Consider the following 144179-nt stretch of genomic DNA (forward strand, 5'->3'; position numbering starts at 1 on the left):
ATAGTAATTACACAGACAAACACAGAATATTACAACACTGTAATTGTGGTTTATAAAATACTTATATCTTAAGTAGAAAGACACAAAGATGAACCAATCAAAAATAATAACTACAACTTTTCAAGCAATAAACAGCACAATAAGATATAAATAGAGACAACAAAAGTTAAAAAGCTCGGAGACCAAGTTAAAGTGTAGATTTTCATTAGTTTTTTTCTTGCTTGTTTGTTTATGAGATCAGTGTTAAATTGTCATCAATTTAAAATAATGGGTTGTAAGATATTATTCGCAAGCATCATGATAACATCAAATCTAAAAACATACAATGGATACCCAAAAAATAAAAGGGAAGAAATTAAATTATACCAACAGAGAAAATCACCTTCAACAAAAGGAAGACAGAAAGGAAGTAAAGAAGTAAGAGAAGATCAGAAAACAACAAAATGACAGGAGTAAATTCTTACTTATCAATAATAACATAGAGTGTAAATGGACTAAATTCTCCAATAATAAAAAATAGAGTGACTGAATAGATTTTAAAAAAACAGAGTGGCTGAATGGATAAAAAAAGAAAACAGACCAAATGATCTGTTTCCTACAATAAACACACTCTACCTATAAAGATACATATTGACTGAAATTAAAGGGATGTAAATAGATATTCCATGCCAATGGAAATGGATAAAGGGCAGAAGTAGCTATACTTATATCAGACAAAATGGATTTCAAGACAACAAAGGTAAGAAAAGACAAAGAAGGTCATTATAGAATAATAAGGGGGTCAATTCAGCAAGAGGATATGACAGTTGTAAATACATATGCACCCAACACTGGAGCACCCGGATATATAAAGCAAATATTATAAGAGCTAAAGAGAGAGATAGGCCCCAGTGCAATAACGGCTGGAGATTTCAACACCCCTCTTTCAGCATTGGATAGATCTCTGAGACAGAAAATCAAGAACACAATGTTGGACTTAATCTGCACTATAGAACAAGTAAACCTAATAGACACTTACAGAAAATTTTATCCAATGGCTGCAGAATACACATTTTTCTTAGCACACAGATCATTCTAAAAAATACACCATATGTTAGGTCACAAAACAAGTCTTAAAAGATTTAAAAAATTGAAATAATATCAAGCATCTTCTATGACCACGCTGGAATAAAACTACAAATCAATAACAAGAGGAATTTTGGAGACTATACAAGCACATGGAAATTAAACAATGTGCTCCTGAATGACCAGTGGGTCAATGAAGAAATTAAGAAGGAAATAAAAAAAATTTCTTGAAACAAATGATAACAGGAACACAAAATACCAAAACCTATGGGATACAGCAAAAGCAGTAGTAAGAGGGAAGTTTATAGCTATAAGTGCTTACATCAAAAAGGAAGAAAAACTTCAAATAAATAATCTAAAAATGCATCTTAAAGAATTGGAAAAGAAGAGCAAACCAAACCCAAAATAAGTAGAAGAAAAGAAACAATAAAAGTCAGAGCAGAAATAAATGAAATTGAAATGACAAAAACAATACAAAAGATCACTGAAATGAAAAGTGGGGTTTTTTTTTTAAAAGATAAACCAAATTGACAAACCTTTAGCCAGATTTAAAAAAAGAGAGAGAAGACCTAAATAAATAAAATCATAGATGAAAAAGGAGACATTACTGATATCACAGAAATTCAAAGGATCATTAATGACTACTGTGAGCAACTATATGCCCCAAATTGACATATCTAGAATAAATGGGTAAATTTCTAGACACAACCTACTAAGATTGAACCATAAAGAAATCCAAAACCTGAACAGACCAATAACATGTAACAAGATTTAAGCTGTAAAAAAAAAAAACCCCAGCAAGAGAAACCTGGGACCTGATGGCTTCACTGCTGAACTCTACCAAACATTTAAAGAAAAGCTAATACCAATCCTACTCAAACTATTTGGAAAAATAGAAGAGGAGGAAATAATTCAAAACTCATTCTACAAGGCTGGTATCACCCTTATACCAAAACCAGACAAAGGCACACACACAAAAAGAAAACTACAGACCAATATCCCTGATGAATGATAACGCAAAAATCCTCAACAAAATCTTGCAAACTGAATTTATCAACACAATAAAAAGATCATTCATCATGACCAAGTAGGATTTACCCCAGGGATGCAAGGATGGTTCAAGGTTCAACATACACAAATCAATCAGTGTGATACATCATATCAACATACACAAATCAATCAGTGTGATACATCATATCATATCAGAATGAAGGATAAAAACCATATGATCATTTCAACTGATGCTGGAAGATGCATTTGCTAAAAGTCAACTTCTTTTCATAATAAAATCCTCAAAAAACTGGCTTTAAAAGGAACATGCTTCAACGTAAGAAAAGCCATACATGACAGACCCACAGTTAGTATTATACTAAATGATGAAAAACTGAAAGCATTTCTTCTAACATATAGAACACGACAAGGATGCCTACTGTCACCACTGTTACTCAACAGTACTGGAAGTCCTAGCTTAAGCAATCAGAGAAGAGATGGATATAAAGGGCATCCAAATTGGAAAGGAATAAGTAAAATTATCCTTGTTTGCTGATGATATGATCTCATATTTGGAAAATCCTAAAGACTCCACAAGATAACCATTAGAACTAATAAACAAAGTCAATAAAGTTGCAGGATACAAAATCAACATCCAAAAATCAGTGGCATTTCTATAGGCCAACAGTGAACAATCTAAAAAAGAAATTAAGAAAGTAATCCTATTTACAATAGATAAAAATAAAATACAAATCTTAGGAATTAACTAAAGAAGTGAAAGATCTCTACAATAAAAACTATAAAAACATTGATGAAAGAAATTGAAGAAGACACACAAAAATAATGGAAAGATATTTCATATTATGTATTGGAAGAATTGTTATTGTTAAAATGTTCATGCTACCTGAAGCAAGCTACAGAGTCAATGCAATCCCTATGAAAATACCAATGACATTCTCCACAGAAGTAGAAAAAAGAATCCTAAAACTTATAGGGAACCACAAAAGACCAAGAATCGCCAAATCTGTCATGAACACAAAGAACAAAACTGGAGTAATCACATTACCTGACTTCAAATTAAACTACAGAGCTATAGTAACCAAAACAACATGATAATGGCATAGAAACAGACACATAGACCAATGGAACAGAATACAGGACCAAGAAGCAAATCCATACATCTATATAGTAAACTCATTTTCAACAAAGCAAGAACATACGTTGAGAGAAGGACAGTGTCTCTAAAGGTGCTGGGAAAATGACATCTATATGCAGAACAATGAAACTAGACCCCTATCTCTCATAATATACAAAAATCAGATCAAAATGGATTAAAGACAAATCTAAGACCTCAAACTATGAAACTACTCGAAGAAAATATTAGAGAAACCTTCCAGGATATTGGAGTGCGTAAAGATTTCTTGAGTAATACCCGTTAAGCACAGCAAACCAAAGCAAAAATGAACAAGTGGGATCACATCAAGTTAAAAAACTTCTGCACAGGAAAAGAAACAGACAATCAACGAAGTGAAGAGACAATCCACAGAATGGGAGAAAATATTTGCAAACTACTTTTCTGACAAGGGATTAAAAACCAGAATATACAAGGCACTCAACAACTCAATAGGAAAATATTTAATAATTTGATTTAAAACTGGGCAAAAGATATGAATGGACATTTCTCGAATGAGGACATAGAAATGGCAAACAGGCATATGAAAAGGTGCTCAACATCATCGATCATCAGAGAAATGCAAATCAAAACCACAGTGAGATATCTATCATTTCCTCCCAGTTAAAATGGCCTGTATCTAAAAGACAGGCAATAACAAATGCTGGTGAGGTTGCAGGGAAAAGGGAACCCTCGTACACTGTTGGTGGGAATGTAAATTAATAAAATATATGATCTAGAAATCACACTGCTAGGTATGTACCCAAAAGAAAGCAAGTCAGTATATTGAAGAGATATCTGTACTCCCATGTTTATTGCAGCACTATTTGCAATAGCCAAGATTTAATAATCCATTTTAGTGGATCCAGTTTTTTGGGGGACTCAAAACTGATACATTTAGTGGATTCTTTAAGAAAAATAATATAGATATTATGAATATAGAAGTAGGTAGGAAAATAAATATTTTAAGAACGAAAGGATATAACAAAAACTGTGTTATAAGAAGTTGACAAATACAAACATTATAATTTTAAAAATAGTATTTTGATTAGTTAACCGCCATACATATACCTATAACAATTATTTTCCCTTTTGTGGTTACATACGTTTTTATCACTTCTTCATATGGAAATATGGAAATATGTTTTATAGAAATAATTTAGTATTCCTACCTCTATCACACTACCATGATTGATATGATTGATCAATTTTACTTACTTATTTTTTTACTATTGGTAATGTAGAAGTTTTCTTTCATCTTTACAGCTCATTTTGGCAATATCATGTAAATTTTTAGAATTGTCAAATTTGGTAAAAACTCTGTAAAGTTTTTTTCTTATACATGAGCTCTGTAAGATTTGAGGACATTTTACATTTTTCTTTTGGTGTGATTAATTTTTAATGTTTTAGAAATTGATGACATTCATTAACCAGTTTATATCTGATATCCTTGTTGTGAAGATGTATTGTGTTTTAAGTTATTTTCATCAATATAGTATTTTGTATTAAATCAGCAAAAAATTAAAATCATTTGCCATTGTGTTCTAGTGACCCACTTTCTTTATTAATTTGATTGTAAAGCAGTCTAAGGGCCTATTTATAACTCCTATTGGAAAGTTATATTTTCCTGTTAACACATTACTGCTTTTGATGTGATACTGTTTCGTTACAGTTTGCCTCTCAAAATTAGAATAATTTAAATTTATTTTCTAAATTATTTATATTGATTTTTGTTTCATATCAGTTTATTTTGTATTTAAACATTCTCTCAGTTCTTTAACAAAATAAATACAAAGATGTCAGAAAGAGATCCTTTATATTCATTTTATATGTTTGAATCAGGAGCCCATAATTTCATATTTGTTTTTATAAAACTTTTAAAGCATCTTTTAAAATCGGAGTTAAATGTACATGAATTCCACTAACTTTTTCCTTCTCATGTGTTGGAGCTTTTTAAGTCTTTAAAAATATAGTTCTAGCCTAGGTGACAATGAAACCTGGTCTCTAAAAACATAAGAAATAAAGATAAAAATATATTTTAGAAGTAATTAAATTATTGTTAATTATGTTGCAAGGTCTTATAATAAGAGAGCATTTCACTACACAAAAACTCTTAAAAATCCAAGTTTGCATGTATGTAAAATACTCCGTCAAAAAGAGAAACTTGAAAAGAAAATATGATATGTGCAAAATATCAAAGTAATCAACTTCAGATACTGTGGAGACTGCTTTTTCTCTGTGATATTAGGGAATAAATCAATCAAGATATATACTCTGTTCTTACGTTTTAAAAAAATGCTTGCAGCTGGTCTGTGACAAACAGGAGAATGAAAAGACAAACCATAGACTGGAATAAAATATGTGCAAAACACATACCTAACTTGTATAAAAATATACAAAGAACTCTTAAAACCCAACAATAAGTAAAAGAACAACCCAATTTAAAAATGGACAAAAGATTTGGACAGAAATCTCATCAAACAAGATACACAGATGGCCAATAAGCATATGAAAAGATGTTCAACATCATTTGTCATTAGGGACTTGCAAATTGAAACAATAATGATATAACATTACCCTCCTATTAGAATGGCTAAAATCCAAAAAACTGACAATAGCAATTGCTAGCCAAGATGAAGGACAGCGGGAACTCTCACTTATAGCTGCTGGAAATGCAAAATAGTAAAGTCACTTGGGAAAACAGGTTTGCAATTTCTTATAAATCTAAACATAGTCTTACCATATAATCTGGCAATGGTGCTCCTAGGTAGTTATCAAAATGAATTGAAAACATGTTCACACAAAAGGTTGCACACTAATGTTTACAGTAGCTTTATTAATAATCATCAAAAAGTGAAAGCAACCAAGATGTCTTTTCTTTTAGGTGAATCGATAAACAAACTGTGATACATCCTTACAGTGAAACATTATTCATTGACAAAAAGAAATGAGCTATCAAGGCACAAACTACATAGATGAATCCTAAATGCATGTTGTTAAATGACAGAAGCCAGCCTGAAAATGTTCATACTGTAGGATTTTAATTATATGACATTCTGTAAAAGGTAAAAGACAGTTAAAACACCAGTGGTTCATGGAAGTTCAGAGAGAGGGAAGAATCACTGAATACATGAAGAACGAGGGATTTTTTAAAGGGTATTTAAATAATTATGTATGATAATATAGTGGTGGATACATGACATTACACATTTGTCAAAATATGTATGTGAGGTCACTTGTTTTATGCTTCCAGTGTACTTTCAGGAGCATAAAACATGTGACCTGATGTACATATTTTCTAGCTTTGTAACTAAAACAGTTTTGTTAAATTCTATTGTGTTTCTTCATTATTAACAACCAAAAAAAGGTTTTTTATGGTTTGTTTATAACTGTATAGTCTACATTACTATTTCCCTGACAGGAGAAAATTTCTGTTTTTGTGAAGCACTAATAAAAGCTGAATTTCTACTTAGAATTTCACCCATCAGGGGACTGTTATGATTGTGAGAATTTTCCACAATGGGCTGCCGGGTCCATTCATTTCAAACCTTGTTTCTCCCCCATTACACACATACTTTTGATGCCAGGTCTATAGGACATGTTCACGTCATGATACAGCCTCTGGCCACACACCTTTGGGTCATGATGCCCTGGTGAGCTGTTGCCATGATCAGTAGGAGTGTCGCTGAAAGCCATTCCCACACCAGAACAGCCACTGATAAATAGAAGTCGCTGCAAATTTTACAAAAATGTATTACGATGTGAACACATTCCTAGGTCGCCTCCTGGAACTTATAAATAACCTGGATAAGTAAGAGTTTTTGAAATGTAAGCTTCAGAAAATCAGCCTTTAGCTTCTAGGAGTCTTTGAAAGTTATCTTTTTTTTTTCTTCAATATTCAAGGTGCCATAGTAGTCAAGATAATAAGCTAAGAGTGAGAATGGGAACAAGGTGCGTGTTTTGGAAGAGAAAATAATGTATGAAATAGTCTGTTTTGAGAATAGAAAAGCAAATGGACTAGGGAAATATAGTACCTACTTGAAGTTCATGGGAAGGAATTTACAGAGAGACCAGTAGACCTGAAGGTGCATTGTGCTCTAGCCATGTTAGCCATACAAGTATAGACAAAGAGTGAGTAGAGAATGGGATTTGAGCCAGGCTATGGTTTACCAAACAAATACTAGAAAGTGAGAGGGACCAAGGGTGAAGAAGGTGTATGCAGGAGGACAATGATAATGCCGGACCACAGATTTTAATAACTGCCTAGGAAGGGAAGAGAGGGCATCAGAGATTGACAGTAGTAAAAAATGGTAGAATCAATAGGTTGACAGGCCCAGTGAGTTAAAGGATTGTTAGGATTGGGGTATATGAGGGAGCAAACTGGAAAGATACAAAGTCGTGCTCAGAGATGGAATGAATGCAATTGACATACGAATGGGTTGCAGTTAATGGCAACAGCAAGGTGTGTAGGAAGACCATGAGACCGATCGGTTAGAATAGTGTTGAAGGCAAGTTTCCTAGGAGGACAGAAATTCAATAACCTGAAAGTGAAGAATGTTTAAAGGCCCGTTTATGGTTATATTAACACCCTCAAGAATTAAAACAATAGTATTATACAAATGAATCCAGTGACAGTTACCCACCTAGGTGCTAAACCCATCAAGAAACCAGGTGTAAAAACCTGGGAGTTAGTACATGAAAGCAGAAATGAGTGGCAGTGGGTATATAATCTGATAGCAGGAGATTCTAATCTACAAGGGTCTAAGGATGAGAAAAGAATGACCAAGAAGCTGCAATGAGGAGCAGGGAAACCACCTCCAGACCCAGTAACCCCTGTAGGGGGAATAGAGCCACCGATTGAGAGTGCTGGTGAGGCTGATATGTCCTTGGAAGAGAGCTTCATTTTAATTTTGAGTTAGGTAATTAACAAAAAGTTCTGATAGTATGTTAGATGTTGCTGAGTACTGAAATTCCAAAGGGCACACATTATATTATAATCATAATGCCTATCTATAATTTCCTGGTTATTATAGTGCAGTGGGTAAAGATTTATCTAGGCTGATGTAGTGTTCTGCGTTCTCCTAATAAATGAAAGAGATAAGGTTAGAGACTAGTATTGCATATACATGTATATATAGTTTGTACATGCCAAAAAATTCTAGAAGTTAATGAGGAATAATTAGCAGTGTTTACCTCCGGGGAAACTAACTTTAACGTTCAAGAGGGACTTTTAACTGTATTTTATACCCTACTCTAGTGCAATACTGCAGTGTAAAAGAGTTAAAATGTAAATACTTGTTGGCTCCTTGGTATTAAGAAATTATTAATAACTTTTCTTAGGTATAACAAGGGTATCAGGGTTACGCTTTCTGAAAGTTAACAGAGATATACATAGAAATATTTCCAGATCAAATACTTTTAAGTACTTTCCTGAAAATGATAAAAAATGGGGAGTGGATAGGGAGTTTAGATAAAACAAGATTATTCAGGAGTTGAGTAAGGTTGAAGTAGGGTTATGGTTATATGAATTTATTACACTATCTTATCGACTTTTGCATATATTTCAAATTGTCCATAATAAAAATCTTAAAAAATAACTTCTCAGTACAACAGGTGATAGCTATTTAGATCACATTTTGTTTCAATTCCACTAATAATTTGCACTAAATTTTAGGACTGCAGTTATATTAGTATTTATGGGCCCAACCTTCATGTTGTTTATGGATTAAAGGCAAAAACAATCAGCAATCCAAAACAAAACAAAACAAAAAAGATGAGATGGCTCAAGTAGAGCCTTGTAGGCTGTGTTGAAGAGTTTGGGCTTTATCTAAAAAATAATGAGAAGCCATCCAAGTGTTTTAGCCAGAAACACACACACACACGCACACACACACACACACACACACCAGATGTCTCCCTATTATTGACTATAATGTGATGAACTGATTGAAAAAGGGTGAAAGTAGAATCATGTGATCAGTTAGGAGGCTATTCTAGTTATCTAGTCATATATTGGTCGAAGTTGGCAATATAAAAGGTAAACAGAGGAGAGAGAATCAGCAAATTCTGAAAAGAAATGGTGGGTGAATAAGTGTGGTGTCATATAGCAAAGGTATGTGCTTGAGAGTCAAATAGCAACCAGTGGTTAAGCAGGATGATTATCTACTGCCTAAATCACAGGATCCGTAGTGCGTTTTGATCTTGTCATTCCTCTTCTCAGAAACAAGCAAAGGAGTCTAGGCTTCTCAGGGACCCTAAGAATAGTGTCTGCGCTCCCTGTTACATTGAAGGGTCTGGTCTTATCTCTCCGTGTGTCTTTTTATTTGGTGTATGCTAAGGACATACCTGTTTGATTTGGTAAAATAAGCTTAGAAATTTTATAACTTCTTTCTATGGAAAATGCTGCCCTGACTGGGCATAATTCTCACTATAAAAATTTGTCTCATCCTTCTAAGTATTAGCCCAAACATCAATTCCTCCACAGTCTTCCTTATTCTGTATCCATTTCTCCTTCCTGCATGCCCTAAGCACATTAACTGGACCTCTGTTTTGCATGTAGGTATTTACTTCAGGGACTATACATATTATACTGCTTTTCTATATCTGTATCTATTTTCTGTATCTATATCTATTATAGTGCTTTTCTATATATCTATTGCATTTCTTTACTCCAAACAAGTTATAAATCTCTTGAAAGCAAACGTCGTGTTAATTCATTTTTTATTTTCCTTGATTACTTATTTTAGTAATCAATAAATATTTATTGAATTTAAATAATTTCTTATCCCCTTGTGTCCATATTTCAACAAAATCTAGATTAGTGACAAACGTTTCCACAGAAAATTTTGACTAGCTTAATAAATGTTCAACCATGTTGTAGACATATGTGATAACCTTAAGATATAAAATGACAGGGTAAATTTATGAGAGTGCATAAAATTCTTTATTTAGAACAATAAAGTATATGTATATATAATGTAATTTTAAATTCAAACCTGTATAAAAAAGGGTTGGGACATACACCTATTTTAAAAAGTACACATACAGTATATACACATACACATCACATTTTACAACCTTTTTTATTTAATTAAATTTCAGTCATAATAGAACTACTTAGAATAGTGTCGACATACATTTACATTATTATATGCAAACTCCAATCTATGACTGAACTAAGGGTATATCTGCGCATCCATCTAAATTAATACTTTTCAAGTCCATTGATTTAAAAAAATGGTGGCAAGTGGACACTATAATCACATATTAACCCTTAGAATATAGAATAGAATATTTTGATCGGAAAATTATATTTAGTGAGTATTGTAGCTCAGAGATCAAGTACTGGAAAATGGTGTGGTTTTTAGTTTAACAGTTGTTTTAATTTTATTGTTAAAAACATCATAAGGATGTAGTTGGAGATGGCAGTTATAAATAAATTTACAATGCTTAGTAAACATTTCAGGATCACAAATATCCATTTTAGCATGGATTATTTCTTGAAAAAAACACCTTGTTATAAAATGAAAGTACCATTATTTTATTTTTACAAACAAAGGCATTTCAAGACTAGTTAATGGAAAACAGCAACATTATGAATTGTGTGATCAAATTCCACAAATGAACTAATTAGAATTTCAATCTGAATGGTTTTATTTTAAAGCCAATTTCAAAATAATATTGTTTCAAAGATAAGCTGGTTTACTTTAGATTTCTTATCCCACTTTCCAATTTTAAAGTGTAATTAATGAATTACCCCTTTATAAATTGATTCTAAAATATCTTCTGGCATTCAAAACCTTCATGAGCATTTTACATTTTCTGCTCTTAGTTTTCAATAAAATGAGAAGATTTAAACGCTCACTTTGGTGCATTTCCAAATGTTACACACATCTTATAGTTTCTCATCCTGACTAATATGACTAAAACGTACTACTGGTTTTCATTCTTTGGAGGTGATCCAAAATGTTTATTCAAGCAAAGGAAAAAGCCATCTCTTGTGTAAATGGTGATCCAATTCACCCTACTTGAGACTGAATTTCACTTTTACTAATGGACACTATTTACATTAGAAACAAGAACAGCAATGACTTTTTATGGTCAAGATACTTATTCACAGAATCCAGAGTTGGATATTTTGTATGGGTTAGTTTCAATGCTATTTTGTCTTCTTTGTCAGTCATATTGCAACAGGACTCACCCCTAAGGAGTGATCTCTGAGTTTACCATATAGATAAATAAAAAATTGAGACCCAAAGAGGAGAGGTGATTTACCATATCAGTTAATGACAGACTGGAGGCTCCGGATATCTTTTGCAACATCCAACCCACCATGCCAAAATGCATTTTTGAAGAATATATTTTTTAAATATACATAATGCCAAAAAGCTCCAAACTGGAATTACATTTTGAAATGAAAACTTGGCTGCAGTAAAACATTTTTAAAATCCATGATTTCTGAATGAGTTTTTCTCTTTATTTATAACTTTAGTTGAATTAGAGTAGCAAAACGTGCCCCAAAGTTTCTCCAAAGTACTTTAAAGCTCAATGAAATGTATTTAATTCTTACTAAAACCAATACTTCATTAGGTATGCATAATTTTTCATAATTTTCATTTTTTCACATACTTTTTAAGAGAATAAGCTACTTGTTCTACTATTGTATTGAAGAAAAATCAATTTCTCTGACTCATTAAAATGTGGCAGTATGGTAAGCACATTAAATTACAATAGAATATCCAGGAACACTTCATTATCACTCAGGAGGCACCATTTATCATAAAGCCATTTTCTAAATAGACCTGGTTTCTACCAAAGAGGTGCGAAGCTTTCAGTATCATTGAGAATCTACAGACTTCTGAGATCATTTTAAAAGGTAATTTTGAAACCTTCCAAGATGGAACTGTCAGATACACGGCACCAACTGAAAAGGCGATTTCATGGTTTACTATCTCAGCAGTGAGTTTTCCATGATTTATGAAGAAGGATATTCAGAACACATCTGGGATAAAATAAGCAAAGATAAATATATATTTTCATCTCAAAGCAGAAATGACACAGTTAATGTCCAAGCAGCTAGCATCCAAAATAATGTTCTGCATTTTTCTATTGTTCATGCATTTAATTCAACTTTAGTGTTTTAAAAATTGGCAATCCATGTAACTTTCAATGGACCAACACATTTAATAAGCAGGACACATCTCTCCTCTCCTACCATGTCAGATTTAATAACTTGCTGAATTTGTTTATTTAACTCCATTGATTAAGACCATGTCCGTGAGTGTTAAAACCCAGCTACTAGGTTTGAGGACAAAAGTACACATTTATTATACTCTTAAGCACATTAAGCAGGATTTTCATATGCTCAAGCAAACTGAAACCATTGGTTAAATAAATCAAACTACTAGATTGAGAAGTATCTATCTTCTCAATCTATACGCAACCTACACGCATAACTCATATTAATCTGTATCTATTTTCCTGAAAACAATCAATGCCACACACTGAGACAGGACCTATCAGCAATTTAAATTGATCTCCGGTTTTATTACTAACCAAGTGTACCATGTGATATCTGAGGGCCTGAACACCTTAATGCAGCTTCTCAAAGCACCTGGGTTATATCTGAGAGAAATTACTCATATTTAAGGAACCACAGCATGTTAGAGAAGAAAGGGACTGTAGGAATCATCTGGGCTCTTTGGTACAAAAAAGAGCAAAGGCCACTTACTGGAGTTGCATCTGGATTTGCTTTGAACAGAAGCTAAAATCCAAATATACTAGAAATTCTTGGACTTTTGAAATGAAAGGAAAGCTAGCAGTTAGTTTTTCATGCCCTTTTGTGTCACTACATTGAAAACTGTCAACTTATGGTTGTAGAACATGGCAATAATGTTATCACAAAGATTAAGTTAGAATGGAAAGCTTTGGATTCCTTTATGTGTACATTCAAGACATGTTAAAAGAACTTTCATCAAAACAAACCATAAGAAATCATTCTTTGACTTTAGTCAGATGTTTTCTTGATTAAAAAAAATTGGCAAGGGATATTCACATAATGTCTTACAAGTTCTAGTTTAAAAGCACAATGTCCATCTTGGGAATTCCTGCCAAATTCACTCTTAATATGACAAACACTGTCACACATTTTAAATAGCAAACTGACATGCATAACTACATAAAGCTTTCTTTTTATTTTTAATTCATAAACCTTAATGAATATAGAGTGCCCGATTTTAACTAAATGGATCCTTTAAACAGATAATGGTGATTATACTATAAATAACTAAAGTTTCCTGATTCCTTGCATTCCAAGTAACCTAGTTTTCAACACCCATATTAGCATGTGGGCGTGGTTTTCTAACCTTAGATACTAAATGTCATAATTTATTTTTAGTGTCTCCCATGGTAGAAATTGAAACGGGACCATCTTACATTCAGCATTTTCTCCTAAGTCCCTTTACATAGCTCTGTAATAGTTTTAGAATATAAACACGTCATAACACATTTTGCAAACACGATTTATACACCCTATAGTGGTCAAGGGAAAAGGCGGACTTTCCCAGGATGCCAATGTCCTTCTTGGGAGACTGTTCTGATGTTCAGTGTTCTTAACTTCTTCCTGCGATGACTCTTTTGGAGTCTCCCCTCTGCCAAGGCATAATTCAGTACTGGCTCCCTTGCATAAATGGAACCAGGCAACCATTTGCATTTGTATAGTGGGATATGGGTGAGCATGGTTTACATCAGGAAGAGATCGAAATCAGACCCATATCACTAATCGGCAACTATAAAGCTGACATGTTGCCAAATCCAATCACAGTTCCCACTGCTTTCTACACTGTACAGTGGCTGACACTACTGAGTTTTAAACATTTTTTCTAGATCCCTTTGAGAAAAATTGTTACCCCCACTATCCAAGCTGAAATCTACTTGCAGAGACCAGGATAACTACAGGCTGCAGTTTGTATCTGAAGAATAAAGCTAGGTGTTTTTTCAGCATTTAGACATTTCTGGAGCCATGCAAATGGTACATGCAGTCTGAGACACGTGCTTTCTCTTCCAACATCAGCTGCAAGTTCTAAATGAGACCCAAGTCCCGCAGTCCTTAAAATAGAGTCCTGCTCCATGCAAGTTCTTCTTTATAGATGATTAATTCAGTGCCAGTTTCACAGTAAAACGTTCTGTTCCAATTTCTGAATCATCCATATAAAGTCATGGGTAGCAAGAACAGATAAAGATGTGGTCTGTCACTCCAGACAGAATATGAATTTGTTTAAAGCTGCTTCATTTATGAAGCAAACATGAACTGTTACCAGCCTAGAAAGGAAGGAAGAAAAGAGAGATTATGGTGTATCTGCCTTCTGCCTTTTTAAAAATCTCAATAGCTGAAATCATATATGACCACAGAATGAGTAACAGATTTGCAATGTATGCTTCACTTATATAGCATAAAAGAACTTCATAAATATTTTCGTAGATGCAGTGGTCAGTCATTTTCTATGATCTCCTTGGTAACACATTATCTGAAACAATCTTACTTTTTGTTTATTATCTATGTCCTCCCATTAAAATGTAAGCTCCATGAGGGCAGGGAGCTTCTCTATCTCTTTTACTGTACCTCCACTCTTATAAAAATGTCTGGCACTTAATATACACTCAATAAATATTTTACCCTGTGACTTTCATACCTCCTGACATTCTACCAATGATCTCAGTTTGTGATAATATAATTATCAACTTAGTTAGCTTTGAATTTCTCTAGCAAGACTATAAAAGGTAGTAAACAGGGGTGAAGGGAGACGGATTGACGAACAAAGTGTCTGGAGAGTGGAGATTGGAGAAGTGGAGATAGATGGAGTAGCATGAAAGAGATCCCTAAGACAGGTGGAGAAGCTGGTCAATGGCCACCAACAAGTAATAGCCTCACATGGCCACTGAGCCGCTCTAGTATCTTGACTATCTAGTTAGGTTCTAGCAATCATTTCTTCCAGCTGAGGAAATAGCAGAAAGATTTCATTCAATACTTCCAGCCAAAAAAAGAAAGACTGTAATCTTGGCACCGCATCCCAACAAAGTTCTGGGGAAAGTTCATTTGGCCTCAGCATAGCTTATTGTACTTGTTGAAGCATGAAAGCCATATTTTGTTTTAGTTATTCAGTACTTGTGTTAATCTACTAGCTTTCAGATGTTTCAACTTTCCAGTAAAGTATTTGTATTTCCTTCTCTACTTAAAAAAAAAATATATAGATGGTATCATCCCATCTTCAATCCCAGTCTCTAAATAAATGTGTTTTGCATTTCTCGTCTTCTCTGCTCAATCTCTTTCACTACTTTTGTCCTTGTTTATCAAATCAGCATCACAGATCGCTGTTTTTAAAGTATTGAGATCATTACACAGATTAGCCATAAAATTCCATAGTGTAATAAGAATTGCAATATTTTTCCAGTCTCTCTAAATGTAATATATTAAAAACTGTCTTATACAACAATTTACCAAGCAGAGAACTCTAGAAGCTAGACAACCTGTATTTAGGAAATCAGAATTAAATCTAGAACAAAAATTAAGAGATACTAAGATAAAACTTCAGAAATCCAAAATATATAGAAGATATTTTAAAAGCATGGTTAGAAAGCAAAAGGGAATCACAAAAAGCAAAAGGATGTATTTTTTAAATGATAAATAATTGGAAACACAAAGCTCAATGTACAGAATTAAATGTAGGACAGGCATGGTGGCTCACGCCTATAATCCCAGCACTTTGAGATGCTGAGGTAGGCGGATCATCTGAAGTCAGGAGTTTGAGACCAGCCTGGCCAACATGGTGAAACCCTGTCTCTACTAAAAATACAAAAATTAGCTGGGTGTGTTAGTGCACATCTGTAGTACCAGCTATTCGGGGGGTGAGGCACAAAACCCCCTTCAACCCAGGAGGCGGAGGTTGCAGTGAGCTGAGATCACGCCACTGCACTCCAGCCTGGGCTACAGAGCAAGACTCTTAAGAAAGAAAGACTCTCAAGAAAGAAAGAGAGAGAGAGAGAGAATTAAATGTAGAGAAGATTGGAAATCTATTTTTGATTTTTGTCCCCGGGTCACTTAGCAAAGAAAATAAAGACTGGCACCTGTTTTCCCATAGAACAAAACTACAATTTTTATAATGATAACCTGGGTTCTTGCAAGAACCCTTGTGAAATAAGAAGAGTAAATTTATCATTAACCCTCATTACACATGAAAAACCAGGGTTTAAAAGACATGAACTGATAACTGATATAAACTCATCTAGTATTCTACACCAAAGAGTCAAGGCTTGAACCCAAGCCTAATCCTTTCTAATCATCTGCTTTACAATGTATCTACAGAAACCAAACTCTCAAAGCTTTGAAAGTCTTAGGAAACATCTGGCAAAGAATCACAGGTCTTGCTATTTGGTAACCAACCATTGCCAAGCCTTGAGGCCTAAATTTCCAAGCTTGTCTTCAGTTTGCCCTTTATTCCAATTCTAAGATTTATTTTCTTCCCCCTTAGCTCAGATATACCAAAATTTTGTTTGTATTTCTTTAGTGAACCTCTCCACAATCAAACCCATGCTATTTACTATCAACCACACGGGGCCATTTCTGTGACTAAGCAATTTCTCTTTCAAGGTCTCAAATAAGATTCTTTGCAGATAACTCTCAAATTGCAAATCATTCTTTCCAGGCCTGACTGTTATCTGAAGTTCCAGTCTAACATATTTGGCCACTGGTCAGTTTCAATAATATTTACCAACAGCTTCTTCTCCTGATTTTCCATTTCCTGTTAATGCCACCGCACTCTGGTAAGTCCCATAGTCTCCAAATCATTCTTGAGTTCTGCCTGTGATGCCAAGTCTCACATCCCATTAGTAACTAGGATTTGTTGATTCTTTTACTGCAATGTCTTCAAATGGTCTATGCTTTCTTATTTCCTGGCCCTGATGCTAATTCAGTTGTCATTCTCTCTCACATCTTATTTAAAGACTGGCCTGGTAAGTGGACTCAATTTCTCTAGTTAACCACTCCCGTACATCTTGTCATACCAACACCCGATTAGTTTTCTCACACCTCAGCTTTGATTGTCACCCACATCTTTCCTACACCATTTTCTCCCAATACCTCCTTATGTGACACAAGGCATTTAAGCCCCATTCCTGGAATTCAAACCCTTTCTCAAACCGATGCTCACCCTTTCTTCTCAGCATTTAACTCTTTATATGTGACTTCCACTGGAATCCAACTGTCCAAACTGACCCTTGAACACAGTTTCTACTCTGGGACTTTCCTGACTTAGTTTACGCCATGTGCTCAGTACAGATGCTACCTCCACCACTTACAAAGTGAAGCTTTTCTCCTATTGTTAGTGATTCCTCTCTCCTTTCAAAAATAGGTAACTGTATTTGGGTGTGCTCAATTCTAAGATGTCATTCATTCCAGTATCTAGAACTGTGTTGAATTCACAACTTGTATGAACATATGCAGAGGCCTGGACTTTGATCAAAGTAACTCTGTAAACTTTTAGTTCACTTTTAAAAATTGGTTATTATGTATATGTCTGATTTCCTTTTGTAGGCTATAAACAATTTGAGGACACAACAAAGTTATATTAAGCTTTGCATCCATCAATGCACCTGCTAGAGTTTGTTGGAATCACATTTGTGGGAAGAGTAGAGAGCAAAAGTTTCCTGTAACGTATTAACATAAATAAAGTTTTTAATGTAATCCATCTGTTTTATTTATCTATCTTAATCTTTGCTATACACAACCCAATATGAAAAAGGTTTTTGTAGGATACTACTATGGATATTTGGCATAAGCTATGTGACCAAGTAAATTTCTAACTTTTCACATAGCTGTTCTCATGAATGGTGTCAAATAAACACACTTCAGTTAATTTTTTATTTTTATATTTTGAGACCAGGCCTTGCTCCATCACCCAGGTTGGAATGCTGTGATTTGATCATGGCTTATTACAGCCTCAACCTCTCGGACTCAGGCAATCCTCCTGCCTCAGCCTCCTGAGTAGCTGAGACCACAGGTGCACACCACTATGCCCACCCAATTTTTAAATTATTTGTAGAGATGGGGTCTTCCTATGTTTCCTAGGCTGGTCTCGAACTCCTGGGCTCAAGTGATCCTCCCACCTCAGCCCCCCAAGGTACTGGGATTACAGGAATGAGCTACCACTCCTGGCCTATTTATACCTAGGTGCAACTTTTTTTGTTGTTGTTTCTAGTTCAATACATTCCTTCCACGTTTGTTCCTTGTATTTAAGATATTAAACCCTCCTTCTTTTCATTTTCCAATTATAGGTTATTTCCTTAAGAGAACTAGCCCATATGTTCTCTATTCTAGTGTTCCAATATTTGTCTTGATTTAATTTGTTTTAGTTGGTGAAACTTCCATTTCAGGGAGAAATCCTTGCCATAAACCTGAGTCATTCCTTGTATTTTTCCCCTTCCTTGTTAACCAAGAAAATGATTATAATCCAAATTATATCTATTTTTTAAATGTATAATTGCAACTCCACATTTTATTTCTGTCTTGGTATTTTTTACTACAGTTATTCTTATTTTTTAGAAGATTTTCTCTCCAACCACATCACAGTTTGTTCTCCCAGACCTTCCCTCTACTACACACCTATCTGGGAACTAGACTTAAGAGTTTCTTGGAGGGTTTTCCATCTTTGCTGGTAGAAGGCCAAATGTAAGGGTTTACTTCATATAATGGGTAGTCAATAGATGATTACAAATGATATACACACATTTTTACTTTGGGGTATTCAGATTCTGAGGACGAACTGGCCCTTTTCTACCTCTTTTCCTACTTTTCCCTCAGCATTTGAATTCTTATGTACTCATAGACACATACAAGTTTATTTCTGTTTTTATTTTCATATATTTTATTCTCATCTTATTGTAATTCTGAGATATTCATTCATCTTTCCATTAATTTATTCAACAAATAGTTATTCATCATTTATATGTGCACAGTATAAGTGACATTGTTTAGCGGGGCTCCAAAACTAAATTAAGAAAAAAAAATCCTGCCCCCTAAGAGTTTATGGTTTTGAAAAGGGCACAAAATGTTCATTTAAGTGACTGTGATGTCCTACCAAGTGTCATATGAAATCTATTTAGAGGGCCACAAATAGAGATTATTTTCATTTGGGAAGTCAGGTTTTTGTAGGTGGCAGTATGTGACCTGAGCCTTGGTGGAGCTTTGCAGAGATGACGAGTAAGGCACTTTGTGAAGGAGAATGAGTCATGTTTTCATTCATTCTGCCATCTATTTCCCATTGACTACTGAATAAGTGAGCTGGGTTTTTTTTTCTGGATAATTCTGGCTTCTTTAACCTGGCTAATGTGATTCATTTTATACATGAGTAATAATTCACATCTTAAGAAAAATAATTTATTAGTTAATTTCTCATGTGATTATATTCCCTCTTGATATGCATACCTTGCTGTCTCATTAATCCAACCCAATACATTAAATACACACATTCACACAAAAGATAAAAACAAACCCTACTTCAGAAGAACAATCTTCTTTGCCATTTGCTTAAACTTTCATTTACGGCTGAGTCACTCACTCAGTCTCTCATTCAACAAACATTTATAGAGAGCCAACAATGCATGGGCAGCAAGTTAGGTGTTGAGGGTACAGCAAGAAACAGAAAGACCTAACTCTTGTCTTGGAATGCTAACTGACTATTCAACACATACATAAGTTGTTTGACTATGGTTGCTTTAAAATACCATCTTTTTTCCTCCTAAACAAATGGCCTGGGTTTCCGTATCCTAATCCACTTCCAAATGTCATGGGACAAATGTCATAATTAAAACCACATGATTAAAGACCTGTGTGCCAAAACAGGATCCCAGCAATGCAATCCCAAACCAAACAACAGAGGACATTACTTGAGCATTTGAGCATTTAAGACTCAATTAACCATTTAATGTGTGGTTTGTGAATGCCGCTTGAGAGAACTGAAATGGCTGTCAAGAAGAAGAAGAAAAGGAAGGAAAAAAAAAAAGAAAACAGTGAATCTCATCTTATGGTCCAAAGGCAAAAAAATGAATTTCTAGGAAAAAGCATGGTTTCAGCTTGGGAAATATTGCCTCAGAAAATAAAAAGTGTCAAGCAAAGGGTCTATCCATTTACATTATTTGACAGGAAGAATGAGCCTAGAAAGAAGTGGGAATGGGCAGCAGAAAATAGAGGGTGCTATTCATGCTACGGACATGTTAATCAAGAGTATGATTGAAGGTAAAAGTGACAGAGTGTGTAGAATAAAGTATTACAGTGTTAGAGAAATGTGCAACATAATTATATCATGTTATCTTGAGTTGTTAAAAAAATGTTGTTGTATAACCATAAAAGTAAGCTCATACAGGAGGCAAGATAATTTATGACTCAGTTCCACTGAAGAAGATTAAGTCTAGAGACAAATCTCTGAACCTGGGACAGGAGTTAAAGCTGGAAGGGCAGTGACTTGCAGGGTAAAGAAGGAGTCCACCACAGACTATCTAGGTAATAAAGAGGAGAGTAAATAATCCTTTGACAATGAGGGAATGCACAGAAGAAATGAGGAATTAGAAAGAGGAGAGAATATTCGCACGCAACTGTGGTAAATGCTCTCAGGATTCCATGCCAGTAACAAAAATAACAGCCAATTAGCAGAAGCAAAAGTGAGGGACAGCATGAATCAATACTGATTAAGTTAATGCAGCTGTGGGTCTTCCCGCAACAGTATCTGCAGCAAGGGAGCAGAGAAAGCAGACGGAACAGGAGATAATGATACCAGTACCTTCTAGCCACGTCTTACTCTCCTTTCTCCCACAATCCCTCCGCAGACCCACACAATCACAGCACCTGTCTGCCATGCGTTTATGTTCAGTGAATCCTGGGCTCTGAACTATTATAATGCATAATTATTACTAGTCATGTGGAAGGTGGCAATTGACCTGGAAAATCTTACTCTCCTGATATTTGGATGTTTTCTCTTTTTCCTGAAAATGGCACGGAAACATTCTGGTTTTCTCTTGTTTCAGCATCTAACACATGGGATACAGTCATGTTATAGTGGTCACACCTAAATAAAATTGATTCCATATATTTTTATTCTATTAGTAATACTTAATTTTAGTCCTAATTTGCTATATTTCCCTTGTCTAATTAATTTTCTGGTCTCAAAAACAGTCTAAGTAAACATACAACTGTTAATTTTTGTGCATCTCCCACACTAGATGAATCCACTAGTCAGGACAAACACTGCTTACCTTTCAAAACTGGAGAATACACAATGAATTAGATATGCACATTTCAATTATGTAACAGCTTCAGCCAACATACTGACATCTGCTTGATAGAAGACTTACTAATGAAGTTTGTTTCTAAATTTTGGCATCTCATATGCTGTATAGTTCTTGCTAAATATTTCAGTTTGAATTAAAATTTTTACAATCTACCCATCTGACAAAGGACTAATATCCAGAATCTGCAAAGAACTTAAACAAATTTACAAGAAAAAAATCAAACAACCCCATCAAAAAGTGGGCAAAGGATATGAACAGACACTTCTCAAAAGAAGATATTTATGCAGCCAACAGACACGTGAAAAAATGCTCATCATCACTGGCCATCAGAGAAATGCAAATCAAAACCACAATGAGATAACCATCTCACACCAGTTAGAATGGTGATCATTAAAAAGTCAGGAAACAACAGGTGCTGCAGAGGATGTGGAGAAATAGGAACACTTTTACACTGTTGGTGGGACTGTAAAGTAGTTCAACCATTGTGGAAGTCAGTGTGGTGATTCCTCAAGGATCTAGAACTAGAAACACCATTTGACCCAGGCATCCCATTACTGGGTATATACCCAAAGGATTATAAAATTATAAATCATGCTGCTCTAAAGACACATGCACACGTATGACTGAGGCTGGAAACCATCATTCTGAGCAAACTATCGCAAGGACAGAAAACCAAACACCGCGTGTTCTCACTCATAGGTGGGAATTGAACAATGAGAACACTTGGACACAGGGTAGGGAACACCACACAATGGGGCCTGTCATGGGGTGGGGGGAGGGGGAAGGGATAGCATTAGGAGATATACCGAATGTAAATGACGAGTTAATGGGTGCAGCACACCAACATGGCACATGTAAACATACGTAACAAACCTGCACATTGTGCACATGTACCCTAGAACTTAAAGTATAATAAAAAAAAGAAAAAAAAAAGGAAAGAAGAAAAAAACTTACCAATGTACGAAAGTAACAGTGTTGATACAAGCCACAATTACACTTCTTGAAACTCTCTCTCTTTCTCTTGCAACATACTGAAAAACAATAAGAAAAAATGCTTATTTGCTCTTGGTCAGAGATTCTGAGGTACACCATGATCTGGGCATTGTAAAAGGCAGCTTTTCTGTAAATATAGTAGCAGAAGATTGCAAAATTGAATGGGGAGCCTACCTTCTTATTACTATAGGGAAGAGGGAAGACTTCATTTGTCTTAAGGTAGTCTTTCCAAGTAGTTAAAACATTTCTTTCTCTGTATATGCATATACACATACCAAGCATGCCTATATGCATTTCATATGTGTCTGTGTATACATACAGGCATGACATGAGAGAAGGCAACACACGAAATGAAAATTATAATCAAAGGTAAGGGAACATATGAGTGCTGGGCAGTATAGAGTAAGGTGAAAGAATGACAAGAGCCAGCTACAGTGAATGGAAAGTCATCTTACAGCAAATTTTGTATTCAGCTTTAGAGAAAACAACGAGTATGTTGAGAATAGTTAAGGGCTCTGAAAGCCAGAGTAAAATAAAAGATATATAAAATATACAAGAGAAAATCACTGAATGTATTTTGAATAAGAAGTCACACTATGAACCAGGGTTTACAGAAGAGTGTGACTAAAGGTTGAGTTTAGAAGGGCTAAAGAAAAGATCAGTGGCAGCAACTCATGAGATCATAAAGATGTCAGTGATGATAATGCTTCCTACCAAAAGAACTAAGCTTAGGAAGAGGCTCCAAGAGCTGAATCAGTATGTTTTGATAAAAGTGTGGAAAAGACAGAACATGAGCAAATGTGCCTCCAGAGTTCCACAACCAGGAGTCTGAGAAGATTCTGCTGCCTTACTTAAATAAGAAAGCAGAGGTAACCCCTTTATAAACCCTAAGAAGAGTCATGAAGACAATTATGTGAAGGTATTCTGTAGGTAAATGGAGATGCAGCACTGAAGAGAGAGTGAGACATCAGAAACATGGATAGAGTTGGGACTCACTGGTTAGGAGCTACTGTCATGAGTGAAGGACTTCTTAAAGACATTATGGGCAGGTACACAGTGTGTGAAATGGCAATGTCATGCTTGATTGGGCACACATTTAGCAAAACAAAATACCTTATCTCATTATCCTCTTCATTAATTTGTATATTTTCAACTGCCCTTGTAAGACTTGGCTGTCTCTTCTGGAAAAAGAAGAAAGACATATGCTGTAAAATAATCAATGAATGGTCTAATATTTAAGAGGTAAGTGGAATCCACTTTTATCTTTTATGTCAATAACTCCAATAACAGTTTTTTCAGCATGTAGCATGCAAAATATCTTTGTAATAAAAAATTATGAAAGCTGCATGGTACTATCAACTCAACATTTTTAGGATGTTGGGGGCTAAAGAGTAATAAAGAAGCTGACACTTAATCAAATTCAAAAGACATTTCAAGAAGCTGAGTCACAATGATTTTTGCACATTTTAAAATTTTAGACAACCTTTAATAAGAAGAGAACAAAAGAGTAGAAATCCAAAATAGCAGATAATACAAATGACATTTCTATTTGTCTTTTAAGTATATCATATGATTTTTGTCAGATCTTCCTTTTCATATTTAGTTCAGGCTATTAACACCAGTTCCTAATTCTTAAGCATGAATTATCAGCTAGAGGGATTGTCTCCAGACATAATGAGAAACAGGAAACTTTATAAAATTTAAATTTTGTTTAGATTATAAGCCAAGGTAGAATTCACTGTTTTCTTAAAGGATCATTTCTTGAGGAAAAAAAGATAATAATTTATGTAAACATAGCATATTTTTTAAAAAAGGAATGGTACCACTTACCTTCCAGTATAAGGCTCCAAAAGCAAAGCCAATTATAAGAGAAAACAATGCTGGCAATGCCATGGCTGCCCAGTGTAGGCTGGAGTCTCCAGGGGGATTTCTGGCCTTCCCTATAATTTAAAGAACACACTGATGAATACAGCATATCCATTCTAGAAGTTTTGCTCTTATGCTGTGGTTGTTTTTAACTGTTTCTGTAACACATTCTGGACCTATATCTGTTTAAAGTATTCAAAAGATTGATTTTTCTGCTGAATATTGCTTTTGCAAGGCAATATAAATCCATGTAGTCTCCAAAAGATGAATGCATTAAAAAAGAAAGAAATCACAGAGACAGAAAGAGATCTGGCTTGGGTAATTCTGACACATATGGAACACAGACTTAATATATTTCTGGGGGGAAAATGACTTATACTATCAAGCAAATCTATCTCCCATGCCTTTATCTTCTAAAATCTTTTTGCTTTCTCACTCTTGACAGCTTGCTCAGAAATTTTAAACATGACATTTTACAACCTGGATCAAGATCTGTATGCATTCAGCTATGTTTGGACTGTTGAAAATATTAAATAATTGTATGTGCACTGTGGTTATAGTATTTTTAGGTATCTCATGCTTAGAATCATGGCTGTTTCCACATTCATATCTTCAATACACATTTATCGGATGCCACTGTGCAACGGACTAAGAGTTTGGACTTTTAATGTTGGAAAGCTTAAGACTAACACTAAGGGGAATGGTTGAAGGCACTAGTGTTGTCCCATACTACGTCTAAATAAGAAACTCAATGAGAGAGAACACATATGGAATTGGCTTGGGACACCATTCTTGATCCTGCCTGGCTCTTCCATGAGAAGCAAAATGATTCATGAATTTAGGTTGCATGTGGTGGCTCACACCTGTAATCCCAGCACTTTGGGAGGCCAAGTCAGGCAGATCACCTGAGATCCAGAGTTCAAGACCAGCCCAGCCAACATGGTAAAACCCCGTCTCTACTAAAAATACAAAAATTAGCTGGGTGTGGTGGCGCATGCCTGTAATCCCAGCTACTCCGGAGGCTGAGGCAGGAGAATCGCATGAACCCGGGAGGCGGAAGTCGTAATGAGCCGAGATCATGTCACTGCACTCCAGCCTGGGCAACAGAGCAAGACTCTGTCTTTAAAAAAAAAAAAAAAGGAGCAGAATGATTCATGAATTAAATAAACAAAACACATCTCCCACAAGGGTCTCTTCCGACATGAAACTTATTTTGACAGATTTTTCTATATACCTATACCTATTTAACATACAAAGTACCTAGAGTACATAATATAAAATAATAGATCTACTATGTGTGTATCAACATCTTACAGGGAAAAATTAATTCATAGATTTAACTTGATAAGTCAGAAATAGATTTTATCTACTATGGTGAGGACAGGAACAGCCCATTCCTCTACCATATGTGAACTGAGAGCAGGAAATTCCCTCATCCTATAAATGGTATGTTTCCAAGGAGACTCTAATGATGGGATGTATGGATGTGTGCTCACGTGTACGTGTGTGTGTGTGTGTGTGTGTGTGTGTGTGTGTGTGTGTGTTGGGGGAGGAGACAGTGAGGGATGAACAATAAGGTGCTGGTGATCCCCACGTAGGGAGTTGTCAGACATAGGGTCGTCCATTCACATAACCATGAATTTCCTCCTTAGGATTCCTCCTCCTGGCCCACCCCACATCCTATAGCCCCATGGGAGATATGTTTTACCATCTCAAGTTGGAGCCCAATGTGAATTTTCTCACCAAAATAAATCTGAGTAATAAAATGGGATTTGGTATAACTAAAGTACTATCATTACAATAACAGAGCTATTTTAAGGATTATGTAAGATTACGTGGACTAGTTTGGGATTTAACTACTATCTATAAAAGTGTTCTCTATATGAAATGGGTTCAGGGTTACAAACAATTCGCACCATTTGAGGAATTTTAATAATACTATTTGTAAATAAATCATTTGGCTGTTTTGGTTCTCCTTGAAGGCCAATCTGCTGTGGCCCCCATTATCTATTGGGATTGCTGGTATGTAATTACGATAGATTTACTAGGTAACCTCCTTAAGAGGCCATAATCAATGTACACAAAGAGAACAAATAAATTAATTAAGATTTTGTCCTTAAAATCCAATGGAAAACTCTAACGAGCTAGGAAGATGCTATGGAGAACTCCATTATCTACGTTGGGTCAGCCAGATGCCCTGTAATCAAGGTAGCCAAACACCATGTTCTTCCTGTTCTATACAAAGACCAAACCTAAGTCTTGAAATTCACCACTCAGACCAAAGGAAAGACCAGACTCAAAAGCAAAAAGCAGCTTACTAAAGAGTGAGATATTCTGGAATTTGCTACCTAAAACCTTTCTCAGGCAGAAGGATAGCATCTAAGGAAGGGGCTTCCAACAAAGCTGTGTGGGAGACCTCACTAAAGAAAGCTCAGACTTGCTCTCTGAGAGTGCGGTGACTACCATGTTGACAGTTCCATCCCTAAGACTGTGAGCCAATACACAATCCTGGAATCTGACTAAGACACAGCAGCAATCTTCCTGCAGGAGACAGGGAGGGAGAGAAACAGCAAAGACTGGATGGCGGGGCGGCAGTGGAGAGGAGGGTTGGGGGAAGCGCCCATAGGTTACTGAGCTTCACCTCCCATAGAGGTCAATGTTACCTCACTTTTTTAATTTCACTTGTTCATGCGTGGGGCTTAAGAACCAGGCCTTTGGTCCATCAGGGATACTACTGTCCCTCTTGCAGGCAGACAAAAAGAACTTTATCAGAAGAGATTTGCTTATACCTCCAGGGAATGACTTTCAATACTTTCCACTGCAGCTATCGAGTAGGAATCAATGAGATTTGAATTGCATGCCTCAAGGCCCAAAAGAAGGGTATTTGGGGACAAAACTTAAGCTGACAACAAAGTTTTGATTTTATGCAAAGATAGCCTGCAGAGAATTTGTGTGGAGAGGAAGCTCATCTGGGCAGGATTTGAGTAATCCCAAATTCCTGGGTTATTACCATATTAATTATATCTCCTTATTACCAAAACTATTCACTGTCCAGAAATCTTGGGAACTGACTTGTTTCATTTGACTAATAATAACCAACATCTGTAGAAATATAGAACACAAAGAATTGTGCTATAATTTTGCTGAACTTCTTTTTAGAGTGAGCATTTTTAGGAGCACCATGCCTGTGACATGGTTATCTTGGTGCTTATGAAACAAGCAAATGAGCATTCTTCCTTGATTCAGATCCAGAGCTCACTAAAGGTTCAACATAATTACTGATCCAAAGTCTTATTGCATCTCATTGTTCTAGTACTTAATGATGAACTCTTACAAGACATCAGTTATGTCTCCAAGCACATGTGTACTAACTCACTTAAAACTCACAGAAACTCTGTGAAGGAGGTATTATGATCTTCCATTTGACCGAAGAGTCAACAGAGTTTAACTTGACTGGTATATGAGTCCAGGAAGGTTGGGTCAAGACTATTTCTAGAAAATGTATAAGGTAATGTCAAAGTTAGGATTTCTTTCTCTATCATTTAGGTACTGTCTGCAAGAATCTCAAACATAAAACATCTTTTAAACATTCTCTTTGCTTATCATAAAGGATATTACTGTTATGCTATAAACATAATTCCCTTTGGATAACTAATAGGTTTGTATGTTATTCCATTCTCCCATGACTTTTCCTTACACACTCACATCTCTGTAATAAGTTTTCATAAGTCCTGGTACTCTGACATGGCCAGCTTTTGAGTTATCCCTGAAAACTAGCATGCTTTCTTCAAATTTCCCTAACCCTTCTCCCAAAAAACAGTCTTACCCCCTTTGTGCTACACCTAAAAACAGTTGCATAATTCTATTATGATACATATTGTATACTGTACTATGAGTATTTTATTTACATCTGTTTCTCTCTGAATGTTAACACCACAAAATCTTGTCTTGTGCATAGGTATCTAAGTGGCATATTCATGAGTGACATCACCTAGCTAAAAGTTGCTGACTATGCAAGACTCAAAATTTTTTAAAAAGGAAGAAAAAAGAAACAGTGAACAGAAAAGAAGGCTGTCCATTCATCTTGCAATTTAAAAAGTAATCTCAGATTCAGAGGCACGGGATTGAATAGGTATTTTATATTTAGTTTGTCTTTTAAAATTAGTAGGAAAGACTTTTGTTTCCAAACACAATGGTTGCAGACTAGCCTTTCCAACCTAAGTAATTATAATTCTAGACAAATTATGAGGCAACTCTTTTCAGAAATTAGTGAACAGCAGTACAAATGTGTAATTCACGAGACAGGGAATCCATACTAAGTGAGGCTCATGTTTGCCCTGGCTTTCTGACTTTCAGCTCTCCTGTCTGGGGTGCACTTTCAGATTGAGGTGTGGAAGACAGAGTCCAAGCAAGGACCAATGGCCTCACTAAGCTAGGGAGTCAGAGATTGAAGTTCAGGGCTGCCGATGCAGCTGGAGTTTCTAGATCTAGGTTATTTGGAAGAAGGGAGCTGTGCAAAGAACGAGCATCAGAAATCCCTAGATGAATCTCCTTAAGTTACTGGTCCAATAATAAGCTGTATATGCACCAGTAGAGAAGTCACAAAACCTGACCAAAAAATAAAATTATAATAAAAAAAATAACCAAACACCAAACTCGTGGGAAGCTATAATCTTAGTAGAGGCCCTAGCAGTCACAGAACAATGAGGACAAAATTGTTAAGACAAGCAATATCGGAGAGATTTTCTGAGCACTTTACAGATATCTCAGATATTCCATGCCTTAGGAATAAGGCTACTTTCCCTTGTACCCAAGAAAGTTTAAAAACAAGGCTGGGAGAAAAGATAAACCTCATTTGCTAGTATTCGAACCTCCTACCAAAACACAATTCAATAGCCTCTAAAGAAACACTATAGAATCTGAAAGATATTCAACAGCATAGAATTCATAATATCCAGCATATATTAAACAATCACTAACCATTTAAAAGGAAATGTGACCCCTAATCAGAGAGGAAGAAGTCAATAGACATCAACTCTGAGATGACCTATGTGTTGAAATTTGGAGACAAGAACTTTAGAGCAGCTATTATAATTATGTTTAAGTGACAAAAAAGAATTTTTTTTCATAATGAGTATGCAGATGGAAAATTCCAGCAGAGAAATATAAAATACATTAAACAATTAACTGGACATTCTAGAACAGAAAATATAAATTCATAAATAGAATAATTCACTGGATGAAAAATTCAGCAGATCAGAGATGGCAGAACAAAAGGTCAATGAACTTGAAAGCAGACAAGTAGAAATTACTCAGAAGAACACAGAGAAAAGAGGATAAATAAATGAACAAAACTTCTGTGACCTATGACACGCTAGCAATCTGCTAACGTATATGCAAGTAGTATCTCAGAATGAGAGGATAGATAAAATGGATTTAAAAATTTGAAAATTTTGTGGCTATTTTTTCCCCAAATTTGAGGGAAAACAAACATATAGATCCAAAAGCTTGACAAATCTCAAGCAAGATAAATACAAAGAAAACCACTCATAGGCATATTCTAGTTCAACTGTTAAAAAGGAGAACACTTTGAAAGAAGGCAGAGGAAGAAATGACCCTGTACATACAGGGTAAAAATAAGACAAATGGTGGCTACCTTTTTTATTTTTTTCAGAAACAATAACTGCAGGAATACAATAGTGATATTTTTAAAAGACTAAAAGAAAAAAAATCCTGTTTACCCAGACTTCAATATCTAGTAAAAAGTACCTGCTACATGGAAGACAAAACAAAGATATTTTCCAATTAAAAAGAAAAAAGAATTTGTTGCCAGCAGATCTGTATTATAAGAGATGCTATAGAATGTTTTTCAGCCTGAAGGAAACTAATACCAAATGGAAACTTGGACTGACAAGAGGGAATGAAGGGTACAGGAAATAATAAATATGCAGGTTAATATAAAAGACAATATATTTCTTCTTCTCTTACTTTAAAATACGTATGACAGTTCAAAGAAATAATTGAACTGCATTGTGTATTGTAGACTGTATTGTGAAATTTATAACTGATGTAGATATGTTAATATATGTCAATGATGACACAAAAGATGGGTATGGGTAAATAAAACTATCCTGTTTCAAGGTTCTTGTATTTTTTTCTCAAGTGCTACAATAGTAACTCTAAGTAGAATATTACAAGTTAAAGTGTATACTTTAATTCCCAAAATAACCACAAAATAATGCAAAAGGGTGCTGTTGAAAATCCAACAGTAATTAAAATTAAACACTAGAAAAAAAATAATTAACCAAAAAAAAGGGCTAGAAATAAGGAACAGAAGGTCAATACACAAATGGGACAGATAAAAAACAAGTAAGGAAATGGTGGATTAAAATCCAACTATACCAATGATTTATTACATAGAAATGGATGAAGCACTCTAATTAACAATCAGAGATACACTAAATAAAATAGTGAAGCCCAAGTGTATGTTGTCTACCAGAGATGTACTTTAAAAATACAGACAATAGACTGAAAATAAAGGAAAGCCAAACATATACCATGAAAACAGTAAGCATAAGAAAGATTTGCTCTAATATCAGACAAAATAAACTTCAAGACAAAAAGCACTATCAGAGATAATGAGGGATATTTCAGTAAGATTAAAAGGTCAGTTAAACAGGGAAGATTTAACAATAATCAATGTATAAGCCCATAATAATAAAGCTTTAAAATATATGAAGCAAAAAATCCAAAACCAAAAGGAAAATCAGACAAATCCACAATCAAAAGTAAATATTTTCAATTCCCTTTTCTCAATAATTAATAAAAATTAGACAAAAAGCTTAATAAGGAAGGGAAGATATAAACAACACTATCAACCATTTTGGCCAAATTTGAGTGCTGCATTCAACAGTTAAATAACATACATAAAATAGTTTCAGTACATTTCAAAAAAATTATAGAGTATGTTTTCTGACAACAAAATTCATACACTAGTAACAATAAGATATATAGGAAAATCTCAAACTTTTTGACATCAAACAACGCACTTTTATATTATCCATGAATCAAAGAAGAAATCACAGTTAACAAATATTTAGAAAAATAATAAAATCACAACACAAAAATGTGTGAGGTGCAGCTAAAGCAGTGTATATAAGAAAATTTATACCTTTAAGTGCTTGTAATTAGCAAAAATAGTTTAAAATCAATGATCTAATTTTTCCACTGTGAAAAGCTAGAAAAAGTGGAGTAAATGAAACACAAAGCAAATGGAAAGAAATAATAAAGATTAGAAATCAATGAAATATAAGCAGAGAATTTAAGAAGACAAAAGTTGCTCCTTTGAAAATGTTAATAAAATCCATAGTTGGTAAGAAAACCCTTAATTGGCTAACACACAAACAGGGCTCTAGTCCCTTTTTGACACATTTTAGAACTGATATGCTATGTAATTTAGAATTTTAGGTTTTAGAAGATTCTGTCCTGCACATAGTGTATAACATATACTATCCCCAGTGAATCCTGGGTAGCATTCTGTAATCAAATACATTAATATTTCATTAGTAAAATATATATCCACTTTTAGAAAGATAAATAAAGACTATAAATAGCCTCATATCACTTCAGGTCAGGTTTTGGTGGCAAAAAATTCCAAAATAAGTAAATTGTATTTTAGAGTTTTTTTAAAATGTTCTGCATTGTAACAAGCTATTATGAATTAGTAATAAATTGATTACTTCTTTTCACAGATAGGTCTTCTAAGTCCCTGAACAAATGACAGTGCCCCATTTATAAGTCCTAAGGGATGACTTTTTTAGCCTAGATCACAAGATGGTTTTTTTTCTTCCTGCACCCTCCATGAGGCTAGAGAGTATTTAGTAAATACAATAAACTTTATAATGACCTTTGCCTGGATTTTCAAAGAAAATTGGGTTCTTGGCAAAAGAGGACAGAAATTTCAGAAAAATAAGCCTATTCTCATCAAGCATATAATTCTGTGGTAAAATAACAAAATCATCAAATTTCCAAACGCGCAATAGTAAATACGGATATACAGAAATCTGAAAATATCTTTGGAATTCTATACAACCAGCATTTATACACTTAATTTTAAACTTCCGTTTTTGTCAGACACATTCCACACAGAATATATGTTAACAACCAGCATTTATACACTTAATTTTAAACTTCCGTTTTTGTCAGACACATTCCACACAGAATATATGTTAATGATTCAACAAAAGGCACAAATCATATTTCTAAAATTAATTTTATGTCTTATTTAAAATAACCTCAGCAGAAAATTTATTGGCCTAATTCTCTAAACATTATCTGCAGCTCTAGGGAAATTTAATTCTACAAACTTAAGTCTCAGGAAGACCACAAAAGGAATAACAGTAATAGAACAGTATCAATAATAATAAATGTAGAAGTTTCCTTGAAAGCCCATGCAATACTCCTATAGGTGCTAATTGGAGCCATGCATGCATTAAATCAGATATATGTACTTACTATTACTGCTACTGCTGTCATTCCTAAGGGAGCTGGCTGCAACAGGGGGTAACATAAATGGTTTTGTGACACTGACTCTGGAATCTAAATAGAAAGCAATAATGTGTCAGTGTTATATGGTGATTTGTATGAGTTATAGAGTCCCTGAAAGGTGAAGTGCAATACCAGATTACTTGCCAGGTCTGCTTCCCAAATCTAGAGTATTCAGATCCTATTTATTTCATACTGGGTCCTGCTATTCTATTTTACTAAGAAATCCACCATTATCACCTTGTAGAACAAATACTTATTGAATAAATATGTTAATAAATACAAATAATGACACACTGATGGTAATTTCTCACTAAAAAAAGAAAGCAATGAATCCAGGTTTGTATTATAGGGACCCAGTGAAGGGAAAAAAGAGTCTTAATACAGAGTAACTGGGGAGGATCAGAATTTGTGACTTAGAGTTAGATCCTTAAGAAAAAAATTTGAGAAGGAACATTAAGTAGACTGGAGGTACAGAATAATATAATTGTAATTACTGGCAAATATTAGATGAGAAAAGGTATGAGTGGCCATCTCATATATTGTTTACTCACAAACAGCTCACTAATTTGAAACTGATGAATATTGCTTTGGGTTAGAAACCCACAAATCTACAATCATTAGTTTCTTCTGTGCTATTGATATCTTCTTTTTTATTAGACATACATGCATGTATCTTGCTACAGCTAAACACAGAGGTAGATTCTTACTACATAGGGAAGATTTAAGTTTGTTGTTTACATTTGAACTGGAAATGCTTACATGTCTTACCTTTCTCAGGACTTAATGTTGAAGAAACCACACAATCACTAGTTTCAGATGCCACTACAAAGTCCTTGAAGGCATCAATGGATCTATTAAAAATTCTAAAGAATTCTTCAGGAGTAAAGAGCCTGGGTTCTGGGCTCTTGAATGATTTTTTTAGATCCTAGAAGAAAAAATAGGATTACATTTTTCAAATAGTCTTTAGACTTAACTGAGGTGAAGATAATGGACTATAAATATGTCTCTCAAAGATTCAAGTATTTAGACTCTTACAACTAGCACTTTTAGATGGCTGTTTTAATGTATGTAATTCAGATTGGTAATGCAGGGTAGTGATCCCAGTGGGATCACAAGTTGAATCTGGGGCAGTGAACACAATGTCATGGCAAAAAATAAAATAAAATAAATAACCTTAAAAACAAGCTGGGGATATTTTTCTTTAGAGATGCTCATTAAAAACATGAGGGTTTATTTTAAAAAGACCCCTCCATTACAAGAACTTCCAGTCTTTAGAAAAAAAAAAACCTGTCCATAATGTATGCTCTAATATCCAAAAATTAGAAAGTCAGATGATACTAAATATTGGCAAGGGAACTCTTACATACTGCTGAGATAATGTAAGTTGGTACATTTGATATTATCCAGTAAAGTTAGACATGTGACCATCCTGTGACTCAGAAATTCCATTCTCAGGTAAATAACCTACTGAAACTATTGCACATATATACCATCAGACATATAAAAAAGTTTTTTTTGCAGCAATATCTGTATCACTTATGTCAATCCAGACAGAGTGGCTTAATAACTAGTGATATATTGAATTAGTGGAGTTCAATTCAAGAGAAGGTTAACTACAGCTATATGCTTTAAAGTGGATACATCTTCTAAACCTAAAGCTGAGTGAAAGAGGCAAGTCCCAAAATAATAAAAATGGTATGATTAATTGATATAAAATTAATATAAAATTCCCCAAAGCAAATCAAAGCTATGTTGTAGGGATACATAATGAATTATAAAGAAAAGTAGGTAACCAAAATAAACAACTATCTGTTACTTACTATGGACTATTCTAAGTGCTTTATATACATTAACTCAATCTCCAAAACAACTGAGAAATATAAATGGTAATCTCCTGGGTTCCCACCAAAGCGCCATGATTAGTAAATGCACATTCTTTGTTGTTTGCAGTGTTCTTCCCAACATCACCATTGACCTAACTCATTTACCTAACTCATCTTTAAGGCTCTAATGCACATGTTATTTCCTTTGTGACACCTTGTGTGATGCACTCTACTTTTTGTGATCTCTACTTCTTTCGAATGCCATTGGCACACTATATGCAGTAGTAATGTGAAAGAGTGGTTAACACGACATTCTGACTTTGGAAATTAGAAAATAATACAAAGATTAAAGGTAGTGATTGGATTATTAGTATGGTAAGAATTATAAGACAGGAGAGCACAAATGGGATTGAAGTTGGGTCTTACAGAATAGCTGGAATTCAGATGGGACACACGAAAAAGCATTTAGGTATTAAGGTACAGAATCCTGCTTAAAACTTTGAATTTAAACTTACATAAGTCTCCTAAGCTAATCTTTGGCCATTTGAACTGTATACCAAATCAGGTCTCCTAAGCATGATTTTGCTATAGACACAGTGTGATGAAAAAACATCAAATTTTATTAATATTTATTTTGCTAGGTAGGGTGTTGAAGTACTCATGGCAAATAACCTAACGTCGACCCTGTTAGATGAATTCTGGCATTGCCCCCATTTTAAAGATAAAGAAAGTGAGGTACAAAGAAGTTACGCTCACAGAACTCATTAGCGACAGAGCCAGAATTTAAACTCCAATATCTCACTCTAATTTTCTGGAGTACATTGCTTATTCCATATGTCATGCCCATATTCTGAAGTTGGTGATGATCAGTTATCCAATGACTTTGAGGAGCCAAAATGTATTCCTTTGCTGTGACCTATGGGGTGATTACATTATGGATAAAAGGATATGTGTTTATTACAGACAATTTTCCATTTAAATGAACACTTGTAACTTAATAGAAAGGTTTCAAGGACTTCACTTATAAAAAATAAAGATAAAGGCAGGACTGATTTTGCATTGTAATGTAAATAAGTTTTATTTTTGTATTAGATGACAACATTTAAGTTTGAATGTGCACTTCAGTATTGCAGTATAACTGCAAATACTTGTTTTCTTTACTCATCTGAACAAGATTTTTAAATTTGAAGTTTATACAATCAAAATGTCATAAATAAAGGTGCCTCATTTTCCCCAACAGCACCAAGAAGCATGGGTTTTTAGAGAAGGGTAATGAAAAATAATCCCAATGAACACAAAGTTACCTTAGATGAGTTTTCTTTCACGCACTCCACAAGGTCATCCACTATATTCACAAGTTTGTCTATGATGGAATAATTACTCAAGCCTTCAGAAATATTTGAAAACTTGTCCAGAAGATCAGTCAAGCTGTCTGACAATTGTACTACCATCTCGCTTATCCAACAATGACTTGGCTGCAAGATATGAAAAAAGAGACAAAACAGCTATTTTAATAAGTGCCATAAAACTCGGAGTACTCTTCAAAGCTATCGTTTTAGTTACTCAAGTGATTCTCCTGCCTCAGCCTCTCGAGTAGCTCAGATTACAAGTGCCTGCCACCACGCCTGGCTACTTTTTTATTTTTAGTAGAGAGGAAGTTTCACCATGTTGGCCAGGCTGTCTCAAACTTCCTGACCTCAAATGATCCACCCGTCTCAGCTTCCCAGTGTGCTGGGATTACAAGCATGAACCACCGTGCCTGGCCAGATTTTTAAAATTAATATTACCTTACTTAAAATGTTGTAATAGGAGGACAGGGGTTATTGTAACAGGAAGAGAAGGGACTAGTGTGACAGGAGGAGGAGGGACTATTGTAATAGGAGGAGGGACTCTTGTAACAGGAGGAGGAGGTTGTAAGTTTGCATGCTTTATATGATTTTAACGTGTTATCTTTTCTCTTATGAAGATCTTTTAAGTGGAAACTCTCATGTATTTTGAACTCTGCTGAAATGCTGCAGTGACAAAAATAACATTATTATTAAGAATAACATTGAATTGGCTCATTAAAAGCACAAATAATTTAATACAACTTGTAACAAAAATATTGTACTCAGAGTAATTGATGTCATGGAAAATAAATCAAACTACTAAGCTTTATTTCTCTATTTACCAGTAGAATATCTCTGTGGGAAAAGTCAAGCCTTTTATTTATTTATTTATACTTTAATTTTTTACAGAGACAGGCTCTCTCTCTGAGTCCTGGGCTGTAGTGCAGGCGTGCAATCATGGTTCACTGCAATGTTGAATTCCTGGGCCCAAGTGATCTTCCCACTTCAGCCTCCCAAGTAGCTGGCACTACAAGGCGCATGCTACCAAGTGTGGCTAATTTTTAATTTTTTTATATAAATGAGGTCTTGCTTTGTTGCTCAGGCTGCTCTTGAACTCCTGGCCTCAAGCAATCCTCCCTCCTCAGCATTCTAAAGTGCTGGGATTAGAGGCGTGAGTCACTGCATCTGGCTCAAGTCATTTATTTATTCTAAAGTATAGAAGGGACCGCTTTATATTCATTTAACAGAACTGTTTTACTTAATATAATACAGCCAAAAAGGAAACAGGTTTATCTGCAGATAGGTAAGCCCCAATTCCTGGAACCATTAAATGTCACTCAAAACTTTTAGGATTGTTGGCTCTGGCTTCAGATAAGAAGGATAAACAAATCTCAACATGGGAATTTAGTTCAAGTGGCCATTTCAACTCGTCATAACCAAGTTCTCAAAGAATATGTGTTTCCAAAGTATGTGCAGAACAGAGTCTTTGTTTTGTTAAATCAGTGCTTACTTCAAGCACATGCAAGTTCCTACTTGCATCATTATCAGGTCTCTTTCAAAGCTGTCAGTCTTTCCTTGGATGCTGAATTGCTCTGCAAGTTTCTTTCCTTTTAGGGAGTGATAATTCCTTATAGACCGTCAGCCCTATCAACAATGAACAGATTTCCTAGGATATGGAACACAGCATACACTGTAAATGCTATTTGAATAGTATTTATGTGATAGAGTAGCTTTCACCAATTCATTCCGTTGAAATTGTGCAAATTTTTCTAACAATGAAATTCCAGGTATTAATCTCTTAGGACTCTATTTCCTCATTTTATGAATATGCTTGCCTAGGATCTCTGGCAAGTAAGAACCAAAATCAAATTCCTTGTTTTGAATTAAGACATTCCTTTAGTTTCTGTGGTAGTTGTCTTATATGAATGGGTACTTTGTTCATTTTGCTTTTTTTTTTTTTGTGGTTAAAGTAGAAAATGTTTTGTTGATTTGTTTCTTATTTTTAAGCTGGGGAATTCTGGGGTACTTACTGCCACTTCTGTTGATCACTATTTTCAACCGAACTCTATGTTTACATTTTATATTCTAGTTCCTATTTAGCTATTACCCTACCTCCTCCCATTTTCACATACCTAAATCAACAGTCTAAACAATCAACTCTTTCCAGTAAAATTTCCAACCCCAATCCTGTGCTTTCTTAGAGTTAAACCATGGCAATTCCACAATCTAATCCTACTCTAATGTTTGCCCTTCTAAAGTCATGAACAATTTGTTGATAGTTGATATAAACTACGTGCCTACACAGCTGAAAAATCATGTATTTCTAAAACCCTTGTAATCACGTTTCACTCATTTTTTATTTTTGCTTGTGCTATTGTTTCTTTGGAAAAGGCTGAATCATAAATTCAAAGTTCTATTTTTCAGTAATTTGTTTAACCATGTATATATTGGATTTTTAAGATTCTTGAGTTTATTAAAGATAAAATGAAGGTAAACAAATAATATTAAATGTCAGTTTTGATCTGCCTGCTTGTAAGAGAGGAAACTAGTTTTGACTGGAATGTCTAGCAGTTTTGTAATTTTTAATTAAATATCATCAATGATTTGCAAGGAGAATAAAACACAATGAACTAAGTATTTCATTTGTGAGGTGATAGCAGGTCTTTCTGTTTTTCAATTCCTCCACGATTATGATTATGAAATAAATGATTAAAGATTGTCAAATTTACAAACATACTTTTTGTTTGCCTTAATAAATGATATTATCACCGTTTCTTATTTTTCAGAGATATTTTAAACTTAAATAGTTTTATATAAATATTTACTCAATGATATTCATTAGAAGAAAGATATAATGTTCTCTCTTTCACTAGAAAATATAAAGGATTAAGAAAATTGACAGTCATACAGGATGTCAAAGGTGACACAAATGATTGCTTTTAAATTCCTGATGTGCGTGTAATTTGATGCTTTATTCGCCTGTATGTATAGTTTCCAAAAGAAGAAACATATAGATTCTGCTTTGAGTGTAAAAACTTTTTTCTTGACTCCATGCTCTCAATTTCTTACCTTCTTTCTTGATAGCTTCTGTCTTATGTTTTCTTGGTTAATTATAGCAGCTCTAGCTAGGACTACTAAAAACATGTGCTTTCTATCCCTATGTACTTATAACATGTATTATTCTAGAATCCAAACTGACTCAATGATATTGAATCAATATCCTTGGACTGCTAGCATCTCACTACCACTTGACAATTCAGTTAAAAACTGTGAATTTCCTTAGGAATTTTAAAGTACCATGAACACCAAATCATGATCTCACTAAATGATTAAATAAAATATATAATTTAAAATGAATAAAATTAAAAGTATTCTAAACATAACTAGGAATATGACTGTTTCCAAAGACCAACAACAGAAATATATGCACATTCTAAGACTAAGCATAAATTTTTAAAAGGTAATATATTAATTCCACAAAATATGTGACACAGAATCTCTGTAGTTCCAGAACCAGTAAATTTGAGAAACTGGCTGAAATAAACCATGTGTTTTAAAATCTTCCTGGGGACTTGCTAATTCTGGCATGCTTTCTCCTCTCCATCTCCTGCCTCATTCAAGAAACTGTGCTGGTTTATTAGGTGAAATAATTTGACACATTATTCCACATTGGTATTAGATGCACAGTCTTTTTTTTTTTTTTTTTTTTTTTTTGAGACAGTCTTGCTCTTCTCGCCCACGCTGGAGTGCAATGGCGTAGTCTCAGCTCACTGCAACCTCTGCCTCCTGGGTTCAAGCGATTCTCCTGCTTCAGCCTCCCGAGTAGTTGGGATTACGGGCATCTGCCACCACGCCCAGCTAACTTTTGTTTTTTTAGTAGAGACGGGATTTCACCATGTTGGCTAGGCTAATCTTGAAGTCCTGACCCCAGGTGATCCACCCATCTCGGTCTCCCAAAGTGCTGGGATTATAGGTGTGAGCCACCGCGCCCACCCCACAGACAGTCTTTAAGAGCAGTCATGGTAAGATTTACGGATTAAGAAGCTGAAAGTAGACAAAATAATACTGTAACACTTCTTCACTGAGGCACTTTACATTACTTTCCATTTGGTAGCTATTCACAGAGAGATATCTATGTTCTTTCTTATAGGGCCTAAAGCTAGTATCTACCCAGCGAGAACGTTCTTTTCACAGGAGTTGGTGAAATACCAATTAGAGATTCTCAGAGAGAAAAGCCTGGCTCATAAACTATGAGGTTTCTAAAAATATTCATAAGGAGTATTCACCCAGCCTTCTAATCTAATTAATCTAAATACCAGCAATACCACCCAGTTTGTTTTTGTTTTACTTTCTTTAATTCGTGTCAAACTTCAGTCTTGCTGGAATTAGACGTATGCATGCCTAGGGCACGAAGTGTACCTTTCTGTTTGTGCTTTCAGCATCTACCTCTGAGATGAGCAATCAAAATCTAGAGCCATGTCATCAGAATCACCAGAATTCCAGACCTAGAAGGAATACTGAGGACCAGTCTCACCAATTGCATAAGCGGGAAAATCAAGGCTTAGAGTAGTGAAGTGTCTCGTTCCAGGTTACATAACAAATTTACACAGAAACGCGAGAAACCGGGACTCCCGATCACTCATTTTGTTCTAGTAGCCATGAGAATAGTGAAAGCACATAAAACTGAAATGTTTTTTTCTGCTGAATTCACTATGACCCATGTGGTCTCATGTCTGGACCAGACACGATTCTTAGGCTCAGTTAAGAAATCTCTTTGGAATAGAAATGGTTCTTTCTGTTTCATTTCATTTAATCCAGAGTCATACCAATGAAGGTAAATTTCTCTGAGGAATTGTGACAATTGCCATTTGTGGACTTTATTTACTGTTCTTTTGGTTTTTTTCATTGTGGCTAGAAAGCTGACATTCTACTCTCAAACATTCCATGGGCAGGCAAATTTAAAAGTTTCCTATAAAAGCACTTTGCAAAATATTGCATGTTCATGTTGCCAGTGTAGTCTCGGAAATCTTAACTTCTCTTTGGATTAGCTGGGTTTTGTAATGACTTATTTTAGTTCTCTCCCGAAACAATTAATTTGGGTCTTCAGTGTTCACTTTAGGCATCTAACTTTGCATTTCTTGTTTGAATTAAAGTGCCGTAGAAATCTCAATCTGATTAAGATGGTAATCAACCAAAGCACTCTAAATATGTGTTATTTCCCAGGGCAGACCTATAAATGGCCCCTAGGCCAGCCCTAAAATAGAACAGTGAAGGAACAGCACAGGGGTTTGGGGAGTGAGGGCAGCAACGATGAACTAGAGGCCCAGTTTTTAGTCCCAACTCTGTCAATTCACTTTGTGATTTCAGGCAAGTCATTTAATCTATTCAGGGCTTCAGTTTCTCCATCTATAAAATAAATTCTAATCGATGCTGGCCAATATGGGAATCCCACTATCCATCTGCAGCTCCTCTCACTCAAAATGCATTGAATGTGACTGCAGAGCTAAAATTTTCATTTTACTTAATTATAATTTCTTTAAATTGAAAAGTCAATAATATCACCCTATTTAGAGGCTGGAACTTTCAAGTATGTTTGGAAAACACAGAAATGTGACTATCTTCTCAATGGTAAATTTTATTAAAAAATCTAAATACGGAATAACTATTTCTAATGAACTTTAGTGTATGAACTGTAATATGTTGCAGATGTAAAACACACTGGATTTTGAATAATATGAAACATATAAAACATTCCATTAATAATTTTTATATTGATTTTAAGGTGAAATGACAATATTTTGGATACATGGGACTAAATAAATTTCATTATACTTAATTTCAGCTGCTCGTTTTCATTTATTTATTTTTTTAGTGTTGCTACCAGACAATTAAGATTATGAACGTGGCTTCCATTGTATTTCTATCAGACAATAATGGCCTAGATAATCTGAACAGCATCTTAATATAATCACTTATTAGGAACACGGGCCCCTGTGCTGTAGTACAGTATACAAAAGAACTACTTAAAATAGCATTTAATGTCATATTTTATTCATTCAACTAACATTTTATGCTTATTCCTTTTAAATAAATACTTTCTTATTACATGGGGGATCGAGGCAGATAAATAGTTGACTACAAGTGTCTATTTGGCTGACGTCTATTTTTATAGAGAGAATGCCGCATCATAGGAGTGGAGCCTCAGAATCCATGCTTACAAACAGTGAACTTTCCCTGTAGCCACAGTTGGTTGGATGATGGTAGACACCTGACTTGGATAGGCCAACCAGAACGTTCCTCCCCAAAATTGGTATTGATCATTAGAAACTGATAATTAGTCTCTGAATAGGGCTGAAATTGAAATATGTAAACCTGGCAGCTCTTGGGCAGTTACATTCTACCAAGTGACTGGAACAAAGGAGAAAACATCTGCACAAATAGAATGAGGCGGAGAAACAGAGATTCAGAGATGGAGAAGGAAAAACTGATAGTTTCCAATCCTGGTTCCAGTCTTTTCATGAGGCCTGTTGCACCCATGCCCTTAGGTGACATGCTATTCTTTAGTGTCCTTACAATAATGGGACTTTTACTATTAGTGAAAACCACAGGAATCTAAACTAATAAGATGGGCTCCTTCAAGATTTGGAAATCTAGCATTTTTGCCAAGAGTTAAATGTTTATTCATAACTATTTTTTGAGGAGCGACTATATGCATTGGATTGTCTAAAGAATGGTGAGGAGATACACAGGAGTAAAAGATTTCAACCTTGCTCTGTAGATAGTCAAAATATAGTAAAAAGAGAACACAACAACAAAATAATAATGATGGTATCTGATGTTATTATATGCACACCACAACTCATATTTTTTGTATTTTAATTATTTCTCACAATAATACTTTGAGACAAATATATAACACTTAACATATTAAGCTCTATGTAAGCAATATATGATCATGTACCCAAGATGAATAGCTTCTGGACAAATTCCATAGAAGTCACAAGATAATAAACTAAAAGATAGGGTCCACATAGCAGGTGCAATGTTAGTATTGCTGACCACCAAGCCTCAGCATCAAGCAAAACACTCAGCACAGAGTAGATGTGATGCCAATTTCACCTGATCAAATGATACAAGAGAGAGAAAATGTGGGCTGAAAGAGCAGAAAATGTCCTTGTGTGAAAGAGAAATCTTAAACTGACCTTGGAGGAGATGACCACTAAGATGGGTTAAGCCCCAAGATATTGCATGATTCTGTGGGTAGAATTTGGATAAGTGGATGGGAGAAGAAAGGGCATCCTTTGAGAACAGGCGCATTATTTTAGGAGGCAGTGATGCATGTGGCTGAGGTGGCAAGTTTGTGTTGGGGAATAATGGGTATTCAGATGAGTTGGTTACGGTAGGGAAGGATTACAGAGAGTCATGAACATTAGGTTCAGGAATTTGGCTCTCAGCCTTTAGTAAATGGGAACAATAAGCAGGTTCTTGAATGCAAAAATAACTCAGTTAAAGCAGTAGAACAGAAGGCTTAAAGAAGCTGTGATTCCCCAAAATTGCATAATACAATTCTTACACCTAAAATATTTCAAAAAATTAACACGTATCTAAAAGAAGATAATAACGTTGCAGTGCAGATACTGTGTGATGAGTTATAGGCACTCACCTCATCATTATAACCTTGTGAACTAAGTTCAAATCTGTGCCTCAAGGAAATTACAAATGATTATATGGTAGGGAACTTTTCTTCTTCCTTCCTTTCTTCACTTTCTTTCAGCAAATATTCATTAAATGCATATGAGCATCCATGAGGCACTGAGAATCTAATGCAGAGCAAAAAGAATATAGTTCCTACCTTCATGAAGTTTACAGGTTGGTGGAAGATTATCTATTAAATCATCCCACAAATACATCCAAAACTGCTACTCTGAGGAGTGCGATGAGAAGAGTTTCCAGTAGAACAATTTGGTTTCATCAAAAATCAAAACCGAAATCTAAAAGAATCAGGTGTTAGCTAGACAAAAGAACCAATCAGGATTCCAGGAATAGAGAAAGCCAGGCAAGACGCTATGTGGCAGCAAGGAACTGGTAACGATAAAGGACTGAAAAAGGATGTGGAAAGGTGCCAGATCAGTATAGTCTTTCTTTTTTTTTTTTGAGACGGAGTCTCGCTCTGTCGCCCAGGCTGGAGTGCAGTGGTGCGATCTTGGCTCACTGCAAACTCCACCTCCCAGGTTCACGCCATTCTCCTGTCTCAGCCTCCTGAGTAGCTGGGACTACAGGCGCCCGCCACCACGCCCAGCTAATTTTCTGTATTTTTAGTATAGACGGGGTTTCACTGTGTTAACCAGGATGGTCTCGATCTCCTGACCTCATGATCCACCTGTCTCGGCCTCCCAAAATGCTGAGATTACAGGCGTGAGCCACTGTGCCCAGCTAGATCACTATAGTCTTGGAGGCCTTGTTGAAGCAGCTCCTTTTCCTGTTTCCTAAGAGCAACAAAAAGCCTTTCAATGAATATAAAGAAACAGGAATGAAATGATTGAATGTATTTCTTTTTAAATCACTCTGTCTATTCAGGAAGAATCAAAACATCAAATAATAAATCCTGAGGTATCAAAGAAAATGGAAACAGCCCAGAGGTAAATAACAGGGCCAGGCAAAAGAAGATGAGAATAGCCAAGAAGTGAAATTGTGCATACCTGAGGAAGGGTACTGAAGAGGGAAGAAGGTTGGAAGGCTTATTGTTAGAGTGGCATCACATGCTGCCAATCACTTCCATATGTAGTTGTGCCTTTAAAAAGTCTTAATGAAAAACTGACAATGATAGCAAAGATTGGTTCAGGTAAGTATCATCAATATATGCTAAATCTGTGGGAGAAACTTTGATAAGGAGAAGGATTGCTTATATGGCCTTAAAGTGTCTCTCCCCAAATTGTGAATGAGTAAATATACATAAATAGTTGAACATCTTAACCAGATGATCAAAACAAACAGCACCATGAGGAGAGGATGGACTCTGTGTGCCTCTGGATGTGGTTACCTGAGCACAAATCATCACTTATGTAGCATTGTCACTTGAATTGCATAAGCTCCACAGAAGCATTAAGAAACATCAATCAAATGTTGCAAAGAGAAACACTTTTCTTAAAGGGGAGGACTGTCTCATTCAAAAATATCAGTGCCATAAAGACAAAGAAAGCCTGAGGAAATCTTAAAGGAGACTAGAGAGACAGGATGTAGTAGCTTATTATTGCTGCTATAACAAAGTACTACAAACTTGGTGGCTTAAAGCAGCACAAATTTGTTATTTTACAGTTCTGGAGGTCAGAAGTTTAAAATAGGTCTGAATAGGCTAATACCAAGGTATTCATTAGGGCTGTGTTTCTTTTGGATGCTCTAAAGGAAAAATCATTTTCTTTGCCTTTTCCAGCTTTCAGAGGCCATGTGCGTTCCTTGGCTTGTGAATCCCTCTTCCATCTTTGAAGCCAGCAGTGTAATATTTTCAAATCTCCCTCTCTAGCTCTGACACTCCTGCCTCCCTCTTATAAGAACTCATGTAAATCAGAGTGGGACCACCTGGATAATCCAAAATAACTTTTCCATCTATAAATCCTTAATTTAATTACATCTGCAAAGTCCTTTTTGCCATGTCAGGTAATATATTCCCAAAACAAGGTATCTTTGGGAGTCATTATTTACATGGTATCAAAATGAAAATTCCAATCCTAGATAGGATCTTATACCGAAGGAAAAGAAATGCAAAAAAAAAAAACAAAAAAACAAAAAAGCTAAATTGAAATGCAGACCTAGATTAAAGTACTATAATTATTGTAAAATTTGTTGAAGTTGCAAATGTACTGTGTTTAGGTAAGAAAATATCCTTTACATAGGAAATACACACTGAAGTATTTAAGAGTAAATGGCCATGTATGCATCAGTATACAACTTATTCAAGAAGTTCAGAAACATAATAAAACACACATGCATACATAGAAAGAAAGCAACTGATAAGGCAAATGAGGCAGAATGTTAAAAATACTTGAAATAGGTGAATCTGGATTAAAGGGCACATGGGTGTTCTTTAAATATTCTTGCAACTTTTTTGTAAATTTAAAATTATTTGCAAATAAAAAACTAAAAGAAAACTGATGAATATATACTTTAAGTAAAAACTGAAAAACGAATAAGATCCAGTGTTCAGTAGCAAAATAGGTGGCACAGTTAATAAAAATGTCTGTTTCAAAATAACTAAAAGAGTGGAATTGGAATGTTCCTAACATAAAGAAATTGTAAAGTTGAGCTGATGAATATTCCAGTTACTCTGATTTGATCATTACACACTGTATGCTTGTATCAAAATATCACGTGTACCCCATAAATATATACAACTCTTATGTATCCATAATAGCTAAAAATAAATTTTTTTTAAAAAAATGAAGATTTTTAAACTCAAATATTACAAGCAACCCACAGTTTATGTAATGCTATGGAAGTTCAAGTGAATGAAGGTGTGTGGCAACAATTCAGCAATGCCATTTTTATTCTTTCTACAATAACATTACCAGTAAATGTAAAAGACCAAAAATATCCAGGTATTCTTTAAGGTTAGGAAGTTAAAGGAAATTTTAACAGTCCAGCAATATAATAGTTTCAAAGAGTTTAAAATAGCATTGGTGATTATCATTAGATTTAAATAGTAAGTGGTTGATCACACCCTGCTATTTGTGAGACAGAATCCGCTAGGTAATTTTCTAAGAAGGACCTTGGAAAAGTGAACTCCCTTTTCTAGGAGAATTTAGCTGTTTTTTAAAATGAAGGCAAAATAAAAATAAAAATAAAAGTGTATTCTATTCTAGAGCTTTCTTCTGCCCAGTGCCCATGGGCAGAATTTTATTGCTTTGGCACCAGAGAATCTTTTTGGCACCCATTCCCACTCCACCCTCTATTGTTTAAAGACAAAAGATAAGGCAGCTGGGACTCTGACCACTCGCAAATAATCAGAGGCCTCCCCACTGGGAAACTCCTCTGGTCTTCGCAGAAACGAACATGTCAAAATGAAGGTAAAACAAAGGGTGAGACCCCTGGTTCTGTCCAATGCTCTAAACATGGCCTTGTTTTTCTTGCCCATGGTGGTGGCCAAGAAGAACAGTGTTTCTGCAGTTACGCCAGTATAGCATGCCAGAATCAATAGTAGATTTTTCTCAATTACAGAAACAAGCACAAAATATGTGGCAGTGAATCAGCTTTATTTTCACAAGCTTGGCTCTTGCTATCACAAGCCGACATTGAAATCTATGATTTAGCATATTCTATGATTATACCAGCACAAAAAATTCTATTAGTTGTTTTCAGTTTAGCGTTTGTTTTTCAAAGAGCAGCAGGTTATCTTTGAGTGCTTGGCAATCACAATCCTAAATGCTGCTACAGTCAGGAAGGATCTGGGGTGGGTCTTTATTACCTAGAGGCTTCCCTTCAAACACCTTCCCTAAGTGTTGTAATTATTTAGATCCTCACTTTCCGTAACCCAGGGTTAAGAGTCTGATGACCTAGGGGTTTCTTTTTAAGACTCTGTCACTTTCTAATTGTATAGCCTTGGGCAAAATACTTTTGAGCTGTAAAGCTCAATATATCATTTGTAAAACAGGAATCATAATAGCTATTTTACCTTCCTCAGAGTTTTACTAATCAGCCAAGAAAATTAATATGTGAAATCATTTTGCAAATGGAAAAGTGTTATAAAAAGGCCACATAATCCCCCCTGCCTGCCTTCCCAATTACTAAACTTTTTGAACTAAAGATCATTGCCTAATTGGTGTGTGTTTGTTTCTTCAAGTGTCTGCCAAAGTGCTGGCTCCTGGTTAGTTTTTCCTAACTAAATACTTGCTTAGTAACCAAATAATAAAATTAATTAACTTTCAGGCTGCTAATAATTTTCCATTTCTATTTCCAGAGAACTCCCCCTAACTCAATAGGATAGACATTGACATAGGCTTGAGGATAAATGGTTCAACATGAAGATACATGTTCTAAGGAATTCTAAAAAAAACTTTAGGTAGTTCATGCTAAAATGCTTACTAATAAAAAGAAATGTAGCTTTGACATTCTCTTGAAATGACAGCCTTGTGGTCTTTGAAATGCATTTTAAGCACAAGCACATAATGATGTGTTTAAATTGGTAACAACTTTGATGGACTGATCCACAAAAATTGGTCAAAACCTAAAACAACTTGCACAAAGTAGATGTATAATAAGTGTTGGTAGATTATGGAAAGATGAGAGTTGTAGAGAAGAGAGTAACTCAAATGGTTTTAAATTTACTCAAGAAACACAGTACAGTAGTTGAAATGAGTCAACATAAAACAACTTGTCAAAGCATGTTGAAAGATATAAGCGAACTTCAAAGTATAGAAGCTTAATATAAAATTATTAAATATTCAAAAAGTTCCATGTCTTATGTATGGGTGCATACACTGCAGTAAACATATAAGAGAATGCTCCTCCTGCTCTGCATAACACTAGTGAATGCTGTCCACATTACAAGCCCTGAAAGCACACATTGGAATGAAAAAGTCCAGCTCAGAATAAGTGTTACCACTAAGAGACAAAGTGGGGATTAATGAAGACAGAGAAGGAGCATACATAGGGCATTAGTTACATTTGTAATGTTTCATTATTAAAAATATATTTGAAGCAAATATTGCACAATGGTAAGGTTTGATAAGCTCTGTGATAGGTATACAGATATTACATTATTCTCTATGCTTGAAATATTTCTTAATGTATGAATTCTGATACTGTGTAATGAGAAAAATAATTAAAATTTCTTGGTTTCAGCAACAGAGTAGTACTTATAATAGTAAACACATACATTTGTTGTAAGGTTCTAAGAATCTATTGCACTGCTAGTAAATCAAATTGTGCTTTCAAATTAAACAAGTGAGATAGGTCAGCTATGAAAAAGAATTTATATAAACTTACACTGAAGTCCTTTTTAGGGGGATGCTTAAGGAAAATGAGAAAATCTGTGGCTAGGTCTAAAGAAGATAATCGTATTTACTTTGGAAGTACAGATGGCCCTCTGTATCCATGGATTCAACCAACCAAGGATGGAAAATATTCAAACAATAAGAAAACATAAAGCAAATTTTAAAAGCAGAGTATAACAATGATTTATGTAATATAGGCATTATATTCAGTATTAGAATTAATTTAGAATTAATTTAGAAATAATTTAATTTAGTTCCAAATTCCTGGAACTAAACTCCTGGAACACACAGGAGTTCCAGTGTGCCTTCCATGGTGAAAAATAAAAATTTAAAAATAAAGTATACAGAAGAATGTACATAGGTTATATGCAAATACTATGCCATTCATAGAAATGACTTGAGCATCCTAGGACTTGGGTATCCTGATGGTGGAGTGAGTGGGGAGGATGGAGGGTTGGAAGGTGTCCTGGAACCAATCCCCTAAGGATAGTGAAGAACAACTATACAGGTCTAGGATATATGTGCTGAAATGATCACTGATAAAGTTTAACAGTTGCTTAAGAGGGGGGGAAAAAAAGCCTGCAAGTCAAATTCCAAAGATAAATTCTTCAAATCCTGACAATAAGCAAGCTCCTAAATAGCAGCTAGTGTACTATCTCAATATGAATGATCCCATTTCTTCTATGAGCTACTAAAATGAAACTCAGAAATGTAGTTTACATACCAAAACATCCATCCCGGGGACATATTTGAGGGTTATCATATAGTCTTTTGGAAGATTTGCCACCTACAGAGACAAAAAAAAAAAAATTCCATAAGAAAATTCTTATACATCAATTAATCATATTTGTAGTGCTTTGGAGAAAAGCAGACAAAACTGTTGTGTTTTTAAAGTTACCAATGAATTTCAATATTTACATGTATATTGATTTTTAATCCTTGATTTCCCTCTGTAATCAAAGGCATCCTTCAAAATAAAAAAGTGATAATGCAGATCTTTTAGACTCCAAATTCAGTTATGCCTGGCTAGGTATAACCTACTGAGTTTTGGAAACATGATCTGAATTTCAGCTCCCACCTGTGATCTTGGAATTCCCCTCAAGGACTATTTTCCTACTTGTTCCTCCATAGGATTAATCATAAAATACATGCTTTTTATGTCAGTGGTTCTCAAAATGTGGACCTCAAAGTGATGTGCCAGCAATAGGGAATCTGTCAGAAATGCATATTCTCAGGCCATACCAGAGCTACTGAATCTTACTTAACAAGTCCTCCAGGTGATTCCAATGTGCACCCAAATTTGAGAACTACTATTTTATGTTGAACCTAAAAAATGATCAGTGAAACTTCAAAAAAACAATGCTACTTATGAGATGCAAATGCTTTATAAGAAATAATTTAGAAAGATTCATTTTGTGATGTAACTTAATTCTCTTACCTTCGGCTGAACATTTGAGAAGTCTCAAGTATTTGCCTAGGTTCTTTTGAAGGCTTTAAATAACGTCTGACTTACTTACATCAGTCATTCTGGCATAAGTGAATAAGCAATAGGTTTGGGACAAAGGAATCTGGGACAAATCTAAACTCTGTATGTTGGTTCCTCTCATTTATACAATGAAGATCAAGATACCTATGTCAAATGGTCATTTAGAATTAAGATAGATGAATGTGCCAAACACATTATAAACACTCAATCCATGTTCTTTACTGAGAGCTATACCGGCAACTGACTTTGGAGGCATATAACCCTAGTAAGTTACAGAGTTCTAGGTTCTCTTTCTTCCTACACACTGTACCAACTTTGCTGTCCGCAACCTTCTCTTATGTCACCATTAAAATTCCCAGATGAATAATTTAGCCAACAACTGACTTAGACCATTGGGTATTAAGATAAGATACATAAAAAAGTAGTTTTGCACCATTACATCTTCAAGGGTCTATCTTGCTTTGTAGACTTATTTTTTCCTTCACCTTGTCTCTAAAAACTTTATCTTCCTTATAGAAAGCTAAGATCATGTGCATGTTTGCTAGACTAGGTCATCTCGCACAAGTTTACCATAACATTTTCTGTATGATTCTGCTTGGTCTTGTCAATAGCTTCTAGAATCTGAGGACAATTTATTGATAAATGAATTTAGGCATGGGCATAAGTAGTCACATGGGAGCTAAGATAGTGATTGATCTCATGGTGCTTACTACCATCCTACTTCCAGTAATGCCACCTGACACTCATTTCAGCTCTGAACTGAGGCACTTAGTATGGTTCCTCTTCCCTAAGTTCACATAATCATAAAATAGTAACAGTGTCTAACACGTATCAAATATTTACTATGTGCTAGGCACTGTGCTCACTATGGGCTTAGGCTGCATTATTACAATTTATCCTCAGATCCCGCTGACATATTACCTCTATTTAACAGATGAAGACACTGAGGCTAGAAGGGGTCAAGTGCCTTGACTAAGGTCACACAGCTATCACATGTTAAGTCTAGACTAGAACTCAGGTCCCTTGAGAGAAGAGCCTCCCTTGTCTCTTAGCTCCACTACATACTTTCACACTCTACACCCTCTGGGCACTTGTTCTGGGTATTTTCCACTTGTGAATCTTCACCATCAACCTTCTTCATACCACCCTAAATAAAATATTAGAATCATTGCTGCTTTTTTTTTTCTTTTTTTGGTACAGAGTCTCACTCTGTCACCCAGGCTGGAGTGCAGTAGCACAATCCTGGCTCACTCCAACCTCCACCTCCTGGGCTTAAGGAATCCTCGCATGTGTCAGCCTCTGGGATTACAGGCACGCACCACTACACCTGGCTAATTTTTGTATTTTTAGCAGAGATGGGGTTTTGCTATGTTGGCCAGTCTGGTCTCAAATTCCTGGCCTCAAGTGATCTGCCTGCCTTGGCCTCCCAAAATGCTGGGATTACAGTCATGAGCCACCGTGTCCATTCCATTGCTGCTTATTGAAAACACACCTGAGCTGCCAGACATGACGGCATTTGTGTTCATTTATTTTTGGCGTTAACTCCCTTATTCTTTACACTTAACTTTCTTCCTCTCAGACTTTCCAACAAGCTTCCATAATTTCTTTTCTCTTCTTAATCTTCATCCTCATCTTTGAAAGGAAAAAGTGTCTAGTCATTTTATGTAAACCCTAGTGACAAAGACAGAGCAGACCTGTTGCAGATGTGAAAGCAATAAGTAAGCAGCAATATTCTATCTCATTTTGAATAAACCAGGTAAATTAAAGGCATTCCAGATAGAAAAATGCAGCAAGAAGTGGCAGGTATTCTGAACACAAGCTGCTTAACAATCCAGCCCTTTCTTAAGCATAATTTATATTATTTTAAAAATACAAAAATACAATCAACTAGATTAGTATTTAGAAAGTGTGGGATCTGAGTATATGTCTAAAAAGCAAAGAAAATGGTGACCAATTCCATTTCATGAATAATTTATATACAAATATTGGTTCAAAGAAGGCTTATAGGAAGTTCCCTGATAAAAACACTGAATTCTACACTCTACCACTGGCGGCAGGGCAGTGTATAATAATAAAGTAATTTATTCGTTAAGCTGATTTACTGATATTCAATTTCTGGTGAAACTGAAAAATAATACTGTTTTTGAAACGTGCTTTATAATTTAAAACAAGTTTTCATATACAGTCTCTACCACAACCCCATGAGAGATTATATTAAGCTTATTTTACAAATGAGGTCATGGAAACTCAGAGAGGTTAACCGGTATCCCCAAGGTGCACGCATTATGAGTAACTGATGCAGGTAGGATGCAAACCCTGGCTTTGTGTGCTGGGGCTCAGCACATCTACCTATAGCACAGTCTCCCATTATTACATCCTTGGTTTTCATTGGTTTCCTTCTAATCACATTTGGAAGAGAACTTAGAAAGTCAAGTTGTAGATATTTGTGGTCGCTTAATAAATTATTGTGTTAATATTACTTTCTAAGCATTTATACAGATTGAACATCTCTAATCTGAAATCTAAAATAAAGCTACATGCATACAAGCCATGTGATCTTTGACAGAGTCAACAAACATACACAATAGGGAAAGGACTCCCTATTCAATAAATGGTGCTGGGATAACTGGCTAGCTATATGCAGAAGAATGGAACTAGACCCCTACTATTCAACATATACAAAAATTAACTCAAAAGGAATTAAAGATTAAAATGTAAGGCCCCACACTGTAAAAATCCTGGAAGAAAACTTAGTAAACACCATTCTGGACATTGGCCTTGGGGGATAATTTATGACTAAGTCCTCAAAAGCAATTCCAACAGAAACAAAAAATGACAATTGGGAGCTAATTAAACTAAAGAGCTACTACACAGCAAAAGAAACTACTAACAGAGTAAATAGACAACCTACAGAATGGAGGAAAATATTTGTAAACTATGCATCCAACAAAGATCTAATATCCAGAATCTATAAGGAACTTAAACAATTCAACAAGCAAAAAAATAACCCCATAAACAACAAGTAAGCAAAAGACATAGACATTTCTCAAAAGAAGATATGCAAGGGGCCAAGAAACATATGAAAAATTGCTCAACCTCACTAATCAACAGAGAAATGCAAATCAAAACCACAATAAGACACCATCTCATATGGGTTAGAATGGCTGTCATGTTGGTGGGAGTGTAAATTAGTTCAACCATTGTGGAAGATAGTGTAGCGATTCCTCAAGGATCTAGAACCAGAAATACCATTTGACCCAGCGATCCCATTACTGGGTATATACACAAAGGATTATAAATCATTCTACTATAAAGACACATTCACACGTATGTTTATTGCGGCACTATTCACAATAGCAAAGACTTGGAACCAACCCAAATGTCCATCAGTGATAGACTGGATAAAGAAAATGTGGCACATATACAGCATGGAATAATATGCAGCCATAAAAAGGATGAGTTCATGTCCTTTGCAGGGACATGGATGAAGCTGGAAACAATCATTCTCAGTAAACTAACACAACAACAGAAAACCAAACACCACATGTTCTCACTCATAAGTGGGAGTTGAACAATGAGAACACATGGACACAGGGAGGGAAACATCACACACCAGGGTACTGGGTATTGGGGGGCTAGGGGAAGGATAGCACTAGGAGAAATACCTAATGTAGGTGACGGGTTGATGGCTGCAGCAAACCACCATGGCACGTGTATACCTATGTAACAAACTGCACGTTCTGCACTTGTACCCCAGAACTTAAAGTATAATTTTAAAAAATGTCAAAAAACAACAGATGCTGGTGTGGCTGCAGAGAAAAGGGGATGCATATACACTGTTCAGCCACTGTGGAAAGAAATTTGGGGATTTCTCAAAGAATTCAGAACTACCATTCAACCCAGCAATCCCATTGCTGGGTGTATATCCAAAATAAGTCCTTCTACCAAATAAACCCATGCATTTGTATGTTCATCACAGTACTATTCGCAATAGAAAGACATGGAATCGACCTATGTGCCTATCAACAATGGACTGAATAAAGACAATGTGATACATTTACACCATGGAATACTATGCAGCCACAAAAAAACAATAAAATCATGTCTTTCGCAGGAATATGGATGCAGCTGGAGGCCATCATTGTCAGTGAATTAACACAGGAACAGAAAACCAAATATTGCATGTTCTCACTTACAAGTGGGAACTAAACACTGCATACTCATGGAAATAAAGATGGCAACAACAGATACCAGGGACAACTAGATAGGAAGCAGGAAGACAGGGTTAAAAAAACTACCTATTGGGTACCATGTTCACTACCTGGGTGATGGGATCAATCATACCCCAAACCTCAGTATCACACAATATACCCAAGTAATAAACCTTCAAATGTAGCTGCTGAATCAAAAATAATAGTGGAAAGTATATTAAAAAGAAAAAACCACAAATATTCTAAAATCTGAAAAAAAAAATGAAATCTGAAATACTTTTGGTCCCAAGCATTTTGGGTAGGAAATATTCAACCCCGTAGTATATTGACTCACCTTCCAGAAAGCACAGATAACCATGAAATAAATTCTGCTTCTCTGATATATATCACTGTGGAAAGTTTCACAGAGTAGAGGCAGCCTATGGCCTGCAACTTGGAAAATACTCCTTAGAGGCAGTGAATTTAATGTATGGATTAATAGCACAGGTTCTGGAGACAGACCACTCAGGTTGGATCCTGGCCCTGAGACCTACTAACTCAGAAGTCTTGGGCAAGTCACTTCATCTACTTCAGCCTAAATTTTTACATGTGTCACATGGGAATCATGTAGAATCTAGCTGATGGATTTATAAGGATTAAATAACTCATATAAAATACTAAGTGCTTAGTTAGGCATGGTATGTGAATGAGTATGAATTTCTATTAATACTAAATGCAAGGGAGTGGGACAGTCTAGACAGAGGAAGGGTCTTATGCAAAGGCAAAGAAATGGGAAAGCTCATAATGTGTTAGGGAGACCAGTTAAGAGATAAGAAATATTCCAGGAAAACTCCATTTGAGAGAGACCCTCCAAACGTTGAGCTAAGGAGGTCAAATGGTAGGTAGTAAGGTACAGTAGGAACAGTTCTACCATCAGAACTCCACAGCAAGTTGCTTCTGCTTAGACACACAGCATCATCTCTGTGGAAGTTCTACTCCTTGTCTGTAAGATAAAGAGGGCAAACTAGATAATTTCTATAAATTCAGTCTGGTTTGACTTACTTATGTAAGTGGTGATGCAACGCTGAACGTGTTTCAGCAGAGAAGGAACCTGGTAGTAAAATACCAAGATTAGTATGGTAAGACAGTTTGGAGCAAAGAGAAAACAGAGACAGACAAAAGATTAGAAGACCACTAGGAATCTGAATATACATTAAATGTTTACATGCAAACTGGAAACTAGAAAAGCAGGAACCAGGTCTAGAGTCCAGGGAGGTATTCCCTATTGGTAGGGTTAAATGGATAAGTAACCAAGGCTATGTATTTTAAAAAACAAATCTGTTCTACTAAAGAAATTCATGGCAAAAAAAAAAATTAATTGACGGAAAATTTTACCAAAGGCCAACTCATTCTAATGAGCTCTGGTTTGGAGTGCAAGGATGTCAATACTATGCCAGATTGTAAAATAAAAAACTGCAAAAACAAGTTACTGACTGGATGATGAGCTAACTGTGCTAGGTGGGACCCATTTACTGTCTTCTTTGGATATCCTAACGATTGACCACGTCCAGTGACACTGGAAAAACATCCACGGGAGAACAGCGTTTGGAAATGCTGGAGACTTGGCCAAGAAGTCTTTGCAAGCCAAACTGGCACTGGCTGCATACCACACCCTGCAGGTATTTGGACTCAGAAGAAAAATAACTCAAAGTCAGAACACTTAACTTCCTTTCTAGATCACTGATCTAAAAACCTTTGGATCTCATGGTTCAAGGGTCACTGAGGTCCCTAAATCTCATGAGATCAGTGGCCACCTTGGACATCTTTGCAAGACCCTTACTTGTTATGCTGTCTCTCCCAAGTCCAAGACAGGAATCAAAATTCAGTAGTTATCTATGACTCCCTTGACACTTTTATAAAATGCTGTGCATATGTCAACTTTTCTGGGGAAAGAGTCTATGATTTTCAGACCTAGCAAAGTGTAATAATCATGGCTGTAGAGGAAAAAAGCTCTACACTTCTATCTAAATGTCATCATTCACTCATGTACAGTAGCTTACTATGTTAGTTGTTCAACCTTCAGAAATAACACCCCCCAAAAAAGCTTTTTGCTTTTTTGTTTCTCCTAAAAAAGTATCTACCACTAATATTGACTAAAAATCTAACCAACCAGGTTTATTACCTATAGTTTTCAAGTGTAACTGCACTTTTTTAAAATGGTAACTCAATTAGTGATTAAAAATAAATTGGCAGGGCACAGTGGTTCATACCTGTAATCCTACTGCTTTAAGAAGCCAAGGTGAGAGGATTGCTTAAAGCCAGGAGTTTGAGACCAGACTTGGCAACAAAGTGAGAGTCCATCTCAAGAAAAAAATTTAAAAAATTAGTCAGGTATGGTGGCAACTACTCTGGAGTCCCAGCTACTAGAGAGGCTGAGGCAGGAGGATCACTTGAGCCCAGGAGTTTGAGGCTCAAGTGAGCCATGATTGCACCACTGTACCCCAGACTGGGTGATAGACACCCTGTCTCAAAAAAAAAAAATTAAGATGACAGCTTCAGGAGGCTTTTCAAGGTCATCTTTCCTCAGTAAAGAATATCTAAATAAAGATAGATAACAATTTTTTCTTTCAAATAGAAGAGATTATAAACTACAATATTTAGGGAGTGTATAATACCTCATGATGATGACATACCTTATGATGATGACACAGCTTATGATGATGATTCCAATTAAGTAACTAACTGAGCTTCTACAATATGATAGCTTCCTAATCACAGTAAGATAAGGTGACTACTATTCAGGAAATAAAATTCAGTAGGTTACAATGATAATTCATTAATTGTAGTTGAAACTTACATCTTAAACTACTGGGAAGGCATTATAAATTCTGAACTGCATTACTGTACCTCAATGATAGGTAGTTAAGGGGTCAAACCTCTATTCAACTATTTCCCAAGTGATGACAATCAGATTACTAAATACCACTAGATCTCAGCTTTCTAACCAATATACTAGGCTAAAAATAGTTATCTTGTAAAGTTATGAAAAGTAAAGGAGACAATCCATGCAAAGTGTTTCTGCATGGTGTCTATGTACTCATAACTATTGTTTTAAAAAACCAAGGAGCAGGCTGCACATGGTGGCTTACACCTGTAATCCCAGAATTTTGGGAGGCAGAGGTGGGAGGATCTCTTGGGGCCAGGAGTTTGAGACCAGCCTGGGCAACATAATGGGACCCACATCTCTACAAGAGATAAACATAAAAATTCAAGGAGCAGAAGACATATTATCCAAGTAGTTTATTCTATAAAGGAAGAACAATGTTTTCCTAACAATAAGACTGATATGCTTGATAATATAGCAATCTATCTAGAGTTTTAATAAATATTATTTCGAATAGTCCTTTTTTTAAAATACAAAATGTCCTAAATTTAGCTTTAAATAGAGAAAGAATTTTCTGCTGACCACAGGAGCAGAAATGAAAATGCTAAATATTGCAACCTAATAAAATAAAACTTGAAAACTATCTTTCAAACTATTATTTTTCAAAGGTCAGTGAAATCTTCACTATTAATGATATACCTAGGTCATCTGAAGAAAAGCTTAGAATTCATCCAGAAATGGGGACATTCAGAGACTCCAATTCTTCACTTTAACACAGTGGTAATTCTATTTGAGGGACATAATATTTGAAGAAGAAAAATAATCAGAATTAATCAAAACTGTCTATTCACGGTGTGAAAATGTGTTATCTGAGGATATTTTTATAATCTCTCATTACGATAATCTCCATGAATCATGTATAAATATAGCCAACTTGAAATAAGTGCCTATCACAAGACCAGGAAGATAATAGATTCCTTTGTTCTAATGCTATCTTACTAATTTGTGGACTGACCTTGAAAAGACAGAGTAATTTCACCTTTACGAGATGGCGATGGGACCTTAAGAAACATTTTGCGGAAGACAAGTCATTACCCAATAGAAAGTTAAAGACAAAACATTTTTTCTCTTTAGCAACAAAATCATATTGAGTTAAATTGCCTCAAATGAAGAAACAAAGTCGTCACAAACAAAGAGAAGAGTAGGGAGAATACACAGAGAAAACTAGTTTGAACTTTTTCAATATCTGGATTTCCTTCCTATATGAACAATTACAACTACTAAAAGCTGCAACCTAACTATCCCATAGATACAAGTTATAAAAGCTTGATTCATCCTCTTCCCAGATACTTGACCCTTTCTTTAGGTAAGTTTGAGTTTGCCATTTAAAACAAATGTTGCAACATTTTTTTAGAAACAAAGCAAAATGTTCTGTAAATAGATGAACTATTATGCTTAGTAAACAGGCCAGAAGCATTTCGAATAAAAACCACGGGGACTGTAGGGGCAGTACAAAGTGTTCAAGAAGAAATTAAAAAAAAAGTTGACATTAAAGTCATAAATCGTGTGCTTCTGTGACATGAGAATCACTTCAAGCAAAAAAACTTCAAGTGTGTGGGCACAGTGCAGGTTGCCACCTAATGCAAAGATGAAACTGGTAGGGGCTGCAAAGGAATGATTTCCATTGAAGGAATAACTGTGAGCACAGGCAAAAATGGACTGTCAGGCCACTTTCTTTCCCTCACATAAAATGTAGCAAGGTTATGTCTGCAAAGCAAATTCCTCTCATCCTATATAACCTCCTTCAGTCGAGTCATTATTGAATTATTCCAAGAGGTGCAACCTGAAAAAACATCATTATGGAATAAAATAATTTCAAAGCTGAAAAGGGTCTCCAAGTTTCTCTAATTTAGTAGTTCTTATCTTCTTTGGGGTCTTAGATTTCTCTGAGAAATGATAAAAGCTACACACTCTCCTCAGAAATGAACATAAGGCATACGAAGGCAGCACAATTCTGAGCTTCATGTGTAAGCATTTGAAGTTTATCAGCCCTAGATTAATAACTATTGATCATGTCCATGTTCCTCATTTGAAAAATTAGGAAATTGAATGCCAGAAGGATTCAGTGATTTGTTCAAGGCCACACAGCCAGGTAATAGTGGAGCTGGTATTAAAACAACCTAGTATTCCCGACTTCCTTCAAGATGCTCTGCCCCACCATGTATAGAGAAAGGCTGTGATTATCTACATCCATAAATCTCAACAGTCACTCATGTTGCTGTTTGAATAAATGAAATTAGTAAGTTAGGATAGGAACACTCCACTTCTTTTCAAACATTAAAATACACACACACATATGCACACACACACACACACTCTATAAACATTATGGCCTAAGCAGTCCTGATACTTCTACATAAATAACTTTTATGTAGATGCTAGTTGGAAACATTAGGTTTCTTACACCCCATCTCCACAAGTTGAGATTCGGTATAGTGATGCCCTTAGAGCTGTACCTTAAATAAGTCCCTGAGAGACTGTGATCTGCTGGCTCTAAAGTAGTGACCTACTTTAAACATATTTTGAAGATTTGTATTAATCTGGCATCCTTATAAATCTATACAACACAGATGATAACTAGTCATAATAGGAATTGAGATTAAATAAGAGTCAAGACATTTTGGTTTCTAAACAATGACAGAAGAGACCATCTAGAGCAATTGCTCTTAGGCCTCCTTTCAGAATTTTGTTAAAAATATAGATGTTTGGATCCCTTTTTCAGACTTACCAAAGTAGTTTCTTGTTGTAGTCCCAGGCACCTGTAATTTTTTTTATTATTATTATACTTTAAGTTCTAGGGTACATGTGCACAACGTGCAGGTTTGTTACATAGGTATACACGTATCATATTGGTTTGCTGCTCCCATCAACTCATCATTTACATTAGGTATTTCTCCAAACGCTATCCCTCCTCCAGGCCCCCACCCCCCAACAGGCCCCAGTGTGTGATGTTCCCCTCCCTGTGTCCCTGTGTTCTCATTGTTCAACTCCCACTTATGAGTGAGAACATGCGGTGTTTGGTTTTCTGTTCTTCTGATATTTTGCTGAGAATAATTGTTTCCAGCTTCATCCATGTCCCTGCAAAGGACATGAACTCATCTTTTTTATGGCTGCATAGTATTCCATGGTGTATATTTGTGAAATTTTCTTTATCCAGTCTTCTATTATTGATGGACATTTGGGTTGGTTCCAAGTCTTTGCTATTGTGAATAGAGGTACCCATAATTTTCATCAGCATGACAGGTGATTGTGATGCTCACTAAAGTAAAGCACATCATTTCCTCTTCTTCACTCACCCAGCAAACATTTAATGAACATCATCTACTTTGCTTTCCCCGCCCTTCTCATATCACCATTAAAATTCCCAGATGAAAAATTTAGCCAACAACTGACATAGACCATTGGGTATTAAGATAACATACGTTAAAAAGTAGTTTTGCACCATTACATCTTCAAGGGTCTATCTTGCTTTGTAGACTTATTTTTTTCCTTCATCTTGTCTCTAAAAACTTTATCTTCCTTATAGAAAGCTAAGATCATGTGCATGTTTGCTAGACTAGGTCATCTCGCACAAGTTTACCATAACATTTTCTGTGTGATTCTGCTTGGTCTTGTCAATAGCTTCTAGAATCTGAGAACAATTTATTGATAAATGAATTTAGGCATGGGCATAAGTAGTCACATGGTAGCTAAGATAGTAACTGATCTCATGGTGCTTACTACCATCCTACTTCCAGTAATGCCACCTGACACTCATTTCAGCTCTGAACTGAGGCACTTAGTATGGTTCCTCTTCCCTAAGTTCACATAATCATAAAATAGTAACAGTGTCTAACACTGTTTACTATGTGCTATGTGTCAAATATTTACTATGTGTCAAATATTTACTATGTGCTAGGCACTGTGCTCACTATGGGCTTAGGCTGCATTATTACAATTTATCCTCAGATCCCGCTGACATATTATCTCTATTTAACAGATGAAGAAACTGAGGCTAGAAGGGATCAAGTGCCTTGACTAAGGTCACACAGCCATCACATGTTAAGTCTAGACTAGAATCTAGGTCATTCACAAAAGTTAGATTTTAAACACATACTGTCCTTTTAGTATTGTTTCTTGGGTCACAAACTAACAAGCAACTCAAGGAAAAAAACATGATCTGTTTTTAAACAGTATGTTTTTTTTTTTTTTAAAAAAATACTCCCCCCTCACCCCCATCCCTATACACAATAGCTAACTGGGTATATAGCAGACAACTCTTGCATGGCTTTGCTCACAGTTCCCTCAAGTAAGACATACTGATACACCTGCTGCTGCTGCATGGAAGAATGCTTTTAAACCTGAACTCTCTGGGTCCTAAGGAATTTGTATAAATTGTGTCTGTGTGTTTCTAATTCTATATTGAGGCTAAGCTAGCAAGACTTCAACAGTGGCCTTAAACTTCTGTTTTGAAGTTCTATTATAAACCCAAAATAAAACATATACACCAGAAAATATATATCAAGAGGAGGGAAGATAAATAGAGCCCCTTCTACTCCTTATCCCAGTACCTCAAAAAATAAACTTTTCATCCTTTTCTCCATATCACAACCCTCATTTCTTACCTATTCTCGCATCACCTCAGTTCTCTAGTCAGTATTTAAATAACTAGGAATTTAAAAATTGCTTCTCAAGCTTTGTTCATCCTGAAATCATGCATGGTTCAAAAAAGCATGTAAGATCTCCCCTAGATCGTGAGGGTTGGGAAGGATGCGTTCCAGATGTGTTATGCCCTCTTTGTGGCTTGATCTTGAGAGAAAGCATCTGGAGAAGCATAGCACGGACCTGGCAGTGACTTGGGGAAGCAATGCAAATGCTTTCGCTGAGGGAAGAGTTCAATGTGACAAACCAGGGAGATGAGTCCCTTCAACATGTGGGCAATGAATCACCTCTCTATGTTCCCTGAAGGAGCAAACACCCACTGACATGTGACAGGGTCTTCCTGCTGATTGAATTGGGAGAATAGCCATTTCAGATTTCCTTTCGTTAGGCTTTTTAAAGAAGAGTAGGAAGACATGTGAAGGGGAAATAGAACATGCTGGGAAACCCACTGGAGAGATTATGGGGAACAAGCTGGGGCAAGCCCATCAGCACACAGCGAACTCTCCAAGGTCCTTCACTGCCTATGAAGGACGGGGAGAAGACCAGCAAAGAAGCAGTCACAGCAGTGGTGTGCAACTAGCCAGTTTTACCAACAAATTATCCATGACCCTAAATATCTCACTACCTGCTTTCTATAAACCCTTTATTGTAACCCAGTGATTCCTTTCCCCACTTTAGGAAAACATTACTTTGGGGCAAGAAAAATCTAAATCTTTTATCAACAAGCACAGGAAAAAGAGCCACAGCTCTTTTTTACACAGCACGGTAAAGCATTCCTTACTTACCAATTTAGTGACGTCTTTTACATTATTAGTCACACGATTCCTGCAGATCCCTTCAGTTTTGACGAGAGGATTAAATAGGAGCAGCTGAAGATAAATGCAAGTGAGAATCCAAGTCTAAATGAAAACAGAAAAATTGCTTGGTGATCATCAGTTAAAATCTGTAATCATTCAAACTTTTAACATCTAATGCTTGATGCACAAAAAGACCAGTCTAATATATGTTATTGGCTTAAATGCAATTAAATATTATGCATTCAAGCTATGCTCACCAAAGTTTTAAAAAGCTTTTAGTTAAAATCCATTTTGAATTATTCTCTCAATGACAATACTGTTAACTTTTGTCAAAAACTTTCTTCAGCCAATTTCCCAATGGCAATTAGGAATAAACTTGTAGCAGCATGTTAAAGACTTAGCCCTTAGGGTATCTTCTAAAAACTAGAGAATGCATAAAATGTATACCTTATGGCACCAACAGAAACATCTTATTTCTACTTTAAATGTAGACTGCTTGGCAAGAAGCAGCATAATCCCTGAGCAGTGCTTTAATCCAATAATCTACAATAGCACATCAAGTTAAAGTGAGAGAGATGTATATTTTTAGACCTAAGAGAATTCCACTGAATTTGTGAGACATCAAAAGAATATTTTGAAACACAGCTTTTTAGCCACTTAAGGAAAATATTTCCTTAGCCAATAGGAAGGCATTCTTGAACCCTAGCAGAAAGTAATCTGTCTTCTCTCTCTCTCTCTCGAACACACATAACCTACACATCGGCTTGAAAATAACATTTTCTATCATGTATTATAGTTGCTTTTATGCATGACTTATTTTTCCTTATTACACTGTAGAGTTTCAAGAACTTGTGCAACTGATTTATCTTTGTAGTATCTTCACAACACATAACACAGTGTCTTGCATATAAAAAGTCCTTAATAAATATTTGCTGGGTCAATCAGTGGTCAAGGTAAAAATATATCCTGATGCTCAAATTCAATAACCATTTATTGAATATATATTTTGCAACAGGAACAACGCCAGTCACTAGGGTAACAAAGATGTTGAAGATGCCCTTGAAACTCAGAGGCAGGTAAATAAACAACACTCACATCTTGTGATAAACACTTTCGGAACACAGAAGAGGAAGCAATTAATCAATTAACCTTAAGGGGGAGAACCAGTTGCAGGAAGACAGTGCCAAGAAAAGCCAGAAAGAAAATGTGACTGTGGCCGGATTTAGGAGGACAAGGAGGATTTGCAAGGGCTGACAAAGAAAAGATGAATGTTCCAGGAAAAGTAAACAGCATGACAAAACCATGCAGATGTGAAGACATCTTAAAATATGTCCACATTCTTTTATGAGATACCATTCTTCTGTAAAATCTTAAAATTACACAAGAGTCCAGATGCACATGGCTAGAAATCTTCTCTATTTACATAGCTAGCCATATTAAAAAGGAACTGGATTATTATTTTCAATTAATATCTGCATGCTAACTAGATATTATACTAGAACAAATAATGATTATTATTTGCTAAAATTTCTAAAACTACAATGCTAATTACATGGATATAGTGGTTTGTATTCAAGATTGAAATCCTTTTATTCCCTTACCACCATGGTCTATTTTAGCAGTAATCCTGCATAATTTTATTTAAGGCTACTTCTAGCATTGGGGGGTCACACTCTTCATAGTATCATCTTTCTTGGACCACAGTGAAGACTAAGTTGTATAAATTATTCCTGTTTGAGGATTCTTCTTTTTGTACAGACAACCCCTACATACAAACTGTCCCTTAATAACACAATCTTCCTTCACATGTGTAAATATAATTTATTAAAGTCAGCTTTCTTTTATATTGTCATTGCTAAGACGTAACCTCCCTGGAAATATATTTCTCTAAACCCCTCTTTCTGATGTGATTTGGGAACTTTCTCTAAGGATCTCTGTAATGGACCAATCTCAGAAATGACCATAATCATATCCTTTGCTCAAAGAAATGTAATGGCAGAAATTCTGTTACTGGTCTTCGCAATCCTTTACGCCTGGCATTGAATAAATACTAAAGAAACATTTGTTTTCTCATTCATCTAACAAGTATTTATTGAGTATCTGGTGTATACCAGGCATTGTCCTAGGTGCTAGGCCTATATAACGAACAAAATTCCTGCCCTCATAAGGCTTAATCAACAAACATAAGTAACTAGGTTATACAGTATGTCAAAAGGTGTCAAAAGCTATGGGAAAAATAAGATTACAGCAAGGTAAAGGGGAACGGGATCATAATGTCTACTCTGCCTTACTGGTGATCTTGGGTTCAGAGTGACAATCACAGTCATGAGTCACAGGAGGCTTTGCCCAGCACCAAGTGTACTGCTGAGTTTTAAGAAAGGTTAGGTTGGCCGGGTGTGGTGGCTCATGCCTGTAATCCCAGCACTTTAGGAGGCCGAGGTGGGCAGATCACGAGGTCAGGAGATCGAGACCAGCCTGGCCAACATGGTGAATCCCCATCTCTACTAAAAATACAAAAATTAGCTGGGTGTGGCAGTGCATGCCTGTAATCCCAGGTACTCGGGAGGCTGAGGCAGGAGAATCGTTTGAACCCGTGAGGCGGAGGTTGCAGTGAGCCAAGATTGTGCCACTGCACTCTAGCCTGGCGACAAAAGCTAGACTCCATCACAAAAAAAAAAAAAAAAAAAAAAGTTAGATAACAAAAGAGTACATACAGCACAAGCAGAGCAGACTCCCAGGCCATCTCTAATATCAGAAAGTCACTGAACACTCAAGATACGTGTGGCAATGATAGGAGATGTTGGGTAGGTAGAATCATTCCTTCTGCTTATACCTTGCTAGCTGAGCAGCTTTTTAGGGATATGGCATGAATTTCTATTCATTTTCTAGAGCAGCTACCCCCACCAGTACCAGTCTCAACAATAAAATATTAATACATATCAGTGCATGACATATGCTTGTAATAAAGCGCACATCAGTGCCTGCTGCCTAGTAACTTCAGCTGAATTCCCTTAGAGGAAGTATAGATGTACACCTAAAAGTTTCTTGAGTCCTTGTTGAAAGAAGACTTATAGGGAGGGTCAAATCACCAGGCATCTCTGAGTCTTGAGAAGAGCCATAGAACTAACTGTACTCTTTTCTTTCCAGAGATTGCAGTATGGGTGGAAACAGCTTGAAATTTTTAACAGGGTAATATTGATAAGTGTCTCATTAAGAAGACACATTTCACCAAAGATTGGACAAAGCTAAGGCAGTGATCCACGCAGACATCTGTGGGAAGAGTACTGCATACAGACAGAAAAGCTGGTGCCAAGGTCCTAAGGTCTATTCAAGGCATCTGTTATTTAAGACATAGCAAGAGTAAATTAGGGAGCAGTAGAAGATGATGATGTCAGAGAGACAATGGAGAGGACAGCTCATGTAGGGCGTTGAAGCCTATTGCCCAGACATTGACTCTTACTTGAATAAAATAGGATTCATTGCAAGATTTTGAGCAGAGGAGGGATATATATACTTCAGAATAAAAATAAATTAATTAAATAAGATCAGTCTGATTGGTATAATAAAAATAGACTTTAGGGTGACAACAGGTAGAAAATGAAACCGACAAGTTCGGAGGTTACTGCTGTAATCCAATCAAGAAAGGGTTATAGTAATACATTGACTGAAAGTGGTTAGATTCTGGACATCTTCTGAAGGCTGAACCATGAGAATTTCCTGACAGAGTATGATTTGAGAGAAAGAGTCAAAGATGACTATAAGAACTTTGGTATGAACAACTGGAAAGATGGTGTTGCCATCAACTGATATGGGGAAGACTGGGGGTAGAGAAGGTTTGGGGGGCAGATCAGGAGTTAAATTTTGAGTATGTTAAGTTTAAGATGTCTTTGAGATATTCTAGTGATAATGCCAGGTCAAGATATTTAAATCTGGACTTAGGAGGGAAACTTGGGGTGCAGATATAAATATGATAGCCTTCCATATATAAGCAAATGAGTGGACAAGATCACCAAGGGAGTGAGTAAAAGTATAAAAAAGAACAAAGAACTGAGCATGCTATGGTGTTCTAACCTTAAGGGATCTGACAGAAGAGTGAGAACCCACAAAAGAGTCCAAGAGAGCAAAGCAAAAAGATCATGGAAGGAAGCCAAGACTTTAAAAAAGTACTTTAAGGAAAATAGGGTCAAACTATGTCAAATGCCAGTTATAGGCCGAGTAAGACAAGGACTGATAACTGACCACTGGTTTGGCAACATTAAGGTCACTGGTAATATTAACAAGAGCAGTTTTATTGAAGTGGTATGGGAAAAAGCCAGTCTACAGTGGGTTTTAGAAAGCAGGAAAGGAGATTAACCAGAAACAGTGAGTATGAACAGCTGTTTTGAAGAGTTTTCCTTCAAAGGAGAGCAACTGGATAAACAAACACATAAATAAATAAAACCAAGATGGGGAAGTAGCTGGCAAGAAATTGGGGGTGAAAAGAGTTTTATTTGTAAGAATGTTGAAATACCAGAATGAGTGTATGCCTATGGGAATGATCCAGTAGGAGGAAGCAATTGGCAATATAGGTCAGAAGAGAGAGGACTGCTTGGGCAACAGCCTTGAGCAGGAAAGAAGGGGTGAGATTCAGTTCTCAAGTAGAAAGTGTGGCTTTAAATAGGAGTATAGGTAGTTCAATGCTATCAGGCAGAGTGCTGGAATGTGAATGCAGATGCTGGTGGTGTTTTGGGAACAATTCCATGAATAGAGCTAAAAGTTACTGAACATTTACTATATACCAAGCACCTTGGATATCTAATAAGGAAAAAAATAACTTTCATATATCCTAATTTTAAGGATGAAGGAGTTGAGGTACAGGGAGGTTTGGTGACTTCTGAGTGGTGAAATCAGTAAGCCCAGGTCTGTCCAATTCTAACTCCTGTCCTTTTAGCCCCTCTACACTGTCCCAGAACTCCTGCAAATCTGTTAGATGATTTGTGAGAACTGTGATGCGATAGCAGATCTCTAAAACTTTAATACTTTTGCAAATATCAAGCATATGGAGACAAGTCTGTTCCATATTCCATGCCACAGCTGAATAGTCTACATTATTCAAGTCATCATAATTTTTAATATATGTCCTTTGATAGTTCCTTAAAATATATCAACACAGACTGCTATAATAATTGAAGAATGATTTGATCAGGGCAACATAAATTTTTTCTGCATCAGTTAAATTCAAATATCTTACAAAGACATGGTTTTGTTCATTTTATAAAAATCCACTGGGTCAATGCTAAAATTAAATCTATGTTAGCTTATGAACATTCAAATATCTCTGAAAAACCCATATTTCTTAAAGCCCTTTATTTTAAAGCCATTATAAATAAATTCATATTGTAATTTAATTTTGCATATACTTTGCTACCATTAAAAATATCCACCTTTCATAAAATTAAAGAATTCATTCTGGCATAGCTAAACATTAGGACAGGGAGATAATCAAGTTAGAAATATTGAGATTTTTGCCAAGCAGTAATGACACCTCCTTCATCAGCATACTCAGGAAAGAGCTGAAATGCAGAGCTTATTTCTGTATATAAAAAAGAAATTTTTCAGTATTAACTTTTCTACACAGAAGTCTTTCTAATATTGTACACACACTTTGATTTCTTAAACAGTGAATTGAAATGTTAAACTTTGCTTTTCTGTGATGGTTCAGGTTCATCAAATAAAAGGAAGACTTTCAAAGTATCTCAGTTATGTAGTTGTAGCTTCCCTTCTCCAAGTGGTTCCAAATTACTGTACTTGTTTGTATAACTTTTAAAAATTTATTTTAGGTTTCATTTGTTTGTTCCTTAGTTTTCCTGTTTCCCCCAGATTGTCAGGTCATTACTTGCAACATATTGTTACTGCTAACATGCCTATTTCTAGTCTCCGGCACTCTTGATGATGAACACAACACATGTCCCATATGGGAGCTTACAGCAGGAAGTATAATGGCCCCAAAGATGTCCATGTCCTAATTCTTGGAACTTGTGAATATATCACCACACATGGCAAAATGGACTTTCCAGACATGATTACGTTAAGAACTAGAGATGAAGAGACTATCCTAGATTCTCCGGGTCCAATCTAATCCCCATGGTCCTTAAAAATGGAGGCTATTTTCCAGCTCTGTTCAGAGAGAGGTGCGATGATGGAAGAAGGGTTGGGGAAACGTGACCTGAAAAGGACTCAACACGTCCTTGCTGGCATTGAAAATAGAGAGAAGGGACCAAGAGTCAAGAAATGTAGGCAGCTTCTAGAAGCTGCAAAAGAGAAAGAAATAGATTCTCCCCTAGAGCCTTTGGAAAGCAACATAGTCCAACTGATACTTTGATGTAAGTGAGCCCTATTTTGAACATTTGATCTTCAAAATTATGATAATTTTTTTTTTTTTTTTTGACAGAGTCTCTCTCTGTTGCTCAGGCTGGGATGCAGTGGTGCAATCTCGGCTCACTGCAACCTCCGCCTCCCAGATTCAAGTGATTCTCCTGCCTCAGCCTCCCAAGTAGCTGGGATTATAGGTGCCTACCACCATGGCTGGCCTTTTTCTTTTCTTTTTTTTTTTTTGTATTTTTGGTAGAGACGGAGTTTCACCATGTTGGCCAGGCTGGTCTTGAACTCCTGAGCTCAGGTAATCCACCCGCTTCAGCCTCCCAAAATGCTGAGATTACAGGCATGAGCCACTGCACCTGGCCAGTCACTAAATTTTTGGTAATTTAGTACAGCAGCAATAGAAAAATAAAACACAGCTCAATTGAAATACTTTTGGAATGAATGAATGAATGAATGAATGAATGAATGAATGAATGAAAGGTGTAGTGTAGTGATGGTCAAGCTCTTCCAAATGAGGAAAGTGAATTGCCTCTGCCAGAATTATTGGCCCGCACCCTTTATTTTAAGCAGAGCAGCTCAGCTTTTTTTTGTTGTTTTATTTGTTCATGCCTCTGAGTAAGATTCTGTTTAAACAAAGGTTTCCAAGGGCAAGAAGAAATTAAAAAAAAAAAAAACACTTTTGGAAACCATGGGCAGAACATGGATCCAGAAAACCTCTCAGTCCCTTCCCATGTGACTTCAAACAAGTCAGCTAATCCCCCTGAGTATCAATTTATCAGCCTATAAAATGATAGTAAAAATAATTTTTGCCTTACCCATCTCATGAACTAGTAGTAAGAATCAAATGAGAAACTATTCAAACTATGGGTGTTATGCAATTATTTGTTGTGTGTTATTTGCATTGGCTAGGAAACCAGGAGACAAATACTTCAAAATGTTTGAGTAAAACTTTCTGAGAAAAGACTTTATAGAGTAAATCTCCCATGTACAAAGAGTATGACCTTTAGCACATGAATATTTTGACACTGACTTTGAGTTCACACACCTTTTTCATTTATTTCTTAGTTCTGAACTGTGTTTAGAGTAGCTTCAGTTAACAGACAACTGACTTCCAATTAAATGACTTGTTCCAATATATCAACAAAATATTTATCTTTGTTTTCTCTTCCTCTTCTTCCAATTTCTGGAAACTCTGAGGGAATAGGGTGCCTAAATATGTGGGTGTGCACACACGCTCACACACACCCTAATGGAGATATACTGAAGCAAAATGTCCCTGTGTTTGTGACTTCTGCTCTAAAATGTATCTTTTCAGTCTGGGTAATCATCTATTTTTTCTGTTAACATTCTCTGCAGCTGTATATGACATTTTTCTTTGGCTACTTTGTTTTATCATTGTACAACTTTTCTCTCTAGGTCAAGCTCATTGTGTGATAACCCCTCATTTCTGGATAGTCTTTCATTGTATAGACACATATCGTCCTGGGTAGTTCTCGATTTTTGTTTTTAGAAACATGCATCAAAAGTGTCCCCCGTGTATTCCCCACAACACACAAAATTCCAATAATCCTTTCATTGCTAAATGTTGCCTTCAAATTATTTACATGATTAGGAAAAAAAATAATGAGAAATCTGTGTGCACTGTTACAACCAAGGCATGCAGTAGAAACAGTTCTGGTAGAGGGAAGTAATACTGACTAAAATTTATGTTAACATCAGTGACAGATGTGGCGGGTCTTTTTCTGGGAGCAGACAGTAGCAGACAGTACTAGAAAAGTACTTTAAAGAAGTCTGGGGTGGGAGGAATTTACAAGAAGATGAGGTTGAAGACCTCAAAGGCAAAGGTCTTGCTTAATTTTCATTTTTGTTGAGAACAAACATCAGCAGACTCCAGTGGACTATTCACTCAATAACCAATCCCTCCTGAACACAGAGCTTTCCTTACAGTAAAAGGCCACATACCAGGAAAAGGAGCTACAAACACCCAAAACAAACCATGGACTTAATCTGAAAGTGTGTTGCAACATATAAGTCACACTGCAGATTCCTTTCCTTCAGTAGAAATTAAAATGCATGCAGCCTAAGAACATCAGGGGGACATATGCTGTTCAAGAAACCAGAAGATACCAATCCTCTAAACTTGGAAAAACAAAAAAATAAAATACAGAAAAAAAGCCTTTTTTTTTCTATGAATATGAGAAGTGATTTTAAAATATGCATTGTCAGGGTCCATATTACAGACGTCACAAAGTCAAAAAGAGAGTTAAGTGTTTGTGTAGCTCATTTTCTTTATGCACAGACCTACGAAATAGTATTAGAGCTGCCCTGAACAAAACAACAGCTGCTGCCAAAAACAACATTCATCTTCTCTTTAATCCTGCATACCAGCTATTGAAGCAGGCAGTTCCCTTGTAGCCCAAATGTATTTTGGAAGAGAGCCAACTGGCTCAACTACCCAAAGACAGGAAAGCAAGTTACCAAGATACAGGTATGGTAATTGGTCCTGAGTTCAGGTCTTCTTAACTCATATGAACCATATCTTCCAAAAATAATCTATGTAAACCAACAACAGGATCCTCATTTGGTGAAAAACCATTCAGTTCTATATGACTTCTTTTTTCAGATCTTTTTAATTGCTTAAAAATTTACCATTAAACATTATAAGGAAAATACCTAATCATCTTACACAGACTAAAATTCTTCTCTAAGCACTGTTAAGTAATCTCAAAGGGACAAATGAAACATTTAGTAGATTTGTTAGTTTTTGAAACTTAACTACTATCAATAAAGCAGATGTTACCAGAGTAACTAATTGAAACTCAGACCAACTTGGAGTCCAAATTGGTGGGTGCCAAAATCTTGTAAAGATACTCTTCTAACTTCCCTTTTGTGAAGAAGTAAGCTAAAAATGTTTTAAAATATGGGTGATCATTAAAATATGTAATGAATATGCTCTCATAACAAAAAAAACTAGAAAGAAATTGCTTAATATGAAAAGGCAGACAATGTAATATAATAAGGGAATTTAATGTAACAGGGGAATTTAAAGATTTCAAGGTATTCAATGCATGAGAAAAATTTGGGGAAATTCACCCTTTAATAATCAGTCCTTGTTCTATGTGTAAATACTACTTAAAGCGGAAATAACTCAAAATATATTGACTTCTAAGGGGCTGTGCATAGGACAAGCAGTTTGCAGATATTATTTCCTGTAATCCTCCCATCAACCAGGTAGATATTATTACCCTACTCTGCAGGTGAGCAAAACACAATTTGGGAGAGATTAGGTAACTTCCTTATGGCCACTTTGCTAGGAAATTGTTGGATTGGATATAAACCAAAACCTACACTATCTATGCTGGAAAGAAAAATACTAGGCCAGTTAGATAATAAAACTGACTTCATTTATATTTAATAAACTACTAAATTTTATTTAAAAGGGTCATGTTACAGAAGGCATATAGGTCTCTAACTCAATCAGTTTCAAATTGAAACTACATGTCAAGTTATTACCAGGTTGAATAAATAAGTCACGCAGGTAAATCAAGTTACACTTAGCTATAGCTTAAACAAAAATTTACATAGCTAGAGGGAGGGGAGAAACCCAAAAAACAAAGCGATAAGTTGTTTCTTCTTATAAAAACAAAATTGGGTGCTTTCAGACTTCTAGTAACATTATCCCAGGGGCCACTTCTTCATTTAACAGACATGTATGGAGTATCTAATAAATACATAAGCTAAAGACAGAAAGACTATGATCACTGGCCTCAGGAAGCTCAAGCTACTAGAGAACACAGCACAGTGGTGGGAGTCAGAGAGAAAAGGCCCAGCCCCTCCCTCAACTGCCCCCTGCCCCAAGTACAGCTAAACCTGACTTGGGGAGGGGGGCATTTGGGGGACGGGGGCATTTGAGGGAGGGGCTGATAGTTTCTGGGGGGAGAAGCTTCTCCAAAGGTGATCGGGGGCAGCCAACTCAAAGACAGTGAGGGAGAAGACCCCTGACAGAGGAAGTAGCAGGTGCCCACAGAAGTGTGGAAACAAGGCATGTTCTTAGAATTCTGTGATTTTTTTACTCCATTGGAAAATAAGTTTCAAAGAATAAGCAAAAAAAAAAAAAAAAAAAAAAAAAGGCAAGGCTAGAGAGATATGTAGAGGCCCTCCTAATTTTGCTAATTGATTTAGATTTCATTTTAAAAGCACTGGGGAGACCTGGAATGATTTTAAGCAAGGGAGTGTCAAGATCTGATTTATTGTTAAAAGGTTTATCAGGCATCAGAATAAAGGATGGACTGGGGGAGAGAGGGCAACAAACCTGGGGGCATGAGGCCCATTAGGAGGTCACTGAAGTAATCCAAAGCTGAGATGATAAGGGCCTTAACTAGGGCAGTGGCAGTGAGAATGGAGAGAAATGAACACGTTCAACAGGATATGGAAGTAGAACGGAAGATCTTGGTGACTAATGAAAAGAGGGTAGCGTCAAAAGGGGAAGAGGCACAAATGACTTCCAGGTTCCAGTTTGGGTGACTGTGTAAAAAGTGGTGCTATTTGCTGATCCAGATATGTAGGAAGAGAAGAGGCAGCAGGAGTCTGGGAGTTTATCACCAAAAACCTTAGTGAATACTACCATACCATAGATAGATACCATTCTATCATGAAATATCTGTGTAGGAGATGAGAGAATGTGAAGCCAAATACATGAGAGGGAAATCAGTTGATTGTGGGGTACAGCAGCCAATGGAAAAAAAAATACCAAAGGGAGAGGGCAATGAATAAAACAAGCACTGAAAGATGTCAATATGATGTTTACTAAAGAGTACTTAATGGAGCTGACCTTAATGAGGGCAGTTGCCATTGAGTTGATGGAACTAAAAGTCAATCACAGTGGATGGACTACAGGAGTGAATGAGTATGAGGGAATTTCAAGGGTATATTACTACAGTTTGCCAAAAAAGAAAGAAGAGAGTGAGTGATCGTGGAAAGGGCTAGAAAAGTTCACTTCGGTCTTGGTAGAAGGGAACACACAGCCCTGAAAGAGTGGGACTAAAATAATAAACTCAGCATTTCTCTTTTTTAAATGGCGTAGGAATAGAGAACAACTCACCTGGGGTTAACAGAGCCAGGTGAGCTCAGAAGTTTTGACCCTGTGTAAAAATCCCTGATAAAAGACTGGTACCTCAGGCAAGAATATAGGGCCTGAGTGTTCAGGTTTTTACTGTTACTAATTTTAATAAAGATGTACATAATAGAGTAAGCATTTGTGACAGCAGTATAGACTATCTAATTAGTAACAATGGTTTAAAAAGTAGATCATTAGCTATTCATAAAGCTCTTTAGCAGTTATACAAAGCAGAGGGAAAAAAAATCCCCTACACAGTATAATCCACTTAATTTTAAGGAGATGCGAGCTAATGACTAATTCTAATTTCCGTGAGGATAATGATGTGTAACAGACTGAGCTAGTCTAGAAAACTGATGGGTACTAGTTCAATTCTCAACTATCACGTCTGGAAAGCTAAAAACTCCATTTCTCAGATGCCCTTTAAGTTAGCTAGGTTTATATATCTACTGCCAACTCTCTGCAATAAGTGTGTATTTTCAAAGAAATAAGACGAGCAGAACTCCCCCAACACCGGCCAAAGTATGGAAACATAATTTTAAAAATTCATGAAAGTTCTGAAATCTGCATCTTCAGCACTCCATGGACACGGGCACCGTTTACTCTTATGCCAACTAGCTGCTCTTAAAATTGAACTACCCTGATGTACAAGAATCTGAGGGTTGTACATCACCCTGATGTACAAGAATCTGAGGGCTGTAGCTCTCTAAAAACAGCTACAGAAACATAAATCATAATTTATACTCTTTCAAATACGTGACTTGCTTCTGAAAGTGAGATCTCATGTAAATCAAAAATTATGTAATTATTTAAAATCTCTAAAATATTTTGAACTCCAAACCATTTAGTGATGTGAAATGAGCATAGGCTTCAGTTGCCATCTGATCCCAAGTGCCCAATCTGAGACCGAATGCCTGAATTTCCTAGAACCTTTTTGTGTTTTTTTCCACTATGGATGTAATTAATGTGCTCATATGTACTTTCACATCTGCTACTGAAAATCTGACAAGTTTAGTCTCACAAGACCTTTTAATTAAATAAATAAATAAATAAAAATCTGAGGAAGCAGCTCAGAAAATTTTCAACAAAGTTGCCCCCACCCCCCGCGACCCGCCACCCACCAACCTGGATCTTTTACTACATGAGAATAAACTAAATCTTTATACTCTACTTTAACTGCTTCCAAATATCATCAAAATGAGTGGAGCTAGAGACATGAGCTCAAAGAACATTCACAATCTTGATCGTTTTCTCTGTCACATCAGATGACAAGCTTGATTGGCAAAGGTCACAAACTGGCTTTGCGAATTATGCAATGTGTGCGAGACATACCAACTGCCTTTTTAGTGGGATGGAATAAACTGTTAAAATGTTCCTTCTTTCACTGAAGGTGTTCCAACTGAAACCAAGGGAGTCAGCTGTGTTATGTTTAGATGAAAGTGTAATCATCTGGGGTGTTTACTTAAAATACAGATTCCTGCATGTCAGAGGGAATCCAAATTTCTGAGGGTGCATCTCAGGAAAGCACATCTTTTAATAAGCCCTCTATGTGATTATTAGGTACTCTATAAAGTCTGAGATATAATATTTTAGATAGTTCATGAGTGTTATATTGTTAAAGAAAACAAACAAAACAAAAATGTCTTAAAAGGTATACAACGTTGTATTTGATTGAAGGGCTACATACCAGGTGCTCTTGATTTAGAGTAACTTGAGGGGGTGAGGGATAAAAGATGACAAATTGGGTACAGTGTATGCTACTTGGGTGATGGGTGCACCAAAATCTCACAAATCACCACTAAAGAACTTACTCATGTAACCAAACACCCCCTGTTCCCCAATAACCTATGGAAATTAAAAACAAAAAAGATAAGAAAAGTTAAGTGTATTAAGTGCACAGAATACTGTTGATTGTCTCTTTCAATTGCCATTCCAATATTCTCCTAGCATATCCCTCTAAACTATCATGGCTGGAAAGCTAAAAACTCCATTTATCAGACGCCCTTTAAGTTAGCCAGGGTTGTAGATGGGACTTCGGTTCTGCCAATTAGGCGTGACTGCAAGATCTGATATGGGAAGGAAATACTTGAGAACACAGGCTGGCTGTGGGCATGCATTTTGTTGGCTTAGTTGGTACTGCGGGCTGCAAGACCCTCCAGTCAGCAGCAGTAACAGCTTTCTGCACTGGCCGCAACATATTTACAGACTGTAGTGGACTTAAGTTCTGAGTGCTGGGAGTGTTCTGGAAGCTCAGCTTGCAGTCTGCTCCTCCGGCCCTTCCAAAAATTCCACAGGCCATCAAATGCACTTCAGTATACTCTTTGAAGTATATTCCAGGTTTCAATCAGGCAGAGTAGACTATATTGTCCAAAATTAAATCCTAAGCAAAACAAGGGGAAAAAGCCAAGTAATTAAGCATTTATTTCTCCTAAGGGTGGTCAAAATTTTCCTTAGAAATTTCCCATTAGTATTTCACAATTCAAGTTGAAAAATAAGGATTATTTTAAATTTTAAAAAAGACCAATTTTTTATAGGCAATCCATGAGAGTTTAATACAATTCTACCAGCTGAAACACAGCAAAGCATTTACAGTTGGCATGCCTGGGACAAGTTCCTCTGGTAACAATAAACTTCAATTGCAGATTCATTGATACACCTGAGACACGTTTCTCTGGTAACAATACTCTACAACTGCAGGTTCAATGACATGCCCAGGACTTGCTCTTCTGATAACAATATATGTCAATTGCAGGTTCGCTGTTTATGAAGATGATGACATTTAAAACAGAGAACGTTATCAAAGTAAGATATGAATTCATATCCTGGTGCTGTCACGCGTTGTAATCCAGAGCAAATTATGTAACCTCTCTGAGACTCAGTTTTCTTGTGATGATAACATGTTTTTGCAGTTTTGAAAAGATTACATAAGACAATGTTATGTAAAGCACTCACAAGCCAATTGGCAGATCTATGAGAACATTACATGACTATTAATGCTCTAATTATTATTTTGTTAATTACAGTTAATAGTTAACTATAGCTAGTTTAGTTAGCTACAGTTAAACCACAGTTGATGCTACAGTTATAATTTTATCTTTATTGATCCCTTAAATATTCTAAAAGCTGTGCTAACAGTAAATGACTATACAATCATTCACAATACAACCCATTTTAAAAAAATGTATTTTCTTTTTAATTGCACATAATAATTGTAAACAATCTCATTTATCCTCTGCCTCCCCATAGATTAAAGATCAGCCCTGGAAAGTGAAATAAAGAGGTTGTGAAACTGCCCCCTGAGCTTGGATTTGGATCCGCTCCTCCAAGCAGGCAGGCTCTTTTCTACCTAGTATAAAAGTGAGGCAAAAATTGTTTGGGCAACAGGTGAATGTTAACCTAAATAGCAAAGTTTCAAAAGTCAACTTCAGCTTCACTAATATATCCAAAACAACTTTAGAAAACTGTGTTGGCCGGGCGCTGTGGCTCACGCCTGTAATCCCAGCACTTTGGGAGGCTGAGGCGGGCGGATCACAAGGTCAGGAGTTCGAGACCAGCCTGGCCAACACAGTGAAACCCCGTCTCTACTAAAAATAAAAAAATTAGCCGGGCATGGTGGCATGCGCCTGTAGTCCCAGCTACTTGGGGGGGGCTGAGGCAGGAGAATCGCTTGAACCTGGAAGGCTGAGGTTGCGGTGAGCCGAGATCGCACCACTGCACTCAAGCCTGGGTAACAAAGCGAGACTCTGTCTCAAAAAAAAAAAAAAAAAAAAAAAGAAAGAAAGAAAACAGTGTGTTTACTCATGCGCAGAGAAGTGGTATAGAGGAGGGGGTTGGAAAACATCAACCTTAGAATCAGACTGCCCATATTTTAATTTCTACTTTGACACAATCCTTACGGCCATTGGAAAGTTATTTTATCATTCTGGGCCCCAGTTTCCTCATCTGTAAATGGGTGTAATAACAGAACTGACTTTACAGGTTTGCTAAGGATTAAATATAGTTATGTAAGTGGGCATTTAGTATAGTACCTGTCAAATAATGCACCTTTATAAATGTTTGCTATGGCTATTGTCGTCGCTGTCTAGAACAAGCATTCCTAGTAACATCATGCCCAAACTTGAAGAATGGTGGTTTAAGCCAAAAATCTGGGCACCATCCTTGATTCTTCCCAGTCTCCTATTTCCACATCTGATCATATTTTCTACCAGCAAAATAAATCTCAAAACTCATTTCTCTCCATTTCATCTTGTACAACTTTAGCTTGTGCTAAGCTCTTAGCACACTCTTACTGGAAGATTACAGGGATCTTCTAAATAGCCTTCTTTGCTTTCAGACTTATTACAATAGTATCTTCTTCTGGGAATATATAAAACATGATCACTACCTGCTTAAAATCTCCCAATGCCTTCCCATTACATTTACAGTAAGACTCGAACTCCTAATCAAGGCCTACAGAGACCTTCGGAAGACAGACTTGTCCAACTCCATGTTTACGCCTTAGTAACCTTTATCTTCCCACCATGCTCTAGCCACACTGGCGTCCTTTATGTTCCTGAAATACCTGGGAGGTAATTCCTGCCTCAAGCCCTTTGTACTTGCTGCTGCCAGTTTTCTCCTTTTTGGGCTTTGCCAATGGCAAGTTGTTCTCATCATTCAGGACTCAGTTCAAATATCACCTTCTCAGAGAAGCCTTCCCAGGTAACCTGTCTTAAGGAGCACCTCTTATCACATCACATCACAGTTTTGCTTTCCCTTAAGCACTTTTCATTCTCAGAAATTATTTTGATTACCCAATTAGTTTACTCTTATCATCTGTTCCTCCCAACAAGAATATACATGGTATAAGAATGAGGATTATATTATTCTTATCCGCATTCTTACCTCTAGCACCTTGATTTGGTCCTTTCTCATAGTACATAATCCTCCATATTTGTGGATTGTATGTATTGCTAACTGCTACTGAATTGCTCATAAAAGTGCTCCTTCAATAAAATTCTCTTTTATATGGTACAGACCAAGGTACTGGCACTATCTAAATTGTGTTACTAGAGAATAAACCCAGGTACATATAATGGGGCAGAGATGAAGGCTGGACAATGTACAATTCAATCCTCAGCAGCTGGTTGCCATATTTACACAATAGAATTGCAACATCGCCAACCAGTTTTGCTTATTATCTGTTTCTTACACTTGACTGTGAGCACCATAAGGTGCCATATGGACTTTCAGTCCCTCCCTGTTTTGTCAGACTGACTAAGGCGATGGCAGGTGTGAAGAAGAAGCCCCTCGTAAATATATTTACAATGAATGAGTGAAGGATAAACAGGAGGGCTTTGTTCATCAGTTGGGTATAAACCATTGTCATCCTTCTCACTCTTAGGCTCAATAACTGCTAAATTCAAATAGTGACGATCAGCTAAATGCTTCTCAGTTTGAACTTTTAACCATTTTCTTTGTACCTTTAATACTTCCCTAGGTCCATGTAAGTGGAAAACTAGGCTATAAAACCAGGAGTAGACTACAAGCTCCAAGAAGGGCAGGGACAACGTAAATAGACAATTTTAATGAATGAACAATCATTGAAAAATGCTTCTCCTGGTAGATGTGGCCCAAAATCGAAGGGCTGACCTGGCTATAAAATCCCCAGAGCTCCCTTTCTGAAGAAACTACATAAGTATAAAGTGGAGTTTCTTTCCTTTATTGACAAAAAGGGGCATATTAAAAAAGCGAAAACACTGAAAGTATCCCACAGAGCTGAAATGTAGACACTGTCCTGCAGTAAGTTCACTGGAAGTCTCTGAGAAGTCAACAATTCCATATACTGCTTTATTTAGAATTTATTGTAATATGCAACCATAAATTTTTTATTTCCCCAATGAGTTGCAATCCATTAACATTTCTAAAGTAGCCATTCATAAAAATTATTCATGGTGATTCAGCATTCAAAATGCATGCAAAGAATAAGATTTCACTCAGGGAAGACATACCCAGAAGTGATGACATGGGTTAAGCTTTTAAATGCTAATCTTATCTCTTCCCAAAGCATTGGTTGACTCTTATCTATCTGTCATCTTTTCTAAAGCAGGCAAAACAATGTTCATAAAACTGAATCCCTTTCCAGACTCATTCCTACTTGACCAAAACAAAACCAGCTACCTTTTCTTCAGGGACACACTGGCATAGTGTTGATGTTCCCCTATCATGCAACTTGTTTGCAAGAAACAGAAAGTCGCATGCCAGACTACTCATGAGCTGATTCAATGACACTTCATCCCTCCCCCAAAATAGGCTGCATCATCACATTTTCATGCTAATAATCATGACTAAGTGGCAAGCTCTTTTATTCCAATTGTTTATCATGAGATCCATGGAATTATGCTTAGCAGTCTCTCTAATACCATTATGATGTAGGAGGAGACTCTAAATTCATTAAGAAAGGAAGATGTGGCCAGGCGTAGTGGCTCATGCCTGTAATCCCAGCACTTTGGGAGACCAAGGTGGGCGGATCACCTAAGGTCAGGAGTTCAAGACCAGCCTGGCCAACATGGGGAAACCCCACTTCTACTAAAAATACAAAAAATTAGCTGGGCATGGTGGTGGGCACCTGTAATCCCAGCTACTAGGGAGGCTGAGGCAGGAGAATTGCTTGAACCCGGGAGGCAGAGGTTACAGTAAGCCAAGATTGCACCATTGCACTCCAGCCAGGGCAACAAGAGCAAAACTCCATCTCAAAAAAAAAAAAAAAAGAAAAGAAAAAAGGATGTAGGACAGAGTAAGGAAGGAGATGATTTTTTACAATGTATCAGGATAGGAGTACTGGCATCACACTTGTTATTGTTATCTCTATTTTAGAAGATTCTGACTTAACAGTTTTCTCAGTAAATGTAAGTTATTGTGCATTCTGAAATTCATCCTCATGGTAGACTTGGGAAGATTATTTTGCTTTCGAGTTTAAAACAAAAGAAGAATATAGGAAATGTACCTTAAGGCCTCAAGTCTTGACTCTTAATAATGCTGGGAAAATACAGAAAGAAACTTTCTTCTTGGAGCTGAAAAGGGGGAGAGTGGGTAACCATTTCAAGGTAATCCTTTGAGCTTCTTTTCAAAGCAGCTGCTTTGCTGAGGAATCAGAAGGGGATGGAAGAACAAATGTAAACAGGGAAACTGTTTGGATAGCAGAGATTTTCTCACCATATGGGAGAGAATAGGGATCTACTTCCTCAGGAAATGAAGAGAGGGACTCGTGAGCAATATATTCACTAAATGAAATTTAAGATGTACTTCAGCTGCTGTATGTTTTAAGTGCCAAATCTGCACAAACCATTTTGTACATCTACTTCATTGCTCACTATTTGTGTGTTATCTCCTCTTCTTTATGGTCCTTTTTGGAGCTTTTCTTTGCAAATCAAGGCAGAAGGTAGACTTTGTGATATAATTATATAAAACTGAAAACATTTTATTGGTTCAAGAAATGTTAACTTTTCAGATCTACACCCAAAACCAAGAAGTTTATCTGATTAAAAAAAAAAGGAACACAGATCATGCTCTAAGTTTGTATCATTTTAAACACTTTAGAATTTTTTAAACTTGGCATCAAAGAGTATCCCCAAAATGATGTATGTTTTTTAAAGTACATGCAATATCTGTAACATTATTTTAGAGCACTGTATTGTAAAGCAGTAGTATTACTGCCTTGAGTCACTAAGATGATGGCTTCTAACCACACATGAAATTTGAAAACATCACTTCTTGTTAATCCTTCTCCAACTTTCTTCCTCCACGCTTAATCTCTGATCTTATGTATTGAGACATTATTTTTGCTAAACTCCTTAACCATATCTGTTTTAAATACATAAATATAATTCTAATAGAATCATATAAACCCTCTCATATTGTCATATTTCTGTCTTTCAACTCCTTTTAGACAAAGACTATACATCTCAGTATCCAAAACTACACAACATCCTTTACTTGAGTATTGCACTAGCTACCTATTAACCAGCACAAATTGTTAACAGAATTTTAAAGGAAGCATCTTGAGTGTGGGTGAGCTGGGAAGGAAGAATCCATTTACCATATTTGTAATAGTCTCATGAATTATTATGTATCAAAAAAAATCTCGGCTGGGCACGGTGGCTCAGGCCTGTAATCCCAGCACTCTGGGAGGTTGAGGCAGGCAGATCACGAGATCAAGAGATCGAGACCATCCTGGCCAACATGGTGAAACCTCATCTCTACTAAAAATACAAAAATTAGCCGGGCGTGGTGGCACGTGCCTGTAATCCCAGCTACTCAGGAGGCTGAGGCAGGAGAATCACTTAAACCTGGGAGGTGGAAGTTGCAGTGAGCTGAGATTGCACCACTGCACTCCAGCCTGGTGACAGAGCGAGACTCCATTTAAACAAACAAACAAACAAAATCTCTAGGTGAGAAAATAAAATGTCAACAGTACTAATACTAAGCAAGAAATTAGGAACAAACAGATCAGGTTTGATGACTGAGAGTTGTAAGATGCTGAGCAATTTGCTCAACCTCTGTGAGCTCACATTCCTCCTCTTGTATCAAATGGAATAATCACACTACCACCACCCTCACAGGTGGGGAGAATCAGGAGACATAAAGTATGTAACACATTTAGCTCAGGACCTGGCACAGAGAATAAGCATTGGAAATCAACACTTTTCCTCTTCATCATCATCAACAATATTCTGCCCTAAAATCCTTTCTGGTTCTTAAGTCTTCATATATCTGGCATTAGCGAGTTTTAACTGGCCCTTGTCATTCAGCCTATTGTGTCATTTCCTTAAGAATGGCAAGCAATGGCCTCACCTTCTCCTTTATTTATTTATTTATTTTTAATTTACTGTCTCCATTCTCTTCTACCACCCAAAGTGGCTCATTTATCATTTCTCTTTCTGAGGAAAATTCTGTTTGAACAATGTATGTATGTTTATACAGGACAGTGTTACATGCAGTTTCATGTGTCTGCTGAGGTCAGCGGGCACAAAATTGTCAAATGTCTGGATCCATTCTTAGAATGCTAACAGGTGGATGTTGTCCCTCAAGGAGACATTTGGCATTAAATTCATAGTTTAGTTCAGAAAACCTTTATCAATATTTTGGCACTGTGCCACTAGCTAGGGATACCAGTGTTAGATAACTTAGCTAGGTAAGTAAAAAAATAACTTCAATATAATGTGATAAGTGATATGATTGTTTTTTTAAATGCTACAGGAGCTCAGGGTAAGATCACTAAACAACATAGTAGGGAGTGGGGCTGAGGAAAAAGAGCAAACAAAAGTCAGGGAGGACTTCCTGGAGTAGAGACCATCAAAGCTACCCAAATGCGAGGCCCTCAGGGCCTCGGAAACCAAGTGCAGCAATATAGGTATGTCATTGTACATAGTTAGGTGACGCTGGAATGAAACTTACCACTCGGGAGTGGTGGAGATAAGCAACAGCCAAACCACAGAGGACCTTGTATAGTGTGCTGAGGGTTTGGACTTTATCCTGAGGGTAATGTAAAGTTGGTAGAGGATTTTAGCCACGGTAATGACACAGTCAGACTTCTGTTAATAACTCAATCTAGAGTCTAGTGTGCATTAGAAAGAACCTTTAAAATTATAGGATCTACCCCTACATTTTGATGGACAATAAAATGGACATCCTGAAAGCTGCATAGCAATGCAGTACCACATACATGAATTTAGGACATGGATCTCCTGTGCTGTCAGCAAGTTCTTGTTCTGACTTTCCTGTATTACTCCTCAAATGCTAGGACACAAATCTTCAGGAAAAAGTGCAAAAGGAATTCCTTTTTAAATCTAATTCTGTTCCTAAGCAATTCACAAAAATTACACGTCAGTGTTTCTACTACATTCTCCTTTAGGCCTTAAAAGCAGGGACTTTAATATATATATATTTGTTTTTCTTTTTCAATATCTAAAAGAGATTTCTGCATTTTAGTCTTGGTTCAAAGTGTTGTGTTAGATCCCACTCTGAACTGAACTCAAAATTACTTCCCACATTTTCCGGCTTGGTAAATTAATCACTGTGGTATCCACAATCAAAGATTCAATCAAGAAACTTCCAGAAAACCTTGGGAAACAAACTTTGTATTACAAAAGAGTTATAAAACAGGAGCTGTTTTCTCTCTTTCACAAGTGTTTTGAACAAATCAGCACTCCATCAAAAAGAACATAACAGTTTAATGTTCTGTCAAAGAATGGAATGCTTGTTTACCTGAAGTAATGGACTGATAAAAGTAACTTGCATCTGTCTTGATTGATACAAAACTTACTCAAAGATGAATCCGGACAACCATGCCCTTAAACTAAACAGAGTCACTGACAAGAAAATAAAACCTGAATTCATAATGGAAACATTTCCAAACTGTTGATTCTATAAAGTTATTAAATTCAACACATGCAAAAAAAATAAAAACAACAAACGAACAACCTTTGAATGCAAAACTGCATTTTATTTGAAAGGAGCTAACATTTACCGAGGTTTTCTGGTACCTGTCCTAATGCCCTTCTTATGCATTAGCTCATTTAATCCTCACAGTCACCTTAGGACTTAGACACTATTATAAACCTCATTTTACAAGTGAGAAAATCAGAATGTTATCAGAAGAATCAAGTGACTCAAAGTCATACAGTTTGAAGAGATGATTCCAGATTTATGAGTCTCCAAAGCTATTCATGATCATACTGTACAAAAACTAATTTGAGGCTCATTTTAGAAGACATTAATAAACTAAAGTTTTCATGTACTTGGAAAATTTATATTTTTTATTGCTCAAGTCTGAGAACAATACAACAACACTAGGCCTCTGAATGGACAGTATAGTATGTAGAGCACTGCTCAGTTAATTACTCTCTTGACTTTCACAACTTGTGAGGTCGCCAACATGTGTCAACATCCTTACAGACACAGAGCAGACAGTCTAATACATACTGGAAGATGTGTCTGCTGGCATAATCCATTCCCTAAAGCTTACAGATACAATTTATTGAGCATCACTTCTGGGTCAGACAATTTCCATATATTATCTCATTTATTTATTTATTTATTTATTTATTTATTTATTTTATTTATAATATTTTTGTAGAGACAAGGTCTCACTATGTTGCCCAGGCTGTTCTCAAACTCCTGGGCTCAAGCAATCCTCCTGCCTCTGTCTTCCAAAGTGTTTGGATTGCAGACATAAACCACCATGCCCAGACTATAATCTCATTTAATTCTTGTGTTCTTCCAACTATGTACTATTACCCCTACAACCCCATTACACCAATGAGGATATTGGGGCCTAGAGGAAGGAAATAAATATCATGTTGTAATCATAATAGTAGAGCTAAGGTTTAACGCTCATTCTGTCTAACTCCAAACCCCATGCTTCTTCCAGTCTACACAAGGCCAATGAGCCAAACACTTTGAGAAATATAATTTACTTCTTAAAAGTAGAGCAGGAAACCGTGTTAATTCTGAAAAACATTGTTTTCTAATAGTACAATTATCTGAGTGATTGTGATTCGTGATTACAAGTTAGGTATATAACATTATTTCCAGGTTTTTAAAAAAAGGAAGGGAAAGAACAAGGAAAGAAGGGAGAGAAAAAAGAATGAGGAAGCAAGAGAAGGAAGCTGCAAAGTATTATTCTTCCATCTTACAGAAGTTTAAGAGAAGGTTAAGGAAAGATAAATAAATTGCCTAAGGTCCCATGTCAAGCTTGAGTCAAGAGCCAGAGGTAAAATCTATATGCTTTTGACACAAAAGCCATGTTCTTTCCATTTTCTTTTGACAAGTGGCTATATTTCTATGGATGCTGAAAATGACTTCACTCATATAGGGAAAAGTAGGCAATCACTCACTGATTCAAAATGGGAGTGACTCATGTTCTGTCCCCCTAATTCCAGGTAAAGCAAAGAGCTTGGGAATGCGAGCTCTGAATCCGAATCTGTTTCATAAGCCAGCCACCACATATTGGTGCCGTGATCTTGGGCACATGATAGAAAGAAGTAATTTTGCTCTAGGTAAACTCTTTTGTGATTCTAATTATACACATTTTTCTTTTTCAGTTTTTGTTTTAAAAAAAGAATAAAAACAACTACATTACTCAGGACAAAAGTGAATTTGAGGCTGGAGTTACTTGGATAAATTGCTTCAACTTTCCCTTTCACTCTGGTAGTGGAGATTTTGCAGTTAAAGTCACTTTCTTTAAGAAAGGAGCCATCACTATTGATAAGCATTACATTACCATTTGTTTAACGGTAATAGCAAGAGTAAATGTTTATTTAGTATTTTCTTGGTGTCCAGCACTGGACTAAGTGCTTTTTTGTGGATTATTTCATTTTATCCTTATAACTACCTATGATAAATGTACCATTGCTCATTCTGTTTGGCAGATGGGGAAATTGAGGCTAAGAGGTTTTCGTTCTTAGGCAACCAAAGCAGACCATCTGACTGCAGAGTTTGGTTAAGCACATCTCTGTTCTGTTGTCTCCTTTACCTGTGTTGAGATGATGCCAGGACTTTTTAGCCAACATTTTCATTTGTACTAAACTGCTATTGAGTATGTTACAAGGTGATGCTGCTGATAAGGTTGTGCTGACAATCACCCATTTAAAATCTTGCGATATTAATGCAGAAAATATTTTTTTAATATTAATGCATTTGGATTGATAAGAAATGAACAAAACAAAGGCCACAATATAAATGGCTGGTAGCTTTAAAACCCAGACATAAACGACATTATTATCAAATAGTTTCCTAATATGATCACAGACATTTAAAACCATCTTCCAAAACAGCATGTAAAGAGGATCAGAGCAAATTGATAAAAGTAATTTCTGAAGTATCTTTCTATTTCCAAGAAGTTATTTTGAAACATAACTTTAAAATATTTTAAAATCTGCCCTCTGCCAACAAAGTACCACTTTATTTGAAAGACAGAAAGCTTTTTGGCAATGAAGTAATTCCTAATTCCATAAAGTAAGACGACATCTTTAGAGTTTACAATGAGATTCCCTCACAACAGTCAGATGAGTCAGGCAAGGGGTTTCCATTTGACTGCTGGGGAGATGGGTGGGAAAGCCTGATGAGGAAACCCAGGCTCCCTGACCTGTGGGAGTGTTGCTCACATACAGCCATTTACACTTCTGGTAAGTACTGAGGAGTGTGGGGTCAGAAGCAACTCATCACTCAACCAGAGGACTCAGCTTTGCCTGCTCTCAGTCTTTCTGGTGTAAAGTTAAAATGCATCTTCATCTCCACAAATAAATTAGAAACAACAACAACAACAACAACAACAACAACAACAACAAAGAAGTTCAAGCCTTACAGTTTGTATGTGTATGCATGCGTGTCTATATTGGTGCATTATATTGTAGTGATTAGAAGGAATCTGGCCTTTAGATTTAAATAGGCTTGGCTTCAAATACAAACTCTTCCACTCAATTGCACTTTTTAAATTCTCATTTTGGGCAAGTTTTCTTAATCTCTCTGAACTGCAGGGTTTTTTATTTTTCTTTGTTAAAAAAATGATGCCAAATAATAATATGTACTTTACAACATTTTGCTACAATCGAATGAGATACACTTGTGCAGTTTGTGGCATGGTGTTTCACCCATGGGGAGTAATTCACAGTTATTAACTTATTAATTTGTCTTATATTTCCTTATTCAGTAAGCTGCTCTTTTACTTCTTAAACAGCTTGTCTTTGGCCTACTTTGTATAGCTATTTCTTTTCAACAGAAAGGGGAGAAAAGTAAAGAAGATAAAATTGGGAAAATTTTCTAAAAATTTGCTAAGGGTGTTTATGAGTGTCAAATAAGATAGATAACATATAAATAAGAGAGTTAAGCTATTAGTCTCTAAGGATTGGTTTTAATTTTTTTATTTATGAAAGCCCTATAGCCAAAGCCAGGACTTACTAACACTAAAGTTATTTCTTACAGCATACAGATTTGTGTAATGTTCTGTGTGATTTACCATTCTTTTAGAGAAGGAAACGATGCTCTATTAAGTAAGTGCCAGTTGCTGTGATGTTAGACAGTCTATCTCTTTTAATTATCACATCAATACTACTACTAGGTGGTTACTTCTGTGCCCATTTTAAATATTGAGAAAGTGAAGTTCAAAGAGAAAAACTTACTGGGGTTGGTAAGTGGCAGAACCAATACTACATTTGATCTATATCCATTCAAACCTTTGCTATTCTCTCACATTGTCTCCAGTTTCACTAAGTAAATGATGTTATGCATTCACTGAAAATTAATGCTGTAAAATAGCAAACAAAGTAGCCTTGCCAGTCATGCACCAAACACATTTGTGTGTATAACAGACCTAGCACAATTGTTAAAATTTTGCCATTAGAAAAAAGGCTTATAAAAAATGTATCAGTATCTAACAACCTGAATTAGGTCTCCATTCATTTCACAACATTCCAAGTGTATTCACTGAGCAGTTGGCAGGAGCCACTCTTTGAGGCAACTGCAATCACGAAATTTTTGTTGTCCAAATTCTATTACTGGCAGCTTTTTTGAACATCTGAGTTGCATTTGTTTTTGATTCAATGTTCATGTAAACAGAATGCATATCTTTGAGGTATTAAATAAGCCACACTAATGCGCTGTGGTTAATGCCAGCTGAGTCTCTTTTGCAATAAACACCTGGGATTGGCAGGAGAAAGACCTTGTCTTAGTTTTCCTATCTGTGAAATGGGGTTTAAAAAAATAATAACTACCTCTCAGCGGAAAAGTGCTGTGAATTAATTAATCTTGGAACTGTTTTCTACTAAGTGCCATTTTGGCATGATCTATTATCAGGATGGTTTGATGTTATAATATAATGGTAGAAGCTATTTAAAATGGCTACACATTTAAATGCCAAACACTTGACACATAGTACAGTAAATTTCATCTCTTCAAGTTGAATCATTATGTGTGACATTTGTACAGAAGTGCAAACAATAAATGGTCAAATCAGTCTTGGATTTAAAAGTCTCATTATTGAAAAATATAAATAAATAAATGCAAACGGCTTAGAACAGGTCCTGACATTGTGAGCATTATATAAGGATTTGCTAGCATTATTAGAAGCTACTTATAATTTTAAATTAAAATTAGCTACAGTCATATGTGTATCTATATATGAAATAAATCAAGCAAGCTTAATAAATGCCTAAATACATTTTTTTCTGAAAGACCCTAGTTTCAAATTTAAAAAAAAGGTACATTATTTTTAAAGTATTATTAAAGCATAGAGTACTGTGGCTTCAGTACATTACAAATAGGAAGTAAAGTTTTAAAAACACTTTTCTGGGCAGGGGCTAAGAATAAATATAAATATGTACATTATATATTATATACATAATTATATATATATATAATTTGTTACAAAGATAGTGGAAGAATTATGTAAGCCCTATTTTGTAGTTCAGTGCTTTTCTACATAGAATTAATGTCATCCAAATAGTAAAAACATCATGCTAATAATTTCCTCTGAATTTTTCATGAATGTTGCCTAATCCCTTTATTATCCCCTCATTTTGTTTAGTTCCCACTTTGGACCACCTGGAAGTAGAAAGCACCAGCCATTCTCCTATACCGTGATAATGTATCTTTCAAACAGAATGACAAATGTGCTAAGGTCAGTCCTCTGACTAACAGAGCACATCAAAGATTTATGAGTAGGGCCCACGGAATACACCAGTTTTCTAAAGTTGCCAGAAATCCAAACTAAAGCAATCACAGAGCTTTAGGTTGTTCATCAAAAAAGGAAATCCCTAATGTGTTTACTATTTCAGAAACGTTAAATTGTACATTTACACAGAACCATAAATAATGATGTATGACTGCTGAGGTCTGTGTTGCAATCCTTGGGTTTTCTAGATCACATTAGAAACAATTGTATATGAAAACATCTCTACCCTCCCTTCTTCCCACTCCCCCATCTAAAGTTCTGCGGTGAACGTGAATTTTAACAGCCAGTACATCGATATGGATAACACATCCAGGAGGGTGACAAGGCCTTTATAACAAAGCACACTTTCTCGGTCACACTCTTCTTGGAAGCCAAAGAATCTGTGTGTTTTCCCAAGGCAGTTGTTTGGGAAGGCACTGAGAAAGGAACTCCAAGTAAACAGTAGAAAACTCAGCACTGTAGGGCCCTAAGAGGTTCCTTCACAATAGACCACCACTATTCAGTTGTATTCCTTAGAGGCAACCTGGTTCACTGCCACTCAAATACTCACATTTAGGTGAAACAAGCCAATAATGAGATGCGATTCAGCCCTGGAGCAGAGTGAAGACACTGAAAGGGAAAGGTCCTCAGCTTTAGGGATTTTATGTCAAGGTGAAAAAGAGGGAAAAGTTCTAAGCACTCACAGGGCTTATGTTCAGCAGATGAACTTCTGCTCCTGAAAAGGCAACACAGTATGGGCATACAAGACAAACACAATGACACCCTCCAAGCTGTGCTCTTTCTTCCCAGGTTTGCACAGGGATGCAATTATGCAGTGGGGATGCCCTTTCTGCAAAGGTGAACAAGGCTTGCTTTTTCAAGTGAGCACCGATGAGTTTGCGGTGGTCCTTTCATGTCCTTTTACGTGGTCACCCTAAAGAGCAAAGGCATTCTTTGTGAGCAACAGACAAAGTTTGAGCTGCTGTCTGTGTACCTGGAACACAGAAAAGGCTACCTTATTGCCCTTATTGCCAATTTACCCATGTTCTAATCAGCAGCATTCAAGAGCCCCAGGGCAACAGCTACAGGCACAAAGTCAAGAGCTGAATTTCTGCATCCAAATATCCCAATAATAGCCATTGCTACTTTTTTTTTAAAAATTTTCTAGACTATTGCCTCAGTTCTAAACTTTGTTTTAGTGGATAGCTCAGTGGGCAATGCCAGTGATTAGAGAAGAACATTATCTTCACCGTTGTGGCCCTGTTTTCTGAGAAATGTGTGTTCTCCTAGCTTGAGGAGGGTCCAGCTGATCTTGGAATATTCTCATGTCAACAAGAAAAGACTGCCATAGCTTCTGACTGCTAAAAAAAAAAAAGAAAAGAAAAAAAAGAAAAAAAGAAAAGGGCTACGGCTAGCTGCTGGGTTTGCTCCAGCTCTCAGCTAAGGAAAGGAGGTAAGCAAGCACTGTTCCAAGGATGGTACTGGACCCAGACAAAAGCCAGCCAAGGAGAGATTTGGCATAGTGTCATCTGCAGGAACTGCCTTTCCCTGAGGCTCCCTCCTCTTTCCACCTCTGTGTCTCCAGCTGCAGCCTCTCATCTTCACTATCTTCTCAGGATTAACTATCTTGGGCATGATTCAGAGATACTAAGACTGGGAGACTAGTCCAAGGTCACACATCTTGAGGCAGAGCAAAGGGTAGGATCAGTTCCTTTGATTCTCCCCTCAGTGCTCTTTCTGCTACATCATCAGATCCCTTCTTGGTTTTCTTTCTCCATTTCAACTCCATGTACACACGTACTGGAAGTTAAAGGGACAGAAAAAAACAGGCAAATACAGGGAAGCATTACCTTTTGTAAGCTTATCTCCTCTGGTTAGCTGACTTTATCTTAGAATTCTTTTTCATAGAACTTAAAAATTTAGAACAGAGAAAGTAAAGATCCTCTTTAACTGTGGATTTTGCTAAAACAGGAAAGTGTAAATACCATTCTTTTTACACAGAAATATCAAGCAGTAGGTGAAAGGCATAAAAGTAGAACAGTCTAAATTTAAATCTCCTTCATTTCTCCCCATTGGCTTATTCATAATCATAAAACAATGGTTATAATGTGTATTCACACTGAAGCAATGGCTGCATAAATCTGAGAACTGAAGGAAGCTTAAATACCATCTGGTTCAAATATCTATTTTACTAGTACTTTAGAAATAGAGAATTTTAGAACCAGAAGGCACTTAGAAATCACCTAGTCTCACTTACTCATTTTACAGTTGAGCAAACTAAGATCTGGAGTTCAAATAATTTCCCAAATTACTACTACTTATTATCCAGGTTAATAAAAGAAATCAGCCTCCTAATATCCAAGCCAAAGTGGCAGCCTACAAAAATAGTAAAATGCAGCCAAAGGACAAAGACAGGTACATAAAGAACAGTCTTCCTTTAGATGACACACATTATGATTTTAAAGAAAGAACCATGAGCCCCAACTATGAGAAAGTCACTCCCCCACCTCTTTTTTCTATAGAGAAAGAAATAGGTAGAGATGAGATCATGACAATTCTCTTAAACTCCCAGCCCCTGTAAACAGTTTTTAGTATACCCATAATTAAGTGAAAAGGCAAACACATCTTGCTGCATCTATAAATCAGAAAGGCTGCAGTCAATTGTTTCTATGAAACAGAGCCTATACAAAACAACCCTGAAAGCAGCATATATTATAAAAATATCTTGGTGTTCCCTCAACTTGTTTTGTAAATTGTTCTGGCTACACACGTGACTAAGACCAAGAACAGTGTGTAAGACCAAGAACAGTTTCTTGCAGCTGCTCATGATTTATGTGCTAGAAAGAAAGATAAAAGATCACTCCTCAGAGATTTATATCCAAATGCCTTGCCCTAATTTACAAAAGGGAATAAAATTTACAAAAGGGAATAAAAATAATTTACAAAAGGGAACATTAAGATAATCCAGAAAAGAAAAATAAAAGTCTCAAACTAGTATAATGAAAAAAAAAAGTCACTGCACGTTGCCTGGTAAAGACAACAAAGACACCCCACAGAAATGAATGCATGGCCTCACTCAGAAAAGCAAGTGCGAGAACATTAGGGATGGGAAACTGACCAAGTCTCTTTAGTCCAAAATAAAATAAAATAAAATAAAATAATTCCTTAGAATCATACAAGGAGAACTTAGCAAGAGTGTGGAAATATGAAACTGAGTCAGCGATAAAGATAATATTTCCATTTTCCATTTCTATTTTCTATTCTAATTATCTCATTCATTTGTACTTTAAAAGAAAAACCTTCAAAAACGTAGCACCTCTTATGCCCACATATCACCTTTGTCTTCACATATTCCTGGATTGATGTGTCTTAATTATAGTCTATAAACAGATATTAGCCTATCATGGGAGTCACCAAATCGACAGACGTAGATTCAGGAAAACTTGGTCTCTGTGCTTGGTTCATTAGGCATAATTTACCTGCAATAAGTCAGTTTTTCTCTGGCTTGTAAAAGTAGGCCAGCAGGCACTCTCTTCTCAGGAACAATAAATTCAAACTGTACATATAGTAAGCAACTATGCTGGTATAAAGATACATATAAAATTTCATTTAGTCCTTAAAACCACCATGCGAGAAAAATCTTTATAACTTTTATAATCATCATACAGATTACAAAAAACAGAAATCCCAAAAAGTTTAACAAATATTTGCCTAAGGTCATTTGTCTCATGAGTAGTAAAACAGGAATTAGAATCTAAGTCTTCAGAAGCTAGAACCTAGAATCCTTCTACCAACCATATTTTAGGTGTTTCTCATATATGCTCAGATATGCTTTATTCTCAGATATAAAGCGAAGGCCACATGTAGTGGAATTTGCCAGTCCATGTAAAAAACCTCCAATACCCAGACTTGCTATTTGAGTGAGAAATTTTTATGTGATTTATGGTGATGGAAACATTTCAGTCACCTATTATTAAAAAACAAATGTGACCCAGAATTTGCTATCTTCAAATCAGCAGTTAGACGTAAATAAAATTTAGCAATTTTAATTGGTTTGGCCCAGACTTTCAGATTTCCATATGGTTATTTTCCTTGTTTTATGTTAAATGTAATCAACTTAGCACTTGGGTTTTAAAGTCTTGGCAGAATGTATCAATTAAAAGCTACATAAATTAGAATTGTTCAAAGCATACATTCCAAATTGAGTGATCTTAAGGACAAGACTAAAAAAAATGCTCTTTTCATAAATATGTTAATTTTCTTCTACAAAGTAAACTTGCATCATCACCCACATGACAAACTTCATACAGACATAAAAGAGATATTTTCTTTGGAGTAGTGAAAATTAGCATTCTATTTGCTTATTCTCTGAGAGTTAGTATGCCTAAAATGGCCTTTTTAAAATTGTTTGCAAGATCAATCTTTCTCATCTCAGTATTTCTGAAATTGACAGGAGTTATGACACTTCTCACAAACCATCCCCAAACTAAAATGTAAGTACAACATTGATAAATGTAACACCAGGCACATTAAGCTAATGGCACTTTTAACCAAATCTTAATCAGTGTTGCAAAATATGGTGCCTTGATTGTTATCCAATATGGTGTATCAGAATATTATGTTTAAAAAATAGTTACACATTGAAAGAGATGTTTTTTCTAAGCCCAAGCCACAAACACCTCTAGAAACTGTAAAACCACACAATCTGAATAAAATAAAATCAAACAGAAATCTGAAAAATTCAAAAGACATTCATTTCTGTAGAACTGTGATTAAATTTATTGCCTGTGTCATTATATTGGAAATACTGAAGTGTACCACACATGCTAAATGAATGAATCATTCATCAAACCCCAAGTGGTTGTTGATGGAATTTTCACACTTATTTAGCTTGACGGAAAGGCCAGAATACCTGGAGTCCCCATGATTCTTGGAGAGCTGTGTAATTCAAATCAAACCCCATTTTAAAATATTACTATTAATTTTTTTTATATGTGGGGTAGTAGGAGAGTACAGAACAAGTTGCTTTATAATAGAACCATGGTATTGATGCCATGTTTATAAATGACTATTTAAACTACTAAATATTAATAGATATTCTTCCCTGGTGAGGATAACATTAGATTCAGAACAATCGATCCTATTTCTTAATGTCCAATTTACATAGGCTACCTTCCATCCATGCAGCATTGCACAGAAAATGTCTTTGTAATTTTTGGATTAGAAAATTTGACAATATGAAAGATCTAATCCCCTCCTCCATTTCTGCAGATTATTTTATTGATTTTGGGCTATTTCCAGTGTCCCCTTTTTCAGTGACTGTGGAATCGCTAGAAGTATTCTTAAAAAAAACCTTGAAGGTCATTAGATCCTAGGCAATGAATGCCTTCATTCAACAAGGGTACTGCCCTCCTTTGCCTACAAGCCGTTTAACATCAGCAAGTTCCCCCAAAGGGCCTGCACTTTAACTTGTGTGATGTGTGACCGAACAGGTCACATATCTAAAATACTTAGCTTTCTCAAATTTCTCTGGTAGGCAGCACTGAGTCACTAATGCCACAGTCACAATGTTTCAGACTAGATTGACCTCTTTCTAGTTTTCAATGGAATTATTCCATGTAATCCGATTTACACAGCCATTTAATCAAAGCGAGAAAGGAGATTACAGAGCTCACATTTGTTTTGCAAAGCAAGGGTGGAAGGATAATCAATCCTACTGCCTCTCAAAGTGACTTGATAGTACATCCCCTGGCTTTGGAGTGTTGGACATTAACCTTATCTGTCTCCTGTGTTCTTGTTTAAATAGGAAGGTTTAGGCTCTTTTCCTGAACTAGAAGGTAGCAGCTTCTTCCCCCAGATCTCACCACCATTCATGGGAGCAGATGCTACTATAAGAAGGAATAGGTCTTTACCCTTCTTATAATTTCGCAGAAAGCTTGTCTAAATCAAGAGATTACAATAAAACTTTTCTTTTGTTGCAAGAATCTTTAACATTTGCATTTCGACAGCACGCTGTGGTGATTCCAGGTGCGGTGCTCAATGCCTTGCCTGAAAGCTAACCTGCTTGTAAGAGAGGGGAGAGGCACATCGCGTCTTTTCTCTTAGAGAGTGCTCTAGAGACTCTGCAAGCCTCTTTTAGCCAGGCAATGTCCCTTTCCCCTGCCTTTTACCACACCGGTACAAGGGGCTAGAGTCTTGCAACTTTTTGCAGGCCTAGTTATCTGTTTAAAATATGATGCTAAGCAGGTCATTTGATAAAGCATTTTGAGCACATTGATGCCTTCATTCTACACCAACGATGTGTACAAACACCCCGATTTCCTTTTTCCCCACCACTTCCACCCCTTCCACACATTTCAGGAACTGCAATCTCCAACAGAACCTCTGGGGGGTGAAAGGGCAACCCTTAGCCAATCGCGGCAGATAACACATAACAATTTCTAAGGGGGAAAGTGAGAGGAGGTAACAATCAACAATGGTGAAGAGAACTGTGGATAGGGGCACCGTGGCGGCCCTTTCTAAACGAAGAACCAGGTATTTTTTTCAAGGGAAAAAAAATCTAATTGTCCCCCCAGGCAGCGCTTTACCCGCAGTGCTTTATGTATAATGCAGAATTTAGCAGCACTGGGAATTATCTCAATCACTATCATTCAGAGGTGCCTATTTTATAAAAAGCCTTTATCCCTTTTGAAATGGAAAAAGGTGCATGCATTGTGGAAGTACTAGAGCTCTTTAGAGCCCACACAGAGCTGCAAACTAGGCAGACACCGCCGAGAGCCAAGTTTCCGGGGCAGGCGGGCAGGTTCCCGCCCCGCCGAGAGCTGCCGCTTAGGAGCTCCGCGTTGGCTTCGCTCCCGCGGCTGCACCCGCATTCGCGCCGCTCCTGGTGCCCGGCGCCCACCTCGGGGCTACACAAATAAATCTGAGTGAGAGAGCTAGTGAGGGTGGCGCGTGGGGTGCTGTTTCATAATCTCCTGGAATCCACGGGAAAACCGTCTCTTATGCAAAGACATGCCTTCCCGTGATAACTTAACATTCCATGGCCCAAAAGCCAATCTTTCCACCAGACGGGAATTACGGTTTCCGACTGACAGCTCAAAACTTAACTGCTGAGGCTCCAAACTTGACACCGGCTCCCTCTCAGCACTCCCACTCCTTTTCTCCCTGGCTCACCCGGCTCGGCTCGGGATCACACACCACGCCGGCCTCCCCCGCATCCTCTTGGCTCACCCGGCAGGCACAGCCCTGCACGCCCCAGCTGCAAGTCCCAGGGAGCGCCGGCTTCCCCGGGGCACCGGGCGCGATTTTTCTTGGAGAGCTTGGGAGCTCCCGGGCGCGCCCTACTCACTTGTGTCTTCTTCATAAGGAAAGGCAGCGCTGCGATCCAGCACAAACAGTGGTGTGGCGACTCCGTTTAGCTGTTCTGGAGCTCCAGCATATTGCACGAACAGCGGCGGCAGATAGTCCACGCATTGGGTAGCCCGAGCGCAGCGCCCTCTCCACTGTCCCTGCTTTCCGCAGCGCTTCTAGTCTCGGCGCGAGGCGGCGAGCGAAGCCGGGCTGCTGAGCCGCCGGCGCTTTTATACAGTTCCCGCCCGCCTGCTCCGGACACGCCTCCTTCCCTTCCGGAGCCCGGGGTAGGCGAGAAGCAGGCAAGGGCGCGGAGGGAAGAATCGGGAGGGCGGCCAGAGCACGGTAAATGCCCCAGAAGTTTGGCAGATTAGGCCAACCTTGTCCGCTCGCCTGGGGGCCCCGGACCTGCACTGGCGGGAGACCGCGAAGGTGCAGGGACGCAGAGGGCGAAGCTTGGTACCCTGCAGCTACTGCTCGGGAGGAGTCCCAGCTTACCCTCCCGGATCCGCTGGGGCTCACCTGGCACCCCCGGGGACAGACGAAATACCTCGCGCGCCAGAGAGGGCTCAGAGCTCCCTCTGTTATACAAAGTCGGAGAGGGAGAGGAGTCCGGGAGGTTCGGAGCAAAGAATTCACCCTGCCTGCCTTAGAGAAATAAAGTTTAATTGCGATCTGTAGTTAGGCCATTGTCCTATCACCTCTATTTTTTAAAAAAACAATTACTTTAGTGAATTAATATTTAATAATTACAAGAATTGTTGACTCAAGGTTAAGTATTGCAGGGGGAGATGCTTCATTTGGAATGGTTTGTTACTGTGTCTTTAGAAATTAAGATTGAAAGAGAAGTGATAGATCATTAAACTACAGGTCGCCAACACAGCAAGGCTTTGAAAGTTGTACTTTTTTGAACGGAAAGATAATGCAACCACAATAATAATAGCTAACATCATTATGTGATGCACTTGTTCATGTGCCAGGTGCCAGACTAAGAACTTCGCATAGATTATCTCATTAAATTCTTTCATCAAATCTATTAGTGTAGATCTTATTATTTTATTCCCATTTTATGGACGATGAAATACAAGGTTAATTTTCTTGACCAACCATATCTAGTAAATGGCAGAGCTCTAATTTAAACCTGGAGCTCCAGCTGTACAGTCTTAAAAAAATACTTCAAATATTTTATTGATTCTCCAGAATGTGTCTGTTTTTGTTTGTATAACTGGAGAACATTCCAAAGCATTTCATTAATTTTTTAAAAGAAAATATTAGCTGAACACTAACATCAGTGATCTTTAAAAGAAAGAATAATGTATGAGTTTAGGAATTAGTTATTTTAATAATAGAGTAGGATTCCAAATTTGCTTTAATTAGTTCCAGTGCGTTTGTTAAACATGAATATGCCAAACCTGTAATCAGGGCGAAGCTTGTTTATTTCACTCCAGATGTGCTGACTTCTGTGATTTCCCCAAATGTGGGAAACTCGACTGCATAATTTAGTGGGGGACTGCGTTCTCACTTTCTCATGTTAGAAAAAATATGTATAGACAGCACATCAATCATGATTCCAAGGTGATAGTTGCTTAGAAAGATTTTTATACATTAGGCACTCTTAGTACAAATATATCGAACATCAAATATCAAAATGAGCTTAATTTGGATATTGGAGGCATAGCAAATGATTGGGTTTTTTTTCTTCAAGATTTATTTTTATTTTTTATTTTTTAGATGGAATCTCGCTCTGTCTCCCAGGCTGAAGTGCAATGACGCAATCTCGGCTCAATGCAGCCTCCGCCTCTCAGGTTTAAGCGATTATCCCGCCTCAGTCTCACAAGTAGCTGGGATTACAGGTGCCCACCACCACACCCAGGTATTTTTGTTGTTGTTGTTGTTGTTTTAGTAGAGACGGGGTTTCACCATTTTGGCCAGGCTGGTCTCGAACTCCTGACCTCAGGTGATCCACCTGCCTCAGCCTTCCAAAGTGCTGGGATTACAGGCGTGAGCCACTGCACCCGGCCCCTTTAAGGCTTTTTTGAAGTGGAGAATTTTATTTTTTTCTCCAGCTTTATTAAGTTATATTTGACAAAAATAGTATCTATTTACCACGTACAATGTGATGTTCTGCTTATGTATACATTGTGAAATTATTAAATCAGGCTAAATAATATATCCATCACCTCACATACTCATCATTTTTGGGAGCTGAGAGTATTTAACATCTACTCTTTGTAGTTTTGGAGTACCTCAGTATATTCAGGGGATTGATTCCTAGACCTTTCAGGTATACCAAAATCTACATATATTGAAGTCCCACAGTCAACCCTGCAGAACCTGCAGACACAAAAGTCAGCCCTGCTTATACATGGGTTTTACATCTCTAGAATACTGTATTTTCTATCTGAGTTTGAAAAAAAATTGCATATAAGTAGACCCATACAGTTCAAACCTGTGTTGTTCAAGGGTTAACTGTATACAGTACATTAACTGTAGTTATCATGCTGTACAATGAATCTCCAGAACTTATTCATCCTGTCTAACTAAAACTTTGTACCCCTTTACCACCATTTCCCCCCCAAGAAAAGAAATATTTAGTGTCAATATAAACTCACTTTCATGTATAACATTAAGTAAATAACAAGTATCCTCTATCTGTCCTCTAAAGGAGGACAGATACGACAAAAATAATCAAAATGGTATGAGAGTTACTGAAGCCTGGGAATCATAAATCTAACCATATGGATTTTATGAGACCAATAGAAAGGAATGGCCTAATTTGTTGTACCAGGTTTAAAGAAACCAGGCAGTGTTCCTAACAGAAATTCAGTTCAATTTCTTTTCATTCAACTCAATAATACATGCTACTTTCATCTCCTACAATGCATTCTCATTCTCCTCTCTCTTTCTCCCTCTTTCCATTTTTTTCCCTCTCAGTTCTCTCTGTCTCCTCCTCCCACCTCCACCATTCCCTGGTTCTAGCTTCGTTAATATCACTGACTTTCTCATACGTAACTGTATCTTTTGTTTCCCTCATACTGCTGCATTACAGTTTTGTTGTGTAATAATGTTACTTGAATCAAGAGAATGTCGAAGCAAATATCCAAGGGATTAGAAAGAGCTAATATGCAAATGAAAGATTTTGGGTAGGCTTATATGGAAGTCACAAATGGGTCAGAATGACTGAGATCTCTCCTTAAGACTGGCTTTTGATAGGGGATGCAGGCCAGCATTCAGTTGATTCACAGAAGAAAAACCAAGGAGTTCCTTTAAACTGAACAAGAGGCAGGGCTATGTCCCAGGTGGACAGGAGGGATGGGGGATGTTTTCTTATGGAAATAGCAGGCTACCATTATACAACTCAGGGAGTTCAACATTTAACACACTGGGTAGAAAGTTATTTCATGATTATCTAATTTTTACTTGAATACTTTCAATACTATTCGTCACTCATGCTATTATTGATTAATCCAATTTTGAAAAGCTTTTTTCCTGAGCTTTATCGTTTTTGTTGTTAAGAGGCAGGTGTAATTTACCAGATAAGTCTTATCTTGCTTTGTGCATGTGAAATATCTCTTGTTCATTCACTATTTTGTGGATATCTTCTTTTAGACACATATATTGTTTTCAATACTTTTCTTTTAAAAAATGTCTCTCACAAACTGAAACTTATTGCCTGACCAAGCCAGACCGGAGACAGACTGTCTATATCTGTCTTTGAGTGACTAGAGGAGGGGGAAAAGGAGAAGAATGCCTCTTTGATCATGAAATTTCCTCTGCTGAAAGCTCTTTGGTGGCTTGCCATTGCTCTTGGAATAAAGAAATTAGCACCTTAGCAAAGCCTTCAAGGCCTCCAAGATCTCACCTCTCCCTCCTTCTCCAAGGTCAATTCATTATGTGCTCCCTTTTTTCCAGGGCCAAGGCCCTTCTGTCCTCATAATTCTCACCTCAGACCATTTGCAAATACCCTTCTTTCTGCCTCTGTTTGGATCACTTTGTTTCACCCTATCATTGTGCCCAGTAAGTATGCATTTATCATGTAGATCTCAACTCAGTATTCCCTATATTTTCTTCCTCAGGGAGGCTTTCCCGATCTCTTTGCTTTGTTCAATTCTCCTCTTACTATAAAGTCGAGCATGAATTACCTATTTTTTACAAAACAACTGCAGTTTTGTATTTGTTTGTTTGACTATTTGGGTAAAGTAATTATGACTGCCCTTGCTCATTATTTTATTGTCAATATCTGTCACAGGGAAAAGAACAGAGCGAATCCCTTAAATATTGGTCAATTAGGTTGCTGTTGCCCATATAAGCCAGGAATTGGTCTAAGCCCTTAGTTTATATTCCGTCAATAACTTCTTATGACAATCATGTAAGAGAGGTAATTTTTAACTTTTCTACTTGATAAATAAGGAAACTGAGGATCAAAGAAGTATGGTGATTTGCTCAAGATCCCTCAATTGATAAATGGGAAAACCATGATCTAACCTAGACATATGGACTGTGGTTAGGAATTTTTTTTTTGGTGGGGGGGACAGAGTTCACTCTTGTTGCCCAGTCTGGAGTGCAATGGCATGATCTTGGCTCACGCAACCTCTGCCTCCCAGGTTCAAGCGATTCTCCTGCCTCAGCCTCCTGAGTAGCTGGGATTACAGACATGCGCCACCATGCCTGACTAAGTTTTGTATTTTTAGTAGAGACGGGGTTTCTCCATGTTGCTTAGGCTGGTCTCGAACTGCTGACCTCAGGTGATCTGCCCGCCTTGGCCTCCCAAAGTGCTGGAATTACATGCATGAGCCACCATGCCCAGCTTGGATTTTTTTTTTTTTTTTTTTTTTTTTTGCTTAGCACACTTTCCTGTCCCTCTTCTTCCATTATTAGCACTCACTTTCACTTAGAGAATTCAGACTATTCCTTATCTTTCAAGAGAGACTGTCATTCACATGGTTCTGTTTTCCCACCTCCCTCCACTATCAGAGATAGGCTTAGTACCCTGATCTGTCCAGTCCTGATTGGTGGAGGAATGGGTACATCACATGAGATGGGCCAATCAGAATCCACTGTGGGACTTTTGTGCTAGAGCTATTGGGGAACAGTATCTCCTTCCTATGGAGTTTCCAAACTACAAGAATGTGAAGTTCTCTTTGCCTGTGTGAAGCCGTGTGATTTTACCAGCCTTGAAAATGATGAAATACTTAATAAGTTCACAGAGTATTCTTTGAATAATATAATTTTTCTAGTATTCAGAAAACAACATCAAACTCATTTGTCTAGTTCAGGGTTTTTCTTGATTATGTAATAAGGGTTAGCAATATTATGAAGGATAGTGTATTAGTCCACTTCCATTACTATAAAGGGATACCTAAGACTGGGTAATTTTTAAGAAAAGAGGTTTATTTGGTTCACAGTTCTGCAGGATGTACAGGAAGGATGGTGCTGACATTTGCTTCTGGTGAGGCCTTAGGAAGCTTACAATCCTGGAGGAGGGTAAAGCAGAAGCAGGTGTGTCAGATGGCAGGAGAGAGCACAACAGAGTGAGTGGGGGAGGAAGTCCCAGATCTTAAACTACCAGATCTTTCATGAACTACCTGAGCAAGAACTCACTCATTACCAAAGGCATGGTGCTAAACCATTCATGAGGGGACTACCCCCATGATCCAATCACCTCCTATCAGGCCCCACCTCCAACAATGGGAATTACATTTCAACATGAGATTCGGAGGGAGATTATGAGAAACCATATAATTCTGCTTTCGGCCACTGAAATCTCATGTCCTTCTGTCATTTCAAAACACAATCATGCTTTCACAATAGTCCCCCAAGGTGTAAACTCATAAGTTCCAAGTCCCAAGTCCAACGTCTCATCTGGAGATGAGTTCCTTCCACCTATCAGCCTGTAAGATAAAAAATAAGTAATTTACTCCCAAGATGTAACAATAAATAGTACAGGCATTGGGTATATGTTCCCATTCCAACAGGGAGAAATTGGCCAAAAGAAAGGAGCTACAGGCCCAATGCAAGTTTGAAACCCAGCAGGGCAGTAATTCAATCTGAAGGCTCCAAATGATCTTCTTTGACTCCTTAGGACCCACATCCAGGGCACACTGGTGCAAGGGCTCCCAAGGTCTTGGGCAGTTCTGCCCTTGTAGCTTTGTGGATGCAGCCCCTGTGCATGCTCTTATGGGTTGGAGTTGAGTGCCTGAGGCTTTGCAGGTTCAGGATGCAAGCTGCTTGTAGATCTACCATTCTTGGGTCTGAAGGATGGTGGCCTCCTTCCCACAGCTCCACTAGGCAGTGACCTAGTGGGGGATCTGTTTAGGGTCTTCAACCCTACATTTTTACTCTACACTGTCCTAGTAAAGGCTTCCTGTGAGGGCTCCACCCTTGCAGGAGGCTTCTGCCTGGTCACCCAGGCTTTCTTGCATGTTCTCTGAAATCTAGGAGGGACCTGCCAAGCCTCCTTCACTCTTGCATTCCATGCACCTGCAGGTTTAACACCATGTGGAAGCGACCAAGGCTTACGGTGCCTTATGGTCTCCAAAGCAGTATCTGGGGCCCTTTGAGCTGATTCCGGAGCCAGAGCAACCAGAATGTGGGGAGCAGTGACCTGAGGCTGCACAGGGCAGTGGGGCCCTTGGCTTGGCCTCCAAATCCACTCGTTTTTCTTAGGCTTCTGGGCTTATGATGGGAGGGAGTTCCTCAAAGACTTCTGAAATGACTTTGAGGCTTTTTTCTCATTGTCTTGGATATTAGCTCTTGGCTCCTTTTTAGTTATGCTAATCTCTCTAGCAAGTGGCCACTCCAAAGCCTGCTTGTATTGTGTCCTGAAAATGACTTTTCCTGTTCTATCAATGGACAAGCTGCAAAATTTCCAAACTTTTTTGACTCTGCTTCCCTTTTAAATGTAAGTTCTAACTTTAAGTTCTTTCTTTGCTCCTGCATCTGAGTATAGATTGTTAGAAGCAGCCAGGCCACATCTTGAACACTTGCTGCTTAGAAATTTCTTCCACCCTATATCCTAAGTCATGACTCTTCAATTCAAAATTCTACAAATCTCTAGGGCATGAACACAAAGCAGCCAAGTTCTTTGATAGGGCATAACATGGGTGACCTTCACTCCAGTTCCCAATAATTTCCCATTTCCACCTGAGACCTCCTCAGCCTGGCCTTCACTATTCATATTTCTATCAGCGTTTTGGTCACTACCGTTTAACCATTCTCAAAGAAGTTCCATATTTTCCCTTATCTTCCTGTCTTCTTCTGAGTGCTCCAAATTCATCCAGCCTCTGCCTGTTACCAGTTCCAAAGCTACTTCCACATTTTCAAGTACCTTTATAGCAAAATCCCACTCCCTAGTACAAATTTTCTGTGTTAGTCTGTGTTACTATAAAGGAATACCTGATACTGGTTAGCTTATATAAATAAAAAGAGGTTTGATTGGCTCAGAGTTCTGCAGAATGTACAGGAAGTGTGGTACTGAAATCTGCTTCTGGTAAGGACCCAAAAAGCTTACAATCATGGTGAATGGTTAAGGGAAACAGATGTATCACATAGCAAGAGACAGCAACCAAGCAAGTAGAAGGAGGTTCCAGACTTTTAAACAACCAGATCTTGCATGAATTAATTGAGCAAGAACTCACTCATCACCAAGGAGTTGGTGCTAAAAATCTTAATATGATTTTTAAGCTGGGATCCACCCAGATCATTTGGGATCCACCCAGATGATCCAATCACCTCCCACCAGACCCCACCTCCAACACTGGGAATCATAGTTCAACATGAGATTTACAAGGGACAAAACATCCAAACCACATCATATAGTAAATACTTACATTGTTGGTGGTTGGCTTTTTTCCCCCTTTATTCTATGCCTAAAAATTAATTGTATGATCAATTTAAAAATCAACAGTAAATAATTACATTCCTGAAAAAAGTTGAGCTTGTATAATAACTCATCTTAGAAATTTTTATTTTTTTATCCCTCTTGTGAACCTCTAGAAATATTCATATTAACTCAGAATCTTCTATTTAGTCTTATCAATAAACATTAATTACATATTAAATGGAATTTGTTTGACAAAAAATAAAAAAAGCATGAGTGTCCCTGGAGATAATTATGATATGGATAAGTAATTATAGTCCATATCTATCAAATAATCAAGAAGCAAGCTCAGCTACTCACTGCTTGTAACAAGCATGAAGTGCAGTGGAAGGAAAATTACTTTATTCCAGGGCTTGCAGTGAGGAAATGACCAAGGCTAGTGCCTTAAAGAAACCATTTCAAACTTTAGGGTGGGGAGAGGGGCTTAAAAAGGGAACTTGGAATGGGAGGCATGCTGGAGTGGCACTGGGTACAAGGTCTGTGTGTTTTGTACTAGTGGCTATCTTGAGTTACGGTTCGCCTAGAGTACGGGCTGGCATCATCTCAACAATGGTGGGGTTGTTGACTAACTACCTTGAGGTAATCTCTGGAATTTTGTATCTGGGTCTTCATGCCTGGTCTGTCTCAAAATTAGCTTCTGGAACTTCTAAGTAAGCACAACTTCTAAGTGTGCATGGTGTAAGTTTAACAAGTATACAGTTAGATAAATGTTCATAGTATCAAGGAAGTGTGTGGTGAGAGAGGGACATAGCATTCCAAAGAACACTTCAAGGCTATAATTTAAGACTAAGGAGAAAAAAAGAAGGTTTCTGCAGTTTGCTTCAAGGTTACATGTGGAGAGTAGGGGGAAAGGAGAAAAAGGAAAGAAGAAAAAGACAATTCTCAAAAGAAGAGATACAAATTGCCAACAAACATGAAAAATGCTCAACATCACTAATTAACATGGAAATGAAAATTAAAGCCACAATGAGATATCACCTTACTCCTGCAAGAATGACCATAGTTAAAAAAATCAAAACATAATAGAAGTTGATGTGAACGTGTAAAAGGGAACACCACACTGCTGGTGGAAATGTAAAGTAGTACAACCGCTATGGAAAACAGTATGGAATTTCCTTAAAGAAGGAAGAGCAGAATTACCATTTGATCCAGCAATCTCACTACTGGGTATCTACCCACAGGGCACTTGCGTATGCATGTTTATAGCAGCACAATTAGCAATTGCAAAAATATGGAACCAGCCTAAATGCCCATCAACCAATGAGTAGATAAAGAAAATGTGTTATATATACATCATGGAATACTGCTCAGCCCTAAAAAAATGAAATAGTGGCATTTGCAGCAACCTGGATAGAGTTGGAGACAATTATTCTAAGTGAAGTAACTCAAGAATGGAAAACCAAGTATTGTATGTTCTCACTTACAAGTGTGATCTAAGCTGTGAGAATGCAAAGGCACAGAATGATATAATAAACTTTGGGGACTTGAAGACAAGAGTGGGAGGGGGTGAGAAAAGACCACACGTTGGGTATAGTGTACACTGCTCGGGGGCAGGTGCAACAAAATCTCAGAAATTACCACCAAAGAACTTATCCATGTAACCAAAAAACACTTGTTCCCCTAAAACTATTGAAATTTAAAAAGAAAAGAAAAGAAAACGTTTAATGTATTTTGAAGCTGAAGTGCTCATTACAGTATTGGCTATCACGATCCAATGAGAGAACGAGATTGCCAAGAACATCTAAAGGAATAAACTTATTTACACATTCTAGTAGCAACTTGAGGGAAAATAAATCCAGTGGATCTTAGAGATAGGATTTCCTGGTATATTTCAAAAGTACAGATTCAGCTTTGCAGAGAGAACTTCAATCATTTATTCATTAGTCCCCTTGTTCGGCAAATATTTGTTAATACTTCCAGATGATACTATTTCCTTCAAAGCACATGATTAATAATTAATATTTAAATAATAACTGATTTTCTCTAACTTATTTTGTTTAATAATTTCATCCAAAACATGTTATTTATTTATTTTGTCACTACCCTACTTTAGAGTCTCCTGAATCTCACCTAAACCATTCACCAATGGTCTTCCTATCCTTGGTCTTCTATTACTACAGTCCATTTCAACATTGCTGCAAAGTTACCGCTGCACATGTAAAAATCTGGTCATGCCACTTTTCTGTCTGTCATAGTATTTTTACCCTTGGTACCTAGAGAATAAAATCCAGGGCTCCTTACAGTTTGGCCACAATATTTATCATTCTCTATGTTCATCTGTTATCTACCTCCTTCCAAATAACCATATTGAACTTCTCAACATTTTCTCTTTGACACCTTTATTCCTCTGCTACATTGTTCCTTTAACATGGAGTAGCTTTTCCTCCATTTTCTGCCCGAAATCTCCTTTTCATCATTCAAAGCCTGGTTCAAATATCACTGTCTCTTTGAAGCAGAGTGGTTGCTCATTCCTTACAATCTTAGGTTTACTGTTAACGGGAAAATTAATTTGTAGTACATGAGCCTCCACTCAGTGAAGGAGAAGCTGTTGCTCAAAATATGCTGAGTAAAAGAGTAAAACGAGTTGTAGAAATGTGATGGGAACATTCTAGAGAGAGAATACACATATAGGACTTGATAAAAGTCCTATATATGTATTTTTTTGCAATTAAAAATTTTATTAACATAAATATTTGCGACTCAAATTTAGAAACTAGAGAAAATTTAGAGATTTTTAGGAACTATGAGTTTGTGAGTTATTTCATGATCACAGGTTTTAAGACTAGAAGAAAATTTTGCTAAAATGTAGTTTACACGATTAATCTACAGATGATGAAATTGAGGTTACAGAGAGGCTAATTTATGATAGAATGAGGAGTAGAACCCACATCTTCAGACTTGATTTACACAAAACCTTCTGGTTAGTCCAGAAGCAGTACTTCCAAGGAATCAAGATCAAAGAGTAAATATTCTAGTGCTGTTTATAGTAAAGAGTGAGTTATTGTTAAGGAGACAGTGGTTTTAAGATTATTCAGAAAGGAATTTCTAGAGAAGAAGAAAAGGTGGAATTGATTTTCTAAATGATATGTATTTCTATGAATATACTTTTTTATATTCCATATTACCAGAATATAGGAGACTGTTGAATGCATACATTTTAGATGCTCAAATATAATGTAATACCACAATTTTGATAAATTTTACCACAGGTCCCTCTTCTTCATAACCACTTAAAAATCTATCATATAACCGTACATTTCGGCATCATTTCAGTTTATGGCTTTTTCTATGTCTCATAACTTTTATTTGTACTAGATAAATTAGTTTAGGTTGGTGGTTTTGGCAGCAATGTTATTCTTTTTGGTTATTTGATCTTAAAAATGATTTGTGGCTTCAACTGTGGCAATGTTGTTTTTCATATTCTGCTTTTGAAACCTGTGTCCTCTAGTGAATCATTTAAATGAGAAGTTCCTAGAGTATGGCTTATTTCTTAATTGACAAGTTTGTTTTGCATCACTCTTGAAATGACAAAGTTAATAAAGGGTGTAGGTATATAGACAAAAGCAATGTTTTGGAAAGTTTTGTCACAAGATGCAATGCAACTCCCATGGTGTATTTTCCTGTGAAAACTATAGACAGGGAATACTGAGAAGCTATCAAACATTTGGGACTTTCTTCTTTCTGTCTTTTTAGGGGTTGGGGTGGATAGGGAATGAATTTGACATGAAGTCAACTAGGTAACAGATAACTTTTACCATTTTGGGTTCCACAGTCCGAAACAGGCATTGTAATATTTCTTTTCTTTTTTCTTTTTGTGGATGTGCAACTTAGACAAGTTGTAGATTTTTCATGTTTCCTTTCAACATCATCAGACCACTTATCAAGTTTGCATAAAATACATTTGTTAACAATGTACCTCATTGTCTGAGTTTTCTCTCAGCTAGAAACTGACTGCAGTGACCCCTATCTTCACAGGTTATGGGGATCTTAATCAGTTTTCAACCTATTTCCCAGAGGCCTTGTGGGTAGAGATGGCTTTTGGAATTTGAGTTCCAAACTTAGACTGGTTAGTAAGCCCCAGGCATTGTCATCATTGGCCGCATACACTACCCGCCCTCACCTATTTGTTTTTTTCTTTACTTTTGTTGGCAAATGCCAGACACTAATTTTCTTATTCTGAAAACTATACCCAAGGTGAGACACAGATTAAAGAAGATGCTCATTTTCATAACCTCTGAATTTTTAAATATGTTTCCTTTATTGTTTATTAAAAAATGCATTCTTGGCCAGGCACAGTGTCTCATGCCTGTAATCTCAGCACTTTGGGAGGCCAAGGCAGGTGGATCATGAGGTCAGGAGATCGAGACCATCCTGGCTAACATGGTGAAACCCCGTCTCTACTAAAAATACAAAAAAAAAAAAAAAAATTAGCCGGGAGTGGTGGCATGACCCTGTAGTCCCAGCTACTCGGGAGGCTGAGGCAGGAAAATCACTTGAACCTGGGAGGTGGAGGTTGCAGTGAGCCGAGACTGTGCCACTGCACTCCAGCCTGGGTGACAGAGCAAGACTCCATCTCAAAAAAAAAAAAAAAAAAAAAGCAAAAATCCATTCTTAAATTGGATTGATTAATGCCATGATAGCTTTCATTTACCTTAAAATATGCAGTGTGGTATTGTGTGTTTGCTATTTGAGTGAGGCTACATCCCACATGCTAAGAGCATTCTATTCAAGAATTTGAGTCCACTGCTGACCAGCAGGCTTTCTTTCTTTTTTTTATTATACTTTAAGTTTTAGGGTACATGTGCACAATGTGCAGGTTTGTTACATATGTATACGTGCCATGTTGGTGTGCTGCACCCATTAACTCATCATTTAACATTAGGTATATCTCCTAATGCTATCCCTCCCCTCTCCCCCCACCCCACAACAGGCCCCGGTGTGTGATGTTCCCCTCCCTGTGTCCATGTGTTCTTATTGTTCAATTCCCACCTATGAGTGAGAACATGCGGTGTTTGGTTTTTTGTCCTTGTGATAGTTTGCTGAGAATGATGGTTTCCAGCTTCATCCATGTCCCTACAAAGGACATGAACTCATCATTTTTTATGGCTGCATAGTATTCCATGGTGTATGTGTGCCACATTTTCTTAATCCAGTCTATCATTGTTGGATATTTGGGTTGGTTCCAAGTCTTTGCTATTGTGAATAGTGCGGCAATAAACATACGTGTGCATGTGTCTTTATAGCAGCATGATTTATAATCTTTTGGGTATATACCCAGTAATGGGATAACTGACCAGCGGGCTTTCTAATCAGGAGTTCCATGCTTGATATGGTTTGGATGTGTTCCCACTCAAATCTCATGTTGAATTGTAGTTCCCATAAACCTCACGTGTTGTGGGAGGGACCCAGTGGGAGGTAATTGAGCCATGGGGTCAGTTACCCCCATGCTGCTATTATCGTGATAGTGAGTGACTTCTCACGAGATGGTTTTATTAGGGGCTTTTTCCCTTTTGCTGGGCACTTCTCCTTGCTGCCATCATGTGAAGAATGACATGTTTGCTTCCCCTCCCACCATGATTGTAAGTTTCCTGAAGCCTCCCCAGCCATGCTGAACTGTGAGTCAATTAAACCTCTTTCCTTTATAAATTGCCAGTCTCGGGTATGTCTTTATTAGCAGCATAAGAAAGGGTTATGGAATTTAGAGATCCAAACTTTAGCAGGTACTGATATAAGCACTTGTATTACCCATATGTAGCTTATCCATAGATGTTGGAAATATGTTCAAAATAAGAATGTTATTAATAGATATTATTCATGAATAGCATACTATATGGAAAAATGGTTTTTTAGAGGTGAAAATAGTGGCTGACTGATCAGCATCATTAATGTAAAAAGAGAGCTCTAATTGGTAAAATTAAAGTTCTTAAGAACATGTGGATTGGTTAAACTTCTTTTAGAGACATAAACATGATCAGGGTATAAGAATCCAAGGAGGCCTGAAGCTTGTAGCAGTAGAAATGATGCTAAGGACGTGAGCCCTAAACAAACTGGTTCTAGCCATTGACTGAGAGAAATACAAACTCTAATGATATGTTTGTATTCAGTGAATTTTTCACTTAAGATGTTAAAGGGAGCACTTAACTGTACCAAGAACTAGGACTTACTCAAGCTTTAAATAATATTTTGTGTGACCTGACTTGTGTCCAGTTGTCAATGTGTTGGTTAGTCATATCTACATTTGTGAGAGAATTTGATCTGTGATTTACTTTCTTTATGGTCTGGTAGCCAAATAATCTACTGTAAATAACCTAAGAATTATGCATACTAAATAGACTTAAGATCAGTTCATAATTGTTTAGGGAGCATTTACCAAGCACTAAGTACTTTCCATATATTGTTTAATCTTTACTATGTTCTCTACAATAGTCCTCACAACACTCCTAAGAATGCTATTGTTGTTTGTTTTGGTTTTGGTTTTTGGTAAGCTCACTGTGAATAATCTGGTGCTTATCATTGTCATTATTTAGAGAAAGGGAAAAAAGACGATCAAATCCATCTATGAGATGGGTATAATTTACCCTGTTTTGCAGATGAGGAAACTAAGTCACAGGGGTAGTTAAGTGGCTACTCTAGGTCACAGAGCTAGAAAGTGGCCAATTTTGGATTCAACTGGTGTTTGAGTAACTCTAAAAATCCACTCTTTTAACCATGATATTTTAGTGTATCCCTTAATAATACTTTGTTGTTAAATAGGAACATTTATGGGCTAGGAAGTGAGTTAAACATTTCTGATAATACAGTGTAGTATTTACATTGCAGAGTTTCCTTATGTAGTCAAAAGGTAAAAAAGTAACTTGTCTCGTCCTAGGGCATGCTGGATAGCTACCCGGACTACAGGATAATTAGACAGCTTTCAAAGGAGTACTCACAGCTTGGAAAATGTCCTTAAGGATTTTGATTCAATGACTGATTTCATGACAATGAAGGGCTCCGAAAGCGGAACAAAGTTCGTTTATGTAGAGTAAAGGAAATAGTTAGGCTAGCACTAGACCTTTTTGGTGCAGACATTGGAAGCTGAAGATTATCTGTACTGATTTTCCCCCTAATCCCCATTATTGGGTTTCTGGTTACCAACCTTAGTATAGCTTGTACAATATCATCTCTGTAACCTTTGTGTTGGTTTATCTTGATCAACTGTCAGTGCAAAGTGAGAAGCTGCCTTTCATCTGGTTTCCAATGGTGTTAACTAGAAAAAGAGAAACTAAAAAGTTTGCGTTGAGCAGAAATATGTAGTCAAGGTATTAAAGCACTAACAGTGAACCTAAAAAAGGTATTTGAAGAAAGAAGGATTCCTGGAGAGAAGTTTCACTAAAAAATAGCCTACACCGTAGGACATTGCGAACAAAGAGAGTTGGCTAAAATCTGGATTATTTGCAATGGTACAAAGTTTTTCTATTTGAACTTCAATGAAAAGTTTTTTGTCAATTTATCCTTGCACTGAAACTGTCCGCTTAAATCTAATGCATCAAAGATCTGGCATTGTTAAGGAAGAAATCCTTGAACTCTAAGCAGGCCTGGCAAAAAAAAAAAAAAAAGATAATGGTACATCAATCTTCCTCTCTGGAAAAAATGAATAACTAAAGCCAGTTTGACTTTTGGAGTCCAGTTATATCAGTTAGAAGAATAGAGAAAGAGCTTTCTAGCCAAGGAGGGAGGAGAAAGTGAACAAGGAAGTTGTAAAACACAGTATGATTATTTTACAATGGTTTATTAAATGAAAGGAGGTAGCACTTTTCTTATCTAACATAGATCATTTTACACTGCGCCATAGTAGAAATAACATCAGCTTTGTGATACACAGACCTCAGTTTAAGGCCTGGCTCCACCACTTTCTGCCTGGGAAATTCATAGCAGCTTCTTAACTCCCAGTACTTGCCTCACAGTAGTATTGGGGCCTGTGTATGACAGTAACCTTCTGTTTGACTTTGGCCAACTTAACCCCAATGCCTCAGAGGCTTCGTCTCTTAAATGGGAATAATAATGCTTCATCACTCCATTCTAGAACTTTTTCCTGCGCATGGGGACAAAACATACAGAACTAATATTCCTAGTGGTTTTTGTTCTCTCAAATGAGGATAATAATGATGACTACCAATAGTGGCATTTTGAAGGTTAAGCGTTAGTGTATTAAAGGTCCCTAATTCTTAAGCAGACAATAAATGCTGCATAATAAGCATGCAGTAAATATTAGAGCTACATTATTAAATTCATACAAGATCTATTGGTGGCATTAACTTAGTACTTACTTTTATAGAGAAAAATATATGCCACAGCAGACAACATACAGGACTATCATCTCATATCTGAATTGTGCTCGTGATTGTTCAAAGCATAATCACATTCTAATGGAGAAGGGCATGCATACATCATAATTCTCACCTTCCAGAAAAGGAGGATGAGATCCAAAGAACTTTAGTGATATTAACCAGAGATGATGTAATTTTAAACAGGGAAGTCAGGGCTGGAATCTGAATTCCTGAATCCTGTCTTAGTGATCTTCCCATTACTCCATTTATTTTTATTTTTATTTATTTTTATTTATTTATTTTGCTGTTCTATAGGTCTGGCATACTTTTCTAGAAATCCTTTGTTGGAGTAAACTATAAGAAGAAGAAATATGCAATCAAATGGCCTTTCATCTTATGAGTTTATGATGCATTGCTATCCTGAGTTTATTGTTTCAGTTTTTTGAATGTGAAAAAAGATAAATTCTCTGTAACATTCAGAGAGGAACAGAGAAAACACACTTGTGCTAAATTGAGTGGACTCGTGCCATTATCAGTTTTGAGCTTTGAACTGATTTCAGACACATGAAAGTTGAAAATTAACAAAATGCTTTGCTTTTTTCAAAAAAAGACTGAAATTTTAAAAAATAACAAATCAAATTTATCCACTCTAAGTTACTACAGAAAGATAAATATTTTGATCAATAAAACAAATTGGAATATCAACAAAATTATTAAATATTCTGTGAAACATGTCTATTTAGAATAGAGTAATTGGTTACTGACTCTATATTGTTTAAAAGTGTTGGGTTTATAGAATTAAGCCTGAACTGACTTTGATTCCTCAATATAGTTTATTTTACCTACCCAGTTAAGTACTTTAATATTTGAGAAATTTTTTTTCTTTGCAATATCAAAATACTTTTAGAAAGTAACAGAAATTTACAGCATTGTGTAAATGTAATATTTATCTATTTTATTTCAGTCCAGCTGAATTTAACCTACACGATCATTAAGAGTCTACACCACCAGGCATGATGCTTTCCCCAGATAACTACAGTCTCTGCCTTTGAGGAATCCAATGTCTGAGCTTTATGGCAATAAAAGCTTATAGTTGCTATCATTCATTAACCTCTTGCAATGTATGAGCCACTCTGCCAAGAGTTTTGTACATGTTTTCTGATTTAATCCCATTGTCCAAGGTTCTGGAGACAGTGTTTTATTAACCTAGTTTATAGATGAGGGAACAGTGGCTTAGAATAAGGAACTTATCCTGAGATACTCACCTCATCAATGGTTTAATCTATCTGATATGGTTTGGCTGTGTCTCCACTCAAATCTCAACTTGAATTGTAGCTGTCAGAATTCCCACGTGTTGTGAGAGGGACCCAGAGGGAGGTAATTGAATCATGGGGGCTGGTCTTTCTCATGCTATTCTTGTGATAGTGAATAAGTCTCACGAGATCTGATGAGCTTATCAGGGGTTTCTGCTTTTTCTTCCTCCTTGTTTTTTCGTGCTGCCACCATGTAAGAAGTTCATTTCGCCTCCCGCCATGATTCTGAGGCCTCCCCAGCCCTGTGAAACCGTAAGTCCAATTAAACCTCTTTTTCTTCCCAGTCTCAGGTATGTCTTTATCAGCATCATGAAAACGGACTAATACACTATTCTTAATTGATATGCCAACACAAATATAGAGACACATAGCAACGTATATACACAAAATGCAAACAAAATTGCTTGCAGCTTTAAGTAGATCTAAGTATACTTTTCCTTCTTCAGTGGGAACAAAGGTGTTGTAATTGTTGTTTCTGCCAACAGGTTATGCTTCAACATTCATTACGTGATAGTAGCATTGCCGTTGTGCAGAGAAGGCAATGCATTAATAATCATAGAGGGGTACAAAAGTGCATCATGGCTAGTAACTCAAATCTCAAATGCTCTGACATTGACCCTATAGCCTCGATTTTTCTTAAAAAAAGATTATAACCAAAATTATATTTAAACTTTAGGTTGACTTAAAGGTCTTTAATTATTTTTAATGTTTTAAGATCATTAAAGATCTTTAAGTCAATCTAAAGTATATTAAAGGTAATAAAACTTCTCATCTTAACTCTATCTTGTGCTTTTTCTAGGAAACTGAAGTAATAAGAAATGCTTTGAATATACTCAGAACTGTATCTTATAAAAGGATCACAAACACACAACGCCAGAAGACCTTAGACAAGAGTGTATGAAGGGCACAAATGTAGGAGAGAAATTAGTGAAGACATAGTACTTTAAAAATAATAGACTTTCCCCCTTTTTATTTAAATTTTTGAGAGCGAAAACTTATGATAGAATATTTAGAAACATATTAGAGATACATAATTTCATCCTTATTTATTTATTCATTTATTTTTAAGACAGAGTCTTGCTCTGTCACCCAGGCTGGAGTGCAATAGCCTGATCATGGCTCACTGCAACCTCTACATCCTGGTCTCAATATATAGTCTCTCTCTCTCGCTTTCTTTTTCTCTATCTCTCATTCTGGAACCCTGAGCAACTATGTAAGAAGTCTGGCTGCCATGATGCCACCATGCTGGAGGGACCACATGGACATACCATGAAGATATACAGAGAAATGCTTTAGAAACCTCAGCTGTTCCGTCTTTCAGCTATTTGAGTCTTCCTAGGCCAAGGGCCAGATAGACAAAGAAGACTTGATGGTGACTCCAGCCTTAGTCAATGTCTAACTGCAACCGCGTGAGAGACTTTCAACCAGAACTATACAGTGGAGCTGCTTCTGAACTCCTGACCCATAGAAACCATGAATGATAATAAATGATTGCTGTTTTCCTTAAATGTTTGGTCGCATTTCTCAGTGAAATCATCTGTGCCTAGAATTTTCTTTCTGGAAAAGTTTCAAACCCTAAATTCAATTCTTAATTGAATTTTATATCTATATATCTATAGACATATACAAATATCTGTATATCGACAACATAATTCGGATCATTCAGGTTATCTACTTCTTTTAGAATATGCATTGGGAGTTTGTGTTTGTTAAGGAATGTGTCTGGTTCATTCAAATTGTCGAATTTATAGGCATAAGTTTCTTCTCAATATTTCTTCACTAGTCTCTAGATATCTACAAGATCTGTAGTGATGTCATTACTCTCATTCCTGATACTAGTAATTTGTGTCTTCTCTTTTCTCTTGGTAGCTCTGGCTGGTGGTTTATTAATTTTACTGATCTTTTCAAAGAATCCAGATTTTGATGTTAATGCTTTTTTTCTACTATTATTTGTTGTCTTTTTCATTGATGTCTGTTCTTGTCTTTATTACTTCCTTTTTTGGCTTTCTTTGGGTTTAGTTTTTTTATTTTTACTGTTTCTTAAGGTGGAAACAGATAATCAATCTGAGATATTTCTTCCTTTCTAATGTGAGCATTCAATGCTACAGTTTATCTTCTAAGCACTGCTTTAACTGCCTCCTACATATTTTGATATGCTATGTTTTTATATTTATTTACTTCAAAATACTTACTAACTTCCCTTTTGACTTCCTTTTCAACATAGGGGATATTAAGAAATGCGCATTATGACCAGCAGTATCTGAGAGTACCTGTTGCTTTGCATCAGCGTTAGCCATACTAAGCATTAACACTTGGTATTGTATTTTTTTCTTAGCCATTCTAATAGTTGTCCAGTGGCATCTCAATATGATTTTAGTTACATTTCCTAAGGGATTAATGTGATGGCTAATTTTATGTATCAGCTTCACTAGGCTATAGTACCCAGTTACTTGATCAAACAATAATCTTACCATTTGACCCAGCTGTGCCACATCTTCGTGTTTATTCTAGAGAAATACCAACTCCTCTTTCCTAGTTACTCTTTATTTCCTTACTTTCTTAATTTTTTTCAAAATATTTTTTATTGTTAATTTAACTATATTGGTTATTTACTTATTTACTTTTTCTGATGATGACATATACCGTTTAGAAACTTCTGCTTGTCCATGGCCCTACCTGTAGCATCCAGAGGAGTGCAGAGCACATAGTGGATATGGCATGAAATGTATTGCTTTATAGATGAACAATAACAATGGACATTGTTCGGGAAGAGATAAGGACTAAGAGTATGTAGGATGACTAGGACAAGAACAAATGGCATGTGATGGTAAATGCAGAATGTCTTTGTCTTTACAAAAGTGCAATATTGTCTATACTTAGACGAAGATGCTGGGATGGAGAGTGGGGGCTGCCCGGACAGAGCTACAATCAGGGAATTCAAGGCCTGCCACTGTCAGTGACTTACATTGTTTCCTTGGAGTTTTTCACAAATAAATTCAAGTTTATGTTATTATTTAAAAAATCCCAAGGCATACAAGTATTTTTGGATAAAATAAATCTATCTGTGAATCTATTGAGAATAAAGGTAGCATGTTAAAACTCCCATCAACATTCTGTTTCTTCCCACTTCTATTTTAACAGTTTTTATTGCACATGCTTATATAGATACAATCAGCTTTATTTAAGCATAATTTATGTATAAAAATTTATCAATTTTAAGTACATGCTTCAGTGCAGTTTGAAAAAATGTATAATTTAACTGCAACCTCTGAACCTGACCAAAACATTTTTGTTACCTCAGAAAGTTTTACTATGTCTCCTTGCAGTCAGTGTCCTCCCCTAACCCTTAGGACCTGTCAACCATAGTTTTCTAGCACAATATCTTTACTTTTTTCTAGAATTTTATGTAAATTGACTGATATGATTCTATATAGTGTTTGGTTTCTCTCACTTATGTTTTCAAGATTCATTTAATTTGTTTCATGAATCAATTTATTTCCTTTTATTTATTATTTCCTTTCCATGAATCAATTTTATTCCTTTTTATTGCAGAGTAGTTACAATGGACTGAATGTTCATGCACTCCAAAATTTGTATGTTGAAATTCTAACCCCCAATGTGATGGTATTAGGAGGTGGGAATATTGGAAGGTAATTAATTTGAGGCTGGAACCCTCATGAATGGGACAAGCACTCTTCTTTTTTATTATTATTTTTATTTTTATTTTTCTTTAAGTTCTAGGGTACATGTGCACAACGTGCAGGTTTGTTACATATCTATACATGTGCCATGTTGGTGTGCTGCACCCGTTAAATTGTCATTTACATTAGGTATATCTCCTAATGCTATCCCTTCCCCCTCCCCACACCCCCCTGCAGGCCCCAGTGTGTGATGTTCCCCACCCTGTGTCCATGTGTTCTTATTGTTCAGTTCCCACCTATGAGTGAGAACATGCAGTGTTTGGTTTTCTGTCCTTGCTATAGTTTGTTCAGAATGATGGTTTCCAGCTTCATCCATGTCCCTATAAAGGACATGAACGCATCCTTTTTTATGGCTACATAGTATTCCATGGTGTATATGTGCCACATTTTCTTAATCCAGTCTATTATTGATGGATATTTGGGTTGGTTCCAAGTCTTTGCTATTGTGAATAGTGCCGCAATAAACATACATGTGCATGTGTCTTTATAGCAGCATGATTTATAATCCTTTGGGTATATGCCCAGTAATGGGATGCCTGGGTCAAATGGTATTTCTAGTTCTAGATCCTTGAGGAATCGCCACACTGTCTTCCACAATGGTTGAACTAGTTTACCATCCCACCAACGTGTAAAAGCGTTCCTATTTCTCCACATCCTCTCTGGCACCTGTTGTTTCCTGACTTTTTAATGATCACCATTCTAACTGGTGTGAGATGGTATCTCATTGTGGTTTTGATTTGCATTTCTCTGATGGCCAGTGATGATAAGCATTTTTTCATGCATCTGTTGGCTGCATAAATGTCTTCTTTTGAGAAGTGTCTGTTCATATCCTTCACTTATTTTTTGACGGGGTTGTTTGATTTTTTCTTGTAAATTTGTTTAAGTTCTTTGTAGATTCTGGATATTAGCCCATTGTCAGATAGGTAGATTGTAAAAATTTTCTCCCATTCTGTAGGTTTAAGTTCTTTGTAGATTCTGGATATTAGCCCATTGTCAAACGGGTAGATTGTAAGAGTTTTCTCCCATTCTGTAGGTTGCCTGTTCACTTGGATGGTAGTTTCTTTTGCTGTGCAGAAGCTCTTTCGTTTAATTAGATCCCATTTGTCAATTTTGGCTTTTTTTAATGCTATGTTTTAAAATACATATTTGTTGTAACTTTATAGTGTGTTATGCCTTACATAAATATAAAACATCCTTGTTAACGAATTTCATCCTCACAATAGCCCTATGTCATATTTATTGTTATTATTTTTCTTTTGTAGATGAGCAAGATTTAGGAAGGTTAAATATTAATAGCTTGTCCAAGAGCAAATGGTTAGCACAGCAGAGCATAAAATTGTGCCCAAGTAGTTCCAGATTTCAAGCTTCTTAACCACTTATAATGCTTCCCTCTAGAAATGAGATTTTTTATAGTGTTTGCCCTTGTTCAGTTGATACAAGTTTACTCTATCAGGTTTATGCTAATTTTACAAATTAATTATATGTATTTTCAAATATTTCTATACTGTTAAAGAGCTAATCCGTTAAAATAGCTAAGCGTGAAGGTTTCTAAAAAATTTATTAATTTTTTTCTATTTCTCTCTTAATAATTGTTTTTTTGTTTGTTTGTTTTTACTTTTTTCTAACTCAGTTTTAGTAATTCATTTATTTCACCAAAATCAACTATATGAAATGGATTTACATGTTTATTAGTGTTCTATTGTACATTTTATTCATATAACATTTTAATTTTCCTTGAATATCCATATTTAATTTCTGATGTTTTGCTGGAACTTTGATTTTTGCTTTTATTTTCTTTTATTGTTTTATTTTTTTAGAGACAAGGTCTCACTATATTGCATAGGCTGGTCTCAAACTCCAAGCCTCAAGCACTCTGTCCTTTTTAGCCCCCCAAGTAGATGGACTACAGGTGTGAAACTTTTCCTAAAAGTGTGCCTGTTTTGTTCACTCCCAGTCAGAGTACTTGATAGTAGTTAATTTGTCATTGTCTTAAAATGCTCAACCATTTATTTAAATTTCTTTTAGTTTATTCCTTTCTACTTTCCTTAGCTACACATTGCTTTTATTTTTTCTTAAGTTCTTAATTCATCTGTTTTCTCTATTTCTTTTAAATATCAAAACTATATAAGACTATGAAGTTGCTTTGGTGTTCTGCTTTGATATATCTCACAGATTTTGATATGAAATGCAATTTCCTTCTAAGTAATCTGCTATTTCACTTACTGTTTCTTCTTAGACCCAGTAGCTGTTTAGGAGAAGTTTTATGTTTGTTTTGTTTTGTTTTGTTTTTTCTTCTAAGTATTTTAGAGTAGGAGTGGACTTAGTTACTTTGAAAATGAGGAGAGAAAAGAATCAGAGAATTAAAATCAATTACAAAGCTGAGCCAGTGAAGTCAGTATGATAAAAATCTGAGAATAATAGCTGATCTGAGAGGAATAATTTGCACCAGGAGTTAAACTTACTGAAGAAAATTTTTAAAGATGTTGCTGTGTACTACATATTTCTACATCTTTTGATATGGAAACACTTGGTATTTGGTGTGAGGACCAATATAATAATATAAGGTTAAACACATTTATTATGTAAAATAACTTTATTTTATAATCTTATTATAGTATTATATTACATGACTTCATGTACTTATAGAGTAGAAAACATTTGTATAGTTATTTTTCTTTTGCTTAGTTGACTAATTTTAGGTATGTTCTACAAACATATGTTACCTTTATGCTGTCTGTAGTTTATAATTTTCTTCCTGAAAATGATACATACAATAAATATTTGGTATTCTCATGCAATACATCTATTTGCCATTCTGTAAAGAATAGCCATCTGTTATTATTTTGAAGATGATATCTTACAAATCTTAAACTGCTCTATTTTCTTAAACTATAGCAGAAGCCAACATAATATAGTGAAAACTTTATTAACAGTCTCTGTTTTAGCCATGTATATTTCACTCCTAGATAAATTTCCTTATTTTTTTTAACAAAAAGGAGAGGTTATTCCAAACACATTTTCCAGGCTAAGTGGCCATGAAATTACCTAAAATGGTACATTGTAAGCGTTAAGTCCCTCTTTGTGGAGTTCCTGAATCAGTAGGTTTGGAGAAGTGCTCAGGAGTCTTATTATTATTTTTTTTTTTTAAAGAATCTGATAGGACTCCTATGGTTAAGCAAGTTTTGGAGTAATTTCTTGTGCAATTGTTTAAAACTGGAAGATTAAAGACTAAGAATTACAGTTAATTCAGAAACATCATCAATAATGAGAACAGGATGTTAACTCAAAAAAATGAATAAATCCCAGATGTTACATTTTTGGATTCCAAATGGGTTTTACATTATTTTGTCTATAGTCATATGTTCCAAATTAGAAAACAAATAATCCTTTTTCATGCAGATATAATAATTAGATTTAATTGCAAAATCTTTATCAATTATATATAGTTACACCATTACCCTTGGTGCTGTAATTAAGCAGGGGTTGACAGACACCTCGTACAGGAGAGCTCCAGCTGGTACTTGGTGGATGCCCCTGTGGGACGAAGTTTCCAGAGGAAGAAACAGGTAGCAATTATTACTGATCTGCAGCCTCTGCTGGTGATACCCAGGCAAACAGGGTCTGGAGTGGCCCTTCAGCAAAATCCAGCAGACCAGCAGCAGAGGGGCCTGACTGTTAGAGGGAAAACTAATAAACAGAAAGGAATAACATCAACATCAACAACAAGGACGTCCACACAAAATCCCCATCTGAACGTCACCAACGGCAAAGAACAAAGGTACATAAATCCACGATGATGAGGAAAAACCAGCGCAAAAAGGCTGAAAATTCCAAAAACCAGAAGGCTTGTTCTCCTCCAAAGTATCACAACTCCTTGCCAGCATGGGAACAAAACTGGAGGGAGAATGAGTTAGATGAATTGACAGAAGTAGGCTTCAGAAGGTGGATAATAACAAACTCCTCTGAGCTAAAGAAGCATGTTCTAACCCAATGCAAGGGAGCTAAGAACCTTGAAAAAAGGATTAGAGGAATTGCTAACTAGAATAACTATTATAGAGAAGAACATAAATGACCTGATGGAGCTGAAAAACATAGCACGAGAACTTCGTGAAGCATATACAAGTATCAATAGCCGAATTGATCAAGCTGAAAAAAGGATATCAGAGATTGAAGATTAACTTAATGAAATAAAGGGTGAAAACAAGATTAGAGAAAAAAGAATGAAAAGGAAAGAACAAAGCCTCCAAGAAATATTAGACTATGTGAAAAGACCAAACCTACATTTGATTGGGGTACCTGAAAGTGACAGGGAGAGTGGAACCAAGTTGGAAAACACTCTTCAGGCTATTATCCAGGAGAACTTCTCAAACCTAGCAAGACATTCAAATTAAGGAAACACAGAAACACCACAAAGATACTCTTTGAGAAGAGCAACCTGAAGACACATAATTGTCAGATTCACCGTGGTTGAAGTGAAGGAAAAAATGTTAAGGGCAGCCAGAGAGAAAGGTCCAGTTACACCCAAAGGGAAGCCCAAGAGACTAACAGCGGATTTATCTGCAGAAACCCTAGAGGCCAGAAGAAAGTTGGTGCAAATATTCAACATTCTTGAAAAAAAGAATTTTCAACCCAGAATTTCATATCCAGCCAAACTAAGCTTCATAAGTGAAGGAGAAATAAAATCCTTTACAGACAAGCAAATGCTGAGACATTTTGTCACCACCAGGCCTGCCTTACAAGACCTCCTGAAGGAAGCACTAAACATGGAAATGAACAACCAGTACCAGCCCCTGCAAAAACATACCAAATTGTAACGACTATCGATGCTACGAAGAAACTGCATCAACTAACGGGCAAAATAACCAGCTAGCATCATAATGACAGGATAAATTTCATATATCACAATATTAACCTTAAATGTAAATGGGCTAAATGCCCCAATTAAAAGACACAGACTGGAAAATTCGATAAAGAGTCAAGACCCATCAGTGTGCTGTATTGAGGAGACCCATCTCATGTGCAAAGACACACATAGGCTCAAAATAAAGGTATGGAGGAATATTTGCCAAGCAAATGGAAAGCAAAAAAAAAAAAAAAAAAAAAAAAAAAAGCAGGGGTTGCAATCCTAGTCTCTGATAAAACAACCTTTAAACCTTCAAAAATAGAAAAAGACAAAGAAGGGCATTACATAATGGTAAAGGTTTCAATGCAACAAGAAGAGCTAAATATCCTAAATATATATGCACCCAATATAGGAGCATCCAGATTCATAAAGCACGTTCTTAGAGACCTACAAAGAGACTTAGACTCCCATGCAATAATAGTGGGAGACTTTAACACCCCACTGTCAATATTAGACAGATCATGGAGACAGAAAATTAACAAGGACATTCAGGGCTTGAACTCAGCTCTGGACTAAGCAGACCTAATAAACATCTACAGAACCTTCCACCCCAAATCAACAGAATATACATTCTTCTCAGCACCACATAACACTTATTCTAAAACTCACCACATAATTGGATGTAAAACACTTCTTAGCAAACGTAAAAGAACAGAAATCATAACAAACAGTCTCTCAGACCAAAGTAATCAAATTAGAAGTCAGGATTAAGAACCTCCCTCAAAACTGCCCAACTACATGGAAACTGAACAACCTGCTCCTGAATGACTACTGGGTAAATAACGAAATTAAGGCAGAAATAAATAAGTTCATTGAAAACAATGAGAACAAGGACACAACATACCAGAATCTCTGGGACACACCTGAAGCCATGTTTAGAGGGAAATTTGTAGCACTAAATGTCCACAGGAGAAAGCAGGAAACATCTAAAATCGATACCCTGACATCACAATTAAAAGAACTAGAGGAGCAGGAGCAAACAAATTCAAAAACTAGAAGACAAGAAATAAGATCAGAGCAGAACTGAAGGAGATAGAGACATGAAAATCCCTTCAAAAAATTAATGAATCTAAGAGCTGGTTTTTTGAAAAGATTAACAAAATAGATCAACCACTAGCCAGACTAATAAAGAAGAAAAGAGAGAAGAATCAAACAGACACAATGAAAAATGACAAAGGAGATATCACCACTGATCCCACAGAAATACAAATTACCATCAGAGAATACTGTAAACACCTCACGCAAATAAACTAGAAAATCTAGAAGAAATGAATAAATTCCTGGACACATACACCCTCGCAAGACTAAACCAGGAAGAAGTCGAATCCTTGAATAGACCAATAACAGGTTTTGAAGTTGAGAAAGGAATTAATAGCCTACCAACCAAAATAAGCACAGGACCAGACAGATTCACAGCCAAATTCTACCAGAGGTATAAAGAGGAGCTGGTACCATTCCTTCTGAAACTATTCCAAACAATAAAAAAGAGGGACTCCTCCCTAACTCATTTTATGACAAAAACCACGTGATTATCTCAATAGATGCAGAAAAGGCCTTCAATAAAATTCAACACCTGTTCATGCTAAAAACTCTCAATAAACTAGGTATTGATGGAACATATCTCAGAACAATAATAGCTATTTATGACAAACCCACAGCCAATATCATAATGGGCAAAAGCTGGAAGCATTCCCTTTGAAAACCAGCACTAGACAAGGATGCCCTCTCTTACCACTCCTATTCAACATATTATTGGAAGTTCTAGCCAGGGCAATAAGGCAAGGCAAAGAAATAAAGGAATTCAGATAGGAAGAGAGGAAGTCAAATTGTCTCGGTTTGCAGATGACATGATTGTATATTTAGAAAACCCCATCATCTCAGCCCCAAATCTCCTTAAGCTGATAAGCAACTTCAGCAAAGTCTCAGGATACAAAATCAATGTGCAAAAATCACAGGCATTCCTATACAACAATAATAGACAAACAGAGAGCCAAATCATGAGTGAATTCCCATTCACCATTGCTACAAAAGGGAATTAAATACCTAGGAATACAACTTACAAGGGATGTGAAGGACTTCTTCAAGGAGAACTACAAACCACTGCTCAAGAAATAAGAGAGGACAAAAACAAATGGAAAAACATTTTATGCTCATGGATAGGAAGAATCAGTATCTTGAAAATGGCCATAGTGCTCAAAGTAATTTATAGATTCAATGCTATTCCCATCAAGCTACTGTTGACTTTCTTCACAGAATTAGAAAAAAAAACTACTTTAAATTTTATATGGAACCAAAAAAGAGCCTGTATAGACAAGACAATTCTAAGCAAAAAGAACAAAGCTGGAGGCATCGCACTACTTGACTTCAAACTATACTACAAAGCTACAGTAACCAAAACAGCATGGTACTGCTACCGAAACAGATATATAGACCAATGGTACAGAAGAGAGGGCTCAGAAATAACGCCACACATCTACAACCATCTGATCTTTGACAAACCTGACAAAAACAAGCAATGGGGAAAGGATTTTCTATTTAATTAATGGTGTTGGGAAAACTGGCCAGCCATATGTAGAAAACTGAAACTGGACCCCTTCCTTACACTTTATACAAAAATTAACTCAAGATGGATTAAAGACTTAAATGTAACACCTAAAATCATAAAAACCCAAGAAGAAAACCTAGGTAGTGCCATTCAGGACAAAGGCATGGGCAAAGACTTCATGACTAAAACACCAAAAGCACTGGCAACAAAAGCCAAAATTGACAAATGGAATCTAATTAAATTAAAGAGCCTCTGCACAGCAAAAGAAACTATCATCAGAGTCAACAGGCAACCTATGGAATGGGAGAAAAATTTTGCAACCTATCCATCTGACAAAGGGCTAATATCCAGAATCTACAAGGAACTTAAACAAATTTACAAGAAAAAAAAAACAAACAACCTCATCAAAAAAATAGGTGAGGCCAGGCACGGTGGCTCACGCCTGTAATCCTAGCACTTTGGGAGGCCGAGACAGGCAGATCACGAGGTCAGGAGATCGAGACCATCCTGGCTAACATGGTGAAACCCCGTCTCTACTAAAAATACAAAAAAAAATTAACCAGGCATGGTAGCGGGTGCCTGTAGTCCCAGCTACTTGGGAGGCTGAGGCAGGAGAATGGCGTGAACCCAGGAGGCGGAGCTTGCAGTGAGCCGAGATCACGCCACCGCACTCCAGCCTGGGCGAGAGCGAGACTCCGTCTCAAAAAAAAAAAAAAAAAAAAATTTGGTGAAGGATATAAACAGACACTTCTCAAAAGGAGACATTTATGTGGCCAACAAACATATGAAAAAAAAGTTCATTGTTACTGGTCATTAGAGAAATGCAATTCAAAACCACAATGAGATACCACCTCACACCAGTTAGAATGGTGATCAGTAGAAAGTCAGGAAACAACAGATGCTGGAGAGGATGTGGGGAAATAGGAACGGTTTTACACTGTTGGTGGAAGTGTAAATTAGTTCGAGCACTGTGGAAGACAGTGTTGCAATTCCTCAAGGATCTAGAACTAGAATACCATTTGACTCAGCAATCCCATACTGGATATATACCCAAAGGATCATAAATTATTCTACTGTAAAGACACATGCACATGTATGTTTATTGCAGCAATGTTCACAATAGCAAAGACTTGGAACCAACCCAAATGCCCATAATGATAGACTGGATAAAGAAAATGTGGCACATACATACCATGGAATACTATGCAGTCATAAAAAAGGATGAGTTTATGACCTTTGCTGGGACATGGATGAAGCTGGAAATCATCATTCTCAGCAAACTAATACAGGAACAGAAAACCAAACACCACATGTTCTCACTCATAAGTGGGAGTTGAACAATGAGAACATATGGACACAGGGGAGGGTAACATCACACCCCGGGGTCTGTCAGGTGTTGGGGGGCTAGGGGAGGGATAGCATTAGGAGAAGCATCTAATGTAGATGATGGGTTGATGGTTACAGCAAACCACCGTGGAACGTGTATACCTGTGGAACAAACCTTCATGTTCTGCACATGTATCCCAGAACTTAAAGTATAATAATAATAAAAAATTCCTAGGATAAAAAATTTTAAAAAAGAAAAAAAATGTGTGTGGCATCCCCACCCCCTGTCTCTCTTTGTCCTGTTCATGCCATGTAAGCGGGAACATGCTTGTTCCCACTTTGCCTTCCTGCATGAGTAAAAGCTCTTGAGGTCTCCCCAGAAACAGATTCTGCCGTGCTTTCTTTATAGCCCACAGAGGCTAATTAAACCTCTTTTCTTAATAAAAGAAAAACATTCTCAACAACACTAATTATTAGATAAATGCTAATTAAAACCACAGTGATGTATTGTATTCATTTTGAGTGGCTGTAAAGGAATATTCAAGGCTGGATAATTTATAGAGAAAAGAGGTTTATTTGGCTCACAGTTCTGCAGGCTGTACATACTTAGTAGCAGCACCTGCTCAGCTTTTGGTGAGACCTCAGAAAGATTTTACTTATGGCAGAAAGCAAAGGGGGAACAAGCATGTTATATGGTGAGAGAGGGAATAAGAGAGAAAGGAGAAGATTCCAGACTTTTTTAAACAACTGGTTCCTGTGTGAACTAATAGAGTGAAAACTCATTCATGCCCTAAGGAGGGCACCAAAGCATTCATAAGGGATCCACCCCCATGATCTAAACGCCTCCCACCAGGCCCACCACCAATACTGGGGATGATATTTCTTTGTTTGTTTGTTTTGAGACAGAGTCTTGCTCTATTGCCCAGGCCAGAGCACAGTGGCATGATCTTGGCTCACCACAACCTCTGCCTCCCAGGTTCAAATGATTCTCCTGCCTCAGCCTCCCAAGTAGCTGGGACTACAAGCACGCACCACCACGCCCAGCTAATTTTTGCATTTTTAGGAGAGATGGGGTTTCACTATGTTGGACAGGCTGGTCTCGAACTCCTGACCTTGTGATCTGCCTACCTTGTCCTCCCAAAGAGCTGGGATTACAGGCATGAGCCACTGCACCCGGCCTTGGGATGATATTTCAGTATGAGATTTGGAAAGGACAAACATCCAAACTATATTAGATACCATCTCACACCAGTCAGAATGGCCATTATTAAAAAGTCAGAAAATAATAGATGTTGGTGAGGTTGCAGAGAAAAGGGAATGCTTCTACACTCTTGGTGGGAATGTAAATTAGTTCATTACCTGTGCAAAGCAGTTTGGAGTTTTCTCCAAAAACAAAAAAAACAGAATTACCATGCCTAAATTATTGATTTATGAGAATTCATTTAACTTTTTTTTTGGCTCAGCTGGGGAACACTCATGTATTAATCAGTCTTCTCCAGAGAAACAGAACCAATAGGATAGATAGATAGATAGAAAGATAGATAGATAATGAAGAATTGGCACACACAATTGTAGATGCTAAGAAGTTACATGATCTACAAGCTGGAGACCCAAAAAAAGCGGGTGATGTAATTTCAGTTCAAGTCCAAAGGGCTGAGAACCAGGGGAGCCAACGGTATACATTCCAGTCTAAGCAAACCAGAAGACAGATGTCCCAGCTCAAGCAGGCAGAAAGGAGGGGGATGAATTATTCTTCCCTCTGCTTTTTATTCTATTCAGGCTCTCATTGGATTGGATGATGACCAACGACATGGTTTGGATCTGTGTCCTCACCAAGTCTCACGTAGAATTGAAATCCCTAGTGTTGGAGGTGGGGCCTGGTGGGAGGTGATTGGATCGTGGGAGCAGAGTTCTCATGGATGGTTTAGCACCATCCCCCCTTGGTATTGTATAGTGACAGAGTTCTCCTGAGATCTGGTCATTTAAAAGTGTGTAGCACCTCCCTCCTCTCGCTCTTGCTCTTTCTGTGGCCATGTGACATGCCTGCATCCCCTTTGCCTTCCACCGTGATTGTAAGTTTCCTAGGCCTCTCCAAAAGCAGAATCTGCTATGCTTCCTGTACAGCCTACAGAACCATGAGTCAATTAAAGCTCTTTTCTTCATAAATTACCTAGTCTCAGGTATTTATTTATAGCAATGTGAGAACGGACTAATATACCCACCAACATTGGAGAGGGCAATCTATTTTACTGAGTCTGCTGACTCAATGCTAATCTCACCTGGGAACCCCCTCACAGACATACCCCAAAGTTTTTAATTTAAGCACCCCATCTCCCAGCCAAACTGACATAAAATTAACTACTACATCACATATGATCATAAAGGAATCCATTGGGTTTCATATGGATTCTGTGGTACATACCCCACTGACTGTCACTGAAAATTTGACCAATATAAAAACAAAACCACAACAATCATTTTTAAAGATAGTGTGTATATTTCACTCATGACCATAAGAGATCCTCTGTTATCTTATATATGGCCCCTTTTCTCCTTTCATCCTAGTACCTTACCTAAAGTTTTAATTTTACTTCATTATTTTTGCCTATTAGGTAAATATGAATTTTGTGTCTTAATGATACTTGCAAATGCTTTGATTATTACTCTTAAAGACTTTTTACTCTATAGACCCAGAAATTTTGCTTGCAAAATTTGATAAGCAGAAATTCATACATTAATAGTATCTACAAAAACAAAACCCAATACCATACTCATAAATTCTGAGCCCTAACTGGTGATGGGATTTAAAAAATTAATAAATGCTTGGTGAATGATTAAAATAATAAATAATGTTAAATTTTACCTGTTTATTTAAATCTAGTTTAGTACTCAGCTCTAGAATGTTGAAAATAATGATCAAATTTTATCAAGTTTATTTTCCACCTATACTTACATTTGCTTGGTTCCACCCCTACCTCCACTTCCTAATGATAAAGGACACAAAATCTCTCTAAAGCATCCTTCTAAAAATTCTCTGGAAACCCAAGAGGTATCTCACATGTGCTTATGTGCCAACTTTATTCATTGCTTCCTGTGGGCATTTGCCATTTCTTCCCTCTTTTATTCCAGGCTTTTTCTACTAGGAACTGTGGTGCCTGCTGGGCTTTGTCAGCTGTGCTGGGTACTACTGCTGCTTTTGTCAGATTCTACCACTTAACATTGGTCAGGATATAGGATTGGTTCTTCTGATGATCCCACTCACGTTAGCTTGGTGCCTTAGTCTCTTTCTGGACACCACGCTCTCCCACTAAATTCAGCTGTCTTCTGCTACCTAGCGTGCCCTGCAATCACCTAGTGCTGGAGTTGAATGTTATTCCTTTGCAAAGCAGGGAACCTGCTTCTCTTTTGGATTAAGCATTTCTAGAGCTGGTATCAGAGATAGAGAGAAAGACAGAGAGAGAGAGAGAGAGAGAGAGAGAGAGAGAGAGAGAGAGAGAGATGGTGCAAGAGAGAACAGATATAAAAGGAAAGCACTATTTTGGTAATACCTAAAAGTATTTTTAGAAATTTTGATTTGGGTTCTCTGTTAGTCTGTTTGGGCTGCTATAACAAAATACCATAGACTGGTTGCTTATAAACGGAAATTAATTTTTCACAGATCTGGAGGCTTGGAAGTGCAAGATAAAGGTGCTGGCATATTTAGTGTCTGGTGAGGGCCTGCCTTCTGGTTCACAGATGATGCATTCTAGCTGTGTTCTCACATACTGAAAGGAGCAAAACAACTTTCTGGAGTATCTTTTATAAGGACACTAATCCCATTCATGAGGCCTCCAACCTTATGATCTAATCATGCACCAAGGCCCCATCTCCTAGTCCACCATGTTAGTGACTAGATTTTCAACATATGAATTTTGGAGGGAACAAATGTGCAAACCATAGCATGTTCCTATGTTATAAATCCCAGGGTCTCCCCAGTAAAGTCTTCTGCACAAGACTGTCTTGGCTCTTGTTGCTGCTCCCATCTCCCCACCTGAAATGTGGGATTAGGGAAAAAGAATAATCTGGTAATTGAATTAACATGATATAGAATAGGAACAATACAGCTGTGATGCAAAATGACCCTCACATTGAACTAATTTGATGAAAAAACTAATTTGATGAAAGTTATTTATTCAATAATTATTCAATAAAGTTATTATTGAACTAATTTATGAACCATGGAAACATAAACACTGTAATTTTTTTCAGAAATCTTGAGAATGACATAGGGCTTAAATCTATGAAGTGACTGGGCTAATGCATTCTTATCTAGTTTCTATAAAGCAAGGTGACTCTACGTGACCTCTGAATTGAATTCATCTCACAATTACCCTTCTATAGTAAGGGAGTTTTGGTACTGGGAAAGCCATAGTTCCTCACTATCTTTTTCCTTAGAGCCAGTTGCATCCTAGGAGGCTACTTAGGATTTCTTATACGGAGACTTCTAGTAGGTCACCCCACTGATTCATTAAACATGTGCATACAAAACTAAATCTGACCAGGGTTAAAACTCAGGCTTAATCTGGGTCCCTTGCTACCCCTATAAATACTGTGGAATTTTTAAAAATCAGTAAATTATACGTATTTTTTTCACCAAATGGTTTTTCCTCCTTGAAATGGTCACCTACATTGCCAAAAGAATCTTTATTAAGAAGATAACATGTTGTGTTTATTAGGGATGCCGAGGAAGAGCAATTATTTATTAGAAATAGAACAGGGTGGCTGAAGAGCTAGTGAATGTACAATCCACTTGTAAGTTCAGGTTTACTCAGACTCTGAAACCAGATGATACTTGAGACAAGATAGATATTTATCACCATTGCTGAAGCAGCTTTTGGCAGAATATACTCCCATGCTAAGACATGGACATCAGCAGGGAAGAGTAAGTTAAAAGGAGTAGGACTAAGATCCTGCCAGACAAGGAGTCAAGTGTTTTAGATAATATATCCATGGAAATTAGATAAAGCATCAGCATGCGAGTTTTCCATGTTGGGTCAGCAGTGGTTTTCTGGTATATGTTTAACAATGAACTCTCTTGGGCAGGAGAACAGGAGTATGGTTTGGGGAGGATGGTAGGTAAGGGTAGGAAGAGGAAGAACACCTTGATTTAAATCTTGTGCCAGTTTCTCTGGTGTAAATACTCCTGCTATGACCAGTTTCAAGCTACCACAGCGAGATGAACAGGCTCACGTATTTTTTGAAGTTTTAACAATCCATTCTTGTAAGCCAGTGTGAATCAGCTCCAGCACACTACGAGTACAACCACTGAGGTGCATAACTCAGGCAGGAATAATGGATCAGGGATCAGGGACTTGGTCAAAGAGACTGGGTGAGAAGTTGTATGAATTCAAGCAAAGCATCCAAGTGGTATGTTCTTGTGTCCTCCACATGAAAAAGCAAGCTATGTTACTAAAAATTGTCTGAGTCATGGCCTCTCTGTTCTATCTGTTAAAGGTTAGAACCAGTCTATGTGGAGATGGATCAGAGACAGGTAGAGGCAAGTTGGAGTATTTGCCAGAGTGGGAAACACGGGGCCTAAGAGGCACTATATGGCAGTCCTGTTTTGTTTCTACTGAGTGATATGCTGGGTTTCTGGATCATTGTCAGGGGCTTGGTTCTTCTCTTTGATCTGAAGCTTCATTCCCAAACCTGCACCTAGACAGATATAGAAGAGGTAAAGACAGTCGCTGAAGGAAAGCACTTTGTACAGCAGGGTAGTACGTTGCCTGCTTCTAACTAACTTCAAGAATGAAATAATTTGTAAGAAATAGTCTTCCAGTCTTCTCTCTGTCTCTCTCTCCCTCCTCCCTGCCCCCAATAAATGTTCTGCCTTCTTTGGAGCAATCTTTCATTCCAAATGACATCATTTACAAATATACTATTGTAAGGATATTCTTTAGTTCACAGTCTAGAATGATAGGAAGTGTCAGTGTTTACATTTGTGAATTTGTCATACAACCCTTGCTTTATATCATTTTATTTCCTGAAAGAAATTTAAGTTCTAAATAATAGTAAAAAAATTCCGAATTACATGATGACTGTAGCTTTCATCACTTACTAAATAAATCTCTTCAATAACTGTCCCTAGGGTGCCAATTTCTTTATAAGTCTGGCCTTTGGATACAGCTTGAGTAATGACACTTGTTTTAATAATCCCTGATAACTGATTATTAGGTAAGAGAAGCCCAGGGAAGCCCACCAGAATGTCAATGAAATAGCTGAATATGGTATTTAAAGGATCTAAATTTTGTTAGAGAATGAAACAAAACACTTCTTCATTAGAATATTCCTATTTAAAAATGACTTTTGTTTGTTGTAATGCAACGTTATGTGTATAATTCTGGAAATAGTGTTTTCTAAAGCTACGCATCAGCCTGATAGCATAAAAATTGTTGGCACATTTGAAAAAAATAATATACATAAAATTAATTACGTAAAAACATTGGATTTCATGGAAGTGGAACTAGTTTGTAAGTGGGCTCCATGTCTCCTGTGTAGAGAAAAAAGAGATAAATAAATAAAAAATAAAAATATTAATTTAAGAGACACCTTCCCCAAGACTACTACCCATTTATTTTCTTGTTCGAGAACTGGGCTACCTCTGCTTTTTCAGGCTACCAAGCCTTCTTCAGCCTGACTGGAGCATTCAGGTCCAAGCTTGTTCTTGATAACATGCTTTGATTGGTTCCACCCCACCTCCACTTCCTAATGATAAAGGACACAAAATCTCTCTAAAGCATCCTTCTAAAAATTCTCTGGAAACCCAAGAGGTATCTCACATGTGCTTATGTGCCAACTTTATTCATTGCTTCCTGTGGGCATTTACCATTTCTTCCCTCTTTTGTTCCAGGCTTTTTCTACTAGAAACTGTGGTGTCTGCTGGGCTTTGTCAGCTGTGCTGGGTACTACTGCTGCTTTTGTCAGATTCTACCACTTAACATTGGTCAGGATATAGGATTGGTTCTTCTGATGATCCCACTCACGTTAGCTTGGTGCCTTGGTCTCTTTCTGGACACCACACTCTCTCACTAACATAACGTCTCTGAAGTTCCCCATAAGGCCCTAGGGCTGCAAGGTTTCCCTTCATTATAAAGTCCAAAGTTCTCCCAAGAGACATGTGACCCGTAACTGTATTCTCTTGTTGAAAACATTTCTGTCTATTCATACTTCTCATGAATCCACAGGAAATGGTGGCAAGATGAAGGGCACTTTGGGTTCCAAACCATTATATACCATTTATTCCTCCCACTGTTTTTCCTAAGGGACTGAAAGAGAGGCTCAGTGTCTTACTTTCCCTGGATTTTATAGGAAGCTGTCCCTAGAGTACAGACTAGAATTATGATATCTTAAGCTCTTCCTCCACTGCTTTATTTAGAATACCCCCACCCTTAACCATGTCCCAACACGATTCCCTTTTCTGCTTGATTTTCCTCCCTAACATTCATTGTTGCCTGGGATATGATATATTCTACTTAAATATTTGTTTATTGTTTGTTTTTATCACTAGAATGTAAGCAGTAGGAGGTCGGGTTTTTATCTATCTTGCTCACTGCTCTATCCCTAACACCTAGAGCCATGTCTGGCACACAGTAGGTACTTGATAGTTACTGGATACATAAATATATGAAAGAATAAATGGACAGATTTTGGAAGATAGGGTTTAGATCTGTTACTAGGGTTCAAAAATTTGTCTTTGTAGCACCAGAGTTCTCAGTTTAGTAGGTTTTCTAGAGTGAGTAGGGTTTTGAAATGATGTGTGTTATCACAATATATTGTTATGAGCACTTGCTAACATGTTGGCCAGATGGAGGTTAGAATGCGTCCTGATAGAGGTAGATGCACAGTGGGAGCACAGAGGAAGGTCTCACTGCTTATGAGGAGGTGTGGAGAGATGATGCCAGGCATGGATTTATGGAAGAGAAACTGTTTACTTTACATTCTGAAGGAGTTTTTTTTGGGCAGAGAAGGACACTCCAGCTGAAGGAAATGAATGGTCAAAAGCATAGATGAGGAAGATTCCAGCATTTGAGGAATATTCTGGCATTTTGGTGCAAAATGTTTGGGATTGGAGGAGGACAGAGATTCCACATAGGGATGCCTTCTAGGGCATCCTTTGCTCCAAGTGACAATGACAAGGACTGGGATAATAGCAATGGGAGGAGAGAGGAGATGAAAGAGTAAATAAATATTTGGGAGGTGGACTTCTTAGGAGTTGATGATTGGCTGATGTAAAGAGTAAGTTAAGAGGAGGAGTGAGGAATGACAATGCCATTTCTAACATGAAGAACTGATATACTGGTTTATCCTTAACTGATATGAGTAATACATGGGGTGGCGGGAATAGGGTTGGTGGGAAAGTGAGGAGGAAGACTTCCATTTCCTGTTAGACATGCCATGCTTGAGATACTGGTGGCTATGCAGAAGGGGGGCCTTGAGCTCAGTGCAACAGTGGGGCTGTTGATGCAGATTTGGGTGTCATTGCTGAGAGTATAGGATTTTATCAGCTCTGTTAGATAGAGGATACAAAACAAGCATAAAAGCATCCTAGGTTTCCAGAACAGAACCCTGAGAGTTGTGAATATTAAAGAGAAATCTGTAAAACAGAGGTTGAATACTCACTTTCATCAGAACCAGAGGAGAAGGAAGGGAGGAGGAATCTTTGCAGAAGGAAGAAATGGTCAACCAGCAAATGCCACCAAAGTCAAGAGGATAAAGTTAAGCAACTAGAATTTCTTGGTAATCTTTGCAAGAGCCATTTCAGTGGAATGCTGAGGGTGAGAAAGCAGGGTGAATGCTGTACACGTTATATGAATGCATAAAAGCATCCCCCATTGTACCCTCGGCCCCCCCCCCCTCCAACCCTTCTCATGGAAACATTCTCAGTCCTGCAGAGTTTGCAATGAGGTGAATTAATTTAGCACCTTGTGCTCAAGTGAAGACTATAATGGTATTCACGAGTTTACGTGATGTGACTGTCAGCCTTTTCCTCTTCCTTTAGCACCCTCACAGGTATTTTTTATATGACTAATGAATATCACTTACTGACCAACATGTATTTGAGGAGGTGAGTAAGGTCCAGGAAGTCTTCATTTCTACAAAGGTCAAAAGTTAATGCTGCAATTACCAGTAACAATCATGCATCTTGAAGTGCCCTTAATTTAAGTTTGATACTGTGGTGGTGAGGTCATCTTCTGTCACCTATATAATAAAAAAATGCCTTGATCCTTTCATAAACATAACTTTTCAAAAGCAAAAGGGCAAAAAATGCACAAACACTTGTGTATGTCATTGCATATAAAAGACTGAAGGGTCCATAACCAACAGTTAGCAGGAGTAACTCTGGGTAAAGGGTGAGATTAGGGGAGGGGTGAAGGGAGAAATTCACTTTTAATGCATCTTCTTCTGCACTGTTTAATGTTTAAATTTTTAAATGGGCATATATTTAGGCATTGCTTGTGTAATTCTTTGAAAGACATGGCATCTTCTTAGGAGGGAGACTGTCTTTTCCATACTTACCCTACCCAAAATACTACATAGAGTTTATCATGCCTCTGGTTTAAACATGATTTCTACTTGTTGATGTTAATCTTAATTATGAGCCTGTTGATGAAGGGGAAAATGTGAGAGAATAACCAAGGATAGAATAAAAATGTCTATAAATACCGGGAGCAAAATCGATGCCCTCTTCAGCAGCCAGATGCCCTGTCCACTTCCCCAGAGTGTTGCTCGAATCACTGGGAACTCAGTAGCAGTACAGATTCCCAGGTCCCATTCTCCCAAACAGGATTCTCTGAGGAGGAGACAAAGAAGCTTGCAGGTTTTAGAGAGCCCCATTGGTAATTTTTTTTTTTTTGAGACAAGGTCTTGCTTTATCACCCAGGTTGGGTGCAGTGGCACAATCATAGCCCACTTTAGCTTTGAACTCCTGAGCTCAAGCAATCCTCCTGCCTCAGCCTCCTGAGCAGCTGGGACTACAGTTGCACAACACCGTGCCTGAATAAATTTTAACTCTTTTTGTGGAGATGGGATCTCACTATCACTGTTGATGATTCTTTCTCACGTCAGCATTTAAGGGTCACTGGCACATGTTAAAACTTGGGAATCTGGGGGCCTGAGTTTTAGTCCTGATGCTCACCATTTATGTGGCCTTGGACAAATTGCTTATTCTCTCAGAGTCATTCCCTTTGAGGATTCTCTGAAGAACTTTTTCTCCAAATCAATCTCATTATCATATTTATATTTATGCCTGGTCCTACCAAGTAAAAGGAAGCCTTCAATGAAGTTGTGTTTACTGAAGTATATATAAGTTTCAAACGTTCTTTGTCTGAGCCAATCAAACCCTCAGGTACTTATTACTGAGGGAGTTCCTGTGCTAATATCATGGGTGTGAGTCATGGGGAGAACCATTGCTAGGGTGGCAAAAACACAGCAATTATAAAAATGTCTCCTGTTTCTTCCTATTGTGTAAATATTTGGATGTTCAGTGTCTGTAAAATGGCGGAGGCAGGAGATGGTATTAGTGGAGGAGACACGGGGAAGAGAGAGAGACCTGTAAACATAAATAAATTCTATTTTTTCATATGTTAGTTGGTTTCTTGTATTTTTTCTTTTAAGAAGTGTCTGTTCATGTCCTTTGCCCAGTCTTTAATGGGATTTGTTTGTTCTTTCTCATTGAGTTGCATGAGTTCCTTGTAGATTCTGGATATTAGTCTTTTGTTGGAGGTATAATTTGCAAGTATTTTCTTCTATTCTGTAGGTTTTCTGTTTACTCTGTTAACTATTTCTTTTGCTGTGCAGAAGCTTCTTAGTTTAATTAAGTCCCATTTGTATATTTTTGTTTTTGTTGTGGAGGCTTGCTTTGCTCCTGTTCTGGGACTCTGGGCCGGATTCCCCATCCATTGGCAACCCAGTGATCAAGGGTCAGCCTAGTGAAATGACCTTGGAGTCACACCCTAATGTGAGAAAGCTGGAGCAAGTGGCTGGAAAACTTCAGGACAGAGATTCTCTCCTCTTCTGGCTTTTGCTCTGCCTCTAACCTAGAAAAGAAAAAAAGGAAGAAGGAGGTGATTTAGTTTGAATATGTGTCCCTGTCAAAATCTCATGTTGAAGTGTAATCCCAGTGTTGGGTGGGACCTGTTAGGAAGTGATTGGATCATGGTGGGGGTGGGCATTTCTCATGAATGGTTTAGTACCATCCCCTTGGTACTGTCCTCACTGTAGTGAGTGAGTTCTCATGAGATCTGGTTGTTTAAAAGTGTGAGGCTCCCCCTCTCTTCATCTCTTTCTCTTGCTTTGGCTGTTTGAAGTGCCTGCTCCCACTTTGCTTTCTGCCATGAATAAAGGCTTCCTGAGGCCTCCTCAGAAGCTGGTGTCATGCTTCCTGTATAGCCTGCTGAACTGTGAGCCAATTATAAAGAAATTAAGCTTCTTTATAAAATACCCAGTCTCGGGTGTTTCTTTACAGAAATGTGATAATGGACTAACACAGGAGGATTTGCTGTGTTTTTGGTATTTCACTGTCTAATAATTCATGAGAATTTCTTTTTTCTGGTTTTTTTTTTTTGCAGTTGATATGATTATAATCCCAAAAAGTCCAGTCTAGTGACAGAGACAAACATGTAAACTTATCATTACAAAAAGTGAATAATTTGACAGATATAAGTAGAACCCCATGAGAATGTTTACATTTATTTAAACTTACAGTTAATGACATAAAAGTGTCATTTTATTGTTATGTATAATACTCTACTGAATTCAGCACAGCCTGGTATATTATACTCACATACACACACACATATGAACACTACCTGGATATTTCGTAATGGTATATAGGATAGCAAACTCCCAGTTGTATTTTGCAAGACATTGTGTCCCTTCTTAGCTATGTTTTCTTTTCAAGCTCTGGAACCTTTGCCCTCTCTTTCTTCCTCTGTCCATACCTCCCTTTCATTTTATCTCCTTCAAAAATTAGACATGTCTAATACTGCTGAGCCCCAAGAACACATTTCTATAGATTGTAGTGATTTCATGCACGTGCAGTAGGAAAACATTTTAACTATTTATGAATTCTGTGGTGAGAGGAGTTTGGGTAAAGCAGAATTCAGTTTTGAGTAGAGTGAAGACACTTTTTATTTGGGAAAAACGCCTTAACATGGATATTGCTTATGAAAAGGTAAAGTTCAGAGTATGTTGGATGAAAGAGGTTTACACAAAGAAAAAGAAATTGCTCTGCTCAGTAGTAAAAAGGACAGCATCCATTGACTAAGCAGGTGGTTCTGAGAGATTGTTAAGCTAACTAACTCTTTGCTTCCCCTGGGTGATGGCTGACAGGGGCAAAAGACAAGGTCACTGGGGTATGATAAGAGACAGAGTAAAATACCCTGATTTGCCGAGGTCTGGGATTCAGCCTTAGGGTCCAGGGGAAAGAGGGAGATGACAACCAGGGAACTTCTGAAAAAAAAAAAAGGCATGGCATGTGACCTTTATTAGTACTAATAATATCTGACCTTAAAATTTTTTTTCTTTGTTGTGATTGGTTTATTGGTACTTAAATTTATAAGTAAGCCTTATTAATCATTGAAGCCTGCTTTAAACTTTGCTGAAGAAAAAAATTTTTAGATGGTTTTTTAACCACAATTGTACTCAGCTCATGATGAGTGTAGCTGTTTTCTCTTCTGAGGCTGACAGGAAGGCAGTAGCAGCATGTTTTCAAGAGATGCCACCAGTACTTGAATTCTATGAGTTGGCCAGCAACAAAGAAAGTGGCTTGAAAGAGCAAGAAATGAGTAGTGACACCCAAGGTGGGCGAGTGGAATATAAAAGCATTCTCCAGGGTTCTTAGTAAAATTAAGGAAGCGGAATGTGAAAGGAGGCATGCATGACTGCAGTTATGCAGGATGGAGAGCTGAATGATTTTTATTTGGAAATTAAAGAAAAGGCCAATTCAAAAGTCCTGAAAACTTGAGGACCCTCAGGTTAGTCATATTATATTCTATCTTTGGAATGCCTTACATTTATGAGGATCCATTCTATAAATATGAATGAATGTGGCACCTATACATCCTGTAAGTTAATGTTTTTAAAATTTCCTTAAATTTAGGATTATTTTGTTTGAAGTTATTTTACATAATGTTATACCCTTTGATATTTGGGGGGGGGGGTTAAATTTTATCCAGATATGTAAGACAACTATTGGATTGCAATAAAAAAAGATGGGTAAAGTTGGAGAGACTGCACTTTTAGACGGCATCTAACTATCTTTAAAAAAATGAATGGAGTTTACTTGATTGACAGACCTCCTAAATGGGAATTTTGATGGAAAAACAATCTGACTTTGTAAGCAGTGTGTGCTGTTTTCCACTATCACCCTGGAATTCTGCCGTTGATACAATGCCTGCTTTGCAATCCCAGTTTTTTCTTAGTCGCTGCTTTATTCTTCAAAATTCTCTTCAGATTAAGAAATACAAAACCACACTCAGTGACAGTGATTCATGAATAAAAATTTCACAATCTGTAGTCTTTCTACAGCTCTGAATTTTTTTTTTTTTCCTACTCCTTGAGATTTTCAGTTTAAAGATAGAGACACTTCTGGGAAGATTCAAATTAACTTTTGTCTCAAATTGTTGTCATCAGGTTAAAAATAATCCAATTCATATTGGCCTTTTGCTAGCCCTAACAGTGAGGGTTTTATAGATAATATTCCTTAAGCATAGTTGTTTTTAATCTTTTGGGGAAAAAATTCTGTTAGTCAATAGTCTGTTTCCTGGGAATGGAAGGTGAACTTGGGTAATAATTGCGGTTGACACTGCGCACCCTATATTAGTGATTATATCAGAAGCCAGGGGCCTTAAAGGGAGTTATAAATCGATGCTGCAGGCCTGGCGCCAAGCACAGACAGGGCCTGGCCCTCGGTCATGACAGATGTTCCACTATTAAAGTGATTTCTGGATGTTGTGACCTATTACCAGCTCCCCTGCCGTGAGATGCACAGACAGTATTGAATAAACTTGCCATTAATTTGTCTTTTGGGCCCATGACTGAGATGGAATGAAAGAAGTTCCCACTGGCAGGAAGCTTGAAGGAGCATGGACCTCAAAATATGTGGAAATTAGAAAGAGATAATTAGGAAGAAGGAGATATTGAGAAAGAAAACTTGGGACATAAAGGATTTCCTCAAAAGAGTATCATGATCCTGACAAAGGGAGGCAGCATGGGTGTCACCTGGGAAAGAAAACATCACAGCAGAAAAATCAATGGGAGTCAGGCTGAGAAAGAAAAGGAGGAAGAACTGGTTGGGAACAGGTAATAGAGAAATCAAGAGGTTGGGAAAGAAAGCAGGAGTATGCTTAAGAAGCTTTCATTAGAAACCATTTCAAGATCTCCCTAACCCAGAGTATATGCTAATGCTTTCCCCATACCTGAACTTTTTTTGTAATTTAACCAGCATTCAAAGTAGAGGCATTTCCAATAATAATTAAATTATGTATAGAGACATATTAGGAACATTCACAGAATAAATTTTGTTATTAAATATGAAAATCCTTTCCCTCCTACTCATCCAGTTTTCAGGGCCTCATGGAAAAGAGACTCGGATAATTTTCTTAAATCATTATTAAAAAAACAAATCCGGCTGGGCGCGGTGGCTCACGCCTGTAATGCCAGCATTTTGGGAGGCCGAGTTGGGCGGATCACGAGGTCAGGAGATGGAGACCATCCTGGCTAACAAGGTGAAACCCTGTCTCTACGAAAAATATAAAAAATTAGCCCAGTGTGGTGGTGGGCGCCTGTAGTCCCAGCTACTCGGGAGGCTGAGGCAGGAGAATGGCGTGAACCTGGGAGGCAGAGGTTGCAGTGAGCCAAGATCACGCCGCTGCACTCCAGCCAGGGTGACAGAGCGAGACTCCCTCTCAAAACAAACAAACAAAAAATAAAACAAAATCCTTTGATCCTTAACATTTTTTCTGCCCTACACTTTTTCTAGCAAGTAATTACTTGGCTAAATAATATTTAAAAGTCCTAGAGAAGATCAAGTATAAAAGATAATTGAAGATGATTCAGAGAAAAAGATGAACTATTTTTGAAATAATAATTCAAATCTGGGAAGTTCAAGTTAATAACCATTTGATATGTGTTTAATTCATCTTCAAAATAATTATCGTAGCTTACCAAATTATCATGGTTGCTTTGAAGTTTTATCTTTTTATTTTTGGCTAACCAGTAGAATAAACTGGAATATGCAAGAATAAAAATAAAAAATAAAAATCAAATCTTGTCCTCTTCTCTTTCGCCGTTAAAGTCTTACATGATGAAGGACCGAGGGCATTACAGTTACACAGGTCAGATGTTAGCAAGGAAACCTATAGTAGAGAGGATGAGAACATTTGTGCTGCCCTCTGTTCCTACAAGCCTTAATTCACTAACGTTACCATCAGTGTTTTCCTTAAGCTGGATTTACTGTGTATATTCAATTTTCAATTAACTGCACAGATGTATTTACTTTATGGATTATCTAAAAGTCCTTTGAAATTTAATATCCCAATAATATTAGATAGGGCTTTAAGGTCTGAATTTCCTCCCATTATGCAGTTGATATGTAATCATGAAGACAGTTGTGATGAGTATCAGCAGAACATGGCAAAGTTTGACGTGAAAAAACAAAACTCAAACATACAGAATATCTAAAATCAAATAGGGCATGATTTAAGTTCTTGATAGTTAGACATTATTTCTGCCACTAAAATTATTCCTTCTTATGCGTAGACAACTGTCAGTTAACCAAATTCTGGTATCTGTGACTCATAGATAAATGAGGAGACTATCAAGTACTGTAAAATCGCTGATAGGTGTATTCTTAAGTGGCCAAACATTAGACACTTTTCTAGAATCACTCTTAATCTCATTTTAAAATCAGAGCAGTAGTAAAAGAAAAAACAATTCCTTCAAAAGCTTCCAGTTTTTTCAACTTATAATATGGTGGGTTATAGTATTATACTCACATTTTTGCAAAAATTAGACAACTTGTGCCAAGATAAATATTGTGCAATGCCCTAAGCCATCATAATGCCTTCAAGAGTAAACTTACAACAAATTTTTAAAAACCAACTCTTTGCAAAGAGTTGCAAGGCAGAAATTGCAACGTATTCATTGCAAGGCAGACATTGCAATGTATTCTTTTTTTTCAAGTTAATATAGTTTTTTTATTTTGAAAGAGAAGCATATTCGTATTGAAACCAAATTCTGGTATTTTTAGTAGAATTAACTTTATTGCAGGAGTGCGCAAGTGTGTGGTGTGACTGAGAGAGAGAGAGAGAGAGAGAGAGACAGGCAGAGAGAGTAAGAGAGTGCATGAACACAGCAAAATAGAGTCTAAATCTAAAGTCCAAGTGATTCCAAGTAAAGGAGTCAGCTTTTTCACATGTGTTCTGCACATGTACCCTAGAACTTAAAGTATAATATATATATATATATATAATAATCTTATAAGGTTTTGGAAA

The 144179-nt window shown here is 36.8% G+C and overlaps 1 protein-coding gene and 1 long non-coding RNA gene across 4 annotated transcripts; one reads left to right on the forward strand and one right to left on the reverse strand.

Annotated features, from left to right (window-relative positions):
* Positions 1-14472: 14472 nt before the first annotated feature.
* On the reverse strand, positions 14473-97876 carry KITLG (KIT ligand). 3 transcript variants are annotated; one of them, XM_004053648.4, is made up of 10 exons: positions 97673-97876; positions 63152-63265; positions 49830-49892; positions 36096-36266; positions 33737-33893; positions 32936-33019; positions 24386-24495; positions 23669-23736; positions 22517-22593; positions 14482-14545 (listed from the first exon to the last, which is right to left on the reverse strand). In XM_004053648.4, exons 1-9 carry the CDS (start codon positions 97685-97687, stop codon positions 22554-22556), a joined length of 822 nt encoding a protein of 273 aa, XP_004053696.1. In that variant the 5' UTR covers positions 97688-97876; the 3' UTR covers positions 14482-14545; positions 22517-22553. The 3 variants fall into 3 exon arrangements, with proteins under 3 accessions (XP_055213876.1, XP_004053697.1, XP_004053696.1); XM_055357901.2 differs by lacking the exon at positions 63152-63265 and having other exon boundaries at positions 14473-14545; positions 97673-97861; XM_004053649.4 differs by lacking the exon at positions 32936-33019 and having other exon boundaries at positions 14480-14545.
* Positions 97877-97925: 49 nt separating this feature from the next.
* On the forward strand, positions 97926-116680 carry LOC129525836 (uncharacterized). Its single transcript, XR_008670342.2, has 4 exons — positions 97926-98019; positions 99406-99547; positions 115371-115424; positions 115972-116680. It is a non-coding gene; the product is annotated as an uncharacterized lncRNA (long non-coding RNA).
* Positions 116681-144179: the final 27499 nt, after the last annotated feature.

This window comes from Gorilla gorilla, chromosome 10 (genome assembly GCF_029281585.2).
Source record: "Gorilla gorilla gorilla isolate KB3781 chromosome 10, NHGRI_mGorGor1-v2.1_pri, whole genome shotgun sequence".
Classification (NCBI taxonomy): Eukaryota; Metazoa; Chordata; class Mammalia; order Primates; family Hominidae; genus Gorilla; species Gorilla gorilla.

Excerpts from the sequence above, each read along its gene's own strand:
- KITLG (XM_004053648.4), bottom strand. Across the intron at positions 49,893-63,151 it reads TAAAAGACGTCACTAAATTG|GTGGCAAATCTTCCAAAAGA; the intron begins GTAAGTAAGGAA and ends TTGTCTCTGTAG. Across the intron at positions 22,594-23,668 it reads GAAGAGGATAATGAGATAAG|TATGTTGCAAGAGAAAGAGA; the intron begins GTATTTTGTTTT and ends ATTGTTTTTCAG.